At 36.8% G+C, this 117,439-nt stretch overlaps 6 protein-coding genes across 12 annotated transcripts; 2 read left to right on the top strand and 4 right to left on the bottom strand.

Annotated features, from left to right (window-relative positions):
* The first annotated feature begins 10,730 nt into the window (after positions 1-10,730).
* On the top strand, positions 10,731-27,964 carry LOC127797450 (protein argonaute 4-like). Of its 6 annotated transcripts, none has more exons than XM_052330365.1 (24): positions 10,731-10,881; positions 11,148-11,194; positions 13,978-14,226; positions 14,336-14,541; positions 14,653-14,868; positions 14,946-15,082; positions 15,197-15,294; positions 15,384-15,481; positions 15,661-15,829; positions 15,917-16,033; positions 16,105-16,212; positions 21,482-21,544; positions 21,651-21,764; positions 21,847-22,012; positions 22,091-22,203; positions 22,314-22,451; positions 22,733-22,863; positions 23,212-23,277; positions 24,368-24,431; positions 24,546-24,657; positions 24,734-24,807; positions 27,081-27,175; positions 27,283-27,314; positions 27,532-27,964. In XM_052330365.1, exons 3-24 carry the CDS (start codon positions 13,987-13,989, stop codon positions 27,705-27,707), a joined length of 2,733 nt encoding a protein of 910 aa, XP_052186325.1. In that variant the 5' UTR covers positions 10,731-10,881; positions 11,148-11,194; positions 13,978-13,986; the 3' UTR covers positions 27,708-27,964. The 6 variants fall into 6 exon arrangements, with proteins under 6 accessions (XP_052186325.1, XP_052186324.1, XP_052186322.1 ...); XM_052330364.1 differs by having other exon boundaries at positions 13,963-14,226; XM_052330362.1 differs by having other exon boundaries at positions 10,753-10,906.
* A 4,052-nt stretch (positions 27,965-32,016) lies between these two features.
* On the bottom strand, positions 32,017-37,043 carry LOC127797449 (UBP1-associated protein 2A-like). 2 transcript variants are annotated; one of them, XM_052330359.1, is made up of 2 exons: positions 35,505-37,043; positions 32,017-32,345 (listed from the first exon to the last, which is right to left on the bottom strand). In XM_052330359.1, the coding sequence occupies exon 1, from the start codon at positions 36,948-36,950 to the stop codon at positions 35,505-35,507; it is 1,446 nt and encodes a 481-aa protein (XP_052186319.1). In that variant the 5' UTR covers positions 36,951-37,043; the 3' UTR covers positions 32,017-32,345. The 2 variants fall into 2 exon arrangements, with proteins under 2 accessions (XP_052186319.1, XP_052186320.1); XM_052330360.1 differs by lacking the exon at positions 32,017-32,345 and adding an exon at positions 33,110-35,385.
* Positions 37,044-60,695: 23,652 nt separating this feature from the next.
* Positions 60,696-83,964, top strand: LOC127797485 (SNF1-related protein kinase regulatory subunit beta-1-like). The gene is made up of 4 exons (XM_052330423.1): positions 60,696-61,013; positions 78,947-79,125; positions 79,278-79,440; positions 83,441-83,964. The coding sequence occupies exons 1-4, from the start codon at positions 60,819-60,821 to the stop codon at positions 83,759-83,761; spliced, it is 858 nt and encodes a 285-aa protein (XP_052186383.1). The 5' UTR covers positions 60,696-60,818; the 3' UTR covers positions 83,762-83,964.
* On the bottom strand, positions 70,922-72,771 carry LOC127797484 (uncharacterized). The gene is made up of 3 exons (XM_052330422.1): positions 72,017-72,771; positions 71,819-71,937; positions 70,922-71,722 (listed from the first exon to the last, which is right to left on the bottom strand). The coding sequence occupies exons 1-3, from the start codon at positions 72,750-72,752 to the stop codon at positions 71,219-71,221; spliced, it is 1,359 nt and encodes a 452-aa protein (XP_052186382.1). The 5' UTR covers positions 72,753-72,771; the 3' UTR covers positions 70,922-71,218.
* A 2,750-nt stretch (positions 83,965-86,714) lies between the features above and the next one.
* On the bottom strand, positions 86,715-89,236 carry LOC127797795 (calmodulin-7). The gene is made up of 2 exons (XM_052330938.1): positions 89,037-89,236; positions 86,715-87,409 (listed from the first exon to the last, which is right to left on the bottom strand). The coding sequence occupies exons 1-2, from the start codon at positions 89,110-89,112 to the stop codon at positions 87,036-87,038; spliced, it is 450 nt and encodes a 149-aa protein (XP_052186898.1). The 5' UTR covers positions 89,113-89,236; the 3' UTR covers positions 86,715-87,035.
* Positions 89,237-90,038: 802 nt separating this feature from the next.
* LOC127797837 (vacuolar protein sorting-associated protein 26B-like) lies at positions 90,039-112,500 on the bottom strand. Its single transcript, XM_052330995.1, has 11 exons — positions 112,274-112,500; positions 112,107-112,181; positions 110,372-110,446; positions 110,190-110,259; positions 109,871-109,915; positions 109,559-109,670; positions 107,927-107,993; positions 104,559-104,603; positions 92,725-92,780; positions 92,460-92,635; positions 90,039-91,209 (listed from the first exon to the last, which is right to left on the bottom strand). Exons 1-11 carry the CDS (start codon positions 112,274-112,276, stop codon positions 91,031-91,033), a joined length of 903 nt encoding a protein of 300 aa, XP_052186955.1. The 5' UTR covers positions 112,277-112,500; the 3' UTR covers positions 90,039-91,030.
* Positions 112,501-117,439: the final 4,939 nt, after the last annotated feature.

Here is a 117,439-nt window from a genome sequence, read left to right as displayed (position 1 = left end):
TGCTCCCCTACCCAATGGCTCACTCGCAAATCCGGAACAAAGAGAAGACAGTCGACGACAAGGGCGAAGCAGATGGAGGAAGATTGATTCACAGTAGTAGTGGCTGGCATGAGCAGCGGCGGCAACGAGGGTGAAACAGATTGAGGAAGACCGATTTGGTCGGTGATGAGCAGGACGATTGTCGGATCTAGTGTCAACGACAAGCAGAACGTCGTCTTCTTTGAACTGAGGGTGGAGGAAGACAGAGCAGAACGAGCGTCTTCTTCGAGAATTTTTTAGGGAATTTTTTATGTATTCAGTTATTGATTTGTGTATGTGTATATTTAATTATTAATTTTGTTTATGTGTATATATGATTATTTTGTATATTTGGTTATTAATTTATGTATTTAATTATTAATTTTGTGTATGTGTAAAAATTATAGATAGTAAAATAAGTAGAATTGAAGTTTATTAAAATAAATAAATGAAATAAGAAGTGAAATAGTGAGGAGAATAGAGAATGTGGGTTGGAGCATGCATACTTTTTTAGACAAGTTAAAATAGAGAGTGATTTGTTTATAATATAATAAAGAGTGGTCTTAGGCCATCTCCAACATAGAGATTGTTGAGATTACATAGATCTTATCATATGCGCAGCGGAATTAAAATTTAGTTTACAAGTATCCCATTTTTCAGAAATTATAGTTTAACAAATTGAAAGCAAAAACGAAAGGTTACCTCTTTGATGAAATTCGATTTCACCGTTAAATTTTTCGCCGTAAAATCCTCCAAATGTAGGATGCCGAGTCAGTTTATCCAAAGTCACTTCTATCCAAGAATATCAAAGAGAGTGATAAGTAGAAGAAATTTTTCACAAAAAATTCTAACTTACCTTTGGATTTACACAACTTCTTTCAAAACTCTCTCAACTTCTCAAGTGATTCATTAGGAAAATAAAATGTAGTGTTAAGAGCCTTATATATATATATATATATATATAAGGTTTCATTAAACCCTACTCATTAAATGGGTTGGGCTTCTGAAGCCCAATCCATTTAATGTTATTGGACCAAGCCCAAACCAATTGTGTTAATTTGAATCCAATAGTGTCATTGGACCAAGCCCAATGTGCTAGCAAAATGCCAAATCCAATTAATGATTAAATAATTATATTCATAATATAATTATTTAATTATTTTTATTTATCTAATAAATAAATGCACTATAATTAGTAATTATAAAATTACTAATTTATCCAACTTCTCTTTGAAAATGATTTTTTTGGGGTGGGACTTTCTGGGTCCACAAATAAATTGGTAACGAAAATAATAAACGATTAATTTTTGTAAATCATGAGTGACATCTAGTAATTTGTCATGATTACCAAATTTATTGTGAAGCGGGCATTGCGAACATTTTACTACGTTACCATGTAATACGGTTCTTTTATCATCCTATATCTCGACAAGAGATGAGATCATGGTCAACAGATCGAATCTCTTAATCTCGTCATATGACCAAATTCAAAATCAATCTCAACTAATTATAACACGACTTTTATGGAACAAATTCCATCATCATATTAACTTGGCCAAGGATTTATCGTCAAGTGATTACTGGATCGCATATGATATATTTCTCTTAAATCTCGATGTGATAGATTCTATGTTTGACACACACATACCTCATGTATCACTAAATCAGGCACATAGATACGTATGATTATTCTTGATTAGAACAACCACATAATATCGTTGATATCCTAATTCACCAATATACATCTCAGGTCTAAGGACTAGTTGCACAATCGCAGCTAACATTAAATCATTGACATGTGAGAAATAACCCATATGATTAATGTTAACAGTCCCGTTCAGTGAACTCATTCTTATAACGAGTACCCACTCATTTTCCTGCTATATCTCTTACAAAATGACACGAGATTTACCAATCTTATCTTTCAGTATCTCATACTGAATAAGGAAGAAGACGATGTGCTGGCCTTTACGAGTTGGTATTATTTAGATTATGAATTCTACGGCCATAAACATGTTTATAGTATAACGAACTATGGATTATCCGTAACTCGTATTCTTAACTCTTAAGAATGGTATACACTCCTTATTATACTAATGGATATATGTTTTATAATTTAAACCATATTGTAATTTAAATAAAACATAAACTTGTCATTTAAATAATATTTAAAAAATTATAAGATCGAGTCCCTTTGTGTCATTAGAATTGGTCTTTAAGGCTCATATCTAACAGAAATGCCATGCTCGCTAAGCCAAAATTTGGAGAGCAATTCCCACAATTTTTGCTCTAACATTGCTCTTTACCTGTCTTGCCATTCTTCAATTTTTTGTGGAGCTTCAAAAGGCTCCCTACAGTTGAGGAGTGATGGTTTGCTCTCTACATTTCTCCAACAGATTTATTTGGCTTATGAGATTTGAAGAGTTTTGCTTCAATAGCTCTCTTTTGCATCAGAGATTTGAAGAAGACGTTGACGACGAGCAGCAGCGGCAGCGACGACCAGCAACAACAGTGACGGTGGCGAAGAAGAAGAAGCAACGACCACCAGATCCGCCTACCAGTGGCGGAGAAGAACCACATCCAGCTACTAGCAACGGCGGCGGCAGCTCCAGCAACAACAAATAAGAAGTCATAGCTCCAGTAGCGACGATGACGCTTCCCTCCCCTAGCAGCGGCGATAGCTCCCTCCTTCTTTTGGGTTTGTTATTTATATATTATATTGTGTATAAACTTTGTATATATTTAAGTATTTAATTCATTAATATTTAAAAAATTCCATGCTTTTTCGAATCAATTTGCGCCCATCTTCTGTTGAGTGTTCTTTTTGTTTTTTATTAATTAAATCAATAATGAGTTATTTAAATTTTATTATTTATATGGTAGTTGAAATTTTCATCCAGTGTTCTTGTTTTATTTGTTTATTTTCTAATATTAAGAAGTTTTTTAGTATACAAGATTTTGTTTGATTAATAATTATTTCTTGTCTTGCTTGATTTTAAGTCAAGATGTGTTTGGTTGACTAGAAGAATGCTTAGATTTTGTGTGTGTATGTGTATTTGATTTTTCATTGTGTGTGAATTTGATTATTTTGTGTATTTAATTATTGATTATGTATACGTGTATCGTATAATTTTAATGTAATGTTTTGAAGCTGATCCTAAAAATAGATGTAAAAGTTATTCAATTAGATTATTTAACGTTGTATTTAAAATAATAGTTATTGTATGACAAAGATAATATTTATTTATTATGATTTTTTACGCAGTTTGGCCAATTAGCTTTTGTTTGTTATGGAGAGAAATAATAAATAATACTACACAAATTTGATGAATGACAATCCGAATATTTATGATGAGTATGCGAATGTGGTAGTTATTTCATTCCAACCTGATACATCTGAACTCAACACTCAAAGAAAGCCACGAACAAAAAATTTCTCAACACAAAAGGTTTTAATGCTCGTATCAGCATGGCTAAATATTAGTATAGAAGCTATACACAATAACGATAAAACAAAAAAAAAGTATTGGGAAATGATTCATGCTTATTTCAATCAATATAAAGAGTTTGAATCTGATCATAATCCCAATTCCTAGATGCATCATTATTTGATACTATAATCAAATAGATGACATAAATCAAAGTGGAACAACATAACAAAATAAAGTAATCTTCGTTGTTATTTAATACTTGCTAATTGTTAATATCATGTTGTTAGTAATTATTTTATTGATATTATTATTTAACTGTCCAGATTTCTAAAGCAGTAAATATGTACAAGAGCCTACAAAAATCTTCTTTCACATTTCTATATTGCTGGCATGAATTGTAACATGCACCCAAATTCGCCTCGGGTTATTCAAAAAAGAAATTCAAAATTTCTGAACATGCAAATCCTACAACATCATCGCCATCTACTCTTGATTCACTGAATTTTTTTGATTTTGATATTCGAATCAACGAGTCTGCATTGAAATGACCAATGGGAAGAAATGCTTCAAAAGAACGTGGACAGAAAAAAAAAAAAAAATTTAAGGTAACAGAAGTTTCTATTGATTCAATTACAAAAATGTTAACGAAAATTATTGCAAAGCGAATGTAGTCCAAAATGTTATTACTTGAACAATTGAATTAGATGTTAAAGCTGGAAAGAGAAAGAATGGAAATATAAAGATTAAAGGAATAGTGAGAAAGAAAAAGGGAAGAGCAAGAACAACTATTTTATGAAAAAAGAATTATGGGCGTTGATACTAGTAATGTTGAGCCAACTTGCTCATATTAATTAAATTTTGATGATTAATAAAAATATTTTTATGATATAAATATTTTTTTCTTACTCATGCAAAAAGTAAATTTATTTTGAATTAAAAGAAAATTATTTTTAGACATATTTTCTTGTTTTAATTATTTATGTCTCAAAAATTTAAGTTGCGTTCTCTTTACTTTTCAATTTTCAGTTTTGATTTTTGAATTCATTTTTAGTTTTCTGTTTTTATAAAATTAAAAACGCGTTCTCTTTATCATTTTAAAAAAACTATTTCTTAAAACAGAAAATTAGAAAACGCGTTCTTTTTAAAATTTTGAAAATAATTTTTAATAATATTTTATTTAATAATTTTGATTATTCAATAAATTAGAAATATTTAATGTTAATATATATTTTAAAGTTAATGAATTTTGTAATATTTTTTTCTATTACAATAATAAAATAAATAAATGTGTTTTGAGTTTAGAGTTTGTTTTGGATGAAAACACTTAAAACAACTTTTTGTTGTTTTGAGTTTTTTTTAGATTTTTTTTTTTCAAAAATACATTTTTAAAAATAACAAAGAGAATGCGTTTTCATTATTTTAGAAAATCAAAAACTAAAAATGACTTGAAAATAGTAAAGAGAATGCAACCTTATGTTTGAATTTTTAAATTTTGAATTAAATGAGCATTGTTTTTAAACATGTTTTCTCTTACTCATACAAAAAGTAAATTTATTTTGAATTAAAGGAGATTGCTTTTAGACATGTTTTATTATTTTAATCATTTATATCTCAAAACCTTATATTTAAATTTTCAAATCTTGATTTCTCATGCAAAAACTAAATTTATTTTGAGTTAAAGGTGAGACATGTTTTCTTATTGTTTGAGAAAATCTAAACATTTTTTAAATTTTAAACTTCATATTAACAATTTCTTTAGTAGCTAAAATGCTTATAAATAATCCACAAACTCATTTTTTGAGCATCCAAGTACTTTCATTGTATATCCAAAGTACCCGAAAGCTCTCAAACACTCTCAAGCAAAGTATCCAAGTAATCCAAGACTCTCGAAATATTATTGCACATCTACCGAAGAGCCACAACGCAAGAGGAAAAAAGTTCTTCAAGTCTTCTATGAAAAATTCGAACTTCTCCATTTGAGGTTACAAATTTATTTATTTATTTATTTAAATATTATTATCTTATATAATTTATTCTTAATTGCTTATTTGTTTTTAAGTGTAGACAAATTATTTGTAACATTTAAATTACTACTATGGATTGTATAGGTTTTCTAGAACCATTAAAATTTAGGTGAATCTAGTTTTCAAAATAAGTTAGGAAGAAAACCTTAGTGTAGTAGTTGCCTAAAACCCGTTATAATTTATGTGTGTATCTAGTTTTCAAAGTGAGCTAATGTGGAAATCTTGGTGAAATTATTTTAGTGGAACCCCAATGATGGTTAGACCTTGAGATAGTGGACTAGGTGTGTGTGAAGATACCGAACAACTATAAATTATGTTCTGCCTTATTGTATTTATTTTTGTTATATATTATGGGTTACATTTATTATTAATCTCAAATATAATTTATTATATTTATCAAATATAATTTATTATATTTATCAAATATAATTTATTATATTTATGAAATATATATATTTCAATAAAATCATTAATCAATAATATTTATTAAAATTGAGAAAAATTTTAATTACTCAATTCACCCCCTTATTGAGTGACCATACCTTAAGGGGCCAACAAATAATATGGATGAATTTCAAATTGAATATTACAACGGGCTCAAATTCGAAATTGTTTATAAAAGGTGACGTGCAAGGTTATCAGATTTGTAAAAATGTAGTTGAGATTAACGTATGTATTTTTTTCTTTTAGTAATTTATGGAGTTAGAATTAAGTGAATTTCATGAACATTAATTTAATAATGTATATTTTCCTTTTAGTAATGTATTATTGTTGTGTTTAGTATTTATGGCTATTTCTCATGAGTGTTAACTCAAAATTGACTATTTCTTTATAATACAATAAAAATGAAGTACATTAATTTATTTCAAGTCGAATGTTTACTATACAATTCCCACAAATGCTCTACAAGATTATTTTGGAGTTATATACGAGTCTGTTTGTCTCAAATTTGATGGTAAACTTGTATGAACTCCATAACTTCACTTGTGCGATTGTGAGACAAATCAATTGTTGGAGTAGCAACAATTGTATCATAGTTGAAATTCACAATTTCATGAATTGTATCACGTTCATCTTCAATTATCATATTGTGCAATATGATACAAGACACGATTATATATTTAAGTGTTTCAAAATCCCACATACATCTCGGTCCACGTACTATTGCAAATCGTGATTGTAAGACTTCAAATGCTAGTTCGACGTCCTTTTTAGCGGATTCTTATTGTGCAGCAAAAATTTTGTTCATATTCCCTTGAGAAGATGGAATGGTTTTAACAAAAATAGCTACGAGGGATATATACTATCAGCAAGATAATATCCCATGGTATATTCATGTCCATTGATAATATATGAAACTTTAGGTGCCAATTCAGAGAATACATGGGATCTATCTAGCACATTAATGTCGTTTAATGATCCCGGTAATCCAAAAAATGCATGCCATATCCACAGATCATAAGATGTTATTGCTTCCAAAATAATCATCGGTTCACAGGTATGACCTGTATACATTTCATGCCATGCAATTGGATAATTTGTTCACTTCCAATACATACAATTAATGTTACCCAACATATCTGAAAATCCACGCTGCTCATCCATGCTCATCAACCTTGCAATATCATTAGTATTTAGTCGCCTCAATAATTGCTCTCCAAATACTTCAACTATTGCTTTTGTGAGCCTCTTCAAACTCTATATTGATGTACTTTCTCCAATTCTAACATATTCATCCACAACATCTGCATGTGATCTATATGCGAGCATCCTTAATGTAACTGTCATTTTTTGAAGTGATGATAATCCAAGAACTCTTATGGAGTCAAATATTTGAACAAAATATTGATTATGTGTTTCAATTGCTGCTTGAATTCGTATAAATAATGATTGATGCATAAGAAACTTTCTACAAAATAATTGTGGTGGATATGTTGGGGAATCCAAAAAATAATCATGATAAAACCTCTCGTGACCATCACTTTTATTGTGATTGATGACATGGTGGTTCAACATGGATCTATCGTGATATGAAAAAGAGCCATGATCCATATATTGAGCATACTGTTCAACTAAAGCTGTAGTAATAGCCTCATCCTCTTCATCATCTTCAACTTCTTCATGGATCATTCGAAAGAACATACATATGTTGTTAGATATGATGGCTAAAATGAGATTATTAAAGATTGGTGATAACAGTTGGTGTTGTGGGTTGTAAATTTTTTAACCCAATGGATAATCTATTTATAATGCATAGGAATATGACCGTTGTTGAAATATTCCAATGGAATATAACAATTGAAATATGACAGTTGTTAGAATATTCCATTAGAATATAACTGTTATTATAATCTTCCAATAGAATATAGCTGTTAAAATATGACCGTTGTTGTAATATTCCATTGGAATATGACTGTTGTTGAAATTAAAATTTCAACATATTAAAACTTTAAATTATGATAATATTTCAAATAATTTCGTTAAATAATAATTTTTAAAAAATATTAGTAAATTTATTTACAAATATATTAAGTATTATAAAAATTTAATATCGTCATATTTATTATTAAATTATTAAATAACTAATAAATTTTATAGTAATAAAAATTATAAGTGAAGTAAAATAAATAGATTAAAATTTATTAATAAATAAGTGAAATATGGAGTGATATAGAAAATGGTTAAAACATCCACAATTTTATAAGCAAAATCAAAATAGATGGTGAATTATTTATAATATAAGGGAGTGAGACTCCCTATTCTCCTCTTTATTTCACTATTTATCTCACTTATTTATTAATAAATTTTAATTTTATTTATTTTATCTTACTTATAATTTTTATTTCTAAAAAAAATTATTATTTATTTGATAATAATTTAATAATAATCAAATACACACAAAATAATAAAATACATGCATACACAAAATATATAATCAAATACATAAAATAATCAAATATTTGCCTACAAAGAAATATATAATTAAATGCACATATATAAAAAATTAATAATTAAATACACAAAATATAATTCACCTATATCTTCAATGCATACAAATTGTATACAAAATCAAAATATACATAGCAAACGCAAGTATTTGAAAAAGGGAGAGGAGATTGCTAGAGGAGGGAGTCGTTGTCGCCGTAGCTACTCCTCACCTTGCCATCGCCGATATTGCTCTTCGCCCTTGACGCTACTTGTTGGATTTAGTGTCTGCAAGTCAAAGAAGCTTGGAGAAGACGACGTTCTGCCTATCGCTGACACCAGATCTGATTGTCGTTCTTCTCATCATCATCGCCACCGTCGCCGCTGCTGATCGCTGACACCGCCTTCAAATTCCAGATCTAGCACAAAGAGGTGTTGGGACAAAATGCTAAAGGGAGCCATATTTTAAACTCAACCAAAATTTGAGGAATGACAAGACAGATAGAGAGAAGCGTTGGAGCTGAATTTCAATAATTTTTTTTTTTTCAAGGATAACTTTGAAGATGGCCTTAAGCCATCAAAGATTTGAAAAAAAAGGAAGAAGAAGAAGGAAGATATCCAAGATTACTTCATGTTAACAAGATCGGCCAACCAAATGGCTTTTGATACAACTAAAAGCAGGAAGGAAAAGAATGGATCATTTCATCCATTAATCCTACAAATCAATCCAGAACTATACCACAGAAAACAAATATCAAAACAAGTTAAAATATAGAGTTGGATGGAATTCTCATGGCTCCAATGCTTGAAACAGGACTGCTCGATCTCCTGTTTCCGTCTGTCTGAAGTAAGTATACAACTGAACTACTGCTTATCAACAACAAACCTAAAATAATTCCCTGCGCAGTGGTTCATAAATTGAATCAGACACGGCAATGACCCACCCAACCAGTAATTTTGATACAAAATGAACGGAATACCAACAATTTCACTTTCCTTACATTTATGTTCCCTGCAAACAAAATAACTGGAAATGCATATGTATATATAAAAAAAAACTGCAAATACAGTCGGATGCACAGAGTCCAAAACCCTCTTAAATAATTTCTATTCCAAACATACATACACCTAACTGGAAATGCAAATGCATAGTAATAAAGATAAAACAAAATAAGTACAGACAAAACCACCAAAAAGATTGAAATTTCTTTTCTTTTTTGGACTTATTACCAGCAGAATCTGATCTAGAAAGAAGCCAAAAAGGAAAGAGAATCACGAAAAAGAGAAGAGTAATATACCGGCGGCGGCGGCGGCGAAAGGGTCGGCGACGGTCGCCGCGTCTCCAGAGGTGGAGGAAGGGACAATCGGATGTGGAGAGAGAGAGAGAGAGAGAGAGAGAGAGACGATCGTGAGCGAGAGAGAGAGGGAGAGGATGAATGAGGAAGGTGGACGGGCTAATAATATTGGGCCGCGTGCCAAAATTAACAAAATCAATTTTGGCAGAAAATTGAGAGAAGGTGGGCTCCGACAAATTTGCCCTCCAAATTGACGAAGGTAAGCGTGCATCTCCGAATCGCACTCGTAGTCGTAGCACTGTGGTGGCCACGTGGAAGTCCAAGGAATTGACACCTTGCAATATGATCTTATCCAGTAAGTTCAATTTATTTCGGTGGATTACCTGACAGCTGCCCCGCACGGGAGATTTATGATCATTTACTCAGCCTTGTGACTTGTCGCCTTCCCATGCCATTGTCAGCTCAATGGTGTGTCACCGCCTTGTTATATTAACATTTTTTATTTGAGTTATTTTCATATATATATATATTATATATTTCAAATTCATTTTAAAAAAGAAAATATTTTAAGATGAAGTTATTTTGGACCCACTGAAGAAAATAATATCATTAAAATTCAAAATCATAAAAAATAAATAACGAAAAATGTCTATAAATTCGGTTTAAACCACAAAAGATTAAACTAAAATTTACCCAAAGATTAAATTAGGCTTTGTTGCATATAGTTTGTATTATTAAAATAAATAAATTTAATTTAATTTAATTTAATTTATTTGATACAAGTATCTATTTAGAGAGTTGGGTTGCAGTAGATCATCTATTTATGGTGGCCTTTAGTGAAAATTCACAATTCTTAACTTTTTAATAAATTCATCAAATATTTTTCTAACCTCAAAAGATTAATAATTAATTAAAAATTAGATCGATTACATCATCAGAGTTAAGAATATATATATTTTTTTTGGGTCACAATAAATAAGTTTTTAATCTCTTAAGCTCGATTTTGAGTACTTAAACAATGAGTTTATATGTCTGTAAGAGTGACCACTGACCGACCGGCATGGCGAGCGTCGAGCGAGAGTGGGCTCTGTTTTTAACGCTCCCCTGCAAAGGGAACTGAGCCAGTGGGTTCTGTTTTAAAGTGCAGCCAGCTCCGACCTACTACACCCTCGTTGAAGAGCTTGGCTGGTAGGGTTTTGCTTGCTCTCCACCGGTACTCTGTCTCTGCTCGGTGCTTGGTCCTCGTTTACCTTTAGATGCCTTTTCGTGCTCTACAATCCTGATGCCTTACTCTTTGAAAGCGTTTTTGGTTGTTTTCCCCCAATTTGTTCGTTTCCGTTGAAAATCCCTGCAATGTTGGTTGCGGTTCTGTACAAGTGTTGATTTTTTGGCGGGTTTGGCTCCTACCTCTGCTAATTTGTCTATTTTCCTTGCTTTGCCTCTCTGCGTTTCAGGAAGATTGCAGCGCCGTTTTCAAGCAGCACCTTCTCTAACATTTTAGGTAAATTTCTTTTCCTTGAACGGGTGCGTGTGCGTTTTTTCTTTTCTTGACATGCATGACCTTCTCTGGCTTGGTGTTCACTTGAAGCTGTTTTCAGAAGTTCGTCTGCTTTTAATTCTAAAGCTCCTTGTTCTGTTAGCAGTCTTGCTCTACTTGCTTTTGCCTTCTTTTACTTTTTTTGCTTTTTGGCGTACTTCTGGTGTTTTTCTCTCCTTCGTCTTATATTTTAAGATCTACTTTTTGGGAACGTGGTGCTGGTATCCGTCAAAAATCATTTAATTGTTTTGTGTATGTTTGGACTCCCTTTGGCTGAATTCCCTAGCTTCTGCTCGCTATGATGTTTCAGACGTTCTTATACTAGTTCTCTTGTGTGCTTCTCTAGTGGGTTACCGGTCTTTTCTGATTTAGGCATTTCCTTTGCAAGTCTTTTCCTCGTTAGCTTCTGCTGATACCTTTAGGTCTGTTTGCCATTTCCTTTTGTGGAGGGAGTTTCTTGGAATCTAGCCTCTTGTGAATTTATTTATTTATTTTTGGTTTAATCTATGTCTTAGTCATGTAGATGTATTCCCATGCACAAGATTTTATGTGTATAAGAATTAGTTTTATGGGCCTTCGAGCGTTTGTGATCATTAGTGCAAATATATTATATTTCCTTCCTTTTGTCAAGCAACTGGAATTATATGAAGATGAATCAATGGCAATTATTATAATTTATGGCATTAAAGATTTTTAAGGTTTAGCTGAGGCTTAGCCCATGACCCCACTGTTTGTAAGGGGTGAGATAATGTAATGTGGCTGGAGAATCCACTGCTTCCTTTATCATCCAGAGGCCTTATTTGTAACCTATGTTTTGCTCGTGATGATGAATCTTATCTCATTACCTTCAGGGTAAGCTTGATCATACTTTAAACATGCAGTCATTGATTCTCTTGAATAAAGCATATACTTTCAGAGAATGAGAACAAGCTTAATCAGGCCAATGATACCAAATAATTCTCTATGTGGTAATTGAGAAGTTGTTCATGTGATCAAGAGTGACCATTAATTATTGTTATTATTTTCCATACGCATAAAAAAGACAAGCTGTTTTTGGTCTGCTTTATATGGGATAATGGTACCTGTATGCTTTTTGTTGTCTGTTAAGAATTCTTATGCTTTAAGCAAGTAACTAGGGTCAGGATGCCCTAGTTAGAAGTTAAGGTCTCTTACAAGGTGTCAAAAGGAGTTAAATATTTTGCTAGTGCGATCCCTGTTTAACAGGTTTATCAGATTGCTGTTTGCAGCTTCTTTGAATGTTAACAAACAATACTATCTTATATGTGGTAAGTTCGAGCTATATTGTCTTCATGGTTCAATTATGAGCTAATTTCTACCTGCCCTTAAGAATTTAAACCTCACCATAGTTATTAAATGTTGCAAAATTTTGTACTCTCCTTCAACCTGACAGGGCTCATATGACTTGTAATGCTCCAAATTAGAGTTGTTAATTTCATTATCTAATGTTCTCTCCTCTCTGATTATATCTATATCTTTACGATTTGCTATGAGATTGAATATTTGCATTCTTCATCTTTTGCTTTCTCATTGTTTGTTTTTCCTTGTCCTGTGTGCTTCAGTAGATGCTCCCATTGGCATCTTGTAGCTTCTCAAATCTTATACTCAAAATGTTGGTTAAACATGTAGTTTTAATGGTCTTGACCTTTTTATTTGTGCAAGTTTGGTGGATTTAATACCATACTATTACTATTAGTATTTTGAGTTATTACTTTGTAATGTCTTATTTGCTTCTAGTGGTTTTTTTATTAGGTGTAGATTTTGTTGTCAAAACATGTTGAACGTTATTGGCTGAATTGGAGCTGTTACATGCACATCACCTTCATTGAGATCTGTCTGAATCTTTTGAATTGTTGTACTCTATGCTAGCAGGCCAGCCAGCTCATATTTGGACTTTTGTGATCCATTTTATGAAACGCCTGTTTATATCACATTACCTGTGTCTGTCTCTTCAGGTTTAAGTATCCTTAGTGGTACCTTTTACCTTGACCTTTTTAAATGTTAAATCATTTGTATTAGATTAGTTGATTGTCTTGGGTGAGCAGTTATGTCAGGGATGTATTCGTTAGTTAATTTAGTTTTCTGTTAGTTGGTTAGTTATAGCAGGCAAAGCTGTTGGTTTATTAGGTCTTGTTTGGTCCGCCGGTTGGGTTGGAGGCCATTAATTTTTATTTGGTTTTTGATTCTTTCTTGGGAAATCTGTGCGAGTATGTGCTGTGTAAGAGGAAAGCTATTGAGTGCAAGTATGTGCTGGGTATAGGGTTGTGAGAGAGAGTTTGTTTTCAGTACATGTAATCGTTCTCGAGATTCAAGATGGTGGAGAAGAGGCCTAAGGCAGTCTGGATGTAGGTTTCCTAAAGGGAATTGAACTAGGATAAATCTCGTGTCTTCTTGTTTGTGTGTTCTTCTATTTTGGCTGCTTTCATATTCTGTTTTTCCTTTTCTTTCGTGTGTGGGGTATTTCTGATTATCTTGAGGGTAGAGTGTTTGATTAAGTGAGGCAGAAGACTGGGACAACATTAAACTTCTCCTTTTTCTGCCTGAATTTCATAGAATTGTCAATTTTTTGTTTTCTTTTTTTTTTGCATAAATTCTCGAGGGTAATGTTTTTTTTATAATTACTGTTCTGTCATGGCTTGCAGATTATTAACTAAATGTAATTTCTTTTATACAGCTTCTTTAGACAGTTCTGACAATTTTGAGATCTTTATTAGTTGTTTATACTTTAGGATCTGGTGATGGATGCACAAGATGGAGATGGTGCACCAGAAGTGTTGCCACCTCCCCCACCTGTTCCACCCGATACGGTTCCATTGGAAGCCGAACCAGAGCATGCTCCTGCAACAATGAAAAAGAAGGCTGTACGCGTCCCAATGGGTAGACGTGGTCTCGGATCCAAGGGGCAGAAGATTCCTCTTCTAACTAATCACTTCAAAGTGAATGTGACCAATGTTGATGGGCACTTCTTTCACTATAGTGTATGATTGATACCTTTCTTTCTAATATGGATTTGTAAAGCTCATGGTGAGGTAGAAAGCACACAAATCATTAATATTCACCTTGTTTTGTGTCTTCTCTGCAAAAAAGGTTTCGGTTTTTTATGAAGATGGTCGCCCTGTAGATGGCAAGGGTGTTGGAAGAAGAGTGATTGACAGAGTGCAGGAAACATATGACACAGAGCTAGCAGGAAAGGACTTAGCATATGATGGGGAGAAGAGCTTGTTTACAGTTGGTCCACTTCCTCGGAAGAAAATGGAATTCACTGTTGTGATTGAGGATGTTTCTTCAAATAGGTATAGAGTGCAATGCTATGACTTTGTTTTTGCATCTTCTTCTTATTATTGTTTTCCCTGTACATATAAAGATGAGTTTGGTTTTATTCTTTTATTTCTTTTGGTGTACAGAAACAATGGTAATTGCAATCCCAGTAGTCCTAATGAGAATGATCGAAAGAGGCAGCGACGCCCATACCAATCAAAAACGTTTAAAGTAGAGATAAGCTTTGCTGCTCAAATTCCTATGCAGGCCATTGCAAATGCATTACGTGGTCAGGAGTCAGAGAACTTTCAAGAAGCTGTAAGAGTTCTGGATATAATCCTGAGACAGCATGCAGCAAAACAGTAAGTGATGTCATTTTGATTAGAAGTTTATAGGGATTGACTTGTGCACCTTTCTAACTAAACCAGGTTCCTTGCAGGGGTTGTCTCCTTGTTCGCCAATCTTTCTTCCATAATGATCCAAGGAACTTTGCAGATGTTGGAGGTGGGGTCCTTGGCTGCAGAGGATTCCATTCTAGTTTCCGGACCACCCAGGGTGGCATGTCTCTAAACATGGGTAGGACACAGACACATGTTTGCATTTTTCTTATTTTCTTCTTCCACTCACTACAATTTACTTTCTTATCAAATCTTATTATGTTTACCACATTCTGTGCCTTTCACTTTTCAGATGTATCTACCACCATGATAATTCAACCTGGGCCAGTAGTTGATTTTCTGATTGCAAACCAGAATGTGAAAGATCCTTTTTCAATTGATTGGGCTAAGGTAGCATGACCTTACCTTAATGTTGTTGCTACGATACCTTTTCTTCCCTTTTTCTCCTTAATGTCATCGATTCTTTTGTGTACTATTAGGCCAAACGCACACTCAAGAATTTGAGGATAAAGATACATCCTTCCAATGCAGAGTACAGAATAACTGGACTGAGTGAGAATCCTTGCAAAGAGCAGACGTATGCTTTCCTTCTTTTATTTCTCTTTTTCTTCTCTGAAGAAATAGCAGTGTGACTTCCCAATATTGTTGCATCTACAAAGTATCTTTTCTGTCCTTAAGTTTATTACTATTAATGGTTAATTATAGATTGAAGGTGTCTATGACTCTATAATGTCATTTTTTGGTTTCATATTGTAGGTTTTCATTGAAACAAAGGGCAAGAGATGATGAAGGCGAAGCTCAGGCACTCGAATTGACTGTTTATGATTATTTCGTGAATTACCGCCATATAGAGTTGCGTTATTCTGGCGATTTGCCATGCATTAATGTTGGGAAGCCAAAGCGCCCTACGTACTTCCCTCTTGAGGTGATCTAATGAGATGTACTTCCATTTAGGTAAAAAGATGTGACACAGTTTTGGTATCTGATATCTGGTCTTGTGCTTTGCTTTCAGTTATGCTCTTTGCTTTCCTTGCAACGTTACACAAAAGCTCTAACCACTTTCCAAAGAGCTTCACTAGTGGAAAAATCAAGGCAAAAGCCTCAAGAAAGGATGCGAGTATTGAGTGATGTAGGTGTCAACCCCAAATTTATATGATGGTTACTGTTCTGTTATGCTGAGGCTTTTATTGGTTTTGACAGGCTCTAAAAGTGAATAATTATGATGCTGAGCCTATGCTTCGATCTTGTGGCATTTCAATCAGCACTAACTTCACTCAAGTTGAAGGCCGCGTCCTCCCACCACCAAGGGTATTTGAATAATTTTATTTGTGAAAGTGCTTGTGGTTTGTGTAGAAAAAGGAGAAAAGGAAGTGGTATTCCCGTATATTTTATTGATACGAATGAAAAATATTTATACAAAAGTTTCTTAAGAATTCTCCTAGATTTTAGAGATTACATTCCTATTTTATAAGACTAGATTACAACAGAGAAAAATACAAATAAACCTAATCAAGAAAGGAATAAGATAAAGATAAAGTACAAGATAAATAAGGAGAATATATTTTATCACTCTCCCCTCAAGCTGGGGAATGGATATCAACCATCCCTAGCTTGCACACCAAGTCTTCAAACTGTTTTGGTCAAACAATTAGCTAGCTCTTCTTCCGAAGACACATACAAAATGCAAATCAATCCGGCTTTCAATTTTTCCTTAATAAAATGTTTATCTATCTCCACATGTTTGGTGCGATCATGCTGCACAGGATTATGTGCTATACTTATAGTTGACTTATTATCACAACACAATTTGATTGGCCCATGGCTAAAAATCCTCAAATCTTCCAAAATAATTCGCAACCACAACAACTCACATAGGCCCATTGCTAGTGCTCGAAATTCAGCTTCAGCACTTGATCGCGCTACTACCCCTTGCTTTTTACTCCAAGAAACTAAATTTCCACCTAAGAAGACACAATATCCTGTGGTAGAGCGTCTATCAACCAAAGACCCTCCATAGTTTGCATCAGTGTATCTTGTGATATCCAAATCTGTCTCAGCTTTAAATTAGATTCCTTTACCTAGAGTTGTCTTTAAATAGTACAGAATTCGTCGTACAACTTGCATATGATCTTCTGTAGGACAATGTATGAACTGACTAATCAAACTTACTGCGAAGGCAATATCTGGTCTGGTGTGAGATAAGTAGATTAGTCAACCGATCAATCGTTGATACCTCTCTTAATCCACCGGTTGACCTTTATCACATAGTTTAACATTAAATTCCACCGGAGTACTTGCACCTTTGTCACCTAGCAAATCTGTCTCATGCAATAGATCAAGAATATATTTTCTTTGGGATAAGAAGATACATGCTTTAGAATAAACTACCTTTATACCCAAAAAATACTTCAAAATACCAAGATCTTTAATTTCAAAAGTCTTGGACAGATTATCCTTAAGTTGTCCCTGCTCCTCACAGTCATTTTCAGTGACAATAATATCATCCACATAAACCAAAAGAGCAGTTACCCTTCCCCCATAGGAATGCTTAAAGAAAAGAGTATCATCACCCCTACTTTGAGAATAACCCATATGCCTCGTGGCTTTAGAAAAATGATCAAACCAGGTTCGAGGAGACTGTTTAAGGCCATAAAGAGCTTTCTTTAATTTGCATACCTGTCTGGACAACCCTTTATCAAAGCCAGGAAGGGGTTCCATGAACACCTGTTCCTCCAAATCTCCATGCAATAAGGCATTCTTTATATCAAATTGGTGTAACTTCTAGCCATAGTGCGCTGCCAGGGCTAATAGGATACGCATAGTTGACATTTTGGCTATCGGAGCAAAAGTTTCTAGATAATAATGCCATAAGTTTGTGTACATCCCTTAGCAACTAGCCTTATACCTTTCTAGGGACTCATCTACATTATATTTGAGGTTAAAAACCCACCGGCAGCCCATGGGCTTGACTCCCTTTGGCTTAGGGACAATGTCCCATGTCTGATTTTTTTTCTAAGGCCCTCATCTCCTCCTGCATTGCTTGAACCCAATTTTGATCTTGGAAAGTCTCATTAACTATCTTAGGAATAGGAATTGTGTCTAAGGAAGTCAAAAAGGCCTTATGATTTGGAGATAAGCGGTGATAGGACATATAATTGGCCAAAGGGTGTTGGGTGCAGCTTCTGATCCCTTTTCGAAGGGCAATTGGCAGATCAAGATCATTAGTAATTGATGCAGGCAATAAATTAGATGTGGCAGAATTAAGCTAAGAATCAGAGGGACAATAACGTGAGGTTTCATTACTTGGATTAGGAGAAGAAACTGGTGCTGGAAGAGGTTCTGGAATGGGTTGTTGTTGTTGTGTCCTCTTAAATACATAGGGAGATCCTTTGAATTGAATTGGAGTGGATGGCAGCTGTTCTTCTGGAGGTTCTGGCTGGTTAAATGGAGCATGAATTTGCAAATCATGAAAGGTTTTCAAAATGGGAAGATCATTATTTATATCAGCCCAAGATATATGGTTTTCAACAAATGTAACATCTTTGAGTGGGCGAACAACCAAGAAACACACATTTGAGGGCTCGAGGGTCCAGTTTATCGCTATGATGTTTGGATACATGGACAAAAGCAACACAACCAAAGACTCTCAAAGGAAGAGGAGAATGAGAAAATATTGCTGGAAAATAGAAGGACAAGCATTGAATTGGGCTTTGGTGTTTTAGAAGAGTAGAAGGAACTCGGTTAATTAGGTAGGCAACGGTCACAACTTCCTCCCCCAAAAAGACTTAGGGACAAAATGATGCAGTAAGAGAGCTTTAGTAACATTGAGCAAATGTCTCATTTTTCTTTTTGCTACACCATTTTGTTTAGGAGTATCAACACATGAAGACTCATGAATTATACCTTCTCTCTGGAAGAAGTTATGCAAGTGATGATTGAAGTAGTCTCTTGCATTATCAGTTCGGAATTTTTTAATTTGAGACCCAAATTGAGTAGATATCATCTTATAGAAAATAGGCAAGATAGAACTAATAGCGGCTATTCTTTAAGAGATAAACCCAAGTTGTTCTTGTACAATCATCAATAAAGGTAATAAATCACCTAGCCCCAGAACAATTAGGAATTTTAGATGGTCCCCACACATCCGAATGAATCAAAGTAAATGGAAGAGAGGATAAATTGTTACTCACAGGATATGAAACTCTATGATGTTTAGAAAGTTCACACACATTATAATGAAGATTAGAAATGTCCAAATTTCTAAGCATAGTTGGAAGCATAGACTGCATAGTACTAATGGAAGGGTGCCCTAAACGACAATGTTGAAGCCAAAAATCATGGATCGAAATGGCTGGTTGAAAAGAAATCGAAAAAGCTGAAGCTGGCTGAGAAGAGTAAGCTAAAGGTTTCTCCCCCTTAAGATCAACACTGCATGTCTTCAGAAAATACAACCCATTCCATTCCTCACCCACTCCAATCTTCTTCCCTGTGTCTGGTGCCTAAAATTCACATTTGTTTGGGAAAAAGACAACAAAACAATTTAGATCCTTGGTTAGCTTATGAACAGAAATCAAGTTGCCAGAAAGATTTGGGACATGAAGAACATGCTGCATAGGCAATGAGAAATTGAGATTTACATTACCATGTCCAGCTATAGGAATTGTATTACCATTGGCCACCGTTATCTTTTTGGAGCTACTTAGTGGGGTATAGGAATCGAAGACATTTATATCAAAGGTCATATGATCAGTAGCCCTCGAATCCAGAATCCATAGATTATTCCTGATAGTATGTGAGGCAATACTAGATTCAGAATTGAAGCAAATACCTGTTTGGGCCATGGAACAAGAACCACCTTGAATAGTCTTTAGGAAGCTTGCTGATTTCTTCAGCATTAAGCTGTTCGATCATGATAAATGAATCGGTTGTAACTGAATCTATCTTCTCCAATGCGGTCTCTTCCTCCTTGGTAGCTTGATAGGCTTGAACTTGTTGTCGGGGCTGAAAATTCTGAAGATTCTTCATTCCTCCTACCTTATTTAGTATCGCTTCTTTCCCATGGAGTCTAAAACAGGTCTCCCTAGTATGCCTAGGTTTCTTACAAAAAGAACACCATAAACCATCTTTATTTTGAGCTTTAGGATTAAAAACATTCCCACTTTGTTGTGACCTAAACTGAGATGCATCTTTCTTGTTAGTTGCCATTGCAGATCCCTCAAGAGAAGTCTCATTTAGCATAGCTATTCTCCTATACTCCTCACCATGGACAGTAGCAAAGACTTCATTTAAAGAAGGAATTTTGTCTTTCCCTAGAACCTGCACCCTTAATCAAAATCAACATTAAGGCTTGCTAAAAGTTCAACTACCTTATCTCTTTCAAATATTGCAGTTATGGTAGCTGCATCTTCACTACATTTCATCTTGATATCTTGATAATGATCCAACTCAAGCCAATATTCATTCATTTTATTATAGTACTCGGTGATAGTTAGAGAACCTTGTTTAGTACTACTTATTTTCATCTTGATATAAAAAATAACCGAGACATCTTGCACTTTAGAATGAGTACGCTTTGCAGTATCCAAAATCTCCTTAGCCGTAGACAGAAACATGCAATTTTTACTTACCTCAGGGTGCATTGAGCCCCATATCCAAGACATTATCAAGGAATCCTCTACTTCCCATGCAGCAAAATTAGGGTCTTTAGCATCTAGACTAGGCTCGGTCAGATGGGCCATTTTTCCTCTTCCTTTCAAGAAAATCTGCACAAGTTGCACCCATTGTAAGTAGTTCCTTCCATCAAGCCTATAAGACTGATGTAACTCTGGAAGGTCACTGTTAGACAAACTTCCCATTGGCATGTCAAATGAAGCACTGTTATTTGTCTCATAAGTGTTTGTCATGGTGAAGAAATCGACAGAGAAGGAATCAGCAGTTTGAGACAGCAATGGAAGGAAGAAGCACCCAGCAACAGACGCTTCTTCACGCGCTAGTGCGTGGGGTCGGAGGCGAATTGATGGCGGCGCATGGGGGCACGTGGACTCTGATGACCGCGATTCTCCGGTGGTCGGCCAATCTAATGACGACGAACCCAATGGTGGTGGTGGTGGTAGGCAGTGGTCGGACATAAGCATTCTGACGTGAACAATGACGGTGATGATGAACAGTAACTGCGAATAGTGACAGTGTAATGAAGGCACTTGAACAGAATGAAGTGGCTGTGCAATGAAAGCACTAGAGTTTATTGTTTCAGCCTATTAATGAGGCTCTGATACCATGTAGAAAAAGGAGAAAGGGAAGTGATATTCCCGTATATTTTATTGATACAAATAAAAAATATTTATACAAGAGTTTTCTAAGAATTCTCCTAGATTTTAGATATTACATTCCTATTTTATAGGATTAGATTACAATAGAGAAAAATACAAATAAACCTAATCAAGAAAGGAACAAGATAAAGAAGGAGAATATATTTTATCAGTTTATCTTTCTGTTTGCTTGATGTATCATACCTTCTGATTTTTCACCTTAAGCCACTACTGGATTTTAGACTAAGCATAGTTTTATCCTGTTGCAGTTGAAATTTGGAAATGGAGAAGAGTTCTTTCCTCGGAATGGACGATGGAATATTAACAATAAGGTTCTCCTTAATTCTGCTTATTTTTTAATTTTTTTTTCCTTATGTGAACCTATCAACTGTGACTTAAATTCTGGGACCTTTGCAACACAATCTTTTCTGGGGTTAGAAACTAGTGGAGCCAACAAAGATTGAGCGCTGGGCTGTCGTGAACTTTTCGGCTCGTTGTGATGTACGTGGCCTAGTTAGAGACTTGATCAGAATTGGAGAAACAAAAGGAATTGTATGTGTTTTGTCTCTTGAAAATCACATGTTTAGTTCTATATTATTCAGAGTATTGATTTTTATTTGTGTTTTTTCTGTAGCATATTGAGCCTCCATTCGATGTGTTTGATGAGCAACCACAATATAGACGTGCCCCACCTCCTATTAGAGTGGAAAAGATATTTGAACAAATACAGTCAAAACTTCCGGGGGCTCCTCAATTTCTTCTTTGTCTGCTTCCAGATAGGAAGAACTGTGATATATATGGTTTGATTGATTTGATTTATTCATTTAGTACTGTTGTGATCTTTTTTAGTGTTTAATGTAATTCCATTTGTCTGTAAGGTCCGTGGAAGCGAAAGAATCTTGCTGACTTTGGAATTGTGACTCAATGCATGGCACCAACAAGGGTCAACGACCAATATCTTACAAATGTTATCCTTAAGATTAATGCGAAGGTGAGATCCTAGGACAAAATGAAACTTTACTTAATTCTAAACCATTCGTCTGTAACCTTTCGGTTTTTAAGTTTGATTCAAATTTTCACTGTCTTCTCACTTCATTGCAGCTCGGTGGATTGAATTCAGTGTTAGCTATTGAACATTCTTCCTCTATTCCCTTGATATCCAAAGTTCCTACTCTAATTCTTGGGATGGACGTATCGCATGGCTCACCTGGTCATTCTGATATACCCTCAATTGCTGCGGTAATACATTTCTGCTTGTTTCCTTCTGCCTTTTTTGTATCTCTCTATGTTTCTTGAAGTTAGATTTTTCTCTTAATACTTTCAATTCATAATAGTACTTGCAAGCTATACGGAACATAGCATAGTTCATGGCAGTTTGCTGTCAATCTCCACCACAGATCAATAAAGAAAAGAAAGAATGAAAAAGGAAAAGAAATAACAAATATCTCTTTTCTTGTTTTAACCTTCTTTGTATCCAGTTTCTTTATGATTAGCATTCCTTTTGTTGTTCAAATTTGCAGGTAGTGAGTTCCCGTCAGTGGCCACTGATTTCTCGTTATAGGGCATCTGTCCGTTCGCAGTCTCCCAAGGTTGAGATGATGGCTTCACTATTTAAACGTGTCTCTGACACTGAAGATGATGGGATTATTAGGTAGAAATTTTTGTGTTTGATTCTATTTTTTAGCCATTAGATGTGAGGTAGTAAGCTTGTGTGTAACTTAATTACTGAGTTGATTGTTCAAATTAGTAGGGCAATTGATTTGCCAATGCCTTTCTCCTGTGAGTTATCCCTATTTGTAATTCTGTTTTAGCCATTATGTTTATGAGCTAGCATGCATTCACTGTATCTTAGTTCTAGTTTTTTTGACTCTTGGGTTGGGTGGTGCTGTTTATTTGTGAATACCTTTCGGATGTGCATGTGTTTAATTTCTAGAAGTAGTTCTTTGACTATTGGTAACCTTTTTGAGAGCCAAAATAAGATTTTCTTTTTTCATTCTAGGGAGCTGCTACTGGATTTCTATGTGAGTTCAGGGAAACGGAAGCCTGAACAGATTATCATATTCAGGTAACTGTTTTTCTGCTTGTCTAGTCAGAATTGTTTTCCCCATAACATACCTGGGTTATCATTTGCTCTCTGCTCTTACTTTGTAGGTAAGTAATGAGAAAATGGTTGTGCAGGAAAGAAATCAGTAAAACTTGTTATGCTTGAGAAAGAAAAATCTATTTAGCCTGAATATAAAATCACAGAAGCAATAAAAAACTGGAAAGGAATTTACAGTTCACAGTAAATATATTAATATTTTAGAAGCAACTATTCGGGAAAAGAAATGTAGAAGCAACTGTAGAATTGTGACTTGAGGTGATGTTAATTGGAGAATACCCTCCCGTTGATACAATTTTACGATGCCTAGTGACTTGATATGATATTAATTGAACAATACCTTCCAGTTGATGCAATTTTGCATTACCTTCCTATACCTTACTGGTTAATTCTACACACTACAAGCTTTGCTATAGAACATAATACTACAACGATTTTTTTTTTTTAATCAAAGACCCCCTAAGGTATTATTGAGACTTGGATTAGTGATTACTGAACAAGATTTGGAATCTTCTTTCTTGGATATTCTTTTCTCCTCGTCTCCCATTTTTTCCCTTCTCTACTCCCTTCTTATATCTCTCATGTTCTGTTTCTTCTCTGATATCTTCCTCTTCAGAGATATGTCTTATTCTTTCTTCCCTCATCTTTTTGTTTTTCTGCAAATGACTTAAGTTTTCCTTTTTTCTTATATTGCTGAGAAACTCTCATTCTTCCACCTATTTTGCATAGTTGGCTTTGTTCTGGCCATTTACAATAATTCTAGTGGGCTGGTGGTACTGAATTCTAGTGCATATATAATATATTCTGTAATGCAAACTCGTCAATGTGGATGTTATCCACACCAAGAATAATGCTAAAGGACAAGTGAGTGCCAAATGACAAGGAAAGATGTGATTTGTTGTGATATGCAGAATGAAGTGGATTTGTTTAATTGGAAAAATATTGAGTTGAATTGACCTGTGAATCTTCTCCTTTCCTCTGCAACATGTAATCTACTGTCTTTTTCGTTTTCAAATTCATGTATATTCTAATAATAATGTTGTGGCTTTTCTAGAGATGGAGTCAGTGAATCCCAGTTCAACCAAGTTCTCAACATCGAACTTGATCAGATCATTGAGGTTTTTGTCCAACATGTCTCTGTCAATATGCTATTCCATCTTCTTTCCTTGGTTTCATGAAAAGAAAAGGTTGCATTTATCATTTTCTTCTCTAATTTGTTCTCTTTCATGCAGGCTTGCAAGTTTCTCGATGAGAACTGGTCGCCAAAATTTGTTGTTATTGTTGCACAGAAAAACCATCACACAAAATTTTTCCAGTCTGGATCTCCAGAAAATGTTCCACCAGGTTAGCACTTAAAATCATGGGAACATTCAATTATTGGACTGGACAATTAAAAAATAAGCATTCTAATGTTATGCAGGTACTGTGATAGACAACAAAATATGTCATCCACGGAACAATGACTTCTACTTGTGTGCACATGCTGGAATGATTGTGAGTATTTCCAGACTTCTAGCATTATTCAAAGTTCTAGTAGTTTCTTTTTTCTTTTTTTTGTCTGATTTATTTTTTCATGCGTGAGTGCTCTGTCAATGAACTGGAATGACCTAGCCTTATGCAGTATTTTACTTGTAATCGTGAAATTTTATTATATTTTTAAAATTTGTGTTTTGGCTTTTGAGATCCCTATCTAGTTAATTATGTGATGTTCTTTGCCAATTTGCTGATAAGGTATCACAATTTTTAATATTTTGACATCATTTCTCTTTGTACAATCTTTATTTTTTGTGGAATATAGATATTGATGTTTGGACGGTGTAGTTCTTCCTATTGAAGGTGTTGACAATGAACTTCTTTTTCCATTTCAACTAGTCTCAGTCATTTCAATTTTTGTTTGGAATGGTTGGTTAGTTTTAGGAGTTGTTCAAAGTAATGAAAATTATAGGGGGATCAAGAAAATGTGGCATTCTATGAAACCTTGATAGAGTAAGGTGAGAAAACAATCTTTGAAAACTGATCTATGCCTGGTTGGCCAACAAGGGAAGACTGGTGTGAAGGGATCTGGAGATAAACTAAAATATTTGCATATGATATTTATTGACTTGAATAAAAAAAGCATATGACGGAGTTCACAGAGAAGTATTTTTGAAAGTTTTATAAGGTAAAGACATGTATCACTGAGCGGAAATGTGTATTAGGGCTTGCGGAGTAAATGTTGGGGCTATTTCAGTTACAATGGGATTGAACCAAGGACTATATTGAGCCCTTGCTCTTTGCTTTTTGATGGATGAACTCGAAGCAGATCCAAAAAGAGGTGCCCTTAAGTATATTACTTGTGGATGGTATTGTTTTGGTGGATTGAGTCTAAACAATGTGTGTGTGTGTGTATAAAGCTTGAATTATGCAGACACACGTCACATTATATGGTCTAAAGATTTTGAGTTTAGCAAATTGAGAATCAAATATATCTTGGTCATTATTTAAAATAGGGGGCAGACTAATGTTGCTCGTAAAATCAAGGCAGTATGGTTGAAGTGGAGAAGTGTCTCAATATTTTATGTGATCGTTAAATCCCTTTATTATAGCTAGAAGGGAAGTTTTATGAGACACCTTTAAAACCATTTTTGTTGTATAGCTCAGAATATTGGACAATTAATTCTATGTTTATACCTATAGGCTTATATTTCCATACTCAAATCTCTGCTTTACATCACCAGTTGCCACGGAACCATGCTGTGCAACTACCGTAGCTTTTCTGGATGGTATAGTTATCAGTAAAGAAACATACTAATTGCAACAAAAATAATTTCAGTGTCACCAGTTTCCAAAACTTGTTATACCATTCCCTAAATCTCATTTTTTAGAAAAATAAAATAAAAGATCCCTCTGTATATTTCTCACTAGTAAACATTCCAGCCTACTGTCATGATGAGTCATTTGGCCTCTAGAATTTCAGTCCTTGATAGTATATTCTCAACTCTAGAAACTTTGAAGTTCTCATTCTTCACTTTTTTAAGTTTTGCAATCATTTGATTTCGCAAATTATGCCTAGTATCTCTAAATATTGTTTTCCTCTTAAATTATGGAACTGTAAATTCTTTTTCTGTCTACTTGTTCTATTTTCATCTTGAAAATTTGGAGCTTGTGGTGCTGCCTCCTGAAGGATAGAAATCAGCTAGGGATTGGGTCAGCAGAAAAAAAAATTGACAATAGAACTGGGATTCAAATTTGGTTTAAAGTGAATTTCAATTGGTGAGGTGTTGGATTATCCAGAGAAAGAGAGTAGAAAAAGCCTAAGACCATGAGGTTGTTAGACTATTTATTTTATATAGAAAGAAGTTTCGAATATTTTAGCCTTTGCCTACATTTTTGGTTCTCTATTGACCTAGTGGATTAAGGCATGCAATTGTTGTTGTTGACCTTTTGCTATGCCTTGTTTGGTTCGTTCATTCATCTAAGCCCAAAAATTCAGGAAGCAAACCACTTTGTATTGAAGTCTAAAGAAGTATTTTACTGGCAGGAAAAAAAGAAAGAAAAAAGATTGTCTAATTTTTAGATGTGTAAAGCTACTTCCATGAGTTTTGAAAAGTTCAGCCCCCGTTATTTAGGGAGAGGGACTTCATGAGTAACTACTCTGGTAATGTATGTTTCTTTTCTTGATGATCCAATATGCCAAACTTAGTTCTTTGGTGTATTCTTAAAATCACTTAGTGGGATAAAGGCTTGCGATTGCTGTTGTCTGATGCCGATGCATCTTTTCTTTGAAGGGGACTACAAGACCCACACATTACCATGTGCTGTTAGATCAAGTTGGTTTTTCAGCTGATGAACTCCAGGAACTAGTACATTCTCTGTCCTACGTGTAAGTAGAATTTACCTAAGCGAGTTGGCATTATCAGTTCATTAAAATGTTAAGAAGAGCTGTTAAGACTGTACAACTATCGAATTATTAAGTTTCATTTGTTGCAGGTACCAGAGAAGCACAACTGCCATCTCTGTTGGTAATTATGATTGTTTTTTTTATTCTCTCTTGCGAACAGACCTTCTTGTTGAAGCAGAAATATTCAAATATCAAGAGAAGGCCTTGCCACTCCTCTCATTTTATGAGTCTAGTTATTGGCTTAATCGAAATGAGTGGGGTGATTCAGCCAGCAATCTTAATTGCAATTTCTCTTGAATCCTTCATCCTCAGATCGATCTTCTATTTTGTGCTTGCAGTTGCTCCAGTATGTTACGCCCACTTGGCGGCCACCCAGGTGGGGACATTTATAAAGTTCGAGGACACATCAGAGACCTCGTCGAGTCATGGAGGAATGACGTCGGCAGGAGCTGTTCCTGTACCTCAGCTGCCCAAATTGCAGGAGAATGTTTGCAGTTCCATGTTCTTCGTCTAAAGGCCGGCCGGCCTGCCCCAAATCCGAGATGGTGTGTGTGTGTGTGTGTGTGAGAGAGAGAGAGAGAGAGAGAGAGAGACTTTGGCTGTATATATATAACCTCGCATTTGCCATTTGGTGTGGGGCTGTGACCTTTCTCCTCCATGGTGTATTTGTTTTGGCTATTGTCTGTTTTGTTATCCTTTTTATGGTATGGATGGCTGGAGCTTGTGAAGAATGAATCCCCCTTGGTACTTGAGGGAGGGTGTTTTTGTGCTTGGCCTTGGATTTAAAGGTGTTTTATATATATACATATATATATATATATATATATTAAGCAGCGGTCGCAGCTGTTGTCTAGCTGATGCGTCTCACTTTTACTGTCTTAGGTGAATGGTATTTTAGACATTTTAATAACATTATATAGCTCAAAATATGTATATGATATACCAATAACATTTCTCGTTGATTGCGGTATCATATCATTAAATCGAATATTTTCGAGATGGACCCATTACAGGAGTCCAAACCTAAACCCAAGCCATGGTCGCCGGCCGCTACTATAAAAGCCTGGCCGTCCACAGTCGGCCTCAAGCTCCCTGGCCTTCCTTCTCAGCAACAGGAACCCCCGACTTTTGAAGCGGACTCTGTAGCCGAAGCGATGGTAATCGTCTCCCACTCTCAATGCTTGTTTTCGTACTGGTCGAGAAAGTGCCAAAACCTTGTTACGTCGATTAGTTTATATCTGAGAAAACTTTTCAGTCTGCAGTAGAGATTATATTTATGTTGACAAATTTATGCCAGCTTTCTTGAATTATCAGAGTAATCGTTGGTCGATGGCTGTTTATAGTATTTGATGTTGAAGAAAGACCTATGAATTTCGTCTGTACTTTAGGATCGTAAGCTCAAAATGCGTTGAATAGTTGCTTATGCGCCTCTGGATGCGTGACATCGTCCTGCAAGTTTTATTCAAATTGAAGGAGGCAGTGTGCTTTTAATGGCGTGGCTGATCTTAATATTTTTGGCTCGGTGCTGTATTCACATATTCGAAAGTTACCTTCATATATACTTCCATATATAATGTGAAGAATAGGTTGATTTTTTTTGTTTAAATACTTTGAATTCATACCTGCCCCCCACCACTCCTGTCTGTTGTAGGTCGCCGTTTGGTTTCTCATATGTGTGCTTTTCCTCTTTATCATATCTGAAGAAACACTATTTTCTTAAGATGTTGTATCGTTCAAAGAATTATTTCAAAGAAATCTTGCTTATGTGGTGTGGAGGTTACCATTGAGAGTGAAAAAGGGATGGCCGGAAAAGATTTTAACTGGCCGTGTTTTTTTGTATTAAAATAGCTTTCCTTAACCTGTAGATGGAGCTGCTTTATATAAAATTAACATGGTAGTGATTTATCCACGTTATCATTTTTGGCCGTGTTTCATTAACGCCGAGTTGCATTTTTTTTATGGTTATGGTTTCTTCTTTCTTTTTTCTTTTCTTTTTTTTTGGTGAGTTATATTATTAATGTTATTGCTCTAGAAGAGGTGCAAACATTAAAATTGAATATAGAATACAATTAATTTGTTTGAGTGATTGAAAATATTTTTTAAAAAAATAATTTTTTTATTTAAGACTGGTTAGATTTTATAATTTTTATTTTTTTTAATCTGATTTTGTTGAACAGTTTTGAGGCCTTTTGCCGGTTTACACGGGGTTAATTAATCTGAGCTTGCTGTGCACTTGATCAGGTTCAGCCATGTTCCATATATTTATACAACTCTTTTTTAGCTCTCCAAATCATAAAACTAGAAAAATCAGCCTTGAAAAAGAGCTTTGAATCATAATTAACCAATAATACTATGGATGTGTTTAATTTTATTACTTAAAATTTAATTCTAAATAATGATTGACTAAGAAATAAAAACCACTCCTCCCATCAAAAAATAAATTCTATATTCTATGAAAATAAACTTTAAATACTTATATTATGCATATTTTTTTATAAAAATATTAAAAATATTTAATTACTTTTCATGATAAATATACATAATCAAACACACACTACAATAATTTAGATAGGCAGTCCACCTTGTCAACCTCATCGATCGAAATTCCCCTAAATGCCGGGAGGCAAGCGTACTTCACTTTATATGCTAGCTATTAGAAATAATTACTAAGTTCTCATCAGTTAACCAATACAAAAAAATTTAAAATAGTGACCCTGCATTATATAAGTTGAAATAAGAAAAATTGTTAAAACAAAAACTAAAGCTGTACTTTTCAAGAGTTTAATATCTACCATTGGCGGGCAAAGGGCAATCTGATTTTTGTTGTTGCTGTTGCTCCCTATCTTTACCCATAATGATGCATTCGGCCAACTAATTCCGGATCCGTTGATTCATTTTAATAAATTTTCAAATATAATTGTGTACATTTTTTTGTTTAATGAGATTAATTAAACCACCGCCCATTTACATACAACCCTAGACGTAACCATTCTTGATAATAGTTAATACCACCGTCGTCCCAATCGGCCATCAAAAATCCAATAAAATATGAACGAAAACCAAATGCTGAACTTAAAATTCGGCAATAGCGTTCGTTATCAACAAACGGTTTTAGGCGGGTCTGGCCGGACACTGAAATACAACCGATTTGATTTGCCCGTCCACACCGCCACAGTTGCCCCTGCCCCTGCAGCAACCGTGCGTGCCTGCTGCGACTCCTCAAATTCCCAATTTTTGGAACCCCAATACTTGATGACAATTATTAAACTCAACATCTAAAATATTCAATGCCTGCTTATCTGAACAAGCAAGTTCCGAAAGCCTGCAAAACATAAATAACAAAGGCTGAAGCAGCAAGCACCCTATTTATTCAAAGGTGAAGTTCCAAACCCCGAGTGCAACAAGCCAATTTTTTGCAGTAATAACAGGAACCAGTTAGTACTCTTAACTCACAATGAAAGTATTGTTAAAGAGAGTAGTAGAAAATGGAATCATCACCAGAGGCATAACTTAGTTGATGATGATTAACTTAACGGAAAAATTTTACTAGTTCAACCCCCACATTATCTTGAAACACACTGATTCATGGCCCAACAACCATTGGTACAAGCCTCTTTTGAAGACAATCCAACTAACATTCTTCAGAAAGAATTTCTCAGAATTGATGAATAAACTTCAGTACAGTTTACTCAAATGAATCATCAGATCACCTAATAACCATTAGTAATTTGGAACCAAATGCTTACCTCCTAAAGTCAGGAAAGTTCCGTACGAAGATCATATTCACGGATGGGCAACCCCCGGCTACAAGGACAACAGACCATCAAGCTCTTTGACAGCTTCCCCTGCCTTATGAAAGCCAACCCTCTCACAGCAAGTAGATAATAGAATGAGAACACGTATGTATGGAAAATTCTACATAATGAGTTTTTGGGGACAGACAAGAACCACTTTAAAAAATCGGTATCCATGGGAAAATTAAATTCTCCTTCTCTTTTCTGACGGGGAAAATCCCCTGGCCAATGCACTAAGTAAAACACCATTTCAATCCACCCAACCTGGATTGTATTTCAAGGACCAATAAACAGAAGGGGTCATTGCATCAAAGACAGATTGGAAACTATGACATAATTTTTTCCTCTCCAAACTCTCAATTTTGTTTTCTTCTACAAAATTTTGAGTTCCACCCAAGAAGATCAGATCTATAGCATCAATGTGATGAAAATATGAATCAATAGACAGTTCTCCCTGATACCAAAGATATTGATCTTGTGCTGCTTGAAAGCAATACACGCAAGACCAACCAGGGTTTAAACTCATCTGTCAAAATTTGAGTCCTTTTATGAACCATGGACAAGGAAAGGAAAAGAAACACAAAGATGCAGGAATATATTCTCACCAATTCATGTAGGACGAAGAAAGGCGAGAATCGAAAAAGAATAAAAACAAATCAGAGGGGAGAAAAAACAAAATCCTTACAAAATGTCATTATCATTTACATGTGTGCTACCTAATGTAACCAGCAATACATTTACAGAAAAAATAGTAACCTGCAATAACAACAGTTATAAGATAACTCATACAATAAGTTAAATATGAGATTATCCTCTCTGCCAAGTTGATTCCGTAACATAGCATGTCAGGAGGAGTATAAAAATAAAAAGATGGCATTTGCTTTTGACTCGGTGCATAACTTCTTAAAGCACTTGCGACAAAACAATATGACAACCAATCTAAACAACTGCTATAGGGAGTGATATGAAATCATAAGAAAAAAATTCAGGCAATGAATATCATAAAAAATGGAAATTTCATCCCTACCATGCAGCAGAAGGAAATCACCAAGTGCATTAGTGAATATCGAAAACGAATACTGATTTGCTACTTAAAAAGTTCTGGATAGGCACAGTATTCCCCATAGGAGAACTACCTGCTCCCAACACTTTTTCAGAAACAAATATGTTGGAACGAAAATACTACATAGTTTTGAAAACATTCAAGGAACAAAGTACTTGAACAGAAATCGAAATACAGATTTCTTTAGGGAAACAGTAACTTTTTGCTACAGTAAAAAGACGTCGTTTGCATGAGAGCCGGGAACTTCAGAGGAATCACCAGAGTCCAAAACTAAAAGTTTGATGCTATGAAGGATCTGCACAATGAATAGGTAGAAACATAAAAAACCTAAGTTTAAGAAGGAAAAACATTTTGTGATAAAAAAAACGCAAAGTAACAAATGTAACTTACTGAAGGTAAAACCTCATACCTTTGATAAGTAAAAATAACTTTTCTCATTTATCCAACTATGGTTGAAAGTCAAGAATTTTTGCAAGATGAATGGAATTATTATTACCATACGTACGTAATTTAGCAAGTGGCCATGAAAAAGTAGACTAACATTTACTATACATGGGGAAATAAACTGAATTTGAAAGTGGCAGAGGACACATTTTGAAGCAACATTAGGACATATATAATTAAAATAAATTCTTGGGCCAGAGAAAAATGAACCTGAATTTGGTCCCAGCAACTAGCTTCATGAAAATGGACGTAAAATACAATCAACACATAGAACATATAACCACTTAAGTAAATGTCAAACTAGCAAGACAATGATAGTAGAGTTATAGGATCTCAGCTAACTACTGCCTTGTTGACCCAAAGCACAGAAGCACAAAAGGATCAACTTGTTCTATTGGTATGAGACAGCAGGACCTAAATTCAATTACACAAATAAATAAAGCCCAAGACAAGTTAAGACTTCAATAAGTTCTAGACTAACCCCTATGCATGGCCATTTTCTTGAGTTGTGATGGATTTGAGAAGTTTAATCCATATGGTGCTAGGAGTAAGGGTCAGCCAGTCCACGCAACAAATTAACTCTTAACTTAAGAATTGTGTAAAATTCAGGCATGATAACTATAAGGTGAACTATATAAAATCTTGAATGATAACAGAAATGCCTTGTCATGCAGAGCACTTGATTAGAGGATTGGGTATCATCTTTTACTAAGATCAGGGATCCTGAAAGTCAAACACAGGTCAAACATCCAAGATCAAAAATACAATTAAGGGCAGGATAAAAAGGTAGCATATTGATAGTTTCTAATACAACAATCTAGCTTAGCCATCAGAATCCCACAGCCAACCAAAAATAGATGTTTATTGAAGAAGTGACTGCTTCAGCCTTGATCTTATATTGCATCAGCAAATAATCATCAACCAGTGCAGTCCACAGGTTACAAAATATGCATTACCAATTGTTCAGATATTAGACATGACACAAATGCTACACATGTATTTCTTCCAACTCCTACATGCATTTAGGCTTTAATTTTAACACTCACTGACCACAATTAATCAATGAGAAGAACCAACTCCAAAATATATCTGAAACTACATCATACAACTCAGGTGGTGCGTATTTAACAGGAGTATATGCTATTAAACTCTTTAATTTTGGGCTATATGAATAACCATCCAAAAGCCAAGTATGGTGCACAAACACATTCTAACATTTAAATAAAATGTCCATTGCATAATAATTTAAATGATGATATTATTTACTTATGGACAGCTGTTAGCTAAAATTTAGTTAGGGAAACATAAAGAACATTGGATGAGTGACTACAAAATTTCCTTTATTATAAATTGTAAGTTTGTAACATCAAACAAATTACATATGGGTTTTACATTTCCGATCATAAAGATTAGACTATCCAACTATCACTATTAAAAATATCTCTAGAATCATGCAAGTGGAAGCAGAAGCAAAATACCATATAGGAAATATTTTACATGTTTATATATTCTATTTTCTCAAAAGCTCATTACTTATGTTGGAAAAGATAAAAAATCAAGTTTTTGACTTTACAAATTGCTACATTTTTATATCGTCGCAAAGTTACAAATTCCTACTGCGTCTTTTGGAAGGATTACTCCTTGGGATACCAATTTCAATTAAAATTAATATCCAAAAATAATCAATAAGTGGTGCCCATTTCGGGGGGATGCTACTGGACTGGCCAATAAATAATATACAAGTTACATCAGAACCATAAATCTTTCACAGAATAAAGCAACACAAGCAAGTTTTAGTAGAGGATAAGACTCACTATTGACATGATGCTGACAGGCATAGCTTACTAGGTGGCCTAAAATTTTCCAAACTTCAGAACATCAAAATTAGTACAAAGCAAACATAGCATAATAACCATAACTGGGAAATTCACCATTATATTAACTTAGCTTTAGTATGGCAAAAAAGCTAGGAAGACATGGAATCCTTTTGAATAATTGAGCGACAGGTAAAGCAAGAGAGGAAAAAAAAAACATTAGTTGGCATGCGAAACAGACAACGTCTCAACTACAGTAAATCAAAACCTTTACAGTTTAATCTTCTTCCAGATAAGTAATAAGACATCAACCGCTTACATAAAGCACATGACCCAGAGCTATCTTCTACACAGACTGTTCATTCTGCTTGGTGATACGCATCAACGACATTGTGACACCAAAGACAGTAATAATGGACTCACAAAATTTATTAACAAGAGATTTCTCTACAAATTGATTATAGAATTTGTAATAGTCTCTATACTATTCCAGTTCCAACTAAATGTTTAACACAATAAATTGTTATGTGCTGCTTCAGATGAAAAATCAATGACTACCATAGCTACCTGCCACAGATTTACCTCTAACTTGAAAAGATTAGCCGATGGCAGTTGGGGCTGTTTTGAAGACCCAAATGAACATTAGTTCAAACACAAAAGCTCATACAGATCAACCGGATGTCACCCGTTTATTTCTGGGGGGTGGGGGGATTGTTTCTAGTAAAGCATTTTATCATCCCCTCACCTATCAGCCCAGCCCTATCCCACCCACATATATCTTCAACTGTATTTTTGAAGAGAAATGAAAAACAATGATGCTACACAACTAGATACATTCGAAAACACTAGATAATCAAAACATCAAGATTTCAAGCTTACAAATATTTGACAATGCATTCCTTTAGACTACATTCATTGACCCTTGCAACAAAAACCATAATTCCCTACTCTGTACCACGCACACACATCAACTCATGACAATAATGCGACATTGAAATATGGGGCATGCCGTGATTTGATAAATTGTTTCCAATAGCTTAATATTGTTGCTCATCAATTAGTCATATTACCTGCATTCTATTTCATGTTGGAGATTAGGATGCGACCACAAAACTAGTTAGAGTTTAACCAAAAAACAAGAACAAGATACCATGAAAAATAGAAATAAACCGCATTTCGTATGCCTGTTTACTTACCTAGTGACCGTGACCCATGTAAGGCCCACCGCCTAGCTGTGGTCTACCACCACCTTGCCCCAGCTGCGGGTTCTGATAGCCACCCTGCATCCCTTGCTGATTTCCATAGCTGGCACCAGGTTGATTCCCGTATCCTGGATTGTTCATCACTGGAGGAACGCCTTGGTTCACTGGTGCCGCAAGCCCACCAAGCAGGTTAGTAATGCCTAACCCAGCTCCCTGACTAGCAAGCAGGGCAGTCAAGGCCTGGCCGAGTGCGGGGTTCAATGCTGGCGCTGCAACAGCAGGATTATAACCAACCGTAGGCCCTGATGGGGCCATCAAGTGTCCAGGTCCTCCAGTCCCTGGAACAGACGTATATTTACTCTTTTCTTTCCTTGAAGTGTGAGGATGAAACTGCTGCTGCTGATGCTGTGGCTGAAAAAAGGGCTTATTCGGCTTAGGACCATCAATTGCCTTCTGGCAGTGCAAGGTGTGGCCTTCAAAGGTCTTGTGAGGTTCTTCCAAGGCCTTCTTTGCGCTCTCGACCGATTTATACACAAAAAGACAGAACCCCTTAGGTTTCCCAGTTTGCTTGTCTAGCCCCAAAGGTCCCTCCTCAATCTCTCCATATTTGCGGAAGTACTCGAGCAGCTTCTGGGGATCAAGTTCCGCTGACACATTGCTCACGAATATCTTCCTCTGAGTATACTCAGAGACAGGCGGGGCGGTAGGTGGAGGAGCGGGGACCGGCCCGGCTGAGGCCAACTGGCACGAGGTCATCCGATTGCCGATCTTCTTCTGAGGCTGTTTGAGGGCCTTCCGAGCCCCAGTCCGGTGTTTGAAGAGAATGAAGCCATAGCCTTTAGATTTACCAGATACTTTGTCAACCACGGCCTTGCAATCCTCGATCTCACCGTACTTGCCAAAAACATTAGTTAGGGTTTCGGCGTTGGTGTCCCAGCCGAGTCCGTGCACGAAGATCTTGCGGTGGGACGGGTCGGCGTCGGCGACCCTCTGGACACTATCGATCAAGTCTGGGTGCTTCGCAACCGCCTCTCTCACCAGAGCCACCAGCTGATCCTTCCCAAACGGCTCCAGAAGCTTCTCCACCGGCTCTTCCTCCAATTCCTCCTCATCTTCATTCTCACCGCCGTTCGAATCGGGGGCTGCTTGCTCGGCGGAAGCGGCGCCGTTTCCCTGACCCTCTTCTTCTTCCTCTTCCTCTTCCTCCTCCTCCTCCTCCCCCTCCCCCTCTTCCTCATCTCCGCCCTCCTGTTCGTCCTCTTCCATGTTTTGAGCTTGATCTTCCTGAGGTTCTTGCTTTACCGGTTCCTGATCTTCCTCTTGTTGTTCTGGAACCTGTTCTGGAACTTGTTCTGGTTCAGCTTCAGCCTCGTCTTCAGCTTTAACCTGGGATTGGGGCTGCTCGGGTTCGGAGGGTCGGATCTTTCGCTTCTTGGCCATGTCGGTGGTGGAATAGATCGGAGATTAGGGTTTTCTTCGAATTGGGAGGCTAGGGTTTGCGGTCTGAGAGCCCCGTCGATGGTTCTGCCCTCTTTATATATAATCTACCGGGGCAGTGGGAGGTGGAAGATGTGAACACCTGGATGCAAAGAACAAGTGTTTCTACTTTTTACTTCATGGGCCTGTATTGGGAGTCCGGCCCACACCCAGCCCATTCTCTTCCTTTGAAGCCCATCATTCAACACATAATTACCACTTAATTTACTTTATTTCTTCATTTTTTGTTAACTCGTTGCATTAAGTTATAATTTTCTCATTTAAATCTTGTAAGTAAAAGAATTTACATGTATTGATTTTATAAACATATTATTGAAGATTAATCAAATGTTTGATTTTGTTCATGTTTTGTGGAATATATAAACAAAAGGTTCAAAATTTTCAAAACATATTATAAGTGGCGGTGACGGCCTAAAAATTTTATGTGTTCCACCATGGAACTTAGACAATTAAATCTTTCCATGAAATCCAAATAGAGAGATTAGAGAAAAGAAAGAGATGAAAATTCATTGACGATGAAGAGTCATCATCACATAAATATATAGAAAAAAATAGATATATACACATATATATACAAATAAGAAAGATAAAAAGAGATATGCACTCAGAAAGGAACTCCATCACCACATTCTTCAATGTTGGTTGATCGTGGAAAAGAAACACTGATGCATATTTTAGCCTAATGTTGGCAATGGATGTTCGGCTTTATATGTAACCAATAAATCGGCCTAAATGAATATTTATTGTTGATATGTTATTATATTATTAGTGTTTGATTATTACACCAATATATCACTTACAAATTAATATTTTGTCCAAAGATAAAATTATTAATGGAGTGCTCAGTATCTTGAGATGGGATTTACCTTTATTTGAATTTATTTTTGTTTTGAAATTTATGTGAGCTTGTTTTATTTGTTTGCTATTCTTTGTTTAGAAACCACTCCTGCTAATATCACTGTCATCATCAATTCTATTCCTTTGTTAAATGGCTCTAATTTCAAGTCATGCAAGAGAATCTCAAGATAGTTCTCGAAGTCATGGATCTTGACCTTGCGATAAAGGTTGATTCTCCTACACCTCTTACAAATACGAATACCTCTCATCAAATGAGAGTGATGAAAAAATGGGAGAGATCGAATCGCATGTACATGATGATCATGAAGAAGGCCATTTCGAAAGCATTCAAGGGCACAATATTTGAAAGAGATCACTACGGCTAAGGATTTCCTTGCAGATATTGAAAAGAGGTTTGCCAATAATGAAAATGTTGAAATTGATACGTTTTTGACAAACCTAATTTGAATGAGGTATAGGGGCAAAGGCAATATCAAGGAGTACATCATGGAGATGTCTCATCTTACTTCTAAGTTGAAAGCACTTAAGCTTGAACTCTTTGAGGAATTGCTGGTGCATCTGATTTTGATTTTACTTTCAACACAATTTAACTAATTTAAGGTAAGTTACAACTATCAGAAAAAGACTTGGTCTTTGAATGAGCTTATCTCAGACTGTGTTCAGGAAGAGGAAATGTAATACTCGAGACCTTTGTTAAGCTCAGGCAATTTAGTAAATAAGAAATATCCAAAAAATTCGCGAGAATTTGGAAATAAAATCATTATTTTCAGGAGAATTGGGTAAAAATGTAAAATTTCAAAATATTGAAAAATCATTTTAGGAGATGTTAAATGATAAAAGAAACCTCTTCTTAAGAGCATTAGGGTTAAAATAAGGAGCCACACAAATAGTTAAAGTTCTAAAAGTTTTAGGGGTCAAAGTGCAAAAATAAAAACTTCAGGCCAAAGTGTAAATTATTAAAACTTTTAACAAAACTCGCTGGAATAACGAAACGGCTCAACCACCAGTTAGAATAGCCATCATGAGCTCTCAAGCCTAGGCATGAGGTGGTAAGAATGGTGGAAGGTTGTGATTGGCCCAAATTGCCTATAAATAAGGCCTTGAGATGAGATTGGGGAAAATCGAGAAGATTGAGGAAAATTTAGGCCAATTGGTAGAGATAATTTTTTTCTTATGAGGGTGAGGAGCATTCTGAAAGAAAGAATGGGAGTTTTCATCAAGAAACAAGGGAGAAATCAGGATCGTCGGAGCTACAAGCACTTGCAAGAATCTGGGTTTGGGTCGTCAAAAAACGACAAAGTAAGTTAAATTCAAGGTTATAATCGAGTAGAGGGAAGAAAAAAGGAGCTATAGGTTGAAACGGGGAGCAAAACGGAGTTAAAATGGCAAAAAATAGAGGATTGGTGGTTATCGCGTTGGCTGTTATCGGGAAAAATGATCAACGCGTGCATTGCTGTGTGTACAAGTGTATGGGCCTTTTCCCGATGGTGCATATGAGTGCTTGCAAGCTCCATTTTACCTGCAAAATTAAATAAAATTAATATATACAATTCTATGTAAAAATATTTAACATTGGGTTTACGAAAACTTATGTTTTATGAAGAAAATTCCAATCGACAGTCGTGAACAGTACTGGGTTAAGTAACTAAGGTAGGTGATTCCTACTCTTGTGAACTCTTGCATCTCTTGCATGTTGTGCTTTCATTTGAGTGGTCCGCATTTCATTTATTTCCTTTGGTTCACATTTTATATACTTGGACATGCATCACTACATTGCGGCTGGTGACATGAGATGGGTTGCATTATGTTTTGGTCTTGGACTATACCATCCCAAGTCGAGGATGGCTATGGCTTTGTGATAACATGATGGTCAATATGGGTGATTGCAACACCCTGACATCACTATCATTGGGTTGCTTCATAACATACTGCATAATGTATTTGCACGCACCATAATATTGAGTCATTCACTTAGATATTTATATCTAACTTGGGTGTTTCATACCCCTGGAACATTCAACGTTCCAAGCGCATCAGATGTGTCAGGTACTCCAGGCTTAAGTAAGGGCAAAGAGAAAGCAGCTACTTAATGTTGAAAAGCAAATTATTGTAATACTCAATACCGCTTTAATTTATTACTATTTTCTATTTGGAATGTTTTGAAAATTTATTTTTACAATAAAAGGTAAAGGTTAAAATATGGTAATTGTTACGTGATATCATGTATGTACTATATTCCTTATTCCAAGTCTCTAAAAGAATACTATTGAAATCATCAACTATGAGAGACATTTGGTTTCCATTTTAATACGGTGGACGCTTATAAGTTTAACTACTAGGTAAATAAACATGTGATTCTTTATTGTCTTATTATATTGAAAACGTAAATCATTCTACATTGATTTCATTCTCGCTAATAAAAATAAGTAATGGGAATCACAAAAAGAAAAGAAATGACCAAGGTACAAGGCTATTTTTCTACATTTTGTAATTATTTAAACTTTTCCCAACCTACTATTCCAAATTAGGAAAAGTATAAAGACATTTAAATTATCTTATGTTAAAAAGGGGTGGAAATTCACTAACAAGTTTAATTAACGCCTTTCACATTTAAGTTTCAAAAATTAATATGTTAAAATCCATCCTAAAATTTACGGGGCGTTACAAGAAAGACTAAAGCAAGATAAGGCAGAGAGTGCTTGCCTAGCCTCAACCTCTGAAGACAAAGCAAGGAAAAGAAAGAATGATACAGAAGCTGCAAGTACAACACCTCACAAGAAACAACAAAAGAAATCGACTAACTCAGTTGGTAAGGGTTGTTTCTTTGGTGGAGCTAAAAGGCATAAAAAAAAAAGCATTGCACCAATTATCTCGCATGGCATGCTAAGAAATGTATGCTTCTTAATTTGGTTTGTTCTGAGGTTAATTTAACTTCGGTACCTAGACACACGTGGTGGATAAATTCTGGTGCAACAACTCATATCAATGTGTCTATGCAGGGTTGCCTGAGTTACCGAAAACCAAATGATGTTGAAAGATACATCTATGTGGGTGATGGCAAGATGGTTCAAGTTGAGGCAATAAGAAAATCTAGATTATTGTTAAAAATTGGATTTTATTTGGATCTTGATGAAACATTTATTGTACCGTCTTTTAGACAGAATTTGATTTATATTTCTGCTTTGGACAAATATGGTTTTTCTTATTCATTTGGAAATGGAAAATGTAGTTTGTTTCATGATTCAAAATTGGTTGGTTTCGGTTCTTTGTCAGGCTACAATAATCTTTATTCATTTGATACAATTGCTTCATATAATGAGTCCCTACAATTAAGTTAGTTGAATTATGGCACAAGAGATTAAGTCATATCTCTAGACGGAGAATAAAGAAACTCGTGTTAGACGAAATTCTAGATTCTTTAGATTTCACATATTTTGATGTTTGTGTTAACTGTATAAAGGGAAAACAAATCAACAAAATGAGATTTGAAGCCAACAAGACTATGGACGTTTTAAAACTTATACATACAAATATTTGTGAGCCATTCTCTTCGGTTGCTTGGAATGGTCAACAATATTTTATAACGTTCATAGATGATTTTTCTAGATATGGCTACATATATCTCATTCATGAAAAGTTACAGTCACTAGACATGTTCAAAAATTATAAGGCTAAAGTTGATAACCAACTCAACAAAAGGATCAAAAGTGTCAGATTTAATCGTGGTGGTGAGTACTATGGCAAATATGACGGTTCAGGTGAACAACGTCTAGACCCGTTTGCTAAGTTCCTAAAGGAATGCGGTATTCTCCCACAGTACACCATGCCGACTTCGCCCACTATGAATGTGGTTGCACTCTCACTCTGTAATTAAAACACAACAAAATTTATATTAATTTTTTTTCCTTCTATTTTGATGAGAGGTTTATACTCGCCAATGTACGAGTGCAGTTATAGTCTAAATTTAATTTATTTTCTGGATGAATCCAGGCCGTCTACTGAGAGATTTATTTATGGCAAAAAAAAAAGAATGTCACACACACACATGCGCATTTTGATGAATTAACAACACGAATTTTTTTGTGGATTTTCAGATAACGGATGCTATGAAATAAAACAAAGGAGAAATTAAAATAGACATTGAATTTGAGAATATAGAATTAGATAACACTTGAGTTAAGACAAATTCAGCACTAACCCGCTGATCCCAATTTTTTAGCAAAAAGGATTATCAACATTAATTTAATTTCATATATGAGGGTCTGCTATTAAATGCAATTAGAGATGATGATAGTTATAGTTTAAGCAATCTCCATACATGATATGCAAGATTCTAGTTTAAACAACTATCATAAATCCGATTGCAATTAATACATAAAACAACTAAATTAATCATTCGAGTTTGGGTATGATAGCGTTTCCAGTTTTACTAACTCTCATACGTGGTATGAAAGCTCTAAGTTAGGCTATACTCCAATCCAAACCTAGTAATTTCTTAATAATTAGCACACACTCATACCGAAATTTAAATTAATGTCATTCATTTAAAGCGCACCTTTCTTTGAGAATCATTGGCGTTGGATACTGTTATTGCCTTAATCCAAGATTGGATTTAGCCGGCCATAGTCAGGCGGTGAATAATAAAGATAAATAATAATAAAGACAAAAAATAACAGAACATAAAATAAAACTTCAGAAGTAAACTATACTACACTGCTTAAAATAAGAGGAATAGAAAGTATAAATTAACCGGCCATAATCAGGCAGTGGATAATAAAGATGACAGAAAAATAATAGAACACAACTATATAGAAACTAAAGTTGAAGACTTCAGAGAGAAATTCTAAAAACACACTATATTTTGATTCAAGAATAATAGTTTTATACAAGTGCAACCAAGTGAGTTATTTATAGCCCACAAGATGCAATACAAACCACATAATTTAAAATTATACAACTAGACATAATTATATCTAATGGACACTCATAGTTAAAAGACACACCTAAAGAAGTACTCATAAAATATATATTTAAAAAAAACAAAAAAAGATTTTCATAAGTTGAGTTTTTTGTCTTCTTTATATTAGATTTGAGCCTTCCTTGTGATTAAAATGCTTGAGTTATCCTTGCAATTAAAATGCTTGGGTCTTCCTTGTGATAGACTCCATTTAACAGTTGACCCAATTGCAGTTGAATTTGAGTAGTAACGTTGGCCATCTGATTGACTCTTTAACATCTTCAATTACATGACAAATGTCAATTTCTTTATATCATCCTAATAATAGTACATAATGTGCATAATTATTCAAATTAAACATTATTATAAGATAAAAATAAGGATATAATTCATTAAGATTTAGAAAAAAATAACTCCTCATCAGAATGTTGCTGCTGAAAGACGAAACAGAACACTTAAGGACATGGTGAAGAGTATGATTAGTCCTTCTATCTTATTGAAATTACTCTGGGGAGAAGCACTTAAGACTGCAGCATATATCCCTTAACAGAGTTCCAACTAAAGCGACTGCCAAAACCCTTATGCACTTAGACATGTAGGAAGCTTAGTTTAAAGCACTTGCACATTTGGAGATGTCCAACTAAGGTTAGGCCTTATAGGCCGAATGAAATGAAACTAGACTTAGGATGGTGAGTTGCTATTTTATTAGATACTCTGAAATATCCAGGGTATACATGTTTTATGATCCCATGACCAACTCGATTTTCGAGTCAGGAGATGCCAGGTTCTTTGAAGATGTTGAGTTTATGAGGGGAGATGCAGGTAAGGACATTATTTTTGAAGAGGAATATATTGATATTCCTATAGGTGTTATTGGTATTAATCATGATTTCATTCCTGACCTTATTCACGACACAACAGATCAAGACAGTGTCAGAAAACCTCTCATTCAATAAATTATTCCGGAAGAATAAATTATAGCACCTCAAGAACCTATGCTATTAAGAAGATCGTCTGGAGAGAGGAGAAGTGCAGTGCCGAATGACTACATTGTATTTCTTCAAGAACATGAGGTGGACATTGGAGTGATGGAAGATGATCCGTTCAATTTTCATCAAGCCATGGAAAGTTTTAACTCTCAAAAGTTGATTGATGCCATGAATGAGGAGATTTCTCTATGAAAGACAATGACATGTGGGATCTTGTCCCATTACCAGAAGGTGCGAAACCTATTGGTTGCAAATGGATATTTCAAACCAAAAGGGATTCGAAATGTTCTATGAAAATGTACAAGGCTCGTCTTGTAGCAAAGGGCTTTACACAGAAAAAAGGCATCGACTATAAAGAAACTTTCTCTTCAATATATTCGAAAGACTATTTCAAGATTATAATAGCATTGGTGGCGCATTTTAATCTTGAGTTACACCAGATGAATGTGAAGACAACGTTTCTTAATGGTAGCATTGATGAGACGATCTATATGGTACAGACAAAAAACTTTGTGTTGCGAGGCTTAGAGAATATGGTATGCAAACTTAAGAAATCCATCTATTAACTCAAACAAGCATTTTGACAATAGTATTTCAAATTTCATCAAGTGATCATCTTGTTTGGTTTTGAGATGAATTAGGTCAATGATTGTATAGACTCTCTACGCCTCAACAGTAGGGAGTTTAATGTATGCTCAAGTTTGTACACGTTCGGATATTATGTACATTATTGGGATGTTGGGCAAATATTTAAGCAATCTAGGAGTAGACCATTGGAAATAAGCTAAACGGGTCTTACGATACTTACAGAGAACAAAAGACTACATGCTCACATATGAAAGATTGGGTTAACTTGAGATCGTTGGGTATACTGACTGATTAGTGGTTAATTTTGTAAAAATTTTGTTATAATTACACCCTTCTTTTGATCTTAAAAATGACTTAAATTAGATATTAATATATATTTTATGATTATATACAAGTTTAAATTGAAAAATGAATTAAATGAAGTTCTAAAGTAAAATTTAAAAATAATAATAATAAAAAAATAATAATGATATATATAATACATATACATCATTACATGCGTGCATGTAATATATATATATAATATAATATAATCTCATATACATATATATAATATATAATTTATTAATAACACTAAATTACTTTTTTTGTTAGGTATGAAAAATGTGGGTTTGGAGACTCAAATTAGATTAAAGAATGAAGAATTAAAGCCCATGAAGAATTAAAAGAATTAAGGCCCAACTTGAGCAACCCATGAAAGATATCATTTGGAGAAGACTTAAGCATTTTTTAATCCTAGTGAAGACCAAAAACCCAATTATAGAAATTTATTTTTATTTTATTTTATTTTATTTATTTGTTTTGTGAGTGCTTTTTAGGTGTGTTTTTTTAACTAAAATCCATTTAACTATTAGGTGTGTATTATAGCTAAAATTCATTTAACTATTAGGTGTGTATTATAGCTAAAATTTATTTAATTTTATGAGTATTTTATTAGGTGTGTATTTTAGCTAAAATCCATTTAGTATTAGGTGTGTATTATAACTAAAATCCATTTAACTTTAAGTGTGTGAGTGCCCATTAGATATAATTATGTCTAATTGAATAATTGAAATTGTGTGGTTTGTATTGCATCTTGTGGGCTATAAATAGCTCATTTGATTGCATTTGTAAGTGTGATTATTATTCTTGAATCAAAGTTTAGTTGTTTCCTTAGAATTCTCTCTTTGAGAATTGCTTTTGTTCTTTTTATTTTCTCTATTGTTTTCTCTTATGATCTTACTTCCTTTCTTTCTTCTTTTAAATTCTTATGTCATTTATTATTACTTTATTATTCACCGCCTAAATGGCTGGTTAGTTTATGCCTTTAAATTTTTGTAATTTTAATTCTAGTCTTTTAATTATACACCACCTAAATGGCCGGTTAGTTTCTGCTATTTTAATTCATGTCATTTAAATTTTGTTATTTAAATTACGTCATTTAAATTCCTCTCAATTAACTTTCAAATGGAAATGAGTAGCTAAATCTAATTTGGGTTAAGGCAATGACAGTGTCCAACGCTAATGATTCCCAAAGAAAGTTGCGCTTAAAATGAGTGATATTAATTTAAATTTCAGTATGGGTGTATAGTAATTATTGAGAAATCACTAGGTTTGGATTGGAGCGTAAGCCTAACTTAGAGCTTTCATGCCATGTATGGAAGTTACTAGAATTGGAAATGCTATCATACTCAAATCCGGATAATTGATTTAGTTATTTTGTGTATTAATTATAATTGAATTTATGGTAGTTGCTTAAATTAGAATCTCGCATATCATGTATGGGGATTGCTTAAACTAAAACTATCATTATCTTTAGTTACATTTAATAACAAACCCTCATATTTGAAATTAAATTAATATTACTAACCTTGTCTACTAAAATTTGAGAATCAACGAGTTGGCGTTGAAATTGTTTTAACCCAAGTACTATCCAATTTTATATTCTCACGTTCAGTATTTATTTTAATTTCTGCCTTACTTTATGTTGTCTAAAAAAACCATAAAAAAAACCCCTGTTGCCAATTTGTCCAAATGCGTGTGCATGTGTGTGACATTCTTTTTCTTTTGCCATAAATAAATCTCTCAGTAGATGATTTGGATTCATCTACAAAATATAAATTTAAATTTGGACTACAACTGTACTCGTACACTGATGAGTATAAACCTCTCGCCAAAATAAAGAAAAGAAAAATATAAAATTTTTATTGTGTTTTGTTTTGTATTTTAATTGCAGGGTGAGAGTGCAGCCATTGACTCCAATTTTGCTGAATGCCAAGATAGTATAAAATCTACGCCCTACTATGTCTACCTCCTTATTGGAGGTGCTATCTCTTGAAAGAGTGCTAAACAGTCAATTATAACATTTTCTACCATGACAATAGAATTCATAGCATGTTATGTGGCGTTCAATCACAGAATATGGCTGCAGAATTTTGTCACGGGGCTATACATAATGGATAGTGTTGAAAGACCACTCAAATTATCTTGTGACAATAAGTCAGCAGCTATGTATTTCAACAACAATAGGAGCTCGATAAAGTCAAAGCATATAGACATCAAGTTCCTAGTTATTAAAGAAAGAATTCAGAGTGAACAATTGTCTATAGAGCAAATCGGAACAAACTCTATGGTTGCAGATCCGCTTACTAAGGGATTGCCACCCAAAGTGTTTCATGCTCGTATGGGTTTCATGTCAATTGAGGATATTCAGGTTTAGTGGATATTTGTAATTTTATATGCTTTTATGATATAAATATATTTTCAGTTATTTCAATTTATCGATATGTTGATGTTATTTTTTGTAGAAATAAAATTTCAGTTTATTTACACTCTGATTTTGGTATGGTTTGATCTTACTAAGGTTTAAAGGTGGACCAGTTGGAAATAGGCATGTTAAGATCACATTACATGAAATTTCCATGCTACACATCCACATCATAATCCATGTCATTCAATTATATCGACATATGTGATCATTGATGTGTTAAGTTACGACAGTTGTAACAAAGATTGCTTTGATCCTATGTTAATATGATTGATGGACAGGATTGGTTATAGATACATTTCAATAATGACAACAAGTTGAGCTCATTTGGTTATTTTTGCAAAGCATAATTATGAGGTTACACATATGGCCCAAGTGGGAGATTGTTGGATCTTTAATCCAACTTTGGGCTTTTATGTGAATAATTATGCATTGCGAACTGTCAAATAATGTTAAGCCCCATTAAAAATGATCTATTAAATTTTGGGCTATTTGAGCTTTAATGTATCCGATAGAGTGTGGACCTTTAATGTGTAGAGACCTAAAGAGTAATTTCTATTTTCTTGATGGGTTGAAATAGAAATACCAAAAGATAACAGGGAAGTTATCTTTATATAAATAACGGTTATGGTCCTTGGATCACACGAATCATTTTTTACTGTTTTTATATTCCATTATCACATACAGGTTGCAAAAAGAAAGTTAAAGGGTTCTCTCAAAAATCGTGTTGATCTGGAATGCTATAATACCCGGTATTACATGATATTGAAAAATAAATAAATTTCGATTAATTTGAAAGGACCTCGGATGGTCGGGGAAGCCCATGGGTCAATCTCGAGAAATTAATTAATAAAATTGTGGAATTGACGGTAAGGAGTGCCTCGGGACTTGGATGTCTAGGAAAGAGGGCAAGAGATTGATGAGCGTCTCCAGATAAGGATTATGGAACTGGAAACGGTCCGACCGAGAATAATTTTCGGAATAAATTCTGTATAAACCCAAATAGGTGCCAGTACCGAATGGCCACAGGGGACCTCCGGGAAGCTGAGAAGACCCTATGGGTGGTCCGATTTTGAGAATAAGGCAACCCTTAAGCGTTTTCGGATCGAATAAAGGTCCCGGGCAGGCGTAGGGACGAAATCAACTTTGTCGAGTAAAGTCGGTTATTAATGTTTGAAGAAATCAAGTCTTGGTATGGCTTAAGGATAATTAAATTAGGCTTGGAGGGCCCAAATGGCATTATTAAAAGTTCCTAAGTGGAATTAGAGGTTCTCAAGTGTAATTAATGAGAACAAATGGAGTTAATATGTAAATTAGTATATATATATGATGTATGCGCGAAAGTGGGGAGGAAGCTTCCTCCCCTCTGATATTTTGAAATGGCAATGAGAGAGTAGAGCCGAGGCATCGCGAGATCGGCCGAGAGAGATCGAGCCACTGAGAGAGAGATCGCGAGAGTGAGATCGAGAAAGAGCATGCGAGGGAGAGAGTGAAAGTGAAGAAGAGATCGAGAGAGAGATGCAGCAGCAGCTAAAGGCCGCAGCCATGGCCGCGGTGCTGCAGCTCAGGGAGGGGCCGATGGTAGCGGTGGCTCGAGTAGAGGCGACCGCGGTGACCAGCGGCAACAAAGGAAGCTGGTGATGGCGGAGACAGCATCGAAGGCCGCAGTGGCGGCCAGTTGCAGCGGAGGCTGCCATGGCCGACTCGTTGCAAAGGAAAGCCGCAACGTGGGAGGCCGGGCGAAGCTGGAAGCAGCCGTGGTTGGTTGCAGCGATGGTAGAGGCCGGGCGAAGCTGGAGCAGCTGGCAGCAGCTGCCATGGCTGAACGCTGGAGCTCTAGTGCACAGGGCGGTGGCTCGCGATGGTGGCAACTCCGTGCGGCGGTGCTGGGGCGTCCGACAGCGGGGCTGGGCGTGGCCGCGGCTGGCAGAGGCCGTGAGGGTTGGTCGGCGTTGAGGAAGAAGGAAGGGCAGGCGCGCGTAGGTCGGTCGCGCGAGGAAGAAGAAGCATTAACAGGAGCGGCTGCGCACGCGGGAAGGAAGAAGCGGGGAAGGAAAAGAAAAGAAAGTAAAGAAAAAAAATAAGGAAAAATCCTGAAAAATTCTAGAAAATTGGGGAAAGTCCTGAAAATTAATTTGGGGCTCGAGGAATGGGCCGGAGGTTCGATATGGAAATCAAAGGGGCATTATGGCGGTCCAATAGGCGATGCCAATGTGGGCGATTAGCCGGTTTTCTCTTCCAGATTAACTGAGGTGAGTTAATTAATTCTTTTCAAAATATTTCCTTTATGTGGGATATTAAATTGTGTAAAGTAATTTAATTGTTGGATTAAACCCTGAGTCGGGGTTGTTTGTAATTTATTGACGGCTGGTGTATGCCGTGGTTAGTGTTGTTTGGAGATAGTGTTGATGCTTGATTTTGTGGTGCAAGCAAAAACGAAAGTGTTGGTTAATGCTTGATATGGTGGGGTTTTGCCTGTTTGTCTCTAGGTTCGACTGGGAAGGCAGTGATCCTAGAGGAACTTGATATTCAAGCTGGAATTCGTGCTTAGGCAGAGATGAAGCTTCGAGCCAGGTAAGGGACGGCCCTATGTGGAGGTGGCTTTGATAATGTTTTTATGTTGCATTCGCATGTAGTGGTTAACACTTGTGTGGTGCGAGATCTAGTGGACCTGTGGCCATGAGGAGGATTAGTGTTGTAGAGGCTGATAAGTCAATGCCTCAAATCTCAGAGGGTTGTGAGGATTAATAGGCCTAGCCTCATTTGCATGCATTGGCATATATAAACCTGGTTATATTCATATTTACATGCATCGCACCCTTACTGACTCTTTATGACTCATGAGGTTTCACCTCATGTGTAGATGTTGCAAGTCCAGATGCAAGCAGAGATGGCGCCGAGAGGCTGTTGTGGCAACTAACAGTGTTGCTTGAGTTGTGTATTTTATTATTTCTTGTACGTAGCTATGTGGTGTTATGTATGTAGACCCTTGAGAGTAAATGTATGTGTTGTTGAGCGTTAAATGTATTTAATTGTTGTAATCATCTTAGTGTGATAAATGATTATGAGATTGTTCGTTGCATATGGCTTAGTTGGACAAGTTGAGTTTCGGACCAAGTAAAGATCAGCGAGGTATCTTCTCATAAATCCCTAATACTCAACGAAGTGTTTGTTATGCTAGCTTTGTGCCTGGGTCACCTCTGGCTTGCTATGAAGCGAGCTGAAGAGAGGTGAAGCTCGCTCGGGTTTCATGTCTCGGTCCGCTGAGTTTTTCTTGTTTGAGTTGGGACCGATTCCTGAGTGGAGCGAAAGGAAGGATGAAGCCTAGTTCCCATCTAGGGCGTTTCCTGTTGAAACATAGTCCAGCCCTTCACTTGTGGTTCGTCGGATGAGTAATCCAGCGAGGTATGTTCTCATAAATCCTCAATACTCAGCGAAGTGTTTGTTATGCTAGCTTTGTACCTGGGTCACCTCTGGCTTGTTATGAAGCGAGCTGAAGAGAGGTGAAGCTCGCTCGGGTTTCAGGTCTCGGTCCGCTGAGTTTTTCTTGTTTGAGTTGGGACCGATTTCTGAGTGGAGCGAAGGGAATGACGAAGCCTAGTTCCCACCTAGGGCGTTTCATGTTGAAACATAGTCCAACCCTTCAATTGTGGTTCGTCGGATGAGTAATCCGGTCGATTATTTACCGGTGGTGCCCGTAAGTGGGAGCGGGTCATTACAAATGCTAATTGCACGACTTTAAAGATAATAATCTTTATGAATTTAGGTACGCTTCCGCCTATTGTTTTATTTATTCTTAGTGGTTTAACATAAATGTTTTTGGGATTTGAGTGATAGTTTTTCACAAATATTTATTTCTTTCCAACAATGGATACTTGCCATTAAGCGCCAACGATTTAGAGAAAGCGAAAAAGGAAAGAGATTGGAGCAAAAAAATATAAAATATCTTAAAATTAATACGAAGATAATATGATTAATTTACTTAGATTTATAAATTACAAGAGAAATGCATGTCAATTTTAAAAGGCACATTGGTGGTCAATAATTTTTTACCAAACATTGGGTGCTAGATGAATTTAACCTAAAATGTTTCATTATCAAATTTTTATAAAGAGAGTAAAAAAATAAATATTATATATATATATTCCATTAAAATATTAAAAAATTATCCACAACTTATAAGTAATAATATTGTTATTAAAGAAATAATAAATATGATATACATAAATCTTGAAACTTCATATATTTTACAAGAAACGTAGCTTTATTCATTAAGATTTCAAGATGTAAAAGATACTCTCATTTGATGAAGAGAATTGAATAATTTGATTTCTCTCTCTTTACCCATTGATCTTAATGATGGACGAAAAATAATAAAATATTTTTATTTATTTATTTTTTTTTGTGATTGGGGTTGAGAGATGACTAAACTCCTATTTATAGATTAAGATATAGTCTCTCATCAAGGTTCCTCAAAAATTGTATATATCTTCAAAACTAAATAGGATTTTAGTACTCAATTATTTTATTAAATCTTTTATTTATCTCATTAGATAAAAATAATCATATCTAATAAAATATACCTCAATTATCATGTGGAGCACATATAATTCTTACATTCTCTTACTTGGTTCATATGATATTACTTTCATGATTTAATAAAAAGAACATAATATGCAAATTTCATACTAAAATTTTTCTTTACTTTGGCTATAATATTATATCATTATTAAGTTAAAATATTAATGTGAGTCATGGCAATTGTCTGTCAAATATTCCAACACAGTCCCTTCGATGTACCAAAACACTAAATTTCAACTTAACAGAAAATAATCATAACGGCCAAATTTTAATATCTTTCTTATAACTTATAAGACTATTATTATCAACATTACTTTATGACAATTTTGTATATAAATAGAAAACAAGAAATATCATAAACACATAAATGAGCTTAAAGTATCAAATGTATAAACTTAATAAAGTCATAACGCAATATCTATCTAAAGATACCCATTATTTCAACATATTCATTAAATGTTTTGAGCGACAGTCATTTTGTTAAAGGATCTACAATCATAAAGTTGGTACTAATGTATTCAATCGACACTATTTGTTTTTGAACTTATTCTTTTAACAGTCAAATATTTTATTTTCATATGCTTAGTACCCTTAAAATACTTGTGGTTTTTAGATAACAAAACTACTGCAAAGTTATCACAATAAATATTTTAGTGATTTGATAATATTGTCGACAACCCGAAGTCTTGAAATAAAGTTTTGCAACCATAAATCATGAATTGTAGGCTCAAAGCATGCCACAAACTCAACCTCCATAGTGGATGGAGCAATAACAAACTATTTCGTACTTTTCCATGAATTGTTCTTCCAGCTAATAAAAATAGGTAGCCAAATGTAGATTTTCTTATATCAACACATTCGACAAAATATGAATCGTAATATCCAATTACCTCAAGATAATCGAATCTCATATAAGTGAGCATATGATTATTCATTCCTTACAAGTATCTAAAAACTTTCTTTACAGTTTTCTAGTGATCTAGACCAGGATTACTTTGATATCTACCTAGCATAGGCATTTCGATAGCAAAACTAATGTTTGTTTTGGTGCAAATTTGAGCATACATTAAATTCCCAACAGTATATGTATAAGGAATATTTTTCGTTTGCTCTTGTTCTATTTCATTTTTTGAGCATTGCATAATATTAAATTTATCTCCCTTTTGAATTGAAAAACCCTTATTGAACATTTATTCATATTAAATTTTTTTAGAATTTTATTAATATAAGCTTTTTGAGACAACCTTAACAATTCTTATTATCTATCATAGAATATTTCTATTCCTATCACATAGGTTGCCTCTCCCCATATCTTTCATCATGAAATATTTTTATTCCTATCACATAGGTTATCTTTCCCATATCTTTCATTTCAAAATTATTAAAGAGATATTTATTGATTTTATGTAACAAACCAAAGTTATTAGCATCTAACAATATGTTTTCAACATACAGGATTAGAAAAATAAACTTATTGCCACTGACCTTCATATATACACACCAATCAACAGTGTTTTATATATTAAAAGCCAAAAGAAGTGATGATATTATTAAATTTAAGATATCATTGACGGGAAACTTGTTTAAATTCGTATATTGATTTATTTAATTTACACACTATATGTTTATTTTATTTAACTGAAAAGCCCTCAAGTTGATTCATATAAACATTTTCCTCCAAATTTTCATTAAGAAATATAGTTTAACATCTATATGATATAATTCTAAATCATAATGATTATGAGAGAATGATTTTTAGAGATTGGTGAAAAATTCTCTTATAATCAATGCCAATCACATTGAATAAAACATTTGGCAACAAGTTTAGTTGTATGTAATTTTATATTGCTTTTTGAGTCATGCTTGGTCTCAAATATCCATTTACATCCAACTTTTTTACACTCTCCAAGCAATTTAACGAGATCACATACTTGATTTTGATCAATAGATTTTAACTTTTCTTTCATGGCATTTAACCATTTTGTAGAATCATCACATTCCATTGATTGCGTAAATGAAATTAGATCATTATCAATTTTTAAGTCAAGTTCTAACTCTTGTAGATAAACCGCATACTCATTGAAAATAGCATATCTCCTTATTTTTTTTTTTTAGATCTTTTTGATGATATTGCTTGTGGTTCAACTATCGCCGGTTTATTGTTAACATTTTTATTGTGAAGTGTTAGATCATTCATTTGTTATTCTTGATTATTATTTGGTTAAATTACAACTTGAAGAATAACAATCGTATCAATTTAAAGCATAAGAACTTCTATCCTAATTTCTTGAATGCTAACATCATGCATTCTTTTACTCCCAAGAATGTCACCATTTTCAATTAACCTAACATTTCCAAATTCAATAATTCTACTACTGTGACTAGGATAATAAAATTTATACTCTTTGAACTTTTCCAAATATCTAATGAAATAACCATTGGTTATTCTAAAGTTTAATTTTTTTCACGTGGATTGTAAATTTTTACTTATGTTGCACAACCCCAAATATGTAAGTGCCTTAAACTAGTTTCTTACCTGTATACAGTTTAAAATAAGTCTTTAGAACTATCTTACTAGGAATCCTATTTAGCAAATACATGACAGCTTTTAATGTATACGTCCACAAATATATAGATAAAGAAGAGTAATTCATCATACTCCTAACCATTTCTATTAGGGTATGATTACGTCTTTTCACAACACCATTTTGTTATAATGTACCTGACATTGTGTATTGGGTACAAATATCATGTCTTTCAAAAAATTTGGCAAATAGATATGAACATTAATATGATTCATCAAACTTTCCATAATATTCACCATTTACTTTACAATTTTTACTTTTTTATCTAATTGTATCTCAATCTCTTTAATATACCCCTCAACTGCATCAATTGATTGAGATTTATCATGCAATAGATAAATGTAATTATAACGTAAAAAATCATAAATAAAGGTTATAAAATATTTTTCTCCACCAAAAGATAAAGCAACAAAAAGGTCTACAAATATTAGTGTGTATAATTTCAAGAAATTGTGTGCTCATTGTGGATTATTTCTTAGTGTTTTTGTTTGTCTGCATTTAATACAATCAATACACACTTCAAGGCCAGTAAAATTTAAATGTAAAAGAATTTCATTATTTACTAATTTTTACATCATGTCTTTAAATATGTGACACAAATATTTATGCTAGAAGTATGATTCTCATCAACTAAAGTGTGTTTAGTGCTAACATTATGATGTAACACTATTAAAGTCTCAACAAAAATATTATCAAGTTTAAATTTGTAAAGACTACCACATAATATTTCAGAACCAATAAAACTATTATTTTTAAATTAGCTAAAATATCTAGAACTGAATTTAAAAGAAAATCTTGCCATATCAAAATTTTGTAAATAAACCAAATTATGAGAAAATGGAGGCACATCAAGATTATCAAATAAATCCAAATAACAAATGATATCTAAAATTAAATGGTGAGTGTATTAGCCTTTAATAGGAGTCTTGCTTTTATTCCCCATGAACACAAAACTTTCATTTGATTTTATGATTCGAATCGTAAGGTATCCATGCATCATATTAAAAATATGAGTAGTGAAACCAAATTAATCCACCAATTATTATGAGAAACTTCAATAAAATTTAGTTCAAAACATACTAAAACACAAGCCTTACCTTTCTTTTTGAACTAATATTTACATTTCAAACAATATTCCCTGTAGTGTCCACATTTATTACAAAAATGACACTTAATGGTCCCATATTCCTTCTTGTAAGCACCATTAGAAGATTTATTCAAGTTGTGAAAATATTTCTTCTTGATATTTTCACTTTTTTTTTAAATACTTTTTTTCCAATTTTTTTGATACTCAAGAGATGAATAGAATGAACTATTTGATTTTTTAACCTTGTCTCCTATTAAACAAGCATACTAGTCAATTAATTTACATTCCACTTGGGATTATAGTTCTTGCGCAGTCTCCCGCCATTCGTGTCATCGATTTCGGTAAAGAAAATAAATCGCATGTGGAGACTTTGCCTCACTATGCAAGGCAATAAATCGAACCCACGATTTACTAGTGCGAATCTCAACTTATCTTGACTCAATCACTTGACCTGTGTCCTAGAGACAACATTCCATTTGTTCTTTATGGTGTTGTAATTCATTTGAAATGACCTATATTGCTCAGGAGTCAGGAGACAAGGAATTAAGTATGAACTGTACTAATAAGTACTCATCCATATTCATTTCCAAAGTCTTTAATTTTGCTGCTAAGATCGTTATTTTAAGAACATATTCATACATGGTATGAGAACCATAATATTTTATGGTGGTAAAAAGTATTCATTAATATACCAGCAAAAGACTTATGAGCATTTTGAAAACGCTTTTCCACAAATTTCTTAAATTCCTTAGCATCATCAGTTCTAGAAATAGTTGTATCTAAGTTGTTTGCAACTATTATCAGCATAAACATCAAACTTAATATGTTCGATCTTTTCCATGCTTTATGGAAAGCCTTTTCATTATCGTTACTTTCAGCAATAATAGTAACTAGTTTCTCAGCTCGAAATGCCAAATCAAGATCTAAAACACCTAATTGAAACTAGACTTGCTCATTCAAATAAGAGAAATTCAATCCGTTAAATAAAAAAAATATATGAAACATGCGAATGCATTGAAATAGGTACAAATACTGCAAATAAAATTAAAGTACTCATATATTAATTCTTTGAGACAAAAAATTTCATATGAGTTCAGATTTAGATATATGACATTGTTAGTCCCTTAGGATATAACCACTCAAGATGTGTGGTGAATTGAGTGATTAAAATTTTTCTTAATTTTAATAAATATTCTTGATTAATGATTTTATTAAAAAATATATATTTAATAAATATAATAAATTATATTTGAGATTAATAATAAATGTAAGCCGCAAGATATAACAAAAATAAATACAATGAGCCACAAGACAATTTATAGTGGTTCGGTGTCTTAACATACACCTAGTCTACTCTCCCAATGTCTAACCACCCTTAAGGTTCCTCTAAATCAAAATCACCAATGTTTCCACACTAACTCACATTGAAAATTAGATATACACCTAGATTACAATGAGTTATAGACAACCACTACACCAAGATTTTTTCCCTATCTTACCTTAGAAACTGGATTCACCTAAATTTTAACAGATTTAGAAAACCTATACGATTCTCAATAATAATTTAAATATTTATAAATAATTTGTCCACATTTGGACACAAATAAGCAATTAAGAACAAATTATACAAGATAATAAAATTTAAATAAATAAATAAATTTGTAACCTCAAATGGAAAAGTTCGGATTTATCATAGAAGACTTGAAGAACTTTTCTCCTCTTACCTTGTGGCTTTTTGGTGAATGAACAATGAATCTTTGAGAGTCTTGAATTGATTGGAAATTAGCTTGAGAGCTTTTGGGAGCTTTGGATGTGCAATATGTGCAATTGATACTCAAAAAATGAGTTTGTGGGGGTATTTATAAGCATTTTAGCCACTAAATAAATAGTTAATATGAAATTTGAAATTCAAAAAATGTTTAGACTTTCTCAAACAATAAGAAAACATGTATCACCTTTAATTCAAAATAAATTTATTTTTTGCATGAGAAATCAATATTTGAAAATTCGAATATAAGCTTTTGAGACATAAATGATTAAAACAAGAAGACGTGTATAAAACCAATCTTATTTAATTTAAAATAAATTTACTTTTTGCATGAGTAAGAGAAAACATGTTTAAAACCAATTCTCTTTAATTCAAAATAAATTTACTTTTTGTATGAGAAAGATAAAACATATCTAAAAATAACTCTCCTTTAATTCAAAATAAATATACTTTTTACATAAATAATAAAAATATTTATCAATAAATAAAAATTCAAACATAAACATTTGAGACATAAATGATCAAAAGAAGGAAACATATTTAAAGACAATCCACCTTTAATTCAAAATAAATTTATTCTTTGTACCTATTTTTAATTCAAAATAAATTTATTTTTTTATATCAGAAATAAATACATTTATATTATAAAAATATTTTTATTAGTCATCAAAACTTAATTTATATGACCAAGTTGGCTCAACAACATAAATAAGTATAAGGTACATCAAAGTTCTTTTTTGGGTGATATTAAGATGTATAAAAATAAAACAATCATTAGTAATCATATATGCACTAATTAAATCTATTTTGATATCTTTAGATATGCAAAAGTAAAACTAATAGAACATACTAATCATCACATTTATGTTTGTTAATTATGAGAATAGATAGTTAACCTTTGATCTAATCTCAAAGTGTCTTATAATGCAAACTTCAATTTACTCATAGATAAATATCATGTATAATATTAATGTCATTATTAAAAATAAAGTTTGTGGGTAATTGAAAATAATTTATAATTTAAAATTTTTTCACTTTAAAAATTTGTCCACTTTGGTAACTACCAAATTATTCATAATATAAATTTTAAATTATAAATATTTTTCATAATTCCCATTTTTTTTAAATGGGTTGGTTAATTGGATTATGTCAACCTGATCTAAATTTGCATGAATCTAGTTGGATCCAGTTGTAGCAACCAAATCTAAACTCATCAATGGATCGGGTTGACCAGTTGAATCAAGTTGGTGACCTGCATTTCTCATAAAGAGGCCTAGGGTTTTTATTTTCTTACTTCTTTAAACACTATCGCCATTGCTTTCACCCTCTTCTCCTATTTTGCAATGTCATCGTCGGCGACCAAGCAAACAGCCAGATCCTTGACCAAACAAATGTTGGTCGTCGATGACTTACACAATAAGGGGAAAACCACGACTGGCTACACAACATGTTGACATGGACACCATTGTCACTTTTTTTTTACACCGTAATTGGAGAAGAAGGCAGTATCAAGGCAAAGGCTAAAGGTCGATTGCCATGCAGTTACGATGGCCATGGCGAGCACAAAAACCCACGGCTATGGTGAACACGAGACTTATGATCGGTTGGCGACGATAGAAACGAATAGCCACGATTGGTGACGACACGATGAAGATGTAAGGCCATGGTCAAAAAAGACAAAGAGTTGCACCCCAACACCGCCCTTAGCTGTCAGTCGCCACCAACCTTTATGATGATTTCCAATGTTCGATAATGAGTCTCTTCAACTTTTTTCTCTTTCATCTCTATTCTTATGTATAGATTTATTCACGCAAAAGCATAAATCATATGACTTTAATTAGAAACAAATGAGTTTTTAAACCATTGCTTTGATACCACATATGAGTCATAGTATTGTTTGTAAAGAAACAATAAACATCATATCTATAAATCTTGAAATTTCATGTCCTTCGCAAGAAAACGTATCTTGATCCATTAAGATTTCAAGATGTAAAAGGCATTCCCAATTGATAAAAGGAAATGAAGAATTTGATTTCTCTCCCTTCACCCGCTAATCTTAATGATGGACAAAAAATAACACAATAATTTGCTTATTTTATTTTATTTTTTTGTGATTGGGATAGAAAGAAGGCTAAACTCCTACTTATAAGTTAAGATATAGCATCCCATCAAAACTTAGTAAGAGTTGTATATATTTTCAAAATTAAATAAGATTTTAATACTCAATTATCTACTTAAATCTTTTATTTATCTCATCAAAACAAAACAATCATATATGATAAAATATTCTTCAATTATCATGTGAACCACAAATAATTCTCATATAGTCTGCTTGTTTTTTTGGAACCAATGTTGATTTGGCTCAAGAATTTGGAGATAAATTATAAATTAGGATTTGCATATATTATAATTATTCTTAATCGCCATACCAAATCTACTCAAATAGTAAAATTAATGTTTTAATTTAGTTTTAAGCATTAGTTTAGATAATATAAGTTATATAATTTTGTTTATTTTTAATATAAATTGCGATTGGTGTAAAATTTTGTACGAATTTACATAAAATAAATGGATAAGAGAGTATTAATCATTGAGTTGCGGGTTAAGTTGAGTTAAATAAGTCTCAACTTTCAAATTGAGTGTTTGATAATGGTTCAAATTTCTAAACTCAACTCATTTAGTTAAGCTTAGATGACTAAACTTAATCTTATGGTGAGCTAGAGTGAGTTATAAAATTTTATTTAATATACTTTTTAAAAAAAATTAATATTTCAAAAATAGGGTGAGTTATAAAATTTTCTTTAATATACTTTTAAAAAAATATAATATTTCAAAAATAATAAAAATTTTACATAAAATATTTTGAGTCAATTGATATTTTTATCACATTTTCTATCTCATATTCTATTTATTATCTCAAATATCTTTATCTATATATTTAGTCTCCAACGTCACATTTTTTGTACTCATCATCAAGCATTCCCGATCGATCATTTAGGTGAGGCCCTATTCTAAAATTCCAAAATTACCCTCTTCATCAATTTTGCATTTATCTTTATATTTGTTATGTAAAATAGTATTATTTTTCTCCCATTATCAAACGCATCAATGTCACATGTTTTCATCAATTTTGCATTTATCTTTATATTTGTCATGTAAAATAGTATTATTTTTCTCCCATTATCAAACGCATCAATGTCACATGTTTTCCATGCGACCTAAATAAAAATTGTTGCATTAGTGTTACATTTAAAAGTTGGATTAATTTTTCTATTTCTTTTATTTCTATAAACCTCACAGCATTAAACAAGTGAGATTTTTTAATTTACTAATACTCATTTAAGTAATTAAGTAAATTGTTAAATTTGAAATCATTAAGATGCCTGGTTTTCTGAAAAATAATAATAAAAAAAAAATGAAGGGCAAAAAGGGTAAATAAACGGCTGCGCTAGCCAGAGCCGCCTCCCGGCTGCCCGGCACGTTGAAGTGTCAATCCGGTAAATAGAGGGGAAACTGGGGCCATTTTCACAAGTTCTACAGTGTTGCCATTGTCCTTCCTCTCTATCCACCTGCACTTCTCAGTTCTCGCAACTTCACATTTTCCTCGCCAAATCTTCAGCAAACCTTTGTCTTCGGTTTGGGGTTTTCATCAATGGGAAACGCAAACGGAAGAGAAGATGGACCTGACGGCGGTGATCCGTCGGAAAGTTCCAACGGCGAGTTAGGATTCGGTCCGTCGGACGCTCACCCTCCGCACCCCGGACGTGTGGCTTCCTCTGATTCGATGGCCAACTCGCCGCCGGAGAGCCCCGGCCGCTCTCGATCTCCTCTCATGTTCGCTCCTCAGGTTATTTCTGTTCCCTCCGCTTTTCGACTGGTAACTTGAACGATTTGATTGCAATATCGGAATCTTAGTTCCGTTGGTTTTTTAGATTTCCTGATCTAATGGTTGGCTTTGATTTGTCGTGTTGGTGGCTCTTTCGCTTTATGAATATGCTTTCCATGTGGATGACTGATCTGATTAATTATTCGGCAAGGCTGGATGGCAGCCGGCCCGTCTCTTCTGCTATGTTACTATTTAGCTCGAATGTGGAAGATCGTAGTTATTTCCTCTTTTAGTGGGAATCTGCATAGGATCAGCATCAGGGATTTTTGTTTTTTCAGTAGAATAGGACCTTGACCCCACAACGTGGAATGAAGGCATGTGATTGTGGTTGTGGTAAAATAGGAACTTGCAAGCTAATTGCTGCAGCTCGACACTTTTGGCATCAACAAGGTTAAAAGAGTTAAGTTCTTGATTTGATTATATCATCTAATGGGATAAACGTTAGCTCATGGTGTTGGTCGAAGAATGAATAAGGCTGATTGCAATGCACATGGGTCTGCTGGAACGTAGATGGATATGCTTTAAGGGATAATATAGTCATTCTCAGATACTTGTTAGAAAGTCTGGAAACTAGAAGGAGTATCATAAAATGAGGGAATGACTAACCTTTTTCCTTTTGCCTCTATGTTTCCCAAACATATCAGCTATTGATGTTTATTCATATATTATTTTGCCTATTCTTTATGGGTCATGCGGCCTATTTGTGGTTTTCCAGGTGCTTCCTTTCTTTACACATTGAGATATATATGAGAAATTGTTGATGTCTTGCTGGAATATGAACATGTGGGCCATTATCATTCTTTAGGCATTTAAACTTATCTATGGGAAATTCATGTTTGTTTGTGGTCCTGCAAGCACTCGTGTGATTGGATGGTCCTTTAAACTAAAAAATTGTCAGCAGATGGTACATCAACTCATATGGACCTTGTTTGGATAACCGATCAATTTGTTTTCTTACAGAACTTCTTAGTTGATATCTTTTGCATTTAGTCCATGCCAACTTTTTAACTGAAAAAAAAAGAAGCTTAGGAGAGTTGCAGAATCCAATTAGTTAGTTTTGCCAAAACTCAATGAAACTTGAAGTTGCTTCTTTATTTGGAGTGCAGGCTAATGTCACATCTCGCATTGGTTGGAGATGGAATGCCATATTGAGTGTATAAGGTCCTGAGAGAGCCATACCTAATTACAATTTTTTTTGGGATGTGAGCCCATGACGCTAAGTCGTTATGGAGTCCTATAAGGCACAAGCTATGACCCATGCTATATTTGTAACTTTTGGGAATTTGTGGAAGTTAGGACACTTTTTTGTCAATCTTGTAATCACTTGGGTGCAGCCTGGTGTCACACACGGTGGCTTACCTTTTGTTATTTCCTTTTTTTAAATGCTGTAATCGTTTGTTTTATTTCTGTTATTGCCTATTATGATTGTTGCTTTAAATTCCAGCTATAATAGTTTGTTACTAGGAGAATATTCTAGGAGAGCCCACGTGTAAGGGCTAGAATAGGATAAACTGGTTGTTATAACCAATTACAAGAAGGAATCTGCTACGACAACGTCCATGCTAGAGGGTATATATACCCCTCCTAGACCCTCAAGGTTATTAACGAGAATATCATTGGCAATCAACATCTCTCTCTCTTTTGCTATCTCCCTACTACTCTCTGTTCCTTCTTCCTTCCTGTCTTCCCAGCCTTTCTACTGCTATCCACTGATTAATCCTAAGTCAGTGAGATAGCCATTGTCACTAGTAGTGATAATTTGGTATCAGAGCTACGGTCTTGGCCGGAGTTAGTAGAGTAGTCTTCCATGGCGGAAGGTACCCGCATGAAGAGCTTTGAATAGCAGCTGCAGCAACTCAGCTCGACAGTGACAGACTTCCAAAATCTCGTGGATCAATTAGAGTGAGGTGGGGAATGCAATCACGATGCGATCTTAGCATTGGGTCGTAGGATGGAGAATTCAGTAGGGGAACTGGATAGAAGGTTCGAAGGGGCTCTGTCTCAAATGCGGGAGGATAATGCGCAAATGAGAACAGAGCTGGGGGCCCAACTCCAACAATTTATGGTTATGTTCACTCGCCAAAACGCGATGAGATTGGCCCCTGAGTTCCCTCCTAGAGATAGAGCAGAACTATTAATACCAGACGATAGGCAAGATAGGGTAGTGGGAAATGATGAAGTCGGGATTGAACCGGAGGAAGATGTTAACTTAGATCTCACCCTTATATGATCACTCAAACACTCAAACGAAATCTCTCCTTAAATCGCAAATGACCAGCAACCAGAAAACAAATCAAGAATCAATCAAGAACCACACAACACACAAGAATTTACCCTGGTTTGGTCTTAAAGAAGACCTACATCCAGCTTGGCTTTCGCCCCCACTTTTCCACTATCTTGAAAGTTAATACAAGATTACAAAGCACTCAAAAAATCAACCCTCACCTAGCCCATAAACCTGAAAGCTATATAGAGTTGATACAAGAAAGATATACCCTCTTCCTCACTGCTTAATTTTATCCCAAGACAGCTTGCTAAGTCACAAAGAAAAGCATATCATAAAGTCTTCCCCACGGCCTCTATATATAAGCATATAAGGCGGGAGACTTCAACCTGACCGACTGCCCAAAGGGCAATTACAACAACCTCGGTTAGCCCTAGAAAAATAATAAAATCCTTCTAGAAACATAACAACAAACATATTACATAAAATACCCCTTATATTACAAGCTCTAATCTAGATCAAATGCTTTAACAAATTCTCCACCCATTTGACTTGATTAGGCTTCTCCCAATTCCTGCAAACTTCAGTTTCCTGCTTGCCCCAGCTGAAGAATCTTCAAACAATGATGAAGCTTGGTTGCTGGAACTGGTTTTGTAAACATATTTGCTGCATTGTTTTCACCTGCCACTTTGGATAAGAAAACAGATTTATTTTCAGTCATTTCTCTTATAAAATGAAATCTAACATTTATGTGCTTTGTCCTTTCATGGTGAGCCTGATTTTTAGATAAATGTATGGCACTTTGACTATCACATAACAAGGTTGCTTTAACATCTAAACCTAGGAGTTCACTAACTAAACCTTTAAGCCATATAGCCTCTTTAAAAGCTTCCAAAAGGGCTATATATTCTGCCTCAGTTGTAGACAATGCTACTACATGTTGGAGACTTGATTTTCAACTAATTGTAGAGTTCCATAATCTGAATATCCAATCAGATGTGGACCTCCTCTTGTCTATATCAGCAGCATAATCTGCATCTGAATAACCTAGGATACTATGTTGAACTCCTACCTTAGCACCACCATATGTTAGGACATGATTTAGGGTTCCAGCTAGATATTTAAGCATCCATTTCACTGCATTCCAGTGAATTTTCCCTGGATTTGCCATAAACCAGCTCACAACACTCATAGGATGAGCTAAATCTGGCCGAGTACATACCATACTATACATTAGACTTCCTACTGCACTAGAGTATGGGATATGACTCATTTCCTTCCCATCTTCTTCACTTTTAGGGGACTGGACTGAAGACAATTTAAAATGGGGTGCAAAAGGCACACCAACTGCCTTTGCATTTAACATTTTAAACTTGGATAACACCTTAGCTAAATAGGACTTTTGAGATAGGTATATCTTCCTATGTTGAGTGTCTCTAGAAATTTCTATCACTAGAATTTTCCTAGCTTCACCGAACTCTTTCATTTCAAATTCAGCTTTTAATCTTTTCTTTAGAAGCTGGATTTCTTGATGGGATTGACTTGCAATGAGCATGTCATCCACATATAGGAGTAAATACACTGAAATGTTAGGGGAAACATGCTTATAGTACACACAACTATCATAGGAACTTCTCAAATACCCTTGGCTAATCATAACCGTATCAAATTTGCAGTACCATTGCCTTGGGGACTGTTTAAGTCCATATAAGGACTTCTTAAGTAAACATACCTTCTCCATCTCTCCTTTAGCTTCAAAACCCTTAGGTTGATCCACTAGAATCTTCTCTTCTAAGTCCCCATGGAAAGCAGTGGTGACATCCATCTGCTCTAAATTTAGATTTAAGTGGGCTGTTATGGCTAAAAGAACCCTTATAGATGTATGTCTCACAACAGGAGATAAAACTTCATTAAAATCAATGCCTTGAACTTGGGTAAACCCCCTAGCAACCAGTCTAGCCTTATACCTAGGCTTAGGGTTAATTCCTATCCCTTCCTTGATTTTAAACAGCCACTTGCAGCCTACTATGCGCTGCCCCTTTGGTTTTTCAATCAATTCTCAAGTCTGATTCTTATTTAAAGAATCTATTTCAGACTTCATGGCTTCTTGCCATTTTCCAGCATCCTTAGAAGACATTGCCTCTTCATAAGTGAGAGGTTCGTCCCCTCCTATTTCGGTTGCACTGGTAAATGCATAAGCTACCAGATCAGAATAACCGAATCTCTTGGAAGGTTTTTGGACCCTAGGTTGCCTATCCCTAGCAACACTATATCTGTCCAAATTTGGTTTATCACCTAAGTTGGAATCTGCATCACTGTCTTCCTCATCTTCATCATGATGGGAAGGTTCTAGGGTTTGATCAATAGCCTGATCATTATCAAGGTTATTTTCCTGAAACTCATATGCAGTTTCAGATGGTTCTGGGGTATCTACTGGGCTAACACCTGGGATTTCAACTTGGACAGCTCCTATATCCTTTCCTAGACTTTGCTAGATTTGAGGTTTGTCAACCTTAATGGTAGAATACTCATCAAATGTCACATCTCTTGTGACTATAGTCCTAGGACCATCTAATTCTAGATTCCAAAGCTTATAACCCTTAACCCCTGAGGGATAGCCTATAAATAGGCATTTCTTGGCTCTAGGCTCTAGTTTCCCTTGTTTTACATGGGCGTATGCTAAACATCCAAAGATTTTAAGGTGTGATAAGCTAGGTTTGTGACTTGTCCACCTTTCATATGGTGTTTGGAAGTTAATGGCTGTAGAGGGTGATCTATTAATAATATGGGCTGCTGCAGACACAGCCTCACCCCAAAATGATTTGGGCAAATTTGCATGAAAGAGCATGCATCTTACTCTTTCTAGCAAGGTGCGGTTCATTCTCTCAGCCAACCCGTTTTGCTTAGGGTTTCCGGGGGCTGTTAAATGTCTAACTATGCCTCCCTCTTTGCACATTTGATCAAAGTCCCTATTGCAAAACTCTAGCCCATTATCAGTCCTAATAAGTTTTACTTTCCTGCCAACTTGATTTTCTACCATTTTCCTCCGAGCCTTAAAGGATTCAAAGGTATTATCCTTAGACTTTAGAACATATACCCAAAGCATTATTGAGAAGTCGTCTATTATGGACAGGAAGTACCGGGAACCCCCATGAGTCATGGTTTGAGCTGGGCCCCATAGATCTGAATGAATGTAATCTAGGGGAGCTTTTGATGAGTGGATGGCTGTTTTGCTAAATTTAATCTTGGCTGCCTTCCCATAAATGCAGGATTCACATTTGCCTAGGTCTAGGGACTGACCTATCTCTAATATCCCTTGTTTGGCAAGTTCCTTGAGCCCTTGCTCACTAATGTGTGACATCCTTAGATGCCATAATTTTGCCTTATCATGGGAATTACAACTTACACTGGCAGCTTCACCACTTAGAGTGGTTGCTTGTAGAAAATAAATTCCATTTCTTAGAACAACCTTCATGCATACTAGGGAACCTTTATGAATTTTAATTTCTCCACCCTCACCCTTGTATTTATATCCACATCTATCCAATTCCCCAAGAGAAACCAAGTTTCTCTTAAGTTCTGGGACATACCTTACTGCAGTGAGGGTTTTATGAGTCCCATCATGCATCTTCAATTTTACATCTCCTACCCCTTGGACCTTACATTCAAAATCATTCCCTAACAAAACCTTTCCCCCCCCATTAATTTCCTTGAAATTTTGGATCCATTGCTTTCTAGGAGTCATATGGAAAGAGCAGCCCGAGTCCAAGACCCAATCTTGGCTGTCATAATTGTCACTAATAGTTAGTGTATTAGCACTATCATAACCGGTATCACATACATTTACCCCACCTTCAGATTTTTCCTTTTCGGCGTAGTCCTTCTTCTTCTTAGGACAATGCCTTTTAATGTGACCCTCTTGTTGACAGTAATAACACTTAATCGGCCCTTTCCCATTCTTAGATTTTGATCTAGATTTACTTTTGTTCTTAGAGTCTTTCTTAGGATTTATAGACCTTGCAGTTAATGCATCTGCTGGAGATGATTTACTATCCATCTTGATCCTCAAATCTTTAGAATTTAAAGCCCCTATAAAATCCTCTAAAGACAGTTTATCCCTACCATGCTGAAGAATATCTACAAAATTCTCGTAGGACTTGGGTAAAGAATATAGGAGAACTAAGGCTTTATCTTCTTCTTCATACTTAACATCTATGTTTTCTAGGTCTAAACATAGCTTGTTAAAGTCATCTAAATGATCCTGGAGTTTCTGGTTTTCATGCATTTTGAAATTGAAAAACCTGGCTTTGAGAAATAACCGGCTGGAGAGGGTCTTCTTGAGGTATAGATCCTCCAATTTCTTCCAAACTTCTGTCGTAGACTTCAGCCTAAATACCTCCCTGAGCACTTTATCTCCAAGGCTCAGAATAAGAAGGCTATAAGCCTTCTTCTTAATCTGCACCCGCGCCTCACTCTGTTTTGCGGTTAGGGTTTGAAGTTCTTTCCCGGTTGATTCTCCCTTTTCTGCTTTTTCTTGTTCTAGCGCATCTTCTAGTCCGAGACTGCAAAGTAGTGCCTCCATCTTGTTCCTCCATAGGCCGAAATCATTGCTCCCATCGAACTTGTCGATATCTGACCGAGAGGCAATTGGCGCCATTTCTTGATTTTCCTGAGATTGCCTTCTGCGACTTGAGATTCTTAAGGCATTGATCCAATCCAGAGGTGACTAGCTCTGATACCAAGTTGTTAACCTAGATCTCACCCTTATATGATCACTCAAACACTCAAACGAAATCTCTCCTTAAATCGCAAATGACCAGCAACCAGAAAACAAATCAAGAATCAATCAAAAACCACACAACACACAAGAATTTACCTTGGTTCGGTCTTAAAGAAGACCTACATCCAGCTTGGCTTTTGCCCCCACTTTTTCACTATCTTGAAAGTTAATACAAGATTACAAAGCACTCAAAAAATCAACCCTCACCTAGCCCATAAACCTGAAAGCTATATAGAGTTGATACAAGAAAGATATGCCATTTTCCTCACTGCTTAATCTTATCCCAAGACAGCTTGCTAAGTCACAAAGAAAAGCATATCATAAAGTCTTCCCCACGGCCTCTATATATAAGCATATAAGGCGGGAGACTTCAACCTGACCGACTGCCCAAAGGGCAGTTACAACAACCTTGGTCAGCTCTAGAAAAATGATAAATCCTTCTAGAAACATAACAGCAAACATATTACATAAAATACCCCTTAAATTACAAGCTCTAATCTAGAACAAATGCTTTAACAGAAGATATGAGGAATATGATGGAAGGTGGACAAGAAGGGCCGAATCGTCCATAGCCACCAGGGTTCCCTAACCCCCGACTGGAGATTTCGGTGTTTGATGGGAATAATCCCCAATGGTGGGTGAGGAAATGTGAGCGAATGCTCGATTGGTACAATGTACCTGAGGGAAGAAGGGTGGGTTGCCTTGGCTTCAGACTAATTTGATGACCTGGTAGACGCTTGGTACCAGGGGTGGACGAGGGTCAGGCATAATCCTACATGGAGGGAGTTTACTGATAAGCTATGTGAGAGGTTTGGAGAGAGAAGCATGTCAGACATTATTGAGGAATTTAATAAATTGAAACAGGTGGGAGAGGTGAATACCTACCTGAGGAGGTTCGAAGAGTTGAGATCACTAATGATCAACAACGACCCCCACATCTCAGAAGCTTATTTTGTGTCTAGTTTTTTGAGCGGACTCAGCGAAGACTTAAGGCCTATGGTGAAGATGATTAAGCCGCGAACAATGGAGCAAGCAGCAGAAAGTGCACGTTTGCAAGAGATGGTGGTGGAGGCCTTGATGAGGAAACAGAGGCAACAACACTGGACTGTAACCGAGAGCGCGTCTCATCAAGGAGAAAAGGGACACAACCATGATTGGGGTAGAGGCAACCAGGGTGTCAGGAATCTAGGGGGGCCTGGTTCTGGGGGAAAATACAATGAACTGAGGAGGCAGCCTGGATTATGTTTTAGATGCGGGGATAAGTACTATCTTGGGCATCAATGCAGACGACAGTTGTTGTTGCTAGAGGGAGACTCGAGGGAGAGATTAGAAGAAGAAGAAGATGAAAGGGAAGAGGATGAGGAGTTCGGAGAAGGGGATAAGGGTGAAATTTCGCTGCATGTACTGAAGGGGGTGACCAATAATAAGATAATTATAGTAGAAGGGAGGGTTAAGGATGACATTTTGTTGATCCTAATTGATAGTGGAAGCACACATAGCTTCCTAGATGAAGGGTCTGTTAGGAGACTAAGGTGTTCCCTTAAGGAAACTCAACCCCTAAGTGTGACAGTGACTAATGGGAATGAGGTGATAAGTGAGTTAGTGTGCCTGGGGTTCAATTCGGAGATGCAAGGGGAGAAGTTTGAAACAAACTTGAGGTTGTTGCAATTAGGGGGTTGCGATGTGGTATCAGGGGTTGACTGGATGAAGGGAGTAAGTCCCATAAGTTTTGATTTCAATAAGATGGAGGTATCCTTTGACAAGGGGGGAAAGAGAATGACTCTCACGGGAGGAAGAGGCTCCACCGAGTGTTCAAAAACAAGTGGAGCTAGCTGACCCAATTGTTCTCCATTATGGCAGCATAAGAAGGGGCCGAGCAGAAACTATATGGAGAATTGCACTTGATGGTCAGCAACCAGCGATGTGAGCTTGACCAAGTACACCCTCAAACCCCTATTGATGAATTGCTGGAAGAGTTTAAGGACTTATTTACTGAACTTGCTACTCTACCCCCAACCCGAACCTTGGACCATTCAATTAACCTCAAATCCAATACCGAACCAGTCAACATCAGATCTTACCGATATTCTCTAGCCCAGAAAACAGAAATTGAGAAAATGGTGAAGGAGATGCTAAAGCAATCCTTCATAAGAACCAGCCAGAGCCCATTTGCTTCACCAGTCTTTCTTGTAAAAAAGAAAGATGGGTCTTGGCGTTTTTGTGTGGATTATTGCCAATTAAATGCCTTAACCATCAAAGACAAGTACCCTATACCCTTGGTAGAAGACCTAATGGACAAGTTGCACAATGCCAAATTTTTTTCAAAGCTAGACCTTTGTTCAGGATACCACCAAATAAAAATGAACCCTGATGATGTCCACAAAACGACTTTTAGAACCCATCATGGACATTTTGAGTTCTTGGTGATGCCATTTGGGCTCACCAATGAACCAGTCACCTTTCAAGCCCTAATGAACCAAATCTTTGAGTCCTATTTAAGGAAATTCATACTTGTATTTTTCGATGATATCCTTGTCTACAGCCCATCTCTGAGCCAGCACTTACAACACCTAAAAATCACCCTAGAAGTCTTTCAATCTATCTAGCTTTTCATCAAAAGGTCTAAGTGTTCCTTTGGTCAAGATCAGGTCGAGTATTTGGGCCATTTGATATCAGGAGAAGGGGTTAGGATTGATCCCCAAAAGGTGGAAGCTATGTTAACTTGGCCAAAACCCACAACAGTGAGAGCTCTATGGGGGTTCCTTGGCCTTATCGGGTACTATTGCCGATTTGTGAGAGGTTATGGAGTGGTTAGTAAACCTCTAACCATAGTTCTGAAAGGCGCGAGGCGCACGAGGCGAGGCGCGCCTTTGCGAAGCAAGGCGCACCTTTTAGGAAAAAAACTCAAAATCTTGTAAAATCATAAACAACTATCAAATTATCAATAATAACACATTCATATCATTCATGATTCATTATCTTCAAATTCTATAAACTAACAACATCAAAGTTAATTCATTCATCATGCAAATTCTAAACTAGAAACATCATCAAAGTTCAAACTTAAAGTCTTAAACTTTACCAAGTACCAATTATAATGCAAAGTTCTAAACAAACACATAAACATTACAAGTCCACAATCAATATAAAAAAGTTTTTTAATCAATCATCATCAAGGAGATCATCAATATCAAGGTCAATATCTTCATCATCCCCTTCAATCACCCCTTCATCTTCTTCTTCATCTCTCAATTCTTCTCCCTCTTCCAAGTCTTCATCATCTTCGGTCCCTGCCTCACTTTCCTCCTCTTCAATCTCTTGAGTTACTCGCCGCTTTGAAGTCGAAGCCGAAGTTGATCCCAATTGTGATCGAGTTTGTTTAGTTCTAAATTGATAACTAGGCTCTCCAACTCCTGCAGCCGCAGCAACATTACTCCATGTCAACCCATCCCCAATGTCATCTAGAAAAACAGTTTCATCATCTTTATCATTCTCCTCATCAAGTTTTCCAGTCAACCATTCATTGCTTTCATCAATGTCGGTCAATATGATAGGGTCAATGGTATCACGCATTTGATATCGACGCCTCAATGCTCTATTGTATTTCACAAACACCAAGTCGTTTAAACGAAGTTGATCAAGCCTGTTTCTCCGTTTAGTATGAAGCTGCAACAATTTATGCAAAAACATACTAAGAATAAGTTACATGAAACAAACCAACTACTAATAAAAATTGTAAGTGTATATGTACAATGCACTTACATTTTCAAACACACTCCAATTACGTTCACACTCAGATGAACTACAAGTCAAGCTAAGAATTTTAATTGCAAATTTTTGCAACGTGGGTGTTGACATTCCATATGAAGCCCACCATTCAGCTGTCCAATAAAATTCATGGTTAGTTATTATCTATTATCTAGAATGATTATATATATAATGTAATATATATATATGTACCTGGTGATTTCTCAGCTCTCTTTCTAATAGCCATATAGTTTCCAAAGAACCCATCTGCATTGTTATACATCGAAAGCTCAACATCAATTTGGTCTTGAACCTTTATATTTGGATTTAACTTTCTAATGCATTCATATAAGCCATTCATGATTTCTGGATCTATATGTTCAGCCTTGTAGAAATATTCTGGGTTCAAGTACCAACCAGCTGCGTGCAAGGGGCGATGAAGCTGAACATCCCATCGATTATCAATAATCTGAAAAATGGGTGCATACTTCTTTTCATCCCCATTAAAAGAGTTAGCAATCGCTTCTTTGGCCCTATCCATGGCCTCATATATGTATCCCATAGCAGGCTTCTTCTCACCATCCACTAAGCGCAATACACGCACCAATGGACCAGCCACCTTTAAAGCAAATACAACATTGTTCCAAAATGAAGGCATCAAAATCACTTCTACAACCTTTTTAGCCCCCGCTTCTTTTACCCACTTGCTTGTCATCCACTCCTCGGAGGTAAACATCCTTCTAAGGTTGCTTTTCAGACTATGCATCCTGCCCAAAGTGATAAAGGCAGTTGCAAACCGTGTTTTTGCAGGCCTCAACAACTCTTTCTTGTCAGTAAACCTTCTAAGCATGTTTACTAGACCCGAACGAGTATAGATATAGCTATTCACTATAACAGCTCTCTCAAATGTCTTCTTCATATTAGGCAACTTGAAAATATCTTCCAACATTAAATCCAAACAGTGCGCTGCACATGGTGTCCAAAATAACGTAGGATATTTTGCCTCCAAAAATCTTCCTGATATTATTTAGAGTGAAATTAACAAGATATTAGTAAATAATAAATATCTAATGAATATTCAAATTGTTCTATTTATAAACATAATACAAATTACAAAAATGAATTTCATACCTGCTAAAACATTGTTTGAAGCACTATTGGTGACCACTTGCACCACATTTCTTACTCCAATCTTTTCCACACATTTATTTAATAATTGAAACATCTTTTCCCCAGTCTTTGAATAGCTAGAACCATCAACAGACTCCAAGAACATACTTCCTTTAGGAGAATTGACTAAAAAGTTAATCAATGTTCTTTCCCTCTTGTCTTTCCAGCCATCTGACAAAATGGAACATCCATATTTGGCCCACGCCTCTTCATGATCTTTCATCATTTCACGAGTGGCTTCCACCTCTTGTTTGAGAAGAGGAACCCTGACTTCATGGTAACTAGGCGACTTCACACCCGGACCATACTTACCAACTGCTTCTATAAATACTTTAAAACTGTCATATGTCACTACATTGAATGGAATGCCTGCATCATACATCCATCGTGCAAAGCTTCTACAAACTCGAGCTCTTAACTCTTTTTTTGCAAAATCATGCTCACCCAACCTTGTTTGCTTTCCTTTGCCCTTGCTTTTCAACACATTAACTTCTGGGTCTTTAAGAAAAACATCAAGTGGACCTTTTTGTGTTGGCCCTTTAACACTACCAATACTACCAGTATCGCTTCCACTTCCGGTAGATACATTGGGTCTTTTTCTACTTTGAGGCAGCGGCTCATCATCATCATCATCATACCCTTCACCAAATTGAATATCATCATCTAACGATGCTATATTTCGCTCATTCCTGTTATTTTTCTTCTTTTGCATGTACTCTCCAATCTCTTCTTTTACTGATGGAGGACATTTTGGACAAGCTTTAGTATTCCTAAAACCGCCCACAAGATGTTGTTTCGCCCGAAATATACCACCTTTTGTCACTTTACGACAAAATTTACATGTGGTGGTATTTCTATCATTAGGATCAGCTTCAAAATAATTCCATGCCGGGTCCGTTTTGGAAGTGGTTGACGACATTTATTGGGCTGTTGCAACACAGTTCCAATTTCATCAAAATTCTCCTAATTATAGAAATAAATTATAAAGACTTAAAAGCAAATTTCAGCAACCAGCTGCCAGCAAAATAAATTAAGCAAAAATGCAAGAAATAAACAAATAAAATACAACTAAAGAACTTACAATATGAAATTATGAATATAGGAGAAGATGTGGGCAGCGGCGGCGGCAGCTTTAGGCCCTTAGCAGCTTCAACTTGAAGAGCTCAAGAGCAGATGAGAAGAGGCGAGGAAGAGAGGAGAAGACCGTGGCGTGGGCAGACTCAGTAGAGGAGAATAGAAGAAAGGGTGCGGCTGGAGACTGGAGAGGAAGATCGAGCAAGCAGCGAGCTGGAGAGGAGAGGAAGAGAGGAGGCAGGCGCGGCAGAGAGGAAGAGGAGGATCGGGCTGGGGCTGGAGAGAAAGAGAGGAGGGGGTCGCAGCTGGAGAGGAGAGGAAGAAGAAGATCGGGCGAGGGCGAGCTGGAGAGAAGAGGAAGAGAGGAGGCAGGCGCGGCCGCGCGGCTAGGGCTAGAGAGGAAGAGGAAGAATGGAAGATCGGGCGAGGGCGAGCGAGCAGCGAGGGCCAGCGAGCAGCGAGTTGGGAGGAGAGGCAAGCACGGTAGATGCTATAGTCGGGAGGAGTGAGGAGCGAGCAGCGAGCTGGAGAGGAGAGGCAAGCGCGGCTGGATGCAGTCGGGAGGAGAGGCAAGCGCAATTGGGCTGCAAGATTTAAGTAGAAAACCTCAGTTTCATGAGGCACGCCTAGGCGCGCCTCACGCCCCAGCGCCTAGGCGCGCAAGGCGAGGGCCTCGCCAAAACCGCCTCGCCTTGGCCAAGGCGAGGCGCCAAACTGGCGCCTTAAGGCGCCTCGCGCCTAGGCGCGCGCCTAGGCACGCCTTTGATAACTATGCCTCTAACCAACCTGCTAAAGAAAGACAATTTCAGTTGGGGACATGAGGCTGAAGAAGCCTTTGAAAGACTGAAGGTGGAGATGAGCTGAGTACCTATTTTGGGACTGTTGGACTTTGCTAAACCCTTTGTGCTAGAGACAGATGCCTGCCCGGGGGGGGGGGGGCATTGGGGCTGTGCTTTTACAAGGAAGGAGACCATTGGCATTTCTAAGCCAGGCATTAAGCCCACGACATCTAGGATTAAGCATCTATGAGGAGTTCTTGGTGGTACTTATGGCTGTAGAAAAATGGCGCCATTACTTAGAAAGTGGGAGGTTCATAATCAAGACAAATCATGAAGGTTTAAAGTATCTGTTGTAGCAGAAATTGCAAACACAACTTCAGAAAAAAGGGATGGCAAAGCTGATGGGGTTAGATTACATAATTCAGTATAGGAAGGGTAAAGAAAATGTAGCCGCTGATGCCTTTCGAGGTGCCAAGAGGGGGGAAGCATAGTTGCAATCACCACCGTTATACCAGAATGGTGCCAAGAAGTTATGGACAGCTATGGGGCAGAAGAACAAGTGAAAAAGATATTGGAAAGATTGGCAAGGGGGTCTAAGGAGGTTGAGGGTTACACTTTATGTGAAGGGCTGATAAGATTTAATGGGAGGATTGTCATTGGTAGCAACGGGGACCTCAAGAGGAAGAGTATGCAGTCCTTGCATGAATCTCCTTTGGGAGGGCATTCGGGAGTTCAAAATACTTACCTTAGGGTAAGGCAGCTGTTCCAATGGCCCAAGCTAAAGGCTGATGTCAAGAAATTTGTCCTGACTTGTGACACATGTAAGAGATGTAAACATGAAAATGTGGCCTACCCTGGTCTCCTTCAACCCCTTCCTATACCTGACCAAGCTTGGACCAGCGTTTCAATGGACTTCATCGAAGGGTTGCCCAAATCTGAAAGGAAGGATAGTATTTTGGTTGTAGTGGACAAACTAACCAAATTTGCCCATTTCATAGGGCTGTCTCACCCTTACACAGCCCAAGAAGTGGCAAGGGCATTTATGGATTAGGTAGTAGCGTTGCATGGGATCCCAAGCACTATTATTTCAGATCATGATAAGATCTTCACGAGTGTATTCTGGCAGGAGTTAATGAAGTCTATGGGGACCAAACTTAATATGTCGACAGCCTATCATCCACAATCGGATGGGCAAACGGAAAGAGTCAATCAAAGCTTGGAGACCTACTTGAGGTGTGTGTGCATTCTACAACCTAAGAGCTGGCACCGGTGGTTGGCATTGGCCCAATGGTGGTATAATTCTAACCACCACATGTCCCTAAAAATGTCACCCTTCGAGGCCAACTATGGTTACAAACCTCCCATCCTACCAGCCTTAGATGGACAGGTCACAACATCAGCTGTTGAGGAATATATGCAGCAAAGGAGGATGGTTTTGCGACAACTTAAGCAGGAATTGGCTTCAGCCCAAAATAGGATGAAGCAATATGCTGACAAGAAAAGGATCGAGAGGGATTTGGAAGTTGGGGAGAAGGTGTATCTGCGGTTGAAGTACCCCCAACTGAAAGCTCTCTCTCAAGGGCCAGTGTCCAAACTTAGCCCCAAATATTTTGGCCCCTATCCCATAGTGGGCCGGGTAGGGGAGGTAGCCTATCGTCTACAACTCCCTCAAGAATCCCAGATTCATCCAGTCTTCCATGTCTCCTTATTGAAGAAGTCAGCTGGAGCTGAGTTGGTTAACCCAGCATTGCCCACCAACCCCAAAGAGAAGGAGACTTTGAAGAAGCCGGAAGCCATTATGGACAAAAGGGTTATCTACCGCCAAGGGATACCCCTTATCCAAGTGCCGGTGAAGTGGCAACACGGAGGTCAGGAAAGCGACACTTGGGAGTACTTACCAAGTCTTCTCCAGCAGTTTCCCATGGCTGCCAGCCTCCGTAGCATTCCTTGAGGACAAGAAATGGTTTAAGGGGAAGGGAATTGTCATACACGGCGGCTTACCTTCTGTTATTTCCTTTTCTTAAATGCTGTAATCGTTTGCTTTATTTCTGTTATTACCTATTATGATTGTTGCTTTAAATTCCAGCTGTAATAGTTTGTTACTAGGAGAATATTCTAGGAGAGCCCACGTGTAAGGGCTAGAATAGGACAAACCGGTTGTTATAACTGATTACAAGAAGGAATCTGCTATGGCAGCGTCCATGCTAGAGGGTATTTATACCCCTCCTAGACCCTCAAGGTTATTAACGAGAATATTATTGGCAATCAACATCTCTCTCTCTCTTTTGCTATCTCCCTACTTCTCTCTGTTCCGTCTTCCTTCCTTTCTTCCCAGCCTTTCTACTGCTATCCACTGATTAATCCTAAGTCAGTGAGATAGCCATTGTCACTAGCAGTGACACCTGGTCTTCATGAGAAGTTTGTCCAAACATGTGGTGGCATGGTGGTAAATGAAGTAAACAAGAGATGTAATGACTAATGAGATAGAGAAAAGACAGGGCGAGGATAAAAAATATATGAGAACAGTTATGTGTATATTGATATATGGAGAGAGCTTACTGAATATTCAATTTTTAGTTATCTCAAAATCACAATTCATCCTTCTCTGCTGAGACCAGTTTATTGGCCCTATAAAGCCCCAATAACAAGCAATAACACATCAATTACTCCTAACAACTATTTTGTCAACTTACTGCACAAAAAATTACCTTGCAATTGACATTAACATAGTGTTCTTGATTAATAAAATGCAATTAATGATGAATAAAATCATCCAGTTGGATTTATAGTAAACCAGTAATTGCTGAAGTTAAAATGTTATACATTTAAAACAACTTACATATTATAGTATTTAGTTTAGTTAGCCGCGGGGGGGGGGGGGGGGGGGGGGTTATTTGTAGAGATAAAAACTAATTTTTCTATCTACTAGAATCCTTTGAACTCTTCTTTTTTTGGTTGATTTTTTCTTCTTTTTTTTTTTTTTTGGGGGGGGGGGGTGGGTTTGAAATTGGCGTTTCAGTTTCTGAATTAAAGGAAATTGAGCTGTTGCTTCTTTGATAAGTGCATGGATTAGATTAGCTAAACCTCTGAAACTTGTCTGCCATGCTCCCATAGCTCCAGTTCCAGACACTCTCATGAGAGCTTTTCAGCTGTCAGAAGCTAAAGTTTGATGGTGATTCTTACATTGTTGTATACTCTACATGAGTTGGATGGAGTCAAAGATTTGAACTACCTTCGTTGTTGTTGTTGTGTATATCTGATGCGGTCACCAATCAAGACTCGGCCCAAGGCCGACCCAACCAAACCGAAATAGTATCACCAAAATAGTAGTGCCATAATGTTATTTTAATACTTCTTAAGTTTTAGAATTCTACTTGATTTAGGATTCTACTTCATGTTTGATTAAGGTTTTATTTTTATTAGGATTCCAGTTAACTTTTATTTATGATTTATTTCTATTAGGATTCTAGTTGGATTTTGTTTTCCAAATATTAGATGGATTTGGATTAGCCAAATACTATAATTATGCCTAGGATTTAGAGTTTGTAATCAAGTTTTAATTAATCAAATTTCAGCAACTTATTTGGGTTTTTTTAGCAAAACAGTCTTGTTTTTGCGTCTTTTTAAAAGCCAAGCTTCGGCCATTGAAGTTTGCTCTTTCAAGGGTTTATTTTGGTGTGTTTTTTTCACACACGTGCTACATGTTGCGTCAATATCAATTAGGAACTATTTATAAATAACATCTGAAACTTGTTTGCCATGTCCCCTTAGCTCCAGTTCTGAACAGTGGCCCTAGTTGAATGACAAATCTAGAGTGCTTCAGCTGCGAGGAGCTGAAGTTGGATGATAGTTCTTATATTCTTGAATAAATTAAACCATGTTAAAAGCTTGGATGTAATGCTCTAATCGTTTTCATCTTTATGCTGTTTTTTCCCTATTTAAGTTTGTATATTCGACATGAGTTAGATGGAGTCAGAATTTCGACTTTCATTATCATCTCATGAATCATCAAATAGAACTGTTATAAATCACTTTACTGGAGCAGTATTTAAATTCAAAGCTGTAATTCTCAATTGGTAGCTCCCAAACTGAGACACCCATGCTTTTGCTGTTCTTTAAGGTTCCTGTGGCTCCTTTACAAAGGAATGATGGTCCTCCCTTTTTGAGTCAAATGTGGCGGGATGAATCTCAGGGATTTGTTGATAATCCTCCCGAGACAGGAGTACCTACTCTAATAACATGGAACTATGGTGGCAGTGATGTTGCTGTGGAAGGATCATGGGACAACTGGGCATCAAGGTGAACTCTAGTCACTGTTAAATATATCTATATATAAACACATTTTAGATATCAATTTATTGTGTTAAGTGTAAACAACATATTCCATGGCTGACTGATGAACTGTATGGTAAAATTATGAATTACTCTCAAGCTATAGTATTCACTCACAGGAAGACGCTGCAAAAATCAGGTAAAGATCACTCCATTCTTTTGGTCCTGCCATCAGGTACATACCACTACAAGTTCATTGTGGATGGAGAGCAGAGATATATTCCAGATCTTCCTTTTGCAGCTGATGAGATGGGCCATGTTTGCAATCTTATTGATATCAATGTAAGTAGAATTTTTGTGTATACCTATATGTATCAATAAATGCCTGTGACATGCATGCATAAGTTTCTTCCCTTTTGAGCCAGTGGTGTTGTATGTGTTTGGGCATTTAAAATTGAGCTGTATCACCTGACAAGGAAAGTCATGAACATGTTTCTAATCTTTTTGTGATTCTTTTGGTTCCCTTCTTTTGTGTATGGCTAGTGCAGTTATAATTTTGCCTGGTGAAGTTTAGTTATTGGCAACTGAAGCTAGCAATGCCCTACTTACCTAAAAAGGTGGCAAGTCCAAATCTATCAACAAAAATTTTGAACTCTATGGAATTTGGAGTTCCATCCACTCAAGTTACTTAAGTTGGCTCGTTATGTATTTTCCCATTTATTCAGGATTCAGGCAATTCTCTTTAAGTCTAGGCTTTTGCACAATAAACACCCAAGAGAGCCATATAACTAACCAAAAAAAGGCAGCTGATAGACAAACAGAGTTTCTCTCGCCAGTAGCAATAACTATTTATAAGGGGTAGAATAGGTATGAGAAAGCAAAGGCTTGACAATTTATTGGGTTAACTTGTCATGGCCCTAGGTTTTCCTAGGGTTTAGAATGGGATTTTGGAGGAAATCGAAGAAGAAAGAACAAAATGGAGGGAGAAAACAGAACAGAAAGAGGGAGAAATCAAGAAGAAAGGGGGAGGGTTCAGGCAAAATAGTGAGGGGAAGATAAGAATTGAGAGGGAACAAAATGGATTCATTCAATCAATAGTTACCTATTCTCTCTTCAACAGCCTATTTATAGGTTGTTTACATCCATGCAGTTATTATCAAACTAACAAACTAACAACGTACAACTAAAAGAAGGTACAAACAAGAAACAATTACAACTAATGCCCTTGGGGTGATGAAAATTCCCCTCTTTTTGAGAGGTTTCTTGTCCCCAAGAAACTTATTGCAACTATGCCTTCGTCGTCACCCGATTTGCCCCGATTCTTCTCCTTCGTATTTGTTCTCTACTCCTTCCATGTTCAATGACTGTCCTTGGCATCGGTGACCAGGGCTGAATTTACTTCCACATTTATAACATAATCCTAATTTCCTTCTCTGCTCCATAGCAGTTAATTTGGCTGCATCAGGACTTGGGTAAACCTTTGAATTCACATTTACTTGATTCCCCTCCAACGGTTGATAGAACATAGGTTGAGTTACTGTTGTAATCGTGTTCTTATTGAAAATCGCTTCCAATGCTAGCTCTTGTAACTTTGCCTTCTCAGCAGCCTGCTTCACCGTCACAGGCTGCAGCATCTTGACCATTGGCCTCAACTCCTCCTTAAGGCCACTAATGAAGCTAGACACTAAATATTGCTCTGTTAGTGCTGGTTGTGAACTCCACATCAAGGACCTTAACTTCTTAAACCAAATTTGATAGTCAGCCACTTATCCTTTTTGTCTCAACTTATTAAATTCTTCAATCACATCCATCATAGAATTTTCCCCAAAATGTTCAAACAGGTCTTCAGCAAATTCAGCCCAACTGACCTCAACTTTCCTTGTTTGAAGCCAACATTGATACCATGAATCAGCCGTATCATTAAAATAGGCTGTCGCCAAATTGACTTTCTTCCATTCTGCTACATTGTAAACTGGAAAAATCTCTCGCATCTACGAATCCACCACCTCGGTTTTAATCTTTCAAAAATCAGTATTTCTAGTCTTGAAGTGGGAGTGCAAGTAGAGGTTTGATAATTACCTCTTTCCGGAACTGCTGGGTCTAAGAATGGAGGCTCCTTAGTTTGTTGCACTCTTGAAACTCTAAGGAGATTATCATCGCCAGATAGGATTTGATCAGGAATAGACCTCGTTGGGGATTCCGATCTTGCAGGTCGGGGAAGAATTACGTCACCAGGCGGGGCTGGATCGGCAACTGTCCTCGGTGGGAAATCTGCTGGTAAACGGAATTGAGGCAACAGTGTTGACACCATGTTAAACATGCTGTCTATTCCTTGGCCGAATTGTTCCATTGTCTCCCGGTGCCTTTCCAATTCCTTCTGCATATTCTCTCTAGATGTAGTGAGATCCTCTCGCAAGTTATCCCTTATGGCCGATATGTCCTCCCTATTGTGGCTCAAAGCCTCTTGAGTTCGCATCATCCCCAGTTCCAACGCCTCCATTCTTTACTCAAGTTGTTTCATTCTTGTGCCTTCCGCCATTTCACTTCCTTCAAGTGTCTTTTCTGATCTTCTTACCAGGACCAATAGTGAACTGCGATCTCCTGTGATTGCTTATCTTGAATCTTATAATGCAACAACCCTAAGGCAGAGGATCGGTCACCTTTCTCAACTTCAATCAAGATCACTTCTTGAACCTGTGCCCACTTTGCGCCTTCCTTCTCGCTGAAATCTCAATTACTATCTCTGGGGATCCACACTTTGCGCCTTTCTCTTCTGGCCTGCTTCGCCTTAAATTCCGAACCAAGAAAGTCGGAAATCGCTTGAATGTTAAGCGGCAATTAACACCCAAGATGTGTTGGAAATCAGTCGCTTGCTCCACGTCGCCTTCAAATTCGAGCCGCCATTCACAATCGGAATCGCCGCAATTGAGAATCATCAATTGTCGGATTTGCTTGCTAGCGCTCGCCTACCCAAGCCGTGACCAATTGAAATTGTTGGAATCTTGAATTTGCTGGAATCGCTTGAAGTCACTGCTCAACTGATTCCAAATTGCTGGCCTGTTAACACACAGGAGTCGTTGATCTGGCCAACTTCGATCCCTTCCAAGAAATGAGTGGCTTTTGATTTGCAAGTGACTATTGCCTTCGTTGCAGCTTCTTGAAATCGCCTTCAATCAGCTTCTGAGGAAAGCCTCGCTCTGTTGCCAAATGTCATGGCCCTAGTTCCTAGGGTTTAGAATGGGATTTTGGAGGAAATTGAAGAGGAAAGAACAGAATGGAGGGAGAAAATAGAACAGAAAGAGTGAGAAATCGAGAAGAAGGGGGGAGCGTTCATACGAAATAGAGAGGGGAAGATAAGAATTGAGAGGGAACATAATGGATTCATTCAATCAATAGCTACCTATTCTCTATTCAACAGCCTATTTATAGGCTGTTTACATCCATGCAGTTATTTCCAAACTAACAAACTAGTAACATACAACTAAAAGAAGGTACAAACAAGAAACAATTACAACTAATGCCCTTGGGGTCATGACATAACTGTGCTCAAGAGGCATTCTACCATTTCTGACATGGCAGTAAGAGATATTATATCATAAGGAATCATGGGCTAAAATATCAAAAATGAGGAATTAAAGAAGGCATGCTTGTGAAAAAGAATGCCATCAGCAGTGTGGAATGTGTGTTGCAGAGTATGGTATGAAGGGACTGGCAAAAGTCTGCGCCAATTGAAGTCCTTGGCAACTTTGGTGCTAGGTTTGCAGTTTGTCTTCACGTTCACTCCAACAAGGTGTGGGGTTGCAGTAATGACTGTAGAACAAAGGCTTACGCAGCTATTAGTTGAGCTAGACACATTAAAGTTGAACTGGTGCTCAAATGCTAATCCATCTTAGATGGATTGGCATTTGGCAGCAGTCAACAATATGATTCTGCAGAGAGGTGATGCTAATGCCACCTAATTGGAGATGCTTCATAGGCTATTGTGGTGTGTGTATTGGTGTTCACGGCCAATCTCCTTATCTACTTATCACTGAATGAGCTTTCAGCTCTGTACATGTGCGTCTTTGAGCTTAAAATTCTGCTCTAAAGTCATTTTCCAATCATTTATCTCTAATCTATATATATTCTAAGCTCCCCTTTCGCATGAGCTGTCGTGACTTCATACAAATAAATGAGCAAACATCAATGACAGAAACAAGATAGGTTGCTTGGTCTCTCTCTCTCTCTCTCTCATTTTCTTTTTAGCTTTTTGGTGGTGATAAGGGGGTTCTGGGGGAGGTGGTTGTTTTGGATGATATTTCATGCAAGGCAGCCTAAATTCTTACATTTTGCTCCCATGCAGGATTATGTGCCAGAGATCACCGAAAGTGTAACGGAGTTTCAGGCTCCACCTTCACCAGACTCGAGCTACAGTCGAGCTTTTCCAGGGGAGGAAGATTTTGGCAAGGACCCTGTCGTTGTTCCTCCCCAGCTGCATCTAACCATCCTTGGCACACCAAATTCGGATGAAGCAGCTTCTTCTTCAAAACCCCAACATGTTGTGCTTAACCACCTCTTTATCGAAAAGGGATGGGCATCCCAGTCAGTTGTTGCTCTTGGTTTGACCCATAGGTTCCAGTCCAAGTACGTGACGGTTGTGCTCTATAAACCACTCAAAAGGTGAATCCTCAACCTACAGGCTATAAGCTTCATAAAGAACCGAACCTGCCTGCGGTGCATCTTACCAATACTATGAATATAACTGCTTAAGGTTTTTGACTCTTATGGACATGCAGCTCTTTTTATATTGTACATACTGTTCTCTGAATTCCGAGGGTTTTTTTTCGGTTAGTGGAATATATTATCGTCTCGTGTGGTGTAATCTCCTCTATTGAGTAAGCTGCCGAAAACCATGTGTTTCTTTTCTGCCTCCATTGGACTTCGAGCCTGGCTATTGGCTAAGATGAAGCAAAACGAGAGTATATGCGAAACTTGTTATGGTGAAACTGCAGTGCTCCCTCCCTCCTATCTTATGGCCCGGGGAATTGTTCCTTTTTGGTGAGGGATGCTTCTAGAGCTTTCTTAGAAGGTTCTCATTTTTTGCTTGGAGGGCTTTCTTTAACACAGTTGACTAGTTGAGGCTTCTTCACAGTTCAGAAAATATTTTTTATTTATTAATTTTAATTATAATTTTTTATTAAATGGTTTGAGTTTTCATTAAGAAAATAGAAACTTGAATTTTCTTTTTTAATCTGTCAACTGTATATTACAAATCGAAAAATATAAAGAGATGTTTTTTTTTTAAATATAAATGTTATTACTTTAGAATATAAAATATTATAGTCTATTTTAATTATAAAATTAGAATTAAAAATAAAAAATGCATTTAGTAACTGAATGGCCCCTCAGCTTTTCCATTGAGATGAAAGAGTTTTAGTATAATTTTTTTCAAATCATGATTTGTTGTCTGAATAGGCAAAATGCCCGTTTGGCTCCTATTTTGAGAATTACAAACTAATCATAAGGCTTGGCCAAAATTTTTGGCTATCATAACACTGTCCAATTTATGTATATTTTAGGCTACACAATACACACAAATTACATAAATATCTCTTGCGCCTCATTGTCTTACTTTATCTCCTTGGGTGAAAGATATTTTAGTCATGCGCCTCATCATCTCACGATGCCTCACCTCACCGCCTTGAGTGAGGGATATTTTAGATATTAATACATCATTATATAGTTTAAAGTATACACAATAATATACCAATATCATCTCCTTAACATTATTTTGAGAAGAAATTAACTAGTTTTGTGGTAAAGATAGAAACACAAGAATTTGTTGACTCTTGGTAATCTCACATCTTCCTTTATTTAATTCTTGATTCCTTGATGGCCTCCTCATTTATTTATTTATTTAGTTTTAATTCAACCGGTGGTGAACCCACTCACCGACTTTCTGATTAAAGCCTAAATCTCGATTTACGAAGCCACTGATTTCTTAATTAAAACCCAAATATCAAATATCAATTTGGTTGGTGAAGGAGTTGAGATTTGACCTGAATTTGTTTGTTTTCCTTATATACTTTTATTACGTCTTAAGAGTTAAAAGATATATTAATCAAGATATTTTAAAAAGATAAATTATAAATGTGTAAATTTTTTTTGAATATAAATTTGTGATTGTGTGAGATTTTCTATTAAAAATTAAATGAATACCATTAATAAAATTAAAGTGTTGTTTGGTGGCGTTAAAAAAATATTTATTATAATGGTTAATATAATGTTAAACTTAAAAATATAATGAATTTATTTAATATTGTTAAAATATAACAATTTATTTAACTATAATAACCAAATTAACTCTAAACTCTAAAATTAAAATATAATAAACTATTTCACACTTCACTTTTTTATGTCATGGTTCATCATAATTAGACACTTCAGATGAGAGTACCATTTATTTACAATACTCTTTTACATATCCCGACAACCTTATTGAGAGGTTTATCGAAGGGCACAAAAATTACAAAAATATTCTCATTTAAATTGCACATTTTTTTCCCCTACACCCATCTCCTCTCTCCCTTTCTATGACTGCCTCTAATAAGCGTTGATCGCTATTGTGAGGTGACGAGGTAATGCAGTAGTAGTTGACACTTATTGGAGGCGACCATAAAAGAGAGAGAGAGAAAGATAGAGTAGAAGAAGCAAATTTATAATTTGGATAAAAATATTTATATCATTTTGCGTGTCTTTCGATAAGACTCAAGAATAGAGTAGATTAATCCTTATTTAGGAAGCTTGGCATTCGCGCCTGTAATGACAAATATAATGGCGTCGATATTCACTAAAAATAAAAACATAGCCCAATGGGGGTGTAGACCAAATGTTGGAAGTACAAAGTTCAGAAAATATTCAATATCACAGTCCAATCACGTCTCGCTACGTAACATAAGTTATTATGAAGACATATGGCATGATCTCGTGTAGTCATTGATATATTCAGAAATATGAATATACTTCGTTTCCTAATTAAGCAAAGACGAATTTGATTTCATTTGGTCACTGTTTAGTAGGATTCAAGACCTCTATGGTTTAAGCAACTAACAGAAATTTAGGCCCTGCTGCTGATTCATAGAAATCTTAGCTTGTTATGATGTATACATGCTTTTCTAAATAAATCAACTGAAATTTCATCATAACTTAACCACCCCAGTTCTCTTGAGGCACTGGGATAAGTAGGTAGGTGGTACTAAAAAAGCAGGCTTGCTTTACAAGCAACAAATTGCATATAGACTACGTAAGACCATAAAATGGTTGTTGGCACCTTCCAGACCGGAGCACGGAGATGTAAGTGGAAGCAGAAGAAAACAACTAATAACCACTGCATCAGTATAGCAAAGGATAGGAGGTACAATACAGTATAGCAAGGTTTTGAATTGCTTCTCCTACAGAGCATTGAGCAGCTTTTGGAGTTCCATCATCTAGTAGTATATTTATAGCTGGCTGCCACTTCAAGCTCTGGTAGCCTAGCCTTGAAAACCAGAGATGACTTGGGGCAAAAGCCATACAAAAATTTGTAAAACTACCGGAGGACATAAAAAGAAAGAGAACATAGAAAAGTTCTAACAAAATTAGCCAACCCATAACCAAAACATAAAATTTTGTCCCAATTGTTCTAGGTTCATAACAAAATACCATATGTAAATAGAAAATTCCAGAGGAAGAAAGGATACTAACAATCCAAACTAAAGCAAGAGACGAAGAAGACAAAACAGATATTTAAAGGCAGCATTACAAAACAATGAAAACAGGGAAATGGACAAACGACAGAACAGACCTAAAATACCAAACGACGGAACACGTCCTAACCAGAAATAGAGATCCACTCATCCTTATCTGCCATGTTTCCCTTTTGTTTTTTCTCAGATATATTAGCGCTGGATTCATTATCATCATTTGGCCATCATGACCTTGACAAACTCCTCATAGTTGATCTGTCCATCACCATCCACATCAGCCTCGCGAATCATCTCATCAACTTCCTCATCTGTGAGTTTTTCACCAAGGTTTGTCATAACATGGCGGAGCTCAGCAGCAGAAATAAAACCATTCTGGTCCTTGTCAAAAACCCTAAAAGCTTCCTTGAGCTCCTCCTCAGAGTCGGTATCTTTCATCTTTCGGGCCATCAAGTTGAGGAACTCCGGGAAATCAATAGTTCCATTTCCATCAGCATCAACCTCATTGATCATGTCCTGAAGCTCAGCTTCTGTCGGGTTCTGTCCCAACGAACGCATCACTGTTCCAAGCTCCTTAGTAGTGATGCAGCCTGCAATGATACGTGAAAACAACTTAGTTATGCCAACACTTATTAAAGTGCAACGGCTACAGCTTTATCACTTTCATATTGCTCCCACATCTAGATGCCAATAAGACATAGAAAGGGAGTTAGGGAGGCAGAATGGGGAGGCTATAAACTGTAGCATAACATATCCTGTCGGCAAGACACATAACACCCAAGATGTACATGTTAACTGAAAAAAATAGGCAAAATACATATTTTACCCCCTTTGCACTTTTTTGTTTTTTTTCCCCATTTAGACACTCAAACTTTTTGTTATTTCAATTACACCCCCAAACTATGCATTTTGAGTCAATTGCACCCTAGAACTATACTTAATTCATTGTTCTTAACAAATTTATCGAGGTATGCAATTGAGTTGAAATTGCATAGTTCAAGGGTATAATTGAAACAACAAAAAGTTCAAAGGTGTAATTGACTTGAAATTGTATACTTCAAGGGTGTAATTAAAACAACAAAAAATTCGAGTGTTTAAATAAAAAAAAAACGTACAGGTACAGAGGGGCTAAAATATGTGTTTGGCCGAAAAAAACACAACTACATCTCCAGTACCGACATATGCAAGGGACCATAAGTCGTGGCGTAATATATCCTGTCAGCAATAACAGAACGAAAAAGAAAAACATGCAACTCCATCTCCTGTAACAAACAAAAACAGCATATGCGACACAAACAACCAATACAGCAATTTATACCATAAAGAATACCTCGTAATTTGACAAATGAAGACAATCATCCAGTTCAATTTGATTACATGCATAAGTTATCATATACAGATTTACACTACGAATTACTATATAATGGGGAACGACTACAGCAATAAGCTAGAGGCATATGGTAGTTGGTCCAGTGACACAGAAACACTTTGAAGGAACAACTGCCCCAACACATCTGCACTCCGCAGTATATTAGGACAGCACATAACTGGAGCGTACGCTTCTAGCAAAATAAAAAATTCTCAATTAGGAACATGCTTCACATGTACAGTTATGTGATTTTTTTTGCTTTCAAATCATCCATCCATTAATCCAATGGTCATAACCTGAAGAAAGACAAAAATCATCATCGAAAAGCACTACGCATCCACGTGTAAAAAGAGGACTAAACCATCAACCGGAGAAAGCCACAAGCAGATAATTAACCGGGAATCCGGAAAATTTCTTGATATAGGTCATGTAATGAAACAAATCCAACAAACCAACCCCAAAATTCCATATTACGAACGTATGATGCAGAACATACACAAGAAAATACACAAGAAAGTAAGATATCAGAACAGAAATTCCAGAGAGTCGAGGAGCATGCAAAAAACTGTCACAAGAAAATCGACAAAACAACAATCAATGAATCAATCAGCTAGCTACAGAAAAGCCACCGAATCCGATCAGATTTGGCGACGATGCAACAGCAGAATCAAAGAGCCCTAAAATAACAAAAATAGAAAGTATCTATGAAGCGAATCGGCAAGAGTCAACCGACAGATCTAAACAAAGGAGATCGAGCAAGAAAAAGTAGTCATAGTAATTGCATGTATATATTTATGAAGAAAGAGAGAGAGGAGAGGGTGAAGGAAGGGGGGGGGGGGGAATCAGACCATCGCCGTCCTTGTCGAAGAGGCTGAAGGCCTCCTTGAATTCGGAGATCTGATCGTCGGTGAGCTGATCGGCCATTCTTGTGTTCTCAATCGCAAGAGAGAAAGAAAGGCAAAAAGGGAAATCTCGAGGAAAGAGACCAAGGAAAATTTGATCCGCTTGGGCTTTTGGCGAACCGGAGACACGGAGAGAGAGAGAGAGAGGAGAGAGAGGGCCGTTTATATATAGGGAGAGAGAGAGAGAGAGGTGGTCCAACTGTCCAAGCCCAAGCGCCCCCCCCCCCCCTCTCTCTCTTCGACTGCTTTTTACCATTTAGCCCCTCTCTCCTATTTTGTTTGATTTTTCTTTTCTTTTTCAATAAATGATCTCTGTGGGCGTACACAAAAGCCATTAGCTTCCAATTTTACTAAATTGTAGCGAGAAATTTTATATTTTAAGATTATTTTTATTAATAATTTTTTAAAAAAATTACACATCTACAAAAAATACATCTACAAAAATACATAATATTTTTTGATTAAATATTATGCAATTTTATAAAATTTTAACAATGCTCTGACTAATGTAAATTTAATTTGAAGGATTATTTAATATAATTTTTAAATAATAAAAATAGTTGATGTAATTTTAAAAATAATAAAACTATTTTTAATTCAAACTACACTTGATAATAGTTTTATTATTTTTGAAATTTAATTGAAGACATTTCGTAACATGAAGAACAAAAAATAAGTAGAGATTGAAAAAAATTAACTTTTTCTAAAAAAAAAAGAAAGAATGAAATATTACTTCTTATATTTGAATCAGATTTCAAGAGACTAATTCATCCTTAATAATGAAACAAAATAAAAATAAAAAAATTAAATCTATTTTTAATTTAACAAAAGCCTATTTACTTTATTGCTATTTAATAATTTTGTATCCCATCCATAACAAAAGTATATTATTACATTATGACTCCCTCAAACAAATAATTTACATCTCATTTCATTTAAACTAATAAAGCTACACCCTCTGCATGGATGAAAATATGGCTAGACATAGTTCAGGGTACAATGGGAATATCAATTTATACATAAATTGTTCATCGCTTGGCTCAGGTTAATGATAGCCCTCAAATCATTAACATGGGCTTTTTTACATCGGTGACTATGGGACTTATAGATTAGGGGACAAAAAGATGAAATTGACTCGTCTATTTTGTAAATTTGTAAAGTGGGCCACTGCCCCATCTCTGCTCTCTCATCTTCCCTCTCATGATTGTCGCCTCGTCGCTGACCCTTGTCTTAGTAACTATCAGCGAGGTGCGCGACTATTAACGAGACGAGGAGAGGGCAATCAGCGAGGTGCACGACTATCAACGAGGCGAGGAGAAGGCAGCGGTGAGGTGACGGCCATGAAAGGGGAGAGGAGAGAGCAAGGTGCGGGAGTAATTTCATCTTTTTGCCCTCATTCGGTAAGCCCGTCGGTCATTTTTTCAGGCTCTCAAGACTTTTCCAACATGAGGTAAGCAATGAACAATTTATGTATATTCTTTTGCTTGAATATCCAGAAAAGAGAGATTCAAAAGGAAGTTTCAGACGAACTAGTACCTCCAACAATAAAAAAACCACCCCAAGAATCCAATACAAATCACAAGATGAAGCAGGGCTAGTTCTAGATGACACAATAGAAATCACTAATTACTGAAGAAATTGGCAACATTAATTTACAAGGTAGGATCTGCAAAACCCACCAACTATTCACCTGGAAAGCATGGTTCACCTAAGATCCTTCTGAAAACATATATACGCAGGCTGCAAAAAGGATCTTGTCGTCACAATAGACGAGTCAGAAGAGCTTCGGGAATACAGATACATGTAACAGCTCAATTCAAAGTAAGGCATAGCAGAACTCTTCAAAGAATTGAGCCAAGGGTAGCAAAGGGAACGATGCTTTTAACACTGTCCACTCATCGTTTGAAAGCCAAAGTTCCAAGTTCCTTCATGCCAAACATTCAAGAAGTTGCAAGGAGGCGATACACATTGATTTCTTGCTGTTTAAAGTAGCGTCCATCCTCTTCATCCACCAGGACAAGATTTAGATAGTACTTGACACTGAATTTGTTGTTGATGTTGCGATAAGTAGGTGTTAGTTCATAAGGACTCAAGAAAAGTCTGATGGGAATTGACTCTCCTGTAAGTCACAATGCAGATAAGAAAAATGTGAGATCATTCCCTCTCGATTGTCCACCACCAAGCACAGGAGTACAGAAGGAATGTAAATGTATGCCGACTCATGGAAGTGAATGATTTCACTGTAAAACATGGTCCTGGCCACAAAATCACAAATTCATAGTAGATTTGGCTTTCCAGAACTATCAGAGTACGAGGATTTCTTCCCCCCCCCCCCCCCAAAACAAGTGAACTGATAGTATAGTGACGTAATCAATTGCTATATAAAATTAATGTGATGGTGCTACTTTTTTTTTTATGCTGCGATCAGGCAATTTGTTTTTCTGGCTCATGCTGCTTATATTCAAAACACAAGAATAAATTGAGGACTAATAGGTTTAGAGCATCTGGCCTTATTTGATCAAGTAACAAAGAAAGGGATGATAGATCAAAACAAGTTTTAGAATTTCTCAATAAGTCAACTTTACATTAATGATCAATAAGAAAATGATAAACATATAATTCAAGGAACGCTGCTTTGTTTTATGTATGAATAAATGACAAGAACATGGCTTTCAATTCAAACTAAACAAGGCCTCTTTATTGCAGCATGTTATATTTTCTGTCACTTCTCTAATGTGTCTATATTAGATAATTGGAAGAAGTCTCACTAATCTACAAAGTTGATCCACGATAAAAATTTTCAGAAAGAAAAAATCAACTACATCAGCAATAGCTTCTCAATTTTTTCTTTTAACTTCCCATTTCTTTCATTCTCACTCTCCTCTTTCACAGAAATATATATTTGGTGAATATGAATTGTATCAACAAAATGCGGCTTCAGTTGCTGCCACTAGATTCAATGTAAATTTCATGATCACCTTGATCTATTAGTACCCATACACAAGATAGGGGCATAAACCTTCCAGCGAAGGAGTGGTGAACGAACTGTCCTCCTTAGAGTTTGAGCAGCGTAATGTGTGTCAGAGATAACATTTACATTTGTCATTTGTGCTTGCAGCAAACAGAAGAAAAATTGGGTTGAACTAGACGCTAAAGCTGGCCACTGTGATTGACAAAGGCACAACCGTAATTAAGAAAATAGTAACACAAAGGATGTGGTAGAATCAGATCACGTGTTCCCTCCAAAGCATCTCAATGAGAAACAAACATGTTGAAGAATTATCATCAACAGATCGACATTATATGTTTAATATGAATTGTGTTACAAAATAGGTTGCAGAAGCATGGATTGCGTGAAATCAAATGTACCTCCAACAGGTGCACCATCCATCAGCTCATATTTTGCAAGGGTCTCTGTGTCAACATATGTATTAGGCCCTGCTCCTGTCGACTCCCTACGCCTGATTTCAAGCTCCATATTTTTTATCTTGATTCTCACAAGAAGAAAGTATATTTTGCCGATAATAACATCTTTCAAATGATACCTAAACATTAAATTTCCATTAGTAATTGTGAAGATTTTCTCCAACTCTTAATGGGTGGAGAGTGCATAGAATGAGCTTCTTGGACTTACTTGCTTTTATTGTATTCAAACTCAATGTGCAGGCAATCCTCAATTCCAACCTCCATCTACAGACAGTACCAGCACATAAGGATATGGATTTTAACTGTAATTTTTCCATGAAATTTAACTGAGTGATGAGTCCTAGAACAAAATTGATTAACTAGTTCCTGCAACAAATGTAATTAGGAAAACAAAGCCAAAAGGAAGTGAAATTGCTGCATTACTGAAAGAATGCAAATTTTCAAGTCCTTTTGGAAACATCACTACAATCTGAAACGCTTTCACCACCTATTGACCCACATAAGAAGCATGGACAACACAGCAGTGTCAGGTACCTACTGTTGATGGGGGTTGTACCTTGTACTGGCAGTTATACCCAGGTGTTCTAGAAGCTAGCTATAGTAATTGTACTTAGTAGGTAGCTGCTTATGGTTGTTCTTGCCTTTGAATTTGGCAGCCCTGTTGGTGCCAACCCCTGCTGCCAGGATCAGCATATAAGAACTGATCCAGCCTAATACAAGGCATCGGAGAATATTTTGAGACAATTCTCTGTTTTTCTGCTCAATTCTCCTTCTCTCTTGATCATTCTCTCTCTTGCACTCTTTGTTCTTCGCCCCCTCTCTCTGCAATTCTTCCCAATTCCCTCTAATTTTCTACCCTAATTCTCACCAATTGGTTGAGAATTCACTGTCCAATTTCAGGATCTGATAATTTGGTATCAGAGCACATCCTCAGCCCGCGATTCCCACCTGCAATCTCAATTCCGATGGCAGACGACACCCGGATGAAGAACTTCGAATCCCAATGTCATGTACCTAGGGTTTAGCCTAGGATTGGATCGACAATCAAAAGGATCTGATGGAATAGACTCAAGAACAGAACATTGGAGAGGAAAAATGCACAGAAATGGGAGGAGGATGTAGAGAGAAATGAAGGAGAGTAGTAGAGAGAAACAAGAGGGAGAATGGAGAGAATTGTAGAGAGAGAATCAGATTTTCATTTAATCAATTCAAGCATATTTCTCTCCTCTTACAATTGGCCTTTTTATAGGCATAGTAGCTAGCTGCTTAACTAATTTCTAACAGCATCCATGTACTTCTAACAACTTGTAAAAATATCCTAACAAACCATTGCAACCCTATTACAATGATACTCTTCTATTATTCCTTGGGTCATGACAATTCCTCCCTCCTTGAGAGAGTTCTTGTCCCCAAGAACTTCAGCAATTGGTCACTTCTCTTACCCAATACCAACTCTCTCAATCTGTTTCATTCATTTTTCCTTCTTTCTCCTTCTAGGCCTCTTCATCTTCATTCTTAGGTTTCTAAGATCAATTCCAGGCCTAAGTTGACCCAAAACTTCCATAGGGAAAACTTCATTGAGTTCAAGCCCAATACAACCACTCTTGGTTATAGTTATCCAATCAAGCTTGGTCTCCAATCTATGGACATGATCAGCCATCGATTCATCCCCCAATGCAGTAGACAACAACTTGGATTTGCCAGTGAAAGTAAAAATCAGCACAATAGCGGGAGTCTTATTCTCTTCGATAACACCTTTGACTTCTTCAACTACCTCCCTTGGTTTTTCCCCAGCTACCATTGGCTTCCAAAATTCCTCACCACTTTGAATCTGCTGTAGGTGGAGAGAACTACTTTCAAAGTCATAACTCATAGAAGATTTCCCTTGAATGAAAGAGAAATTAGCATCTCTCTTTTCCGCAAGTGTGACCTACCAACCCTCCTTAGGCACATTCAAATGTATTAACTCTTCCCTTGGCTGCAAAACAACCTTAACTACTTTTTCTGTTAGAATTTCCTGTTTTCATGTCAGCAATCCAGCAACCTCTTCTTCTTTGTGTATGCTGGATTTTTCCTCTATATGAACTTCTTTTTCAAAAATATTCGATGGTACCTTTGCATCTGCTGTCCTATCCACCTGATTGTTACTGATTCCCTTTGGATAATGCCATTCACCACCAATACCATTTCCAATATTGTAGTCATCCTTCTTGTTATTGTTGCTGAAATCAGAATACTTATTTTTCAGCCCAAAATCTAAAGTAAGCAATGACTCGTTTTTCCATAATCTTGACTTCTTCTTTGGCTGCTCCATTTTAAGGAAGTCCTCTTTATTAAAACTCCCACAATAATCATCGAAATATTCAGCGGGGAAGTTGTAATGATACTTTTTGATCAGTATCATCACAAACTTCTGCAGCTTCTCGCGGAACATACGGCCAAATTCCTCGCACTCTTCATGAATTCCACTGCTTGTTCCTTTGTCCTTTCGGCTAGATTCAATCTCAAACTTCCTTCCCCATGTTTGATTCTTCTGGCTACACTGCTCCTTATCCCTGTTGCTGCCAATTGAGAATGCAACCTTCTTTCGCTACCATTGAGGCTCCATTCCAACTGAAAATGAAGCATTCTTCTACTACAATTGAGGCTCCAATGGTCTCCTACGTGCACTGCTCCCCTTAGCTGATTTTTCACAATCAGCATACTTTGAAGACCAAGGAGCTATATACATACTGCTCTTTTTCGCCTCTCCAATTCAAACAAAGTTAACCAGAATTCAAAGTCGAAATTACCCTTTGTTTACCTTACTAGCAACCTTGAATTCGATTGGAATCACCTCCTGTTACGCTTATAGAAATGTGAACACTGATTGCCAGCTTCACCACTGGAATCGGCTGGGGCTCGAGTGTACTTTTCCTTTCACGTTCGGCCTCAGCTATCAGCCCAAACTCAATCTCCGTAACCTTAGGAAAGTGATCAGTGGGTAATTATTGGAACTTCCAATTCCGTTGACTCACTGGACTCTAGAATTCACTGCTTAATCAATTCACCGGAGTTGTCGAAAACATCGTCGGACCTGCCAGGCCAAGTTGCCTTCAAGCCTTCTCAACCTGGACTTTAACTATGGAAATTGATTTCCCTGCCTTCAACTCAAATCAAAATCGCAGACAAAGAACAACTACTGCCCAATCACCGTCCAAGGCTCCCAGCACAATTTGCAATCGCTTCTGATTCCAAAATCACCAGAATTCATTGCCAGTTCAATCGCTACACCCACTCGCGAGTCCAAATCACAACACCCACTGTATCGAGACGCTCCAGAGTCCAACCCACTACATCGCGGCACCCACTGTTCATCGCGGCTACAGAATTTTATCGGAATTTAATATGAGAGATGCTCACTCGCTCTGATTTGCTTCTGGATCGTGAAATGCTTTGTGGTCACCTCCTTGAACCACGTCTGCAATAGCCGAAATCCCGAATTCTGTCGCGGCAAGGAAAGTTCGCCGGATTGCTCAATCACCTTCGTTCACTGTTGCTCCAAAAATTGAACAAGGTTCCAGATCACTGGAATTCTACCCGATCCCCGGAATTCTCCACTGGAATCGTCTGGGCAACTCACTTTCCTTGAGCGATTCTGATGCAACCAGCGAAATTCTCCAAAATTAAGAATCGATGGTTACAGTTTCTTCAAAATTCTCCCACAAACAACTCCGAGAATGGGAAGGCCTTGCTCGTTTGGGAGTTCTGATCATCTAGAACTCCCCTAGGAGTTGTCGTTATCACGCTTATCTCCACTACTCGCCTTCCTACTCCAGCTGCCCAATCGGATCCGTCTAATGGCCTAATGTTACTTCGTCTTTTAGTTCCGACTCTAGATCGCCTAACTCCACCACGTTCCGAACTTAATCAACTCTGTACAGCGTCTTGATAATTACTTGAATTATAGCGCCTATGAAATCGTTTCTGGAATTCTTCTTCGCCTTCAACCGAAAATTGTAGGCCCTACTTCAAATCGGCTTGTTTACTTCAAAATCGGATTGGCTAACTACTGAATTTTAGAACTCACAGTCGAGGAACGACTGCTTTGGTACCAATTTGTCATGCACCTAGGGTTTAGCCTAGGATTGGATTGACAATCAAAAGGATTTGATGGAATAGACTCAAGAACAGAACATTGGAGAGGAAAAATGGATAGAAATGGGGGGAGGATGTAGAGAGAAATGAGGGAGAGCAGTAGAGAGAAACAATAGGGAGAATGGAGAGAATTGTAGAGAGAGAATCAGATTTTCATTTAATCAATTAAAGCATATTTCTCTTCTTTTCCAATTGGCCTTTTTATAGGCATAGTAGCTAGCTGCTTAACTAATTTCTAACAACATTCTAACAATACCCATGTGCTTCTAACAACTTATAAAAATATTCTAACAAACCATTGCAATCCTATTACAATGATGCCCTTCTATTATTCCTTGGGTCATGAAACCCAATTGCAACAATTCAACTCAACAACCTCTAATATGCAGGCTAGGGTTGATTCCTTGGACATTGGATCGAACAGGAACCATAAGGCGATCATTTCGATGGATCGGAGATTGGAGACGATGGATCAAAAGTTGGAGAACTCGATGGATGGGTTAACGAAGGAGTTGGATGGCTTCATGTTGATGTTTTCCAAATTGCTCCAAGTAAGTCCCTCTCCTGAATTTCCACCTAGGGAGAGATCGGGCCCACTCCTATATGAGGATGGAGTGATCCATAGAGCTGTCGGATCCTCTAGATTTGAGATAGAATAGGTAGTGGTTGGGGAGAATGTAATGGAGAGAAGGCAGGAAGGCTACCACTAATCAGCCCTGCTTTCCTATGCCTAAGATGGAGATTCTCCTGTTTGACGGTCAAAACCTGAGGTGGTGGGTGAGAAGATATGAGAGAAATGTTTGCCCTATACAATATTCCAGACTAGCAGAAAGTCACATTGGCTTCTGCTTTATCTCAATGACGTTGGGGATGCCTGTGTTAGGACTCCCATTAGTCTCACCTATCAAAGGCGTAAAAGGAGAGGAGCAATAAAAGCAGCCAAGGAAATTGAGTCAGGGGCAAAAGAGTCAGAAGTTGGTTAGAGGAGATTATTATTTCACGTGGTTGAAACATAATGGGAAAGAGGTATAAAAGGGGAGGGTGGAGGAGAGAAAGGACATCTGGAAAATTGTTGAAGAAACCATTGGAGAGTGAGGCCCTCTCGAATAGGCTTGATTTCTTTTGTTTTCTTTTCTTGCTATTGCTAATTTCCACTGCTGTATGTTACAGTAATTGGGTAGTTCCTACTATAAGAGCTGAATTCAATCTATTGAGAAAGATCCTATCAATCTGGTATCAGAGCAACGATCCATGGGGGTGACCGTCTCCGAGAGAGTGGGGGATCTGGAGCGAAGAGTGGAGAATTATCAATAGCAGATTGAAGGAAAGATGGAGGGATTACAGATGGGATTAGAATCCATGAAAAAAGAATTCCAGAGGGTGCAGAACATCGAGAAAAACATGGCAACGATGATGGAACAATTTGGTTTGCTGATAGAGATGGGAGGATCAAGAGAAAGGGAGGAAGGGGAAACAATCGGGCAAGCACATACCGGTGGGTTCGACCCTCACTGGGGAGGCCACACTAGAACTGGGAAATCGGCATAAGGAAGCTGGCAATGAGTTCGATTCATATGGGAGGTTCGATGGAAGGGTCCGACGCTTGGAGATGCCTGTGTTTGAGGGTGACGACCCAAATGGTTGGGTGTTTTGGGCTGAGCGATACTTCTCCATGAATTAGCTATCGGATGCGGAGAAGTTAGACTCCACTGCCCTTTGCTTTAAAGGAGTAGCTCTTCTTGGTTCCAGTGGGAATAGCAAAGGCGACGGGTGAGGAGCTAGGAGGAGCTTAAGGTGATGATGAGAAATAGATTCAAGCCCGTGCAAGAAGGCACGGTGGAAGAACGGTTCCTGGCGCTCCGGCAGTGGGGGTCTGTCAAGGACTACCGCCTCTGCTTCGAGACTTTGGCTGCTCCTCTCGAGGACAAGCCAAAGGGGCTACTGGAAGGCCACTTTATAAATGGATTGAAGGCCGACATAAGGGCAGAGATGAGGGTACTGAGGCCAATTGGGCTGGAGGAGATGATGGACCTAGCCCAACAAATTGAGGAAAGGAATTTGGTGGTGCGAGGGGGCCATTCCAGTCTAGGTGCACCCAAGTTACAGGCCCCTGCAACTCCAGCCCCCAACCACCAGCGACTGCTGGTCTCTCCTTGCCCGGTGGCGTCACCCTGATCGACTACCACCATCCCCGGCTCTTCTCACCGGCCTCTTAATATCGGTAAGTGGAACAATTCCCCATTTAAACGGTTAAGCGAGAGTGAACTACAAGCTAAACGAGTTAAGGGGTCGTGTTTCCATTATGACGAGAAATATATGATTGGGCACAAATGTAAGAACAAGGAGCTGCAGGTGATGGTAATTCACGAAGGGGAAGAGGAAGATATAGGAGAAGCTAAAACAGGGGAGAATTCAGGGGAGGAAGGCGAAATTGTCAAAATGGGGGAAGTAATGGAGCTATCTATAAACTCGGTAGTTGGTTTAACCCCTCCACAAACCATGAAAATTAGGGGAGAAATAGAAGGCCAGGAGGTGGTGGTTCTCATTGACAGCGGGGCTTCCCATAACTTTATAGCATCGAAATTGGTGCAGAAACTGGGACTGGTCAGGTCGCAAACGAGAGGCTATGGCGTGATCATGGGGTCAGGCATGGCTGTTCAGGGGGTTGGAGCATGTAGAGGGGTCACCTTAATGTTGAAAAATGTGGAAGTAGTGGAAGATTTCTTGCCATTGGAGCTGGGGAGCTCGAACGTAATCCTTGGAATGAAGTGGTTGGCCACTCTCGGGGAAACACAAGTGGATTGGGGCTCATTAGTCATGAAGTTTAGAGTAAGGGGGACTACTATCACACTGTATGGGGATCCTAGCCTCAGCAAAACTTTGGTAACATTGAAGTCAATGATGAGGGCGTTTAGAGAGAATGGAGAAGGGGTGTTGTTGGAGTTGGGGAGTTTAACTACCCAAGAGGAAGATACCGGCTGGGCCGTCCCTGGTAGCTTGCAGGAGCTATTAGCAAAGTTTAGGCATGTTTTTGAGGAGCCGTGTGGGCTTCCCCCACACCGGAGGTGGGATCACGTGATTATATTGCAACCGGGAGTGTCACCTGTGAATGTGCGCCCCTACTGGTACCCCCACCTTTAGAAAAACGAGATTGAGAGGTTAATTCGAGAAATGTTGGCAGCTGGACTTATTCGACCAAGTGTGAGTCTGTTTTCCAGCCCGATATTGCTGGTCAAGAAGAAGGATGGGCTAGATATTTTGTGTTGACTACAGAGTTTTAAACAAGGTAACCGTTCTCGATAGATTTCCAATTCCAATTATTGAAGAACTTTTGGATGAGTTGAATGGGGCTGTTATTTTTTCTAAGTTGGATTTGAAATCGGGGTATCATCAGATTCGAGTAGCACCTAATGACGTTCCTAAGACTGCTTTCTACACACATGAGGGGCATTATGAATTTTTGGTTATGCCATTTGGGCTAACAAATACCCCATTTACGTTCCAATATTTGATAAACGAGGTCTTTAAGGAGCCTTTGAGGAACTTCGTTTTAGTATTTTTTGACGACATTCTGATTTACAGTAAGGATATGTCTGAACATAAGAAACATTTGAGGTGTGTGTTGGGGTTCCTAACAGTCCACCAGCTGTATGCCAATGCGAAGAAGTGTCAGTTTGGGCAGCGGGAGAGTGAGTATTTGGGGCACGTCATCTCTCAAGACGGGGTCGTTCCGGATAGCTCTAAGGTTAATGCGGTGATGGAATGGCCCAGCCCCAAATCCTTACGTGAACTTCAAGGATTCTTGGGTCTTACGGGGTATTATCGGAGATTTGTGAAGGATTACGGGAAGGTGGCACGGCCATTGACAAACCGCCTCCGGAAGAGTAATTTCTTTTGGGATGAAGTGGCGGAGCAGGCCTTTCAATCCCTCAAACGGGCAATGACCAATCTGCCCATGCTGGCTTTGCTGGATTTTTTAAGGGAATTCATTGTTGAAACTGATGCATCAAGGTAGGGATTAGGGGCAGTGTTGATGCAGCAGTAGCATCCAATTGCCTTTTTCAGCCATCCCCTAAGCCCCAAGGGTCGAGTGAGGTCTGTGTATGAGCGGGAATTGATGGCAATAGTATTTGCAGTGAGGAAATGGCGACATTACCTACTTGGGCATAAGTTTGTTATTAGAACAGATCAACGAAGCCTTAAATTCCTTATGGAGCAGCGGATGGTTAGCCCGGAGTGTCAAAAATGGGTCATGAAGCTGATGGGGTACGATTTTGAAATTCAATATCGTCCCAGATTGGAGAATCGAGTAGCTGATGCTCTCTCACGCCTCCCTTCTTCCGCCAACTTGATGGCACTTTCTATTCCCCAAATAGTGCAGCTAGACCAACTCAAATAGGAGGTGAAAGGAGATGCTACACTCCAATAGATTGTTAGAGAGGTACAGGCAAATCCTTCTAGCAGACCTAACTATGCGCTTGTGGATGGCCATTTGCTATTCAAGAGCCAGCTGTATCTTCCTAAAGGGTTGGGATTAATTCCGTTAATGTTGAAGGAAGGGCATAATGGATTGGTTGAGGGTCATTCTGGCTTCCTCAAGACTTATAAGAGGATAGCTACTAATGCGTATTGGGTGGGAATGAAGCGAGACATGCAGCAATATGTTTAGCAATGTCATGTGTGCCAGCAGAATAAATATGAGGCTCTATCACCCGGTGGATTGCTGCAGCCACTCCCGGTTCCTAGTTGAGTTTGGGAAGATGTGTCCATGGACTTTGTCTAAGGGTTACCTAAGTCAGCTGGGATGGATACTATCTTGGTGGTTGTGGATCGCCTAAGTAAGTACGGACACTTTATTTCTTTGAAACACCCTTTTACAGCAGCTAGCGTTACGGGGATTTTTGTGAAGGAGATAGTCCGATTACATGGGGTTCCAAGTTCTATAGTTTCCGATAGAGATAAATTTTTGTTAGCCATTTTTGGGATGAGTTATTCAGGCTGCAAGGCACTCAATTGAGAAGAAGCACATCCTACCACCCACAGTCCGATGGCTAAACGGAGGTCCTAAATCACACCTTGGAGACATACCTTCGATGCTTTTCCTTCTCCAAGCCTAAGGCATGGTGCAGCTGGCTGCCATGGGCGGAATATTGGTATAACACTTCTTTCCATGTCTCCTCTAAATTGACTCCATTCCAGATAGTTTATGGGTGTGAACCTCCCCTATTGTTGAGGTTCGAGAAGGGCACCACGGCTGTTTCGATGATTGAACAACAGTTGTTGGAGCAGGATTCTATTTTGGAAGAGTTGCGGTCCCAACTGTTGCGGGCACAAGCGAGGATGAAGGAGACAGCAAATAAAAAGAGAAGGGATGTGGAATTCAAGGTGGGTGACCTAGTTTACATTAAAATTCGTCCCTACAGGCAAAAGACTTTAGCTACTCGGATGAATGAGAAGCTGTCACCCAAGTTCTATGGGCCCTACGTAGTAGAGAAAAGGATCGGGACGGTGGCCTACAAGCTATCCTTACCACCTTCTTGTGCAATTCATCCGGTATTCCATGTCTCCCAGCTTTGCAAAGCAGAGGGCACGGTGCGGGAAATAACCGAATTTCCCGACTAGCTAACAGCTGAGTGGGAATTGAAGGTACATCCAGAATTTTTGTTGGGTGTAAGGCCGGGCCGGGGAAAGAATCTACGGAGCCTTGAAGTCCTGATACAATGGAAGGGGTTGCCACCCCTAGAGGCCACTTGGGAACCCTATCAACAAATCCTGCATCAATTTCCAGAATTTCACCTTGAGGACAAGGTGAAACTTGTGGGTGGGAGTATTTTTAGGACTCCCATTAGTCTCACGTATCAAAGGCGTAAAAGGAGAGGAGCAATAAGGGCAGCCAAGGAAATTGAGTCAGGGGCAAAAGAGTCAGAAGTTGGTTAGAGGAGAATATTATTTCACGTGGTTGAAACAGAATAGGAGAGAGGTATAAAAGGGGAGGGTGGAGGAGAGAGAGGACATCTGGAAAATTGTTGAAGAAACCGTTGGAGAGTGAGGCCCTCTCGAATAGGCTTGATTTCCTTTGTTTTCTTTTCTTGCTATTGCTAATTTCCATTGTTGTAAGCTACTGTAATTGGGTAGTTCCTACTGTAAGAGTTGAATTCAATCTATTGAGAAAGGTCCTATCAACTTACCTACAACAATGACAGAATATTATACAACTGTTAAGGAAGGAGTTGGCAACTGCTCAAAACCGGATGAAGTAGTTTGTTGACAGGAGGAGTGAAAGAGAATTTGCAGTGGGTGATGAGGTGTATTTGAAGCTAAAACACTCCCATCAAAAGGCTCTTTCTCAAGGACAAGTCTCTAAATTAAGCCCAAAGTTCTATGGCTCATTCCCTATTATTGCAAGATTTGGGACTGTTGCCTACAAACTCCAGTTGCCTACTAATTTCCAAATTCACCCGGTATTTCATGTCTCATTGCTCAAGAAGTCAATGGGAACACAACCAGTTAGTCCCTTATTACCCTCCTTTGTTCAGGATGCTTCCCTTAATATGGAGTCGATTGCCATTTTGGACAAGAGGGTCATCTACAAACATGGAGCCCCTTTGACTCAAGTATTGGTGAAATGGTCTAATCTTCATCTGGATAATAACACTTGGGAGTACCTTCCAGCATGACTGACACAGTTTCCTCAAGCTGCACACATTCTCTCTATTTCTTGAGGACAAGAAATTTTGTAAGGGGGGGAAATTTGTCATGTACCTACCGTTGATGGGGCTTGTACCTTGTATTGGCAGTTATACCTGAGTGTTCTAGAAGCTAGCTATAGTAATTGTACTTTGTAGGCTGCCTATGGTTGTACTTAACTTTGAATTTGGCAGCCCTGTTGGCGCCAACCCCTGGTGCTGGGATCAGTATATAAGAACTGATCCAGCCTAATACAAGGCATCAAAGAATATTTTCAGACAATTCTCTGTTTTCCCACTCAATTCTCCTTCTCTCTCGATCCTTCTCTCTCTTGCACTCTCTGTTCTTCCCTCTCTCTGTGAAATTCTTCCCAATTCCCTCTAATTTTCTACCCTAATTCTCACCAATCGGTCAAGAAACTGTCAGATTTCAGGATCTGACAAGCAGTTACATTCCAACAGAGTAAGTCCATATTAACAGGGGATCTAACCAAAAAGGGCATACCCCATTTCGAGGGTTAGAGTAGGGTCACTTTTGTAAGCAATTTTACCTTACTTTGCAAAGAGGTTGTCTCCATAACTCGAACCCATGACCTTCTAATCACAAAGGAACAACCACTAGCTAACCATAAGTATGAAATCACATGTGCACCTATGTGTTGTATATAGGTCTATAAACATCTCTAAAATTTGATTTGAGCAATAATAAACTAAACTTGACAGCTTACAGCTTCCAATCCGAAGTTAATTAACAAAGTTGCAGAGCAGTCTCCAACTAGACTGCAAATTTGAAAACCTTCCCATCAATCTAATAGTTCTGTATTCATAACTAAATATTTGGGTTTTTGATAATTTTCAAGTGCTAAGCAACAATCTAATGATTTCTCCAGTTTGAAGTAAGCTCTGCCGAACCAAAACTCTCACAATTAACTAGGGATGGATTTATTAAAAAATATTAAGAAGTGCACATAAATTAGTTAAAGATAAATCAACATGGTGATCAAGGCCCAATTTAAGCCATGTGCTACTTGTGATAAATGTATGTCCCAGCAAAGAAGCAACATGTAGCAACAAATTTTTTATGGTGTTGATAATGTTAAAGAGCAGTAACAACCTGAAACTTATCACTTTTGGAGAGAAAAAGGAAAATCGCTGTAGAACTGAAGATTTCTCCAAGTAAGAAACAATGGCAATAACAGACTAATCAATGTGTACAGACCTTTATGCTGTTGTTGACAGATGGAAGTGGAGTATAATTCCTAACCTGATGCAGAAACATAATATCCATCAAATACAAGTGATGAACATCGATATATAATGACTGGGAACACTTGAGGAGCAAATAAAATAAGATAGCTCGTACTAGTCATGGCATGATATACTCTCGTATCTTGCAGCTTACATAACATTCCAGTATACATATTAAGAATATCAGGGGAAGCAGTATAACAGAAATCTGATGTAGACCAAAGTAGTCAAAAGACAGAAATATACAAGCAAGAAAATTTAGTTATCAAAATTTACTAATCAAAGAAAAAAAAGAAAGATAGAAAATTTAGTCAAAAAATTTGTAATTGAGAACTATTTACCTTGGGAGGGTAATTTGATAGATGAGACTGTGGTAGCACCATCTGGGATGGCCTTTTTTTCCGTGGAATGCATTTGACTACTGAAAGTCTCATCTATAGGAAGCTTATTGTTGTTAACTGCTGTTTGTGCAAGTACACTAGGGGTTTACACGTTACATATTGGTACATTGTCAATTCACAACAAGCCTAAGGTGTTTGATTTTGACCTCTTTTGGGTTGGATTGGATTTTCCTCAAGGTTGTGGCCAGTCTTCATTTTTTATGGAAAGACGGTGGGTAAAAGGTGGAGGAAATCTTGGCATTTGGCAGCCCTTTGTTTGATGGGAGCATTGAGGGAGTGGAATAGCAGATCATTTTAGGGAATGGAGGAGACTATTTAGGACTGCCGGGCTGTTTGGTATGCTACGTAAGAAATGGTATTGCCACATGAAGCGAAAATACCTTGTTTGGAACCAAAAGTGAAGAGGGATAAAATAATCCCAGGACTAAACAATCCCATGCCTGTGGGACAAAATGAAACCATCCCCCAGCTGGTATTAACAAATCCAGCCATTGTGGGATACAAATTTTGCCTTTGTTAGACAACTTTACCCCTCTGCTATATAAATCATCTTTCCTTCTGTTTCTTCATTTATTGCATCATTAGATCTACCCATTTTCTTCTCTCTTCATTTCTCCTCTCCACCCAATCTGCAACTGTATCACGATCTCTTCTTCATCAACATCAACATCATTTTCTTCTTCCTCTGCTCCTCGACAAGTCACCATCTCTCCCGTTCTTCTTCCACCGCCACCACCAACATCCACAGCCATCATCTCTGCTTTTCTTCCACCACCCCAATGAATGCCACTGTCCAGTTACAATTTCCAGATTCCGATTTCTGCCATCACTGCCACTGTACCAGCACCTCCGACCACCATTTCAGATCCCTCTCCCTACTTTTTCTCTGGATCTACCTTCCTCAGAGGCCTCAGGCTGCCATTGGCCACCACACCACTGATCTCTCACCGCCATTGCTTTTGATTCCTGTCACCTTCTCTTTGTTTCATGTCAGTGAGAACTGAGTACCATTTACCAGTTTCCCTTTTTTATTTATAAAATTTGTATAAAAAAATATAATATATCTATATTTTATATATAATAATATTTTAATAACAAAATATATTTTTGTAATCAAAATATATTTTATATAATTTAAAAATACTTTTTATAATTATAATATATTTGGACAAATGGTCAAATGACTAGTAAGAGCTCAATCACAATTTGATATGTCAAACATGGAATAGTTATTATTTCAGGTAATACCTCCTTAGCCAAACATGAACTAGATTATTTAATCCCATCACTAATTTATCTCATTACTAGTTAATCCGCATACCAAACAGCCCGTAAGAACCTTTCTTATTGTTTTATGTAGCTGGCTTGGGGAGAGTATGTCCATGTTTGGATTAATTTCCAGTTTTTTCAAATTCTTTTTGAGTTGTAATAGTTGGATCATGTTTTGGTTGCAGAGGCCTTCTTTTTGGCTTTACATTGATATTCTTGCATGTTATCATATCTTGACCCAGACTTTTTAATGCTCTCTTGATTTCCCATTCAGGCTTATCAAAATTAGACACAGATATATTAATAATCTGCATGTACCTCAAAAATTTTCCAATCAGAGCCCTTGATTATACTAAAATTCTCTACAGTCATGAGTATCAGGAAATGTAATGTACTAAGTTCCACCTCAATCAGTAGTTAGCTGCTAAAAAATTGTTTCTCACATGGAGAATTTATTTGTAACCAATGTAGAAGAAATTACACTTTTGGGGGGTAACAATTGAAAAGATGCAATAACCTGTTATTGAAATAGCCAATCAAGATATAAGGGTGATTTGAGTAGTTTAAGAGACGAGAGTTCCTGACCAAAAATTCGATCCTGTGGTTTGTAAGGCTGTTCAATGACCCAAACTTGAGCTATACATTTTATAAGAATAGTCCTTTAGAATTTTAGAATTGATATTCTTATGTACCGAGTAAAAAGACACATGAAAATCACTTTTGAATGTCTATATTGCATAAACTACATTACTCCTAACCATTGTATTTTTCCCTTTGGTAAGTAGGATTAGTGGCTTCCAATAATTTTTTCTTTTTTGTCAACATTATTTTTTCCATGTCTCCTGTGGGCCAGAATTTGGTAGACAAATGCATATTATGTTATTCACAACCAAGGAATGCAAAAATATTAGATTGCTCATCTGGGTCAAGGATAGTAACTGACTTCCAAAGTCCAATCTGCTAGACCATACTTAAAATTGCATGATAGTTATAATCCATGTCATCTACATAAACTTGGAAGACCTAAAATGGAGACAGAAGATAATTTGTACATGCGCTTACATATAAAGTTTCTAAGCTTTTCTGTATAAGTTTCTGAGCTTGCTGTATATTGTATTTTTGTTTTTTCATTTTGGGTCATAACCATAACCATACTCTTAACACACTTAAACCATGAACTTTTATCTAAAATTCTCTGGATGCATGTTCACAATGGCTATTGGTTACCGATACAACCTTTCTCCTATTTCTGAGGTTGTAGCCAATGGAAAAGAATATGGAACATTGAATGCGGACGAGTCTCATCTGTATTATGAGATTTCAACTAAAAAATTTAAATCCTTTTTTTGCTTTAAGTCACCATCATCTGTTTATCATCTACTAAATACATTATTTATTCCCTGCTGAAGAAACATGAAGTACATGAATAGTCATTTCATTCCTCCCCCCACCCAGAAGAATAAAAAGAAAGAAAGAAATTTAACTAACTCACAGCCATCAAGTTCAAGCATTGTGAGAACTTAAATATAAGATTGACATACACAATTACAACATAATGGATGAATTGCATGTTATTTCAATAAAAAGATGGTTTCAACCAGATTCAAGCTGATGATTTTAAATATCATAGAGCAACTCGAATTCACCTAAAGATATAGAAAAGGATTACCACAAAATCCTGGTATGCTACAATGTTGCTGAAAATGTTTCGACTGACAGTCACCTTCAAAATGTACCTGCAGGTTTTTTAAAAGCAGATGCATACATTAAGTTGTGTAGTAGAAAGAATTTCCTTTCAGTTCATGACCCTTAAACTTCAAGACAAGCCATGAGAAGAACTCATTTCGCTGGGAAGTAGTATTTTTAAGAGCCAAAGGATATCAGGACAAAACTGATGATTAGACAAGTCTTACAGACAAAAACAATCTCATCAACTAAAAACATAGAGAAGTCTTTAAACTTCAAAATTGTAAAGCTCAAGATAAAATTAAGAAAGATAACTTGAGTATCAAGTGAACAAGAGTTTGCCGGATGATTTAGGCCAAGAGCCCTTGGTAGTAACAGTAGTGTTGAGAAGATCACAGGTTCAAGCTGTGGAAACAACCTCCTCACAGAGCAAGGGTAAGGTTTCATACAAAGACAATCCTTCCCCGACCCTTGCCAAGCAGGGAGCCTTGTGCCCTGGGGAAGCCTTTTTTCTTTTTGAGCTAAAAGGAGGGGCAGATTAACTGAATGGCAAGGAAAAAAAAAACAGCTGTGAAGAATGGTTAACAGTAATGTTAAAAAAAATCAATTTCCAATTATCATTGTTTTTAGGAAAACGCTTTTAGATTCAAATTTTAGAATTTAGACAATAAAGCATTCAAAGTTATGCTTTGTGTTTACATTCAGTGTATGTGCAAGATACATGGGCTGCAGCCACAGCAATCAACTAAAATCACATAATAAGAACCAACAAGAAGACTAGATAAATAGTATCATGTCATAACATCTCTATTGGAATAAGATCAGGTGTGAGCTAATAATATGGATATCAAGAAACACAATCATTTGAATGACTCCAAATTGCCCTGCACTACAGGTACAAATCTTCTCAATTTCAACTCAATCAATCTCAATTTTTGATATTGAACATAGTCCAAAGCTTTTGCTTATGGCCATACAGATGTTACTTAAATGATGATCTTAGATATTAGATGCACTCTGTCATGCTCTCTTTCTAAGCTAAACCAACTGTGTTAACATTGCCTGGTACCAAATGCAAGCATTCCAGACATATGGAAAAATGATATTGCATCTACTCGTGCAGGACTACCATATCCTAAGCACTAAGATTATCATATAAATCCAGTAACTCCATAAATTCCTGCCCCTCAAGGAGGGCACATTTCTTTTTTCTGTTAGTTGTAGGAGGCACACCATAGGTAATATGCCCTCCAAGCATACAATATCATAATGAAATCTCACCATTAATAACAGATTTAATACAGGTGAAAAAAATATCTAGCAAAAAAAAAAGAGAGAGAGCTGTAAAACATATTCTGTATCATGCAAAGGATAATCCACCTCAAATCAAGCAAATTTCAAATTTATAAATAATATACAAATAGATGATGGATTATAGGGGTCAGAACGCGGGAGTAACAAAGTGAAACACTGGTAAGGAAGCAAGCATGCCAACTGATGCAGTCTCCAATTAAGAAACAAACTTAAACAGAATCAATTAACTAAGGTATTCTTCAGATCATTGAAAAATAATAATTAGTTAACTGATTTCAGATGGTTGAAATGGTTACTCCACCTAAGCCGTACGTTGGCTCCATTGTACGATTCATATAGCATCTCAACAGTAGAAAATTCGAAAGGATATGTTTTCCTTTCATACAAGTCTCCAGGAACATCTAATTCACGCACTGCAAAAGAAATCATGAAAGATTAGGAGCCATCTGTCGCCAATAGTCTACAAGCATCTGGTCAAAGCAAATATCAGGGTGAAAAGAGATTGTAACTAGAAATTATGCTGACAGAAGATTGTATAACTGATATAGATTATAAATTTTTGTAAAATCAATTCTAGATAATAAATGAAATACTTTTTCTGGAATCCACTTACCAAGAGATGTGAAATCATAGAAGTTTCCTCTATCGAAGTACAGTTCTGCAAAAGGGAAAGATCAAACATGGTTTCAACAGAAGGCATTTTCCTTAATCCCTTATCAATTACTATAAAAGAAATTAATAGAAAAAAAGAAAAGATAATCTCAGACACAAAAACATAATAAAAGAAGTACAGAAATAATTTCAGCACATTAGCAGTAAAGTCTTCATATTGTGGTTACTCCTGCCTTACTTGGAAAATGAGAAAAAAGATAGGAAAATAGGACCAAAATGAAATATATATCCATATATCCTTTGGAGCAAATTAAGCAGACCTATCTGGCCAAGGAGTTCAATTTTCACGCCAGTATGTTCAACCTTCTTCCCGTGTGGCTCAATAAGAACCTGAACATGGAAACTATAAGCAATCATATCCATCTTACAGTGTGATCTGGAGAAAAGACTTCCACAAACAAGCTTGAAAAAGGCAATAACAGTTATTCAGTGCACCTATTACCTTGCCTATGATGTTTTCTTGACTTTTGAAGAGAGGAACCATATCCGTTTGACCATTTTCCTTCCTCCATGGAACCTAGAAATACAAAACAATAAAAGGAAATATATTAACTTACACCAAAACTAAAAGCTAGACAAAATAAGAGGATCCATAAGAGCACTTTACGTGAGATCGTGTAACAAGAAAGACAAAGCTATCTATCAAATCCTAGAACTCTATATACTTTGTAACCTGTAACTAGGTATAAAGTTAAATAGAATTAGCTCTAAAGTCTAAATATTTTATTACCACTGCCTCAGGCCAATATTCTTATTGGAGCGCATAGTTGTCTTACACATCTATGAAAATAGAGACACCTTGACAAGGGAATAATACTAATGTATTACCCATGTTGGTCCTGACATTTCTTGTCTCTATTGAGTGTGTCTCTATGACTTCTATTGTCCATGATATGAAAATAATTTTTCTAACTACAAAAGGTATCTGATACTCATCAAGTACTTTTAGTCTTGATACCGTGAAGTTTGAATTTGAGCATTTCTAGCATAAAGTTAACCTGTACTTGCAAGGAAAACAGAAAATACCATGACTTTCTTACTAGGAAATTATGTGGTAAAAATCTTTTGGCTGTAATTCATATTCTTGAGCTTGTGATTGCATTGCAATTTGAACTACAATCAAGTCAATTCATGATGTATAACACAATATGCAAGTTGTTGAGGCATAAAATCTGAGCTGCCAATATTGGTTAAAGTTGGTTGCATTTAGTCAAGCTAGTGTGCTGCAAATCTAGAACTGAGATCCTGAGAGTTCCACTTCATGCCACTAGAGAGCTCCAGTAGCAAATGTGTTTTGAGGGTTTTATAAAGATATATACAACTCTACTTCTTAAGTCAAGAGCAACTCAAGAATCACTAGATAAAAACTAAACCCAACAATTTTGGCAACTCAGAAAGTCAGTGTTACTATGGCATTTAGATAAATTGGGAAGTCTACATATGCTAGAGGTCAAAGCTTAAATATGGATGCAATGTGATCAGGAAAACATTATAGAGAGAATGAAACAGTGTTATCTTGATGCTCTAATGATTATAGAGACCAAAGAGTCTTGAGGTAACAATTGATGCAAATCATCAAGCTCTATGTGCACGACCACCAACATTCCAAGCCTTAACCGAAACTACTATTTCAGATAATTCTTGTAGAAATAAAAGAATTGGAATGTAAATAAAACTATTCCCACTAAGCTTGGTCCCATACACGCTGCTAACAGTTGAGTTATAATGACAACAAGAACTATATCAGGGAAAACAAGACAAGCTGTCTTCAACTTTTGGATTGAAGACAGCCAAGTTGAAATAATGGCTAAAATTCAATCAAGATCCTCAACTTTCAACTAATTAACTTCTAAGCCTCAAAGTTCACGCACTGATATATTGCATATCAAGTACAATGCTGCTAATGACCACCTCCATCGGAAACTGTTGAACAGTCGGAGATACCCAGAAATAGGAATTTAAAACTATCTGGAGTGCTTCCCGAAAGTCATCCTAATGCAATTACTCTTATTCCCTACACAACATATAGAGCACCTTCCAGAATCCACCTAGTATAGTAACTCCATTGCCCTACACAACCCCAACATTGATTCCCGCCTGCTTGCCAAATCCCAGCATGATTCACATCAAACAGTAAACACATTTTACATTTTGTGTGCATGAAGATTGGAGATGACCTGCTTGCGAGTCGCTTCGTCATTTAATGAGATTGTGACGCTACAAGGTGGATTGAAAGCTCCAATCAGGAAATTCTGAACAGTAGTTTAGCCAACAACCGAACCAAATCATACGTTATACACGATAAAAGGTTCGATGAATATATATAATTCCTGAATGAGGTTACCATGATTTGATGGCGAAATCTGTATGTGTAGTGGTATGAAGCACTTCAGAGCATGAAATCAAAGTGAGACGACACGAATGCTGCTGAAATTGCAGTAGAACCAGAAGCTTCTTCTGCTACTCCGACAGCAGTTAGCTCAATTTTCGCGTTGGAGAGAGTATGTGAGAAACGTTGTTGGCTTGTCGTCACGAGGCTCGCGACAGACCTGCAACCTGTCCCAAGTTTACTTAAATGTACCGTTCTCTATACATGTGTGTGTGTGAGAGAGAGAAAGAGATAGAGAGAGAGAGAGAGAGATAGTAAATTGCACGGCTAATCCCTGACCTTTAGAGCTATTGCACAAAGTCCCCTCAAGTTATGCAATTACATTATTATCCTTAACGCTACTGACTAACTTAATCTAAAAATAACCATTTTTGTTAAAAAAGCTGATTTTATCTTTAACATAAATAATCATTTTTGGCAAACATTTTCCAACAACTTACTTCTCCAGCTTTCCGGTTCTTGTTATTCTTTTATTTTTTTTAAATAAATACGACCATCAGTATAACCATATAAACTTAAAAATACCTAATCTTTTAGACTAAAAAAAATCTAAATGAACCATAATTATACGTTAAACCCCATCCAAACCAAAAGAATAAGATGACGACAAAAGGCTTTTTTACATGTGTTTGATAATAATAAGAAATATTTTAAAGTAACCTCAATCTACTTATGTAAAATCGGTGATCATCAAATTTTTTCAGTAACTCAAACTATTATACTTACAGATTTATCTATTTATCTTTCTTATTTATTTTACTGATTCTCCTTGTTTTTTTTAAAGAAAATGACAGGTATTAACTATAAAAATAAAGGTAACTTAATCTTTATAAAAGATACAATTACATCTGCGTCGCATCTTTTTTATTGCCCTAAAAAGAAAAACGCGATGTAAATGTAATTTATTATAAATCACACATATTTTATGTAATAAACATAGATTTAAGAGATAATAGTGGATGAGACATTATATTTATTCTTCACTGTAGGTGCCATTATTTTTGCAATGATAAGTTAGGAGAAGCAGCATGTGAATGTGATTAATGAAATAAGTAAATTTCAGCCGCTCAAACATGGGGGGTTGACATCACATGGAGACTGCATAAGTTTCCATTTCCCATTTGGCTGCGAGAAAGAGTTTGATGAGTTCATTGGACTTTAGTTTCCAAAATGCCATCATGAATCGATTGAAGTATCTCAAAAGATCAAATATCAAATGGATGCAAAAGTGGAATGGATTTACAGAGTGCCAATATCAAGCTTTTACAGTTTACTTGTGATACGCAGATAAAACAAAAGGAAAATTTAATTAAACTAATTTATCAATCTAAATGGACGGAACAAGAAGGAGACATGTGAAGTGCTCATGGCCCCAAAGGGCCTGTGGCCATAGCCACGACCCGTCGCAGCCTTCGCCTCAATCGTAGCCTTAACCTGCAACTGTAAAGGATCCGCAACACCAAGGGCTCGTGGTCCTTTCGTCCATCATGGTGTGCAGGAAGATTCAGTGCACCATTGAAGTATTTTTTAAATATGAAAAGGATAAGCAATTATTCATAAGAAATTTTATCTTCAAAAGAGCAAGATAAACGTCATTCATAGGAGATAGATGTTATCCATAACAATCGTAATTCCAACCAATAATCAAGATAGACGTTATCTATAAGAATCATAATCCTGCACTACTTCGGATTACTCCATATCCCTTTATAAATAGGGAGACAATCATTTTTAAAAAGATATATCTTTGATACTGTCGTAAATACTGCTCTTGGACTTTTATTACTCTTAGTGTCTGACTTAAGTATCAGAGTGTTTGCACATGAATCTTCTTACACTTTTTGATTGTTTTCATCCTTGCAAATTCAAGTAGCTTGACGACGATGTTTTCAATCAAATAAATTTATTATTGTATCTTGGCAACAACAATTGGTGTCATCTATGAGAACTCGTACAAAATGCTAATAAATTTATCTGCAATGGCCCAAACTAAGAGTACTACCAATCAACAAAAAGATGGAATAGAAGTTCAATCAAATGGACCACATGAGACTCTTCCCCAGTCAGGGGAACACTCCTAGGGCCTGATGACGACTTTTTCCCAGGGGCAGCTGACGGCTCTTCCTTAGGCCCAGCTAGGAGCTCAACCCCGGGGCTTGATGACGGCTCCTCCTTAGGGACAACTGACAACTCTTTCCTAGGCCCAACCATGAACTCAATCCCAGGGCCTGATGATAGCTCCTCCTCAAGTACAACTAATAGCTTTTCCCCAGGAACATTTGACCGCTTATTCCCAAGCCTAACCAAGAGCTCATCTTTGGGTCCTGATGACAATTCTTTCCCAAGTGTAGTTAACTGCTCTTTTCCAGGCCTAGCCAGGAGCTCACCCATAAAGACTAACGATGGCTCATCTCCAAAACCAGCCAAGTGCTCACCCCCAAGGCCTGTTGAGAGTTCATCCCCACCCCAAGGCCAGCATGCGGTACAGCTTTAGGGTCAACCGGGATTTCACTCCCAAGGTCAGTTAGGATTTCATTTCCAAAGCCAATAGGGAATTTACCTCCAGAACTCTTGGGATGTTTGTCCCATAGAATTCGCAGACCTATCTAGGCATACTTTTTCTACGATGCCAACATGAGGAAGGAATACAAGCATTACAAAAAGTCATTGGCTTATTGCAAAATATAGCCTTACAAATGACACTGCCATCAACTCTAAAGAAATTGGCGTCCAATTCAGTCCCTAGTCCAGAGGCACAAGAATGAAGTTTTGAGACCACATCGGAATCCCAAGGAACTCGGTCACATCCCACTCTTTCTTGAAGAACTAAGGAACATGATTCTTTTATTTCCCAAAAGCATAACAGAGAAATAGGGGAAGTGCCAAAAAAATGCAAAGGCATTCAAAAGGATAGTCAGAAAAGAAAATACCTTAAGACTGTTGAAAGTATGTCCACTGATGAGGAGCAAGCTTTGCCAAAGGGCCTTGTGAAAAAGAGCAATGAAATGGAGAAGGACTAGTCGTCGTTTAGTGTTCGTGAAATGGTGGATATGGAAATAATGATTGAAAAAGTCTTAGAGCATAATAAGTTGCTACCCATGCTAGAAGACTAGTCTAAGAAAAGAATCCATTTTGCTAGAGCCATCATGGAGAAGCCTTTGCCGAATAAGTTCAAAATGCCTAAGATGAATACATACTCGGGCAAAGGCGATCCTCACGATCATATTCAAAATTATGAGTCCCTTATGATACTGTATGGATGGGAAGATTAAATTATGTCCTGAGCCTTCCTTTTGACTCTGATGAATCACGCTCGAACATGGTATAATAGCTTGCCTGAAAACTCAATATTTACTTTCGAACAATTGAGATTTGAGTTTATTAAGGCATTCATCATCAATAGTCAAAGAAAAAATGATGCAACATATCTTCTTAGTATTAGACAAAGTAGTAAAGAAACCTTGTGCCAAGATGTTGATAGATTCTGCAATACAACATTGGAAATGCGAGATTTGCAAGTAAGGGTAGCTATGGCGGCTATGTTGCATGGAACCCGATCTACATCACTACAAAAATTCTTAGCTAAAGAACCACCAATTACTCTAACAGATTTGTTTGTAAGGGCAAATAAATATATTTTGCAATCAAAAGTAATGCAAACAATTGGAAGAAACGAAGAAAAAGACTCCAACGAAGAGATAAGCAAAAGGAAAGAGAATGTCAAAAGACGCAATGATATATTTCGAATCCAATTTACAAAATATACTCCGTTCACACTGTCACGCTCCTATATCCTGACCACCATTGAAGGAACATGTAATATCCCAAATTTTTATGAGATTCACTTATTTGAAAGGTACATGATATTTGTAGACCCACTAAAATGTAATTTGGGGTTTTAAGCCTAAGTGGAGTTTTTAAAAATTCAAGGGAAGGGAACAAGTGTAATTTCCCCCAAACTAAGGGAACTTGTACAAGGGACCATATTTCAAGGGACATTTGAAAATATTAAGAAAGTCCAAGGACTCAAATGAAAAGAAAGGTAAAATTATAAAAGTGTAAATACTTAGAAATTTTGGGTCAAAGTATAATTTTGAGAAACCTATAACAAGACTGTTGGAGTAATCGAACTAAACAAATGGGCCATTAAGGGCAATGATTAAGCACAAATCCCCAAAGGCCCAAGTGGCAAAAGATGGCAAAGGATAATGATGGGCTCATGTTATGAGAAGACACGTGGCATAACGCAATACGCTGAGAACCTCTATAAATAAAGGCATTGGGAAGGAAGATTTGAGCATTTCAAAAGAGAAGGAAGTGAGGATATTTTAAGAAGGATATTCTGAAGAAAAAAAAAACATGGAAGTTCAGTCAAAAAGCAAAGGGGAAATAATCTTGTCGATTTTTCAGGGCCTCCATTGAAGTACATGCCAAACTTGTTGAAAATCGCAAGGTAAGTACAATCTAAGCTTATATTCCTATAGAGGATGAAGAAATAGAACTATAGGAAAAAACGGGGGTCAAATCGGGATCAAAATGACCAAGATATGGCCAAAAAATAGAATACGCGAAAGGCTGCTTGAAAATAATAGGCAGCACTTGCGCCTCATGCGCCGGGAATGGGCTACCTGTGAAACCCCTCCTGGCAATGCATGAGGGCGCGTAGGGCTTCCAAAAATCCTGCAAAAAATTGATAAAATAAAATAGAACAATATTATGTAAAAATTTTGGGTACTTACTTTGCAAAAAATCTCAATTTATGCAGTGAACAGCCTCAGTTTATGTGCAAATAGTACTTTTCAATGAATCTGAAGGTGAGTGATTTTCTAAAAAGCCTTTTCTACATGTTGGACATGTTGTTAAACATGATGATGGTGATTTCATGTGCATAACATGCCTTTGTTGGTAAGCATGTTCTTTTCCAATATTTTCATGCATCACTACGTGTGGCTTGTGACTGGTTGTGACTATCATGGGTGAAGGGAAACTTCACTTGGCCATGTTGTGAGGTTGTGTTACATGATGTCTTGAGTAGGGGTGATTGCAACACCCTGACATCATTTTCACCCGGAGTATGCATCTTTGCATTTTACATTTACATGCATAAAATTAATTTTGAAC

Source organism: Diospyros lotus, chromosome 3, assembly GCF_014633365.1.
Source record: "Diospyros lotus cultivar Yz01 chromosome 3, ASM1463336v1, whole genome shotgun sequence".
Taxonomy (NCBI): domain Eukaryota; kingdom Viridiplantae; phylum Streptophyta; class Magnoliopsida; order Ericales; family Ebenaceae; genus Diospyros; species Diospyros lotus.
This window is presented reverse-complemented; position numbering and strand designations above follow the sequence as displayed.

Excerpts from the sequence above, each read along its gene's own strand:
- LOC127797450 (XM_052330365.1), top strand. The coding sequence starts at position 13,987 with ATGGATGCACAAGATGGAGATGGTGCACCAGAAGTGTTGCCACCTCCC. Across the intron at positions 22,452-22,732 it reads ATATACCCTCAATTGCTGCG|GTAGTGAGTTCCCGTCAGTG; the intron begins GTAATACATTTC and ends TCAAATTTGCAG. Across the intron at positions 24,658-24,733 it reads TCCAGAAAATGTTCCACCAG|GTACTGTGATAGACAACAAA; the intron begins GTTAGCACTTAA and ends AATGTTATGCAG.
- LOC127797449 (XM_052330359.1), bottom strand. The coding sequence starts at position 36,950 with ATGGCCAAGAAGCGAAAGATCCGACCCTCCGAACCCGAGCAGCCCCAA.
- LOC127797485 (XM_052330423.1), top strand. The coding sequence starts at position 60,819 with ATGGGAAACGCAAACGGAAGAGAAGATGGACCTGACGGCGGTGATCCG. Across the intron at positions 61,014-78,946 it reads CTCTCATGTTCGCTCCTCAG|GTTCCTGTGGCTCCTTTACA; the intron begins GTTATTTCTGTT and ends CTGTTCTTTAAG. Across the intron at positions 79,126-79,277 it reads TGGGACAACTGGGCATCAAG|GAAGACGCTGCAAAAATCAG; the intron begins GTGAACTCTAGT and ends ATTCACTCACAG.
- LOC127797484 (XM_052330422.1), bottom strand. The coding sequence starts at position 72,752 with ATGTTGGAAGATATTTTCAAGTTGCCTAATATGAAGAAGACATTTGAG. Across the intron at positions 71,938-72,016 it reads GAGAGCTGAGAAATCACCAG|CTGAATGGTGGGCTTCATAT; the intron begins GTACATATATAT and ends TTTATTGGACAG. Across the intron at positions 71,723-71,818 it reads ATTGGAGTGTGTTTGAAAAT|CTTCATACTAAACGGAGAAA; the intron begins GTAAGTGCATTG and ends AAATTGTTGCAG.
- LOC127797795 (XM_052330938.1), bottom strand. The coding sequence starts at position 89,112 with ATGGCCGATCAGCTCACCGACGATCAGATCTCCGAATTCAAGGAGGCC. Across the intron at positions 87,410-89,036 it reads CTTCGACAAGGACGGCGATG|GCTGCATCACTACTAAGGAG; the intron begins GTCTGATTCCCC and ends GTATCATTGCAG.
- LOC127797837 (XM_052330995.1), bottom strand. Across the intron at positions 110,447-112,106 it reads ACGAAGCGACTCGCAAGCAG|GTTCCATGGAGGAAGGAAAA; the intron begins GTCATCTCCAAT and ends TTGTATTTCTAG. Across the intron at positions 110,260-110,371 it reads AAGAAAACATCATAGGCAAG|GTTCTTATTGAGCCACACGG; the intron begins GTAATAGGTGCA and ends TTCCATGTTCAG.